Source organism: Triplophysa rosa, linkage group LG22 (assembly GCF_024868665.1).
Source record: "Triplophysa rosa linkage group LG22, Trosa_1v2, whole genome shotgun sequence".
Classification (NCBI taxonomy): Eukaryota; Metazoa; Chordata; class Actinopteri; order Cypriniformes; family Nemacheilidae; genus Triplophysa; species Triplophysa rosa.
In genome coordinates this window covers 9,201,743-9,345,921 of record NC_079911.1, presented here as the reverse complement: position 1 = coordinate 9,345,921, position 144,179 = coordinate 9,201,743, and the positions used below count along the sequence as shown (strand labels likewise).

Sequence of the window (144,179 nt, the reverse complement as noted above, 5' to 3'; positions counted from 1 at the left end):
AATAGAAACGGTCACTTCTGTTCTCCATGGGAAAGAATGTTGCTCCTAAACGTGACTAAAGCTTACAGGTAATTCTAACATTAGCATGTAGCACACATTTTCTTATATAGCCTAGGTGTAATATTAGGTGATGTCCGTTTTGTAGTGTAGGCTAAATTCTATATGGTTCACTGTTTTATACCCATAATGCATTTTGTCTTGTAGTACAGAACTGATTTACACTTGCCAGCATGCTATTCAGGTTAATCCAATGCAGATGAAAAAAGCAGATATTTAAATATTTAGTCTACATATTTAGTTTGCGTGCAGTTATTTCTATAGATGGTATAAGTCTTTGACTTTCTCTTTTTTTATATAAAAGGGATAGTTCATCCAAAAATAAAATCATCAATCATTTAGTTACCAGTTCAAAAGCTGTATATGACTTTTTCTTCTGTCTAACACAAAAGAAGATATTCTGTGAAATGTCCCACTGGCTTTGTGTCGCTACAATGGAAGTCAATGGGGCCAATGTTGTTTGGTAACCATTGTTCTAAAAATATCCTTTGTCTTCTGCAAAAAAAGAAAGTCACACAGGTTTAACATGCAGTGACATACAGTAAAAGGGTAAATGATTAAATTATTTTTATTTTTGGGTATTAAAATATAGCCAGTCAAAATTATATACAGATTTCAATCACAATTGTTTTTTTGCTACCATCTTAATAACTACTGCCGAGCACTTAGGACTACAGTACCTATTTACTTTGGTAAATTGATTATGTAAATGCATAAAAGTTATCTAGGTAGGCAGCACACACATTCAAAACCGTTTTGTACAAAACAGAAAACTCTGAGAATGCTGTAGGAGCTTTAATTTAATCATCATAGCAATGACGCAAGTATAGCACAGCGCTGTCTAAACAAATATGTAATACACGCTCTGCTTTAAAACTACCATGTCTTGAAGGTAAAAGAAAACATTTAGTTTTTAATGTTTTCAATTTGCTGCATGTAAAACGTTAGGCTCCATCAAAGCTGTTGCGTGTTGTTCACACAGAAAACAAGATGTACAAAATTGTTATTAATATTGTGTTTTCGAAAAAAAGTATTGCACTTCCAAAGTCGTTATGAAGAATCCACTGCTCCGAGACGGATTTTTTTTTCTAAATAATTGTTGACTTTAGACCCTAATTCCACTCCCAGTCCTACCACAAGCCATTTAATCTGCTGACACGATACGGACAGCACAAACTGCAGACACATTCTCTCAGTACTTGCTAGGCCAATGAAAACATCATCAGCTGCCTGGTGATTACTGCTGTGGGCACATCATTGATCTCCCGGAGAGCTGGTCCATCCCGTCACCACTTTCACATAATGGCCAAACTTTTTCCCTGGGCTCTAATCGATACGCCGTGAGAGCCTCCACTAATGTGGCCTGGCCACGATGCCGAACCCCCATTAACTTTGATCTGTGCGGAGTGGATCGGCCCCCTGCATTCATAGTGCCTTCATTTACCTCCTGCATTGCGTTGGTTTAAACCAATATTCCGAAGGCACCGCAACTCTGTATTATTATCACTATCCCGTTTACTTATGGACACCCCCTTTGGCTAAAATAAAAAAGACTGGCCTGGAAATAGGTGCATAATTAATTTTGTTTGGATTCAGCATCACAAAACTAGAATCTTTAATAATGCATGCCTTTGCGGTGTCTCCGTTAATAGGGTTTTTTCTCTTGGTGCGATATGCACTCCTTGTTCTCCTGAAGGAAGAACTGGTTATTGGGTGGTATCGATTCTCTTCAAACTCCCACTAGCAAGAAGACATTAGTCAGCTCTGGCCACCCGCCAACTAGTCTACATAACTGAGGGCCTGGCGTGTTGTGTACAGTTTGAAGGATATTTTTAATCTCGTATATGCAGCCACTGTAAATCCTGTTATTTTCATAATTAAGAGAAATTGCTCCACCGCACGATCGATAGGGTTAAAGATATACAACCATTGGAAATAATGAGGTATCCCAATTCGGTCTCGCAGTTGGAGTAAGGGTTTAAGGAGAGCACTGTATCTTGGTAAGGCTGAATTACAAAGAAACCTGATAGCGGTGGGTTGGCTAATTCGATATAGGAAAGTGTAGAGCAAAGAATTACCAGAGGAAGGTGCCGGGCAATGTCAGACAAATGAATCTGTTTCTTAGAATATGTCTTGGATTTTTCTCGAGTGGCTCAAGTAAAATATCCCACCTGTAGTTACGAACTGGACGTATCTGCTGCTGCTTTTATGTTATTCCAAATTCTTCGGTAGAAGCTTCTCTTGTTTAAATAATGATCTGATTCTTTCCTCTGGTTTGTAGATGCGAGTTTGCGCAGGAGGCCGGGAGAGCACAGGAATAACAGAGCGTCGGATTAATCCATCAGCCTCCGGGGAGCCGCGGTCCCTCCCATTCGACGTTTCCATAGAGCTCGAATGTGCAATTATAAACAAGCTGATCCGGAGATGGTTCGTTTTACTTTTTCAATATTTCAGGGCCGAGTTGAATCATTTCGAAAGAAATAATGAGCGAACCTAATCAAGGACTTCCGCTTTTTTGCTCAACAATAATTACACAGTCGGACCCGCTGCAGAGCTGTATGATTTATGACAGGACATGATGGATATTAATGGATTTCTTAATTGGTGCATATGTTTATGAAATTGGCTGGCTGGCAGTGACATTACAGGCTGTCAGGTAATGCGAGCCCTCTTCAGAAAACGCATGGGTGGCTGCGAGGATAGAAAGCTGTTTGGTGGTGCACTGTTTTGGCAAATAAAAAGGAACGAAAGAAGAAAAGGCGGCTGAATTGAGGAAACCCAGCGCGCTTTGTAAAAAAGAATGTATCAAAGTTGCGCGGATGCATTTTTAATGCACTCCTTAAAGAAGGACTGGAAACAAAGACTCCATAAGATTAAACTTTCATAAACAAACCCACTCACTTTTTTTATTGGAACTAACTGCAAAGAAAGTAGTGTAGTACGGTTCTCATACAGTACAGTTGCATCACCGAGGGAAGGAAGTGATTTTATTTCATTCCCCTCTTGCAATATTTGCTGAGCTCGGACAAAACTGTCAAAGCAAGACTCTCGGGCTATAGGTCAAATTAGTTGATTGTTCTTTCAATGTTCTTTCCCAGCCCAAAGGATCATTATAGCAACTCAATATCGAGGTTTAATAAGCCATGTGGTTTGAGGGCGGATGTGTTTATGGGGTACTGGTGTGGTTCACTTGTTTTTTGCTACCGTATGCCTGCCTTAATGTCTAGTTAAATAGGCAAATAAACTGTAAATTAGCGCTTCAATTATTTGCGCCTTGAACAAAATACACCGAATGTAGTCAGTCACGTCTAAAAATGTTCAGGTTCAGCCTACTCATCAGGACTCAGCCATCCGGGAAGGTAAATTGTCATTGAGGTATTGGTGATGGTGTGCTCACAGCATTAGCCGAGGAAGAGAATCTGATTTAATTTCATTGTAATTCTCCTTAATGTAATTTGTTTCATGCCCCAGTAAGGTAGAAGACAAGAGGAATGGTACTGCGGCATTTGATCAAATAATGACTTTCTAAAGTAGTGTAAAACAACTGAAACTGAGATATCATCAGATATCTTTAGGATTTTATCTGTAAAATCCGAGCTTTCAGAACTCAATTTTCAAAGTTCAAGCGTGTTATCTAGTTTGAAAGTCTGTAAAAGAATCAACGCCCTTGCAGAAGTCCAGGAAAATCATACTGGACCTTTCAATTATTTACAAGCTGTTATTTCACTCGTAATATCTATTACCGCTCACTCTGTGTCTGTGAATGACGCTGCTTGTGCGCCGCGCATACATTTCTTTCCAGGCTGTGTTGATGGAGATGCATTATCTAGCAGAAAGAGATGGCAGAAGTTCCTCAGTGTGTGGCTCGGGTCTCCCACAGACCGAAACAGAGAGATGGAGACAAAAAAGCATGCTCTGCTTGGATGGTTTCCCCTACGTCTGCCCTCTGGGCTTGCAGTTTCTCATTAAATGCAGACAAAGCATCCGTGTTTTTCCGGCTCCTGATGGGGCCAGGCGGCTAGCGCGGAGACCACAGACGCGCTCGCCCCATCTGCGGCCCCTGACTCGCGGGCCGGCCCTGAGAAAGAGAAGAGATGCGGAAGAAATTGAAACGAGAGCAATAACGCGATCTCATTTTTCAAGAACTGCGAGTGTCAGTGTCGAGGCATGATGGGTAGGATGTACGTAAACACACACGCACACAAGAAGTATAGTGCATATGCAGCGAATGTGGCAGTAGTTCTGGGTTGAAATCGAATCAGCTACACGGGTGCAGGTTGCACGTTTGTAAGTGGTGTGACGGGGGTGTCGATCACACTTCTTGTGAGAAGAACAGCAGGAAGACTGTGTTATTAAATATCCTCGCCATTACCTCAGCACTGTCTCATTTTATTCTCCACACCTCTGTTTTACTTACCCTTTCTTTGCAAGTTCACAGCCCAACTCTTTTAGAATGATTTTCAGAATGCTTGCAAAACTTTTGTGTGCAGTTTTTAAGTAGAAAAAACCCTGCTTATCCATGTACTATCCACAAGCTAAATGCTAAATTCACTGAAAGTGCTTCTTTTTTTACAAAATTTGTTTTTTTGCCTGCTACATTTAGCATTTAGCTACACTGCCCGTGAAAACACATTTTTACTGTAATATACAAATGCTTGTAAGCATTCGCAATAGTTATCTATCAAACAATGAAGCAGAGTGACGTTATATCTCATATATTCAGATGGGTTCTGTGCAGATGTTGTGGGCATGTTTGCGCCGTTACCCGATTTGCATAATTCTATAAGTAAAAAAAGGCGTTAAAACAACGCCTACAGCATGTGTGAAATAAAGTATCAGCGGGCCCCCTCAGAGTTTCAAGAGCTCAAACCTGTTACAAAGCAGTCGAATGGTTCCATTCAACATGCTCAAATGTAACAGAGATTTGGGAAGCTAAAGATTATTGAGCCACAGTGTCGTTTCATATCAAAATATCCCCCATAATGCTTCCCGTTATTGCCTCTTACGGACTAGGAGCAGAAACTGTAGTCTTGCTATTTTTATCACACAGGACTACAGAACTATTGTCAGCCTCTGACTTTGTTCTCTGCGTGGATGGGCACCGCCTCGGGCAGTAATCACTCTGACAGGCCTCTAGTCTCGGAGAACCTCTGGTTTTGCGATTTCCCGCTCCGTGGTCTTTGGATACGTGGATTTGTAATATTACGGTTTCAGTTCTTCAAGCCTCAGACGACAAAACATCATGACAGACAACTGTGGGCGTCCTCCTTCGGTTTTTCTGATCTGAAAACTACGAGAATGTGGTGAACTTTATTTAAAGTGGTATTGGTTTGAAAATCTGAAAGACACTGCTGGCTTGATGGATGTGTTTTCTTCAGCAAATTAGGTTTAATTAAAGCAAATTGCACTCTTGCTTCCAAGTGAGAAAATATAGGATGTAATGTCTGCTCTAATTGGTTAAATGCTTGAAAACACATCGTATATTTATCAGTCAAAATTAATACACAAATAATGCTCTTTACTAATACAGCCACATTCATTTCTACTTAAAATAATGTATCAAGGTAAAATTAAAGTTGACATCAGCGACATGGTGTCAAACAATTTGACTTATCTCACAATTTGTATAAGCAACAATAATCACAAGCAAACAAAATATTGACAGTAACTCATTTACAATGCAAGTCTATGGTGCAACCTACCTCATACTCCACCATAAACATCTCTTGTAAGTAGAATCCTATGCATTTCTTTTCTTTGTTTGTTAGTAATGTACGGAGCCCCTTTAGGGACATGGGGTGGAAAAAATATGAGAGGGAAGAGAAAATATTTGTTTAAAGGTTTTCTCGCAAACATATTTGCGTTATCTCGCGAAACATTTTGAACACTTCATGTTTAATGTCCCGCTGGCAGACTTTAAGACTAGCTCAGTACATAAACATTGGTCTATAGTCGCAGATTCCCGGAACAATAACTCGTGAGCTAAACGTTCTTATAACACAAATGTCACCTCATTCTATGTAACGTAAACAATGAATTTGAACATAATTTCCCACAAATCGAGCCTTGTATTGATCTCAGGCGGGAGCCGGCTGAGACAAGACCGAAGAGATCGTCTGTAAAGTGCAAAACCTGAAGATCATTAGGCTACTTCAGTGCTATATACTGTAGTATAACTAAAACCAGTTTAAATTCAGCAGGAGAGCATTAATGTGTAAATTGAATTTGGTGAGACTTTAGTGTGTAACATTTAAGTTATTAATGACTATTTTTGTAGTAACGCTTTTCGGATTTACAGTCACTTTGCAGACGGTTTCTTTGGACTTGTCCATGTCACCTGCTCATATAGAGATCAATTTATATTCTCGTTTTGAGGAAGACTAGGTTGTAGATCATTGTCTAAGGAATTATGTATTATTTGTGTTATAACAACGTTTAGCTCACGAGTTATTGGTCAAGGAATCAACTCTGAACCGCTCCATTGTTAATGTACGGAGCGGGACAACAGGACGTTTGAATGTTTTGCGAGATAACGCAAAACCTTTAAAAAAATATTTTCTCTTCCCTCTCATATTTTTTCCACCCCATGTCCCTAAAGGGGCTCCGTAGTAATGTGCAACAACTGGGACAAACAATTTTATGTGGTAATCACAGCAACATGTATTTAACCTGGAACAATGACAGATCATTATGCAACAATCACGCCTATACGCACACAAAGGCCTTGTTTGATGTGTTGGCCTGCTTTGGTGATCTAAATTCTCATCTGGGTTTGGGAGGAACTCATCATTTGGTCATTGGGGCCAAAAAATCCGGCACTGGCTCAACAAGAAACGGACGAGCAGGAGCCAAGTCTAATTAAAAATTGGAACGCAGATGTTTTGCCTCTTCATTTTCCTCTCGCAAACGCGTCTCTTCGCCGTCTGAGGCTTTCATGCCAATAAGAGGCAGTTTTAGAAGTTCATTAAACTGATATTACTGGATTTAAACTCTAGACGTGCACTGTAGGGTGAGATGCTTGAATATTACACATGGATTACGACAGTGTCAGCGTATGAACCGCGATCCGAGCGAGAGCTTTTGAAACGTGCAGATCATCACGTAATGCTGAAAACTGACAGCACAATTACATAACGGAACAAGATGACAGTGATGTGTATAGTCAGCAAAACTAAAATCATTTGTGAAAGTGGTAACAAAATGTAGGTACAACAGGGCTAAGTGCCCCTTGGGGTAAAAGGCTGTTTTACTTCAATTTTCTTTCAAATAAAAAAATGGCAACAAGCACAGGGTCGTATAGCTGATCGATTTTGATTTTGCCTTTATAGCTTTATATTATAGAATAGTGGAGAGGGAGACAGGAGATTTTGGGAGGAGAGAGAGGGGAACGGGAGTCAGGAGAGTACCACGAGCCGGGACTCAAACTCGAGTTTCACAGTCCATTGGAGTTTTTATTTCATTGCGTGTAATGAGGAAAGGTTGATTTTGAGACAAACTGATCTAAAATGTAATATGTTATTTATTCGATTTTTTCTAAACGTTGCAGATTGATTTGAGTTTAGGAGATGAGACCCTGAAATGGAGATTTGTTTATGATGATCCGTTTGATTCAAGGTGACCAAATCAATAGTTTCTAATAAGTGGAAATATTTCCTGAGAGTTTTGGGCACCAAATATTTCACAATATTTCAAAATTTGCCCGTTATACACATTTAGTTTAGCACATTTAGGTTATACATTGATCAGCATGCACTTTTTATCAGCTACACCTTGTTTCACAAACAAGAAAAACCTTTCAGTTTATTCAAAATTAGACAGATGAGATGACAGTCATTTTTAGTGTATGACAGCTTTGAGACGGCTTTGAAATGTAAAGGGCAGGTTTTCAAATGCGCATACTGTATGTCGCCTGCACGAGGAGGCTGTGGTTTTATTCATATAGGAAGTGTCTAATCAAAACCGCTGATTCATGTATGGGGCGACATCCCATCACCGTGCTGCCGTTTCAGATGCGAGCTCAGCAGTGTTGCTTTCACTCTGAGTAACCCGTGCCATCTGCCATACTCCCTGCTCCCTGCTGAGGGACCATTAATTACCACGTTCACTCGGCGGGACAGTGGGATCTAAAACATTCACTTTAAGTGCTTTAAACATGCCAGAAAATCTTTAATCTATCACCTAATTAATTCATTTATTAATTGCAGGCTTTGAAATGTTCCATTTATGTGCTTATGGTGAATACTGTGGGAATGTGAGAGTAAAAACAGGTTCATTATCTAGACACAATAACAGTATTTGGCTCAATTATGTATCTGTACACAAGTTTTAATGATGTCATGCCGCATGGCACTTATGACAAACATGCACCTGTAATGCAGCTGTGATGCAATGCTAACACAGCTATAACCAAATCTCTCTCTCTTATTAGAATCTCTGTTTGATTATCCCATAAAAAACCCACAGACTAATCCAGCTCAGACGGCCTTACTCTTGGTTTAATATCTTAATTAGAGAGAGAGAAAGAGAGAGCAAGTGAATTAAACTACCGCTACCACTTTCATTCTCTCTATTTTTCTTCCAGAGATGGGGCTAGAGTGCTGATGTCAGGACAGTGCTGTTTCCGTGGTAATGAGCTGTCAGCGATATGAAGCCGGGCACTCGATTTCTCACATCACCCAACCCCCTTTCCAAATCAGGGCCGGAGACCAGAGAGCCGGAGAGATGAATCCCTTCCCCGCGTTTCTGGGAAAAGCGCCCTGGGGACGGCGGAGTCAGAAACGAGACCGAAACGGTCAGTCTGAGCCAGTTCTGTAATTAGGCCCTTTAGACAGTAGGAAAAAAGCCGGCCACTCGGGGAAGCATTGTCTGCTGGTCTAAAGGATTGATTTAATTCACCAAGTGCTAATAAGACAAACAAACAGCCGACCTCAGGGCTGCAGGGTTGTAAGCCACGCTGATGTTCCGTCGCAAGGAGATCTGTCATAAAGAAGGTTTACGCGGAGCTCGTCGCATCCGCGCTGGCAGTTAAACACGCGCTATGCCTCTGAGAGCACGACTCTACTCCAGACTGTTTTACATTTGCTGAGAGGCGCTGTCCCTGAGCCGATAGTCTTGTAGACAGCGTATGCAGAGATCACTGCGGGCTGTCATAGCTGCTGATCTCCAAAGTAGATGATCTCAGGGGCAGACACTCAAAAGGAAAAAATGGGGGCTGCCGGAGCTGCTTTAGCTGAACATTACTTTACAATTTGAAAATGACAACACAATCATTTTGGCCTATTCACGGAGGATTATCTTATGCACAACGGAGGAAACGTAATTAGCTCATTATTCACATAGTAAGCCAAAACATGTCACAATGGCACATTAGCAGTTGCTATTGTCAGGATAGCTGAGCACACAGGCATGCTGCACTCTCTCTTTGGAATAGAAAAGATGAATACAGTAGAGAAAAATCTGGCAATTTTGCTTATTTGCCAGCTGCGATGTAGACCTGACATTTGTGCTGAAATGTCGGTTCTCCGCTGTTCTTCTGTACATTAGTTTTTATTCACAGCATAGATCCGGTATGTTTTTGCTGCACTGATCTGGGTCCTGATGTATAAATGTTACAAACGAACAAAATCAGCATTAAATGTGCATATGCAATTTACCATACACATATAACAATTTATAAAAAATTGACTGAACAGATAGACTGTGCATATACTAAAAGAATGAAATCTACACAGAATTTTATACATAAATCCCCTAAACTTTGCTAAGCGAGGTGCGGTGCTGTCCATGGTGCTGATCTGTATGTGTTCTACTGTATAAGACATTGATATTGTCAACCCAAACAAGACAATTCTGCCATCATCACCCTTATGTAGTTTCAAAGCCGTTTCAATGTTAATTCTGTGTGACATAAAATAAGGTGTTAAGAAGGATGCTTATCCAGCATATCTTAAGAAAACTTCCAGAGCAAAAGAGCTAACACTCATAGACAAAAAACATTCATACTGTCGCTCGCTGCTTGTCTTGGGTTGACTGTGTGGGAAACCAGAGTATCCTGAGGAAACCCACGCCAATCCAGGAAGGACGTGCAAACCCTACATCTACAAGCTATTGTATGGCTTCAGAACACTTGGAATATAGCACAGAGTTGCACAGTACATGTGTACATCTTTTCTGTTTTACATATTAAAATCATGTAAGTGAATAAGAACAGAATTTTGAGTTAGAAAAACTATCCCTTTAAAGTGATAGTTCACCCAAAAGTAAAACATCTGTCATCATTTACAAACCCTCTTGTCATTTCAAACCTGTATGACTTTCTTTCCTCCCATATCTTCTTTCCTCGAACACAAAAGAAGGTATTTTGAAGAATGTTGTTAACTGCCCCTCATTCACTTGCATTGGTTTTGTGTCGATACAGTAGATGTGAATGGGGGCCAGTGCTGTATGGTTAGCAACTTTCTTCAAACTCATACAGGTTTGAAATGACAAGAGGGTGAGTAAATTATTTTCATTTTTGGCTGAACTATCCCTTTAAGAGACATACACGTTGGTCACTGTCTGTGGTTTCAAAGAGTATAGAATACCAAGAGGCAAAACTCAATAGAAAGTTTCATTGCAACATCAGCGCACTGCGATTTCGGCCATTTTGGGGTGAAAGCGACTCTACTTTTTGCTGTTGCGATGGCAATATCAGCTGCTTTGTTAAAAAAATACATCAAAGCTGAAATCCAACCTGAATGATGATAATACATGATGACAAAAGCCTTGGCTCGCTAGAAACCATATCAGTTATAAAGGATTTTCATCCCAAAATGGTGGCTGTGCTGTTTCCAAAAAAGCACCAGAGTTTCGCCTCTTGGTCTCTATACACTTTGGTGGTTCTGAACCCTACAAAGCACTTTATGAAAGGGGCCTGTGTTCTTGCACTAAAGCAAACTCTCTCTGATGTTTTCAGTGTTGGAATACCAACAGACATAAGAAATAATTTAATGGATTAAGCTGTGTTTGTTAAATTAAGACATGGTTGTTTTGAAAATATGCATTACTACAACTTTTCATTTTCCCCAACCTCTTCTGACACAGCGTTAATCTCACACAGCTCCAATTACAGACAAAATATATTGATTCGTAATTTGTGTGGATCCACACTGTTCCTCTCGTAATATAAATGTTGTGTCATTTCTGTAATTAGCCTCTGGATAATATAAATGATGGAGTTTGGGCTTGTGTTTGGACTGCCAGCCAAAAGCTGTGGAAGGAACTAATTACCAGCCACGCTACTGCAGTCAAAACCTCCACCCACATTCAAGCACACACACACACACACACACACACACACACTACTTGATACTCATGCACACACATATGTACATACATGTGCACATATGGACATTGTAGATATTTTCCTTCTTTCATCATACACAGCCACTCTCCATCCCCTGCCTACTTAGAACATACGTACATGGGCATATACAAATACACGCCTATCCTTGGAAATACAAGCGCAATACAGACACCCACCCACACACACAGTAAATTAAAAGCTTTAATGTTTTATTTTGTTTTCCCGCTATGAGTGTTTACATACTAGAAAAAGGTCTGATGGAACCTTTGGCTCATAGGCTTGAGCAAGATATGCTTTGGCAGAATGAAAAAGAGACTTGTCAGTTTGAAACCATGTGTAAACATAACCATGTAATGCAAAGGACCTGCCTCCTTGAAATTCTCAATGGTCAAGTGATGCTTATGTCATAATGTGTTGTATATCAGAGTATAGCTTTATTGTCATTTCAATTACAGTATATACAGTATAGCTGGTGCATCGAGAAACACAAACCTAAATGTACATCAGTGTACAAAATGTACAAAGTTCAATCAGATCTAAGAAAGAACAACTGAAATACAAACTAAACGTCTACACAGAGTACACTCTAAAAATGCTGGGTTATTTTGAACCAAAGGTTGGGTCAAAATGGGACAAACTCAACCGTTGGATTAGTGATTTTTTTACTCACCCACGGGATGTTAAACATGTTTTGAGATCTCCCGGCGTCTTCGGAGCACAAATAAAGATATTTAGGTGACATCCGAGAGATTTCCAGGCCTCTTCATAGACATCATGGTTATAGTTGTTGTCAAGGTCCAGAAAAGTACTAAAGACATCGTTAAATTGGTCCATCCGCTCATAGCGATAATACTTTGTGCGAAAAACAAACCAAAATAACGACTTTAATCGATATATTCTCCTCTGGCTTGTCAGTCTATGGTGCGCATTCACGAGAGCACTTCGACACATGCATCAGACATTTTGCGAAGAGTTGCAATTTTTACACAGAGTTGCGCTTCTGGGTTGTCAGTCCGAATGCCGGCGTCTGCCCCCACCGAATGCGCATGCGTCGAAGTGCTCTTGTGAACGCGCACCATAGACTGACAAGACGGAGGAGAATATATCGATTAAAGTCGTTATTTTGGTTTGTTTTCCGCACATAAAGTATTGTCATCACTTCAAAAAAATTCAGTTGAGCCACTATGAGCGGATGGACCAATTCAACGATGTCTTTAGTACTTTTCTGGACCTTGACAACAACTATAACCATGATGTCTATGAAGAGGCCTGGAAATCTCTTGGAGGTCACCTAAGTATCTTTATTTGTGCTCCGAAGATGCCAGGAGGTCTCAAAACATGTTTAACGTTATGTGGGTGAGTAAAAAATCACACTCATTTGATTTTGGGATGAATTTACCCTTTAAATTAACACAGAAAATTTGTATATTTGACCTAACAATGAGTGAAGACAACCCAGCATTTTGGGTTGAAACAATCCAGCATAGGTTAATTTAATCCAATTGTTGGGTTTGACCCAGCGCTGGGATGATGACCCAGCAGTATATAATTTAGTTGACGCGATGTGAACAAAATAACATCATGGCAGGTCAATAGATGCCTATATCAGATTGCATAGCAGCAGACGTTGAAGTAGTCTTATCATTTGTTTCCTCTATATCCCTGTGATGTCACCGCATTAAAATCAGTTCTCTGACGCATCGTGAAATCCAGTGCATAGGCGCACAGAGGCAGATACACATGCACACGTTTTTTTATGGAATCCACACACACTTTCTGTCTTTTACAGACTCGACTAAATTATACACACACACACTTCCTCATTCTCACAGCACAAGTGACACAGGAAGCGCCTCAGGCGAGCCCGACACAGAGGAAATGATCTCGGTCTGTTGCAAGCTGTGGCTTCTTAAAGCTACAAGAGAGAGGTCTGGCTCGATAATTACCAAAGCACAAAGGCAAGCTTTCAGGTTTATAGCTAGCATTGCATGTGGCGTTTAAGCCATTTAATTAGACGGACAGATGTGTAGCTATGCACACCCCAACCGTGCGCCTATTCTGCTGCAGCTGGATGTGCTGGATGTGCACACACACATTTGTCACAAACCTGTCAGAATGCACAGGATACATACTATCGATATACTTGGATATACACACACAGTATGTTGCTTGAGTTAATACAGCGCAAGGCGCAAACATCTTTTAACAAGTGCTCGCATACAGACCCCAGATCCACCCACACTGACTTTGCTGTCAAACACCTGCATTAACACACACACAACCCTGACGCAACCTCATATCTACAAACTTCACTGAAAGTTCGGTGTACTAGATCTCTATTAGAGATGCTGGATGTCGAGAGTCAGGATAAAAATAGAAAGTTAATGTTAGAGCTGCCTTCCAGTGACCTTTAAAGAAATTCTTAAACACTCTTAAAACCCTTCTTTTTCATCTCCGAATGCAAATCTCTACTTTAAACCAACAGAGTGCAAGCGTCAAGCACCTCTGTAATGGAAAAATGTTTTTTATGCTTGATTAAGTCGTAAACACTCCCACACAATCACATTCACTCACCCCTGCCGAGACACACGTGTGGGATATACACAAACAGATAATCAGGTAACTCTTTAGATTAATTACACAGGCTTTGCTTGAGAAACATAAATATAACATTGTTTGCCAGTTCATATGTCAACATGTAATGTTCTCTTTCGGCACACATTTTAAAATGGATTCATTTTTCTTGCGGAATGAGCGCTGACATGTTTTACAGCGCTCTGCAGTGCCACAATGATTTTATCAAACAGGATAGTTTAAAATCCTTCCCCTCTTCTAAATAGACCCATTCATTCCAATAGACAGATTCCATCGCTTATTTGAAGTTCGATTGTCCTGGCACACCTGGATTTTACCACCCAGCATCGGGCTGGCATTGTTAACCGACACGCACACAATCATCCTCGCCAGCCAGTGGCTTGATTGCAGAGATCATGAATATTGACAGGAGATACAGGACCGGGGTCCTGCTGCTCATTTCACCACGTCAGGCCACATTGCAAATCTAATTCATTTTCCTCCCTGGACCACCATCTCACAAAACTGCCAAGTGTGATGGATTGAGTCAGAAATTCATTTTTCCTCATGTTCCAGATGTCTTACAACATTACAAATTGAGGAGTATCCTGGGGTGGTTTTGTAAAGCACTGATTTGTTTCTGTACAATGTTTGGGTCAAATCATTTGCGGTGTCACTGGTTCCGACTGACTTTTTCTTGACCTGGCAACCTTGTGAATGGACAATTCATGAAGGTAAAACTGTTTTACTCTAAACTTTAGTAAGTTAAAGGTCAGAGTTTGGTTTTTGGGCACCAGTAAACGGGTCCCTGGGGCACCAATGTTAAAACTCCAATCGAACGTTAAAGTGGTTAGTTCACCCAAAATTTGTTTCATCGTTTACTTACCCTCATGTCATTCCAAACCTGACTGACTTTCTTTCATCAGCTGAACACAAAAGAAGATTTTTTGAAGAATGTTGGTAACCAAACAATATTGGCCTCCATTAACTTCCATTGTATGAACACGAACCACATTTCTCAAAATATCTTCTTTTCTGTTCCACAGAAGATAAAGTCATATACAGGGTTTAAACGGGGGCGGACTGACCAGTAGGACATTCTGTCAAAGTCCAGAACAGCCGTCACCAGGGGCGGTCAGGTCACCAGGGGCGGTCCGGCCGTCACCAGGGGCGGTCCGGCCATCTGGAGTATCGGAACTTTTCCCAGTGGGCCGCTAATGTATGGGGCCGGAATGGACGCTTGGGTGGACAGAAGGACATTATTAACGCGAATGCATGCAACGCGAAGGCATTAGCGAGACGGACACATATACATGTAACGCAATGACACGTTACATACGACCCCCCCGTCGACAGAAATGGTGGAGGGCCTATGCAATCAACCCCCCCCCCCCGTCGAAAAAATTATGGGCCAAAAATGGTGGAGGGCCGATGTGGGCCAAACACTCCAGGGCCGTTTTTGCTTCCCAGTGCGCCCCTGGGTTTAATGACGTGAGTGTGAATAAATTATGCCAATTTATATTGTTTGGGTGAACTAGCCCTTTAAGGGTAATGTTAACACCAGTGAATAATAATAGGCCTGTGCTGGATGGCCCTCCATAGTATGTGTTGAAAGATGATGATGGGAAGATAAAGCTCTCTGTTTTGTTAATTCTAAAATCATGACTGTAAATTCATTATGTTTTTTAACAGTTTGAGGCCCCTGGGAGTTTAGATCCGGGAGTCTATAATGCTGTCCTGCCACTAGAGGGCAATAGGATTAATTCCGTTGGGGACTTAAGGGTTAGATGGGACAACAGGTAAGCATCCTTGCCGAGTATTGCACGGACTGGCGTGTTCCCCTCCAATCCCTCGTAGCAGGTTTACATTGCGCCACGTTAGCTAATATCCCATTCCTAGTCGCTGTTGTGTTTTTGCTGACCAAACGCATTTGTGCCCAGAGAGAGCGAGAGGCAATCAGCAGGCGGGTCAACAGCCTTGATCGATTATCGGGCTTGTGCGTCGGCCGGGTGATTATATATCATTTGTATGTATTGTGTTTACTTTCTTAAGTGTAGGCTGCGCTAATCAAAGGCGTTCTGCTGAGACAAAATGCAGATGCTGGTAAGGAGCCATCCCCTCGTTTCCCATGAGTCACTGCTTCTGTGACTCGAGCGGGCACCGTGCCTGAACATTAGACTGATAAAACCCTGACAGCGTAGGCTTTGGTTTGAGCGTCAGGGCTCCGGCGGATGCAATTTCATTAACTTTCCTTCTATCAGTTATTAGGAATATCAAAAGAGTGTGAAGTGTGTTTGTGTGCTGAGGAGATGGTTATCGATCGCCAGAATATATCGCCTGAACTCTGCGTGGCGGCTCGTGCTATATGATACAATCTCTCAATACCGATTGTATCAGATAGCATGAGCCAATATGAAGGTTTGGTTACATTCCAGATATCAGTATCCTGATACATAGTGAACTGTGTCATTGAAGATAAATGTATATTGTCATGATGTCTGCCCTGATACATTATACTTAAAGTGTTTTCCATTAAACAGACAATGCATTTGCCGTTTTTTAAGAAACACATTATATCAAGACAAAATGTGATGGTAACGTTACCTGACAACTGGCTCTCACTCCCATAATTCAATTTGTCGTAGATGAACATGTAAATTAATTCCAGTCAGCTCGGGTAATCTTTCAAATTGTTTTTTTTTTTAGTTAAATTTGATGATATCTGTGAAAGGTAATGACCGCTATCTGGAAAGGTCTCAATATTGCTAGCGCTAATGTACTGTGAACTCTCCGCTAGACACCATCTCTGAATTATTCTGGCCCGAGAGTGTGCGAGCGAGCCCTGTGTGCTTGAGTACACTTCATTAATACCAGATAATGTGGTGTTGGGAGGGTCCGGCTCTTCTTCGTTCGTCTGTGCATGTTATAAGTGGCCGAGCGTTTCCGCACGGCTAAAGTGCACCGCGTTGCTAATATATGCTAGTCCAATAGTCGTGGGGCTTACGTGTAATTTATCAACTTGTTCTGAAAAAGTCCTGCGCGTTTTCACACTGTTTTAGATCGCCGAGCAGTGTTAACAAAGATAAAAATGGATATGCTGCTAGCCTCTTTTAATATAACGCTGATTCATTTTTAAGCAAGCTGAAAGTATTCATTACTTGTTCGTTCCCAATGGACCGTGCGAGTCGAGCGGTATGTGATTAATGGTTGGCAGCGGTGCCCACGCAAGAGCAGAAACCTGAAAACCAGATCCCGAGTCGAAAAACACAAAAAGGCCTCGCGTGGCCGAGAGAGAAATTAGAGGAGAAGGTAGAGGGGCCAATGCGAGTGAGCACTTGAGTCTTTAGCACTTCAGTCGTGCTCCAGTGGAGTAGTGCACCTGCTCACTGGGGGCATGATAGGAGACAATGTTCTTGTTTGTGGTTATGGGAAGACGTGCTGTAGCATTAAAGTGCTGTCTAATACGGCGCTTTTGTTGATTTCCATTCGAGATGGACTGGAAAGCCCATCTCCCACTCCTGTGATTGAGTGGGCAGACTGTCGGCGCGTGACGCCGGGGCCGGTCCTTTATGAAGAGCACAGAGATTAGACTGTCTGTTTTTAAATGCGAAGGTTTGCTGAGCCGAAACCGTTTGGAATGATAAATATATATTTTATGGGGAGTTTTGCATTTGGGGTGCGTGAATTGATGCGTTATATTAGAGTTCATGTTTATTGGGCTAGCATGTTGCGTTTACAAGGAATTTGGCTTTGAGAACACAGTAAGCATTGTGTTATCAAGAACTCGTAATACTACATTACACTCAATATAGAGTAAATACACACGCAATATCTGATGTTTGATTTATACACAGAATGTTTTAATTACAATACAATGTGCAGTATACAAACCAATCTACAAAGCAATTCAAAACTCGATTCACATGTAGGCCTGGATTACAGTGACATTTAATGGTGTGTGCGGGTTGGTATAAATTAACGATGTAAGAGGAAATGAAAGCAATAAATATTCCGTTTCATGTCATAGAGTACGTTTGGGCTACGCTCACAAGAGTGTTGGTGACTTTTTATTTGAAAGGGACAGTTCACCCAAAAGTAAAAACCCTCGAGTTGTTCCAAATCTGTATACATTGTTGTACAAATCTGTATAAACCAAACAGTTCTTGGCCACCATTAACTACCATAGTGAAAAAAATGACAATGGTAATCAAAAGTGCCCCAGAACCCCAGAAAGTAATTTATAAAGCAATTTATCCTTACAATGGTAGTCAATGGCGGCCAAGAACTGTTTGGTTACAAGCATTCTTCCAAATATCTTTTTCTGTGTTCATCAGTCCTGAAACTGCGCTCGTTAAAATTACAAACGACCTGCTTATAGCATCAGATAAAGGTAACATCTCACTCCTAGTCCTGCTTGACCTTAGTGCTGCGTTCGATACTGTAGACCATAAAATACTTCTAGATCGCTTACACAATTATACCGGTATTCAGGGACAGGCACTACAATGGTTCAGATCTTACTTATCAGACAGACATCAATTTGTCCATTTAAATGGGGAATCATCAAATCTAACGCAAGTAAATTATGGATTACCTCAGGGATCGGTTTTAGGACCCTTGCTATTCTCCATATACATGCTGCCCCTTGGAAACATTATTAGAAAACATGGAATTAGCTTCCACTGTTATGCAGATGATACTCAGCTATATATCTCATCAAGACCAGATGATTCCTTCCAGCTATCCAAATTGGCAGAGTGCATCGAAGATATAAAACATTGGATGACTTGTAATTTCCTTCTTTTAAATTCTAATAAAACAGAAATATTACTTATCGGACCAAAGACACGTGAGCAGAATATTTCGGATTATGACCTGCAAATTGAAGGCTGCACTGTTACTCCAACAAATACAGTTAAAGACCTTGGCGTTATATTAGACAGCAACCTGTCATTTAAAAATCACATCTCAAATGTCACAAAAACAGCCTTCTTCCACCTTAGAAATGTTGCCAAATTGCGAAATATTTTATGTGTGGCTGATGCAGAGAAGCTTATTCATGCATTTGTGACCTCAAGACTTGACTACTGTAATGCACTGCTTAGTGGTTGTCCTGCAGCATCAATAAACAAACTACAGTTAGTTCAGAATGCAGCTGCCAGAGTTCTAACCAGGTCCAGAAAATACGATCACATAACCCCAATGTTATCAACCCTTCACTGGTTACCCATTAAGTATCGTATTGACTTTAAAGTTCTTTTAATTACTTATAAAGCCTTAAACGGTTTAGCCCCTACCTACATAACAGAGCTTCTACCACACTACAACCCATCACGCTCTCTAAGATCTCAAAACTCCAGACTTTTGATAACACCTAGAATAACTAAATCCACCAAAGGGGGTAGAGCTTTCTCATACGTAGCACCTAAACTCTGGAATAGCCTCCCCGATACTATTCGAGGGTCAGACACACTCTCCCAATTTAAATCTAGATTAAAGACACATCTTTTCAGCCAAGCATTCACTAATACATAGCTAATGAACAGCAGCTACGCTAATTATTCTCTTTCTGTTTCTGCCCTCGCCTCGGGATGCCCATCCCGAGGTAGGGAGAGATTCCGCCAGGCCCAGATGAACGTCATATGCCCATCCACAACTAGAGATTACGCCAGCTACATCGGAAAATCCCGTGCCATCCTCCTGCGAGAGCCTGCGGACTGACTGACCATCCAGCTCCATCCAAGGCAATTCCATCACCACCCAAGAAAAAGGCGACCATCTGGCCGGCCCAGCTCAGACAATTCCATCCCCAGCCGAGAGCAAAGACGGACTACCTGTCACATAAATGCTAAATTTACAATACTTGGTATTTAATGCTAAACTTACATCACACGACAGCAGTTTGAAGTTATGGCTGCACTCAGTGACTTTGATTGGAGGTAGCTGGGTGGGTGTTGTGGGGAGTGGGGGGGCTTGTTGGTTGTGGTTCGGGGCGTTTCATTTGTTGGGACTGTGTGGATCTGGTCTGGTTGGTCTTGTTTTGTGGTCGATGTCGGACAACAGAGGAATAAAGTTAATTATGCCATTACTACTTTTCCCTGGTTGTTCCTCTGTTGTCTGTTGTTGATCGCGGAATGAGACCGGGTTGGACCTGCACGGTTTCGGCGGGTGGGGCTTCCTGGGTCGCGGCTCGTGGGCTCTCCCTGTTCTTCGTGGACGTTGCTCGGTGGCTTTGGTCGGGGTCACTGAGTGCAGCCATGACACGTCAGAGGAGATCTGGCCCTCCCGGCTGAGCCTGGTTTCTCCCGAGGTTTTTTTTTCTCCATTATTCAGCATTGGAGTTTGGGTTCCTCGCCACAGCAGAGCAGTGCAGTGTTGGCTTGCTCACCGGGAGACTGCATTTATTTATTTATTTATTCATTTATTTATTAGATATTATTTATTATAATGATCTTGCTTGGTCTATAAACACCATGCACTGTGCTGTGTTTTACCTTTCTGTGTTTTTCTTATTTGCTCCTGTAAAGCTGCTTTGGAACAATGCACATTGTGAAAAGCGCTATATAAATAAAATTGAATTGAATTGAATCAGAACAAAGAAATGTATACAGATTTGGAACAACTTGAGGGTGAGTAAATGATGACAGATTTTTTTATTTTTGGGTAAACTGTCCCTTTAATTTTCATATTATAGTCCACATTTACATTCATTCATTTAGCAGACGCTTTTATCCAGAGTGCCTTAAAATGTATATATAAGGATTTAAAATTTCATATGTATTCATATGTATTAATATACCTATTAAAAACATACCTTTATATGGTTGCTGTTCTTCCAAAACCTCGGATGTCCAAATATGCTGCTTTTCATGCATGAATGGAACACTGTAGTTTTTCAAACTTGACAAGCACTTTTTAATACTTTTTGTTGGTTAGATAGTTGCAAAACCATGTCACAAACATAAAGGTTGACTAATAGTAATGACTCGTGGCGAAAAATAAAAATCACAAAATATGAAGATACAGGTTTCAGAAGGACAGCAGCGATATGTAATTGAGCTGCTTGTAATGACTATTATTGAATTGTGATTGTAATCAATTTGCACTGTAATGGAAAACTGAAACCCAAATCCGTCCCTAAAAAGCAATGTGCCGATTTCCACATTTACCTCATGTCATACAAGAACAAAAATGCCCCTCTGTGCTATTTGGCCAATGTAAGAAGACGCCATGAAAAGACTCGCTAATGTGAGCTGTACGGTGACCAATCTAAACGCAGCGGTGAGACGTTGATAGCAGCTCTGAGCCCTTCGACTCGTTTGTCTTTTATTATCAAAGGCATTGTTTCAAAGGTTATTTCCACTTTGTAACAACAATGAGATGCTCTGTATGTGTCCTGAACCAAACCGCTCTTGGCCCGCAACTCTGAAGTCGGTCCTCACTTTTATAAATAAATCTATGTTTAATGTGGAAAAACAATGTTGCTTTGAAGCCAATTCTCGCTTAATTAGCTCAAGCCTCTCTGCTGTTTCTTAGCTTGAGAGTGTCCTGTTGATATCAGAAGCGTGGAATTATATCTTCACACATAACTAACACCTTTGTTTATGTTGTTTGTTCATTATTTTAGCTTTCGCAGAGAGGGAGGCTAATTATCAAAGAATAAACTCCTTTTCCCAGAATGCCTCAAAATGAGGATAAACAGTGGACCAATTATTTCGTGATCTATAGACTCAATTATTTTGTGTGGAGTTTTATAAACAGAATTGATGAGATGGGATGTCAGGAATATGGTTTGAACGTTGTGTTTAAAGGATCAGTTAGAGACCACAGAGCGGTAGTTTAGTTTTAACTTTCTATTTATACTACATTTAGAGTCTGATAAACAAGAATCTGTCCGTCTGTCATCCGTCTAGCTGTCTATTCATTCGTCTTTACTGTACAGAGGTAATTAGTAGGCATTAGTCAGAAAAGTCCACTCCAGTGGGCGGCAAATTGCGCGCGGTGTGAGTTCAAAGTCAGTTCACTTCACAGGATGTCAAGGCCGCGCACTAAGAAAATCCAGTAACACTGACAACATCCAGCATGAAGTTAACCCATGTGAAGGTGATCGTTTTTGTGCTTGAGGAAAGAAAAAAAAAACACGTTTCTTACATTTGTGATGTCAATACAGCGTTAACCGCGTGGTTCAGAACGTGTTGGTGGATATACCGTATAATAGACAAGTGGAACTGTAATGTATGTGCCCCCGGCCGCCCCTGCGGGAGACCGCAAAGTCCATTTAGTCCGGCAGCATTGATCATTTGTCACAGCGCCACACGTGACACTTCAGTAGCACCGCTGTCAGCGGTGATAGCAGAGTCTGGGCTGGAGCTTTTTAATGCAATTCACTCGTCTGATTAAGACAGGGAATCCCAATTCAGCATCTAAACAGCTCAATCTCTAATTCTCACGCTTAGCCCTCAGGTTCTCCCCGAGGTCTCTCCAGTCTCTCTCAAAACCCAATCAAAAGTAAGCCATCAGTGAAGCTCATCAACGCAGACAAGCAGCCGTACAGAATAAAAGCGCCTCATCAATGATGTTGCTGTAATAGTCCTTCAGTTAGTAACAGCTAACCCACTCATCCTATGTGCCCCGCAATCCCCGAGGGTCTGACACACAGCCGTATCAACGTGCCTCAGAGATACAGTTACAATTTCAAATCCCTTTATTAATTCATGCCACCGTTTATTCATGTGGGACGAAATGTAGAACATTGATTTACCACGCGGGATTTATTCTAAGAGGACTGAAAGAAACAGATCTATCTATCTATCTATCTATCTATCTATCTATCTATCTATCTATCTATCTATCTATCTATCTATCTATCTATCTATCTATCTATCTATCTATCTACCGAGAGACAAAGAAAAATTATTGTACTTTCCGGCTTTAATTAGATCACCTTTTTATTGTAAGATTGGATTTAAAATAAGATTCATGGCACGGTTGGCTTGTCGCACGCCTGGCCAGGCTCCAAAAATACCCTGCATGAAAATGATAAAACGCTCGCCGCATTCAAAAGCAACTTATTTTAGAGCTATAACACACGCTTCGCTATCAGTGGCAGAACAAAACCAATCACTCCATCAGTTTGGCCGAGTATAAAAGCAGGTTGTGTTGCTTTATTGAGCGTCCAAATCTGTGTGCCACAGTGAGAGCAAAAAGGAGTCTATAGATGCCAAAGGGAAGCTTGTGGGAAAAGAGACAGAGAAGGCAAAACATCTGGCCCCTGGTTTTAATTAGAGCCTGTTCACCTCTGGGATTATTTTTAGTTCAGGTTTTAGTTTTGGTGTGGGATTTCATCTCCCCGTGGACCACCTGACAATAACGCAGCAGCACCTGTGCATGTGTTTTTGAGAGAGAGAAAGAGAGCAAATGGTCATTTTTTTGGTTTAAGCTCCAGCTTTGTAGATGCGGCAGTGTTGAGGATTTATAAATACCTCCAGGGTTGTGACCCAGAAATGGGTCTCTGATGTGTTTTGTCAAGGAGAGCAGGGAAAACAATGGTGGTAGTAAAACACATTGGCTCAACTATTTATAAACAACTTTTAATACTTTTAATTTTTTTATTTATTTCTTTTGACACAAATTCAACACAAATTCATATGCCAACATGGACAAGTTCCATGATATGGAAAATAGAATCCAGATATATTAAACACAAGGACGAACATGGCTTGGAATAACCCCACTGTGTTTGGTTTAGTGTTTTTGTGTTTTGGAATAGACATCTTTAACGTTGTTTGCTTTATTTTATTCTCCTTTTTTAAAATTCAAGTGTAAGGATTAGAGAGAGAGAGAGAGAGAGAGAGAGAGAGAGAGTTTGTAACCATTGTGGCTCTTAAGGCACAACTTTAAACGGGTGCTGAATTATTTACGATTTTATCATATGTGTACATTTAAAGGGGCCTTATTTTGCCTATTTTTCAAAGTCTTTATTATGTTTATGATGTGCTAAACAACAGGTCAGGTGTTCATGTTTCAGTTTTCAAGAAATGTTTTATATATGACATATTTCACCTGTATTTTACGCCGTCATCTCGCTTCTCAGAAAACAGGCTGTTGAGTTCCTGTTTCTATGAAGTCCCTCCTTCCGAAATGCTCTGATTGGTTAAACTTTGTGTGTTGAGATGTCCCGCCCATTACCCTATCTGTGTTCCAGGGGGCAGGGTCAATGTAAATCTGGGGATTCAGGATGTCACTAACTCAGGAACAGTTCATTGTAGTCTTTAAAATATCTTCCTTTTCTGTGAACTTTGAGCAGATGTTGACTTGGCAGATGTAGTTCAAACAGCTATACTACTCATTAACTAAATTTAAAGAAGTAACATCCATCAGACATCCCCTTTAACACAATATCGATAATCGTGATTTTTATCAAATATCATGATTATCATCAATGGCGGTATATTGTGACACCCCTACTTGCAACCAATGTCAATCTGGATCCTGAAGAAGCGTGTGAACCACTGCAGTATAATATATAAAAAAAGAAACAAGAAACATATCTTCATTTTGTTATCCGTGTACCAGTCAACACAAAAGCTTCTGTTGCTCACAACCCAAAGAGCCCACCAAAGACTATCCCAGCATTCATGACTTCGTAACCCTGTCCTGATCCAAGGGCAGCCGGAACAAACCGCAAAGTCTGGAATACTGGGATGGGGGCGTATGACCACCGGGAGGACACTTATCCCAGGGAGATGCAAAATCGATTTGGTTTCACTTATCAGACCTAGCGAGAGCAGGGTTTTGGGGGGTATCCATAACAGATTTAGAGCAACCCTCCCGCGGAGAAAGTCACCTCAATTTCCACAGAGCCACGCTCCTGCTCCGCTTAGCCAGAACCGAGTGCCAGATTTTGATTTTTAAAGAGGAGGAAAAGCAGAGAAGCCTCTTCTGGGGTTGGCGGGAGGTTTTATTGCTAGCGGCTACGGGTGATGACACCAGCCCGTGTGATTGAGAGTGAGTAATCATGGGTGTCAGGCCCGTTCTCAATAAAAGTCGCGAGCACAAAGCGAGCTCAGCTTTGATTGACACTTTCTTATAATCCGCCATATGAATTCCGGGAAGCCTGTTATGGCTTATTTTGGTGGCTGGATGCTGTAAGCATTTTGCGTGTCTTTTTCAACAGGTACTTCAACCGGCGTAAGTTTTCTATTTTTATACGAGAAAGAAATCAATCTTCAAACAGTCCAAATGCATTCGGAAGACAGGCCGTCGGGGTCTCCGACAAGATGATTTGTTCGCCCAGGGAGAAGACTGAGTCATTGCAAAGGGTAACAAATGTTAAAGGCAAACAACTTTTGACCGAATGTGGCGTAGCCTACTCGGACTAATGATTTCTTTTTCCATGCCGTAGAGTTCGGTCACTCGGCTCTACTCTTCGCAGACGTAATCATAGCGAGTGGGATGAGGAACTTTTCATGTTTAATTAATAATGCTAATGAAACTTAATTAGCACGGCTAATGAAAAATGCATTCAAATGAGAGATGAGCTTTATCCTTAAATAACAAGCCTCCTGCACTGGATTTGGCGTCCTATTACATACTAATTAGACTGCACTGGGGACTGTTCATTTAACAAGCGCACATCATATTAATCTTCTCAGGAGTGGTGGGACGCAAGACCTGAGTGTGGGTGCGAAACATCACGTGCGTGAACGAGTGAGAAAAACAAAGAGCAGTAAGAAGGAGTGTACCGTCGCCAGCCACACGCCCAACCATCTGTAGTAAAATGTTCCTGATTTCTACTCCTTCAGCTTCACCCGTATCCTGATTTTTCTGTGCAAACACAGCATTTCTACCGTCTTGCTTTCCAAGTTTGACTAATTCGCCTTTCCCCCTCAGTTTATAGTATGCGGTAAATTTACTAAACAATTGCTGCACTTTTGTGCTTTGTATTTCAGTGCAAAAAAAATCATATTTACGAACTAACTATAAAACTAACCATGAAAAATCATTTCTTTCTCTGCAGGAGAAAAACAAACCTCGTCCCTGTGTTTATTGTTAGTACTATAATAAATCGCATCTTCTTCACAAAAGTCAGCTCTATTTGCGTTCATTTCCACTGCAATCTGTAACTCTATGGATAAAAATAAACAAAAATCAGTTATTGGGCAAGTACATAAAAAGTGTTAAACCATCATCCTTACCTCACCACTATTCACATCTGCAAACTTGCTACACAAATTAAGCTGCTGAGTATGTTTCCACAAGAAATGTCTGTTTGACGTCACCTGACTTTAATCAGCATAAAGATGAGTGTGAAAAAGTAACCTGCAGTTTTATGTTTCAAACAGAGATGGCGACAGAGAGGCAAAAGTTACCGATGCTGACTGCAGGTTGAAGAAATTGTGTGGAAAGCAGTCCATTTGTTCAAAAGGAAAACGGTGTCCGTTGCAATAATTCATTAAACAAACAACAACTGATAAAGAGTAAAGCTTGTAATTGAGAATATTTAGATATTCATTGCAGTAAACAGTATTTTCGGAGTTGATAAAGGAATGCAGCATAGCTTCGGCTAAATATGGCACATAAAGTAAATCTAGAAAATGTCAACCAAGCACTCCGATTTGGCCTTCAAGATATTATGCAATACAGTACATGACCAGCACAAAACTTTTTGCCTTGTTTGCACTGTTGCCTGATGTGTATAATTCACTCAAAAATGAACTATTTGCTCTTGTACGTGTAAAGAAAATACTCATTTCACTTTAATTAAAAATAATTTTGAGTCAATTTTTAACTAAAAGAGCATAAATTATAGCATGTGTCATTCAACAAAAAAATATAATAATGAGAATAAATGATGTTCAGTCAACAAACTCGATCCATTGGAGTTATAGAAAAATGATTACATGAATATGTTGTGTTAAAGTAACATTGCTGAAGGTTTCTAGTTCCCATCATACTTTGCATGGGATTGAATAATGTGAGTAAATGTTGAAATAAAATGTTTTTAATCAAAATGAGAACTGGAGGAGACTTATGCCAAATGTTCAGTATTCTGTTATGCTGGCATCTAAAGAGTTTCTCTTATGTTGTTGGTTTTACAAGATTGTCATTCTGTAAAAGAGTAGAGCATTTGCTTGGGCAGATAACATGCTACTCTGAAACTTTGCTTTGATTAGAGAGAGGTATGTTGGTGATGCTACATACAAAACCTGACACACTCCACACGCTAACACTTCTTATAACCGAATATATATATATAACCGGTATAACCGAACGGCGGCGGCACCCATTCACTTCTATTCTATGGACACAAAACCAATGCAAGTCAATGGGTGCAGCCCCTGTTCGGTTACCAACATTCTTCAAAATATCTTCTTTAGTGTTCTGCAGAAGAAAGAAAGTCAAACCGCTTTGGGATTAGAAAAGGATGAGTAAACGATGACAGAATTTTCATTTTGGGGTGAACTATCACTTTAACTCTAAACCGACTAAATTGTGTGTAACATCTTTCTGTAAATAGGCCTACTATAAATTTAGTAATGGATTAATTTTTTTTAATGTTCCTGTATTGAATCCATTGCTTAAACAAAACAGACAGCGTGTGCAAATAAACAATGTTAGCAGCGGGTGCAAATGAATCTTAGCACCCCCCTAACTGTTTTTGCATGTCGTGTATAAATCTGATGGCGTCATAGCAGTTAACAGTGTGTTAGTGCACAGCGAAAGGTGGTAGACTGTCACACTGTGTCTGTCCTTCTCTCGGCTCTCCGAAAAGTGCAGCGACAACCCAGCTCATCCGTGGAAAATGCCGTTACGCCCGCAGGGAAAGGTTTGTGATCTGCTGCCCTTCTGCGTGATCCCCCTTGAGCTGTGATTCTATCTCCGCACAGAGCCATTAGCCAGATCTGCATGGCTAATACATATGACTCCAAGGTTGTTTCTTTGCTTTCCCTGGAATTATTGCAGCTTATCAGTTTGCCATAAGTGTGTTGGTGGTAATATATAAAGCTTCTTTCAACCTGAATGATAATGACTTTTTGCACAGTACCATTTACAGCAGCCATGGTGTGGCTGAATGTGTGATGTGTGTGCATGTAGTGTGAAGCGTGTTTGTTGTGTGTTGTCACCTATTGTAATGTGTGTGTGCGCTCATGCATGTTTGGGTGTGTGTGAAAGAGAGAGAGAAAGCGAGAGAGCACGTCTTGCTTGCGCTCCTTTACACGGACAGTAAGTCTGGCAGAGGCCAGCGGGGGTTTGTGTGTTGCCATGGCAATGAGAGGCAGGCTTGAAAGAGCAGTGCGGTTTGCCCAACAGGACTTGTCTTAAATGGACCGAAGCAACACATGTGAACCTCTCTCTCTCTCTCTCTTTTTCTTGCTCATTTGTTCTTTATTTGCGCTTCATGCAGAATCTCCAGTAGGTTATAATGTAATGTAGTAAAACCTCAAAGGCTAATGTGGTTGAAATAAAAATAATTGTTTTAATTTAATTTTTTTGTAGACCGTTGTCATATTTTAAGAGATAATCATGGTGATTGATTAAAAAAAACATGCATGTTCTATGCAAGTGGAAAAACGTTCGTAATTATGGCTTATTAGTTTTTCTATATAATAATAATATTTTTTAATAAAGTGTTTCTGCTGTCTTGATGGTTACACTTTTATAAAAGATAACCTAAGGTAACCTAACAAATGTACTTTATGCGGTAACATCTAAATTAACTGGTTTCATTCCAGCCTAAAATAAAATTAATAAGATTGAATAAACTCTGCTAAATTTATTACCAACAAAAGTCAATTTTAAATGTGAGATGAGGTGAAATAGTTTCTTAAGCTACCAACTGCATATTGTACAGTAGTTTCTAGTCTTTTTGGTCCTTTTTACCTATCTGGTCAAGGGGTAATTCATCTTAGGATATAACCAGAGGTGGGTAGTAACGCGCTACATTTACTTCGTTACATTTACTTGAGTAACATTTTGGAAAAGATGTACTTTTTAAGTAAAATTAAAAGTGTGTACTTTTACTCTTACTTGAGTAAATTTCTAATAGAAAATCTGTACTTTTACTTCGTTACATAACTTACATTGCGTGACGTTCCTTCGTTCCTTCATTTTAAAATATGCTTTTTAAAACGCGTTGTTTATTTCAAGGTTGTCTTCTCTTTTTACGGGCATTCCCGAGTGATCGATTCTTTTGAGTCGATTCTTTTGAAAGCATTAGTTGAACAATGGGCAAAACCATTTGAATAGGCTAATGAATCAGTTCAAATGATTTGTTCAGTTCGCAGCACGATCCGAATCATCTGAAGCAGGATTACTCACTCCTCGTAGCGCGAAACTTAAAAACACGCAGAACACAAAGAGCGTTGGATGAAGTGGATATTAATCTATATCTATACAATCAAAACTGCAAATGTGTCATATTGTTTGCCAGCGGTGATATATGCCCACCATATGCGCGCACCCGCGCGACCTGTTCGTCAGACACAGCAACATGCGCGTTACCTGTCAGACACAGAGACGTGGGCTTGCAGAAATATACTAAGAAATATTTAAAATAGTGACTTTTACTTTTACTTGAGTAACAATTTCTCTAGTTACTTGTACTTTTACTTGAGTAAAGATTTTGGCTACCCACCTCTGTATATAACCATCTCGTGTTTTTTTCATTGACGGATGAATTAAATGAGAAAAAATACTCTCATACATTTGAGAGAATATGCAGAGGAGAGATCTCTACCCTTTAAAAAAACTAAAAGAAAAAGAAAAGCGATTCTCACTCAAGCTTTTGTTTATCACAGGTCAATGTTTGACATTCTAAATTTGCTGAGACAAGGAGCCGCCGCCGAAGTGGGCCGATACATTTACAAATCCTCACTCGCTCAGAGATCTTTATTTAGAGAAATAAACAAGAAGCAGCAATGCTGAAATGCAGAAGAATGAATGTGACCTTTTCCAAACGGAATCAAGGCAGACATGCATTAAATTAATATCACAAATCAGTTTGAGTGATTCGCTTATTTTGCACACCATCATTTTTTGGCGTAACCAGGCAACAGAATGGGTGTTTTTGTGACCCCTTCAAGAATAACCACGAAAGGGAAGATGTACATTTAAATTAGGTTAAAACGACAGTTTGTTTGCCTCTACATTTCTTTTTATCACCTGCCCATTAACTCCTGTCATGTCTGTCATCCCCTCAAACTGCTTTCCTTTATATTCAACCTCTTTGCCTGTCACACTGTTCTTAGCACAAACAAAGAGCTGGAAAGTGGAATTCTGCACAAGTGGAGCATCGCTGTGATTAGGTCTGTTTGGTTTGTGGCTCTATAGGCATGACCGACTTTTTTATGCCACACGTCCTTGAGACATCTTCACACTCGGACCCTAAGTGTAGCTACGTTGATGTGAACAGGTGAATGCACTCATGCTGTCAAGCTTCCAGGTAAGTAACCTGCCTCCGCCGCTAAGAAAGGCCATGTTGTGACCCGGTATAGAGGAACACCTTGGGAACCAAGCAACTGAGTGTGACTGAGATATGTCAGTCAGGCTCGCAGTGTGATATGGGCACATTTTGACGTTAAGCCAATGTTTGGATGTCAAAATTTTGCTTTTCGAAATATAACAAAGCCCTGAAAACATGTTTAATTCCCACTTGTCTCCGATATTCTAGGTTACATTGCTGTGGTCTTTCAGAATTGAATGGAAGGGGTCCTGATAAAACCAGAGGGTCTGGTTTAGACTGACTCTTAGACTGGCTATTCCCACCAAGAGCTAATAAAACAAGACTTTTGATTTGAAATTCACATCGGCTGTATAACAGATAATTAGACTAATGAAATATACAATAGCTAATGTAATATTTATATAATAGTCATGTACTCAAAAAAGTCAATCTGATATTTCAAAGTGCACATGAATGCTGCATGAAGTTTGTAGGCGCTGTAGGGGGTTTCTGGTGAAAGATTTCTAAATGCACTTTTCATGCCGTATGTGGTATAGCAAAGGGGTTCGTAAGTCTGGGGAAAGCTGCATGATAATGCATCTAAACTGCTTCGTTGCGGTAAAGCTGCTTGTATTTTCTGGGCCAGGAGCTTCTCTCTCCCCCAAAGAGTGGCATTGGAAGAGCTGACTCTACATCGTATACATGCTTAGTCTTATTTTTATAACGCTTATAAATATAAAAAAATTTAGATTGTGTATTGTATTTGTGTATTGTATTTGTGTAATTTGTTAAGTTTGAGAGAGTTTGTCCAAGTTACACCATATTTACATTAATATACTTAAAGGGATAGTTCAAATTTTGTCATCATTTAATCACCTCCGAGTTGTTCCAAATCTGTATAAATTTCTTTGTTCTGATGAACACAGAGAAAGATATTTGGAAGAATGCTTATAACCAAACAAATCTCGCCCCCCATTGACTACCATAGTAGGAAAAAATACAATGGCAGTCAAAAGTGCCCCAGAACTGTTTGCTGTCCTACATTCTTCAACAGAACAAAAAAAAGAGAAAGTAATTTTTCCTACTATGGGAGTCAATGGGTGTTGAGAGCTGTTTGGTTACAAGCATTCTTCCAAATATCTTTCTCTGTGTTCATCAGAACAAAGAAATGTATACAGATTTGGAGCAACTCGAAGGTGATTAAATGATGACAGAATTTTCATTTTGGGTGAACTATCCCTTTAAGCCACAGTCTAAAAAAATGCTGGGTTGTTTTTCACCCATGCTGGGTAAATGTTGGACAGAACACACTGCTGGGTTAGAATTATCTAATGCTGGGTTATTTTTAACCCAATTGCTGTGATGCCTTTGCCCAACCATGAGTGGAAACAACTTGGCTTTTTAGGGTGAAATAGCCCAGCATGGGTCAAAAACAACCCAGCACTTTTTAGAGTGTAAATTACTGTAGTTGAGCTGGGCAGTGGTATACTGCTTTCAAACCGTGCAACTCACTTGGTTTCTGAAGGCGGGTTTAGGGGACTTTTTCAACAAATGCATTTAAACTGTATTTAAACTCCATTTTAACTGTAGTAAAACCATGGTAAATTTCCGTAAGGGTTATCAGTGATAAGCGTGACATCGGGGTTATTCTGAGTTGATTGAATATAAATGATCTGCATGGTATCTTGACCCCAACATATTTGGCACCTACTTTTGCAGAATTAGCCATTCTTTTTTTTTAATAATGCATGTGTTGTTTTGCCACAACAGATGCAAAACAATACCATGGACCAAGAAATGTTAGGCATTAAAACTACAGAACTGTGAATTACAATACAATGTGATAGTGGTATACATATTATAGAGCTGTGAATTATATTATGAGCTATTTTGTTAATACAGCATGAACTGCATTTATATGCATCTATGGCCAAACACAAAGCACAGAGCACTTGGACGCATATCTATATGTCAACAAATGCACACTTTCCAAGTCCTATTCAAAAATGTATAGGGTCATTTGTATTGGCAACTGACATTAACAGTGCAACTATATTCACAGTAGGATTGGCTTTTACAATGCACTGCTGTTCACATGAGAATCATACCTACAACAAATATAAGTCCATGGTTCATGGTAATGTAAGTCGCTTTGGATAAAAGCGTCTGCCAAAAGCATAAATGTAAATGGTTCAGGACCATCTCCGAACTTAGACATCAACCTTCACTTAAGTTTTAAATCAAAGACTCTGTAAGATGTCATGGGTCATGTCATGCCTTTTCTCATGATGCAAATAGAGTTTGACAGTGAAAGGTTATAACTTAAGAATATGTCCACATGCCCCGCCCACCTTGATAGCTTCCGCTTCCGGCTCGGTACAAACTGCAGAAAATAGAGACATAGGATTTTCACACGTGTATTTTAATTCCCGATTTCCACTTATAAACACATTTGGAAAAAAAACGGACAACAGGTCATTTGTTCATTTTTCGTTTTCATAATCAACGCAAAAACCGGAAAACAGCTGGATTCCCGATTTTGATGTTCTAATTTCAAAAGGAAAATCCGTTGGCCGCCAAGTACACGGACCCATATGCCTTATACACTGGCATTGTTGTTTTTTACAGTTTAAGTAATGAAAAGGTCACAATAAGAAGATACAATATCATTTGTCTTATACAATCAAAATTGTGCTTTGTAACTTTGTAACGTTATTTTCTTCTTCATTTTACCACACAACAGAATCAAGAGCCAACAGCTATCAGGCTTGTGCTCAGACGGCTTCTAATTGTCCTTGGTGACAACACCACAGACATCTTCAAAGTAAGTAAATCATTTCCTCAATGGGTACCTGTTTATATTCAGAACACAATTAAAGTTTTTTTTTTCCAATAAAACCTGAAACATTTCTGTCTCTTCATTAAAAGTCCAGGTAAGCTTAACTTAAAGGTTTAAAACAGTATTTTGAAGAGATACGATGGTTTGATAACTTTGAATGGAGGGACAGAACCCTCAGTCTTTATATCTTTATTTTTGTTTTGAAGATAAAGATACGTCTTATGGGTTTGGAATGACACGAAGGTAAGTAAATGACAAAATGAACATTTTTGGATGAACTTACCCTTACTCCAGCAGTCATTACCAAATTCACACATTCTGTCGGTGTCATTACGAGACATTTATTTGTTGAACATTGTTGACGGCTATTTAACAAAAATGTCTTAAATGCGCTCTGTTTTAGTACTCTGATGATGATTACTTTTGCCACTGACTTTGGAATCCTCTTTGCGGAGCAGGAGGGTGTTGTGTTCCCATCTTCCCTCCCTCTGAATCCAGCTTCAATTAAGTCCATCATTGATGGAATGCATTAAAGACTTTCCAAAATCTGTATGCATGCTCATTGGACTTTTTGGACATGCAGTATGGACTGCATCTCAACTACTCTCAAGCTTAAAGTTTTAAAGGCTTACCTCAAGTTTTAATGCTTATCCAGTTTTTTAATGTGTGTCTAGGTTTGAGTATACAACATTTTTTTACTTGTTTTTTTGGTTGACAAGTTGAGTAAAGAGCTACCTGTTTTTGTCAACAATAAAACATTGAATTGAAATACTGAATTGTTTTATTGTTTAATGTCTTATAATTGCTAAAGTAGCTTCATTGTTTAATTATGAGAAATAACTATGAAATGTACACTTAAGAACATCGGTAACATGAACTAATGATTTTCAGTAGACTACTAATGTAAACTTAATTTGTCCTTTGCACCCACTTAAGGTTAATGTTATGTTAATACAACTTAACCTGTTTAGTTTCATCCTGTGTAAAAATGAAAACAGTTATGGTGTTTGTCATATGTGGAGCTTGACATCCTGTGATCACCATTTTCTTTCCTTTCACATTGTATGGACATACTGGTTTGTTTTGTGTAAACTATGAGAATTTGTAATGCAATTGTTAGATTGTTAGGTTCTGTCTCTGTGTTCAATTTCAGTCAGAACCAGTTCATCATTTCAAATAATATCTTGGGCAATTGTCATTTCAGATCAGAACTTTCACCAAAATCCCCATTTACAATAATCTATCTATTGTGCAGGCTAGATTTGTTAAGTGTTTTAAGTGGTATCGTGAATTATCCAGATGGAACACATTAGTGTTGGTTAAAGCCAGTTCTCATTACATGTAAAAATGTTAAGGGTCTAGAAAAGTGCTCAGTAGCTGAGAGATTCTCTAAAAAATGATTTTGATGCATTCTGATTATGTTGTTGTGTACCAAGCTTTATCACTTTCATCTTTTAATGTTTGAAGCTAAACATTTAAGTATATATGACTCAAGAGAACCTGATACCAACAAACACTTGCAGAAGCTATAGTGTGGGCACAGACAACTTGAAGAAACCTTTCTCAGCTCTCTGTCATCATTAAAAATCCCAGGGCACTTCTTGCAGAAATGTGAGGGTGATAACCTGGCACCTCGGACAAATTTCCCACTGTGGCCTATTGCTTATAGCCTCCTCCATCAAAGAGAAAATTCTCTCCTGCTCTTTGATGATAAGTGGTGAGTGCCCATGGCAAGGCTTAAGACCCTCTGAAGACTTTACAGTATAATTACATATAGATGTACCCAGTAACAATAATGAACAACATGCAATTTTATGTAATTATGTTTCGAAACACCCTGTAATTACACATTGTTTTTGTTGTTATTGTTAATTATATTAATTGAAGTCATTTATTAGTATAAGCAATGTGGGGTCTGTAATGTAAAGTGAGTATCTAGTGATCCTCCTGTTGTGCTTAATGGATTTTTAGTGTCTGAGAATTGCCAGACTAACACCACAGTTCTTTGTACTGGAGGTTCTGGTTATACTAAACTGCATGAGTGCTAAATGCTGGTAAAAAGCTTTCAGAGCAGAGTTTCGTAATACCACTTTACACTTGAAGCACCTGCTAAAGCCATTTTCCAAACTACATTTCAGAATCTATTCAAACAAGAAATCAAATGTTCTCCCCAATGAGGGCATTATTAAAAAGTTATATTGTTTTTCAGGTTTCAGCAATTTAAAACTTCTGATATTAAAACCGTGACGTATAATGCCCCACTACAGATGTAAAACTTGACTCATTTGCAAGATTCTTAAACTTTTTGATAGTCATAAACGTGTTTATTGCCAGAATGTCATTTACCTTTAAAACACATAGCATTGATTCGGCTACTGTCATTTTTACAGCACCTTAATTGGTTCTCAGGAGGTTCAAAGTCCTTGTTTTAGGTGAATTGGCCATATCTAAGGTATTTTGTTAAAAAAAGTTATATTTTATTATAGTATAGTAAGATGTTTTCACAAACTACCACCTTAATTATGTTCAAGATATTTTGGTGCATTAGTACTTTTAGCGATGAGCAATTACCAGACTTGACGCTGGCTTTGTTTTTCCCTGCGCTCTGAATATTCCTTCTGAAAAACTCTTTCTTTTTAAATGTCAAAATGCTTCCATATTTGGTCTTTGCAGCTCCGAGCTTCTCTTGACCCCCCAACCCCTGCCAAGTCTTAATGGCCTTCTTTCCAACTGTAAACAGATGGAATATTTATACGTCCGCTTCCTCGGAAAACAAGTGTCTTCGGAAGGGCACTTCCACAGTTCACCGTAAGGTCTGTCCACTACTTTCCCTCTCCGTGAACACCCACTCCATATTGCATAGCCGTGGGGCTGCCGGGTGTTTGTAAAGAGGGGGTCGGCGCATCTGGCCGTGTTCTGCATGGCTTGAATCTGCTGCAGGAAGGTGAGAATAGGGCCATGGGTGTCTGTCCTCTGAGCATATAATAGCATTGCATAAGATTTTGGTATAAAAAGTTAACAAAAGGAAATATTTGATTATCGGTTCACAGTGACCCACTCTATTCAGACCTACACATGTTGAATAGATGGGGTCCAAAAATTGGAGACCACTTTTGAAAATACATCTATTGACAGAAGTGCAGTGTTATATATAGTATATAATTATGTCTTCAGAGTTGTATAAAGACCTTACATAATAAAGCGTTGTGTTTTATTACCGTACATTGAGCTATTTCTATCTACATACACCGTGGGTCACCTTGCATAGAATTCGGCATGTTGTTTCTACAGTAGCCTTAAACGGACAAACTGCTCTACAGAGCGCATTTTGTAAATGCGTTACACGTTTGAAAATGTGATGACATCTTAGTCCTGTGTCAGCCACCGTAGTGCTTCAAAAGGGAGGAGGGAGGGGTGGAGTGAGCCGTTGGTTGCAATTCGCAACCTCACCGCTAGATGCCACTAAATTTCATACACTGGACCCTTAAGTGATCTTAAAATGTAAGAACACATACAAATGAAGGGTAATAACAGGATCATAAAATGTTTTGGTCCAGTTTGAAACTCACGTTACCATGACCCATAGTGATTTAGCATGCGCACTCGCCGCTAAGCCACAGCTCAGACGAGACATCTGAATCCATTTCCAACCGGATTCAAGGCTTGCTTCAAATTTGGTCTCCACCTTAAAAAAAAGATTCCGTTTCTCTGCTTGTGGCGAGGTGAAGGTAATGCCTTTGGAGACAGATAATACCCTGACACTGTGCTCCCCACACTTTCTGATAGAACATCAAAGAGAAACAGATCATGTAAACACAGGGAACATCACATCAAAGCAGCAGACTTCATGTTTATACTCTCCGTCTCTTTCTCAAGCACTGTGGATTTCTACATTTACTCTACAAACAGGGTGAGTCTATACACCTTGGCTGGGGTAGACACCATATTCATTTTTTTTTTGCAGGAGAAAATGAGATCGTGGAAGATAGACGTGCAGTCTGTTAAATCAGTGCTGTATATTTGGGAGTGGGGGTAGGAATCTTTCTGGGGCCACAACAATTGGAGTACTGTTTATATAAGGGACTCAGAACAAAAGGAACAGCAGTATTTTCTCTATGAACAAATAACTGCAGTCAATCTTATTTTCTGTTCCGTTGACAGCCACAGATAACGCCTCTAACCGTAGTGACAGTGACTGGAGTAAGTATCAAAGATGGCGACGTCAATAACACCACAAAGTCAATTACCGTTGACACAACTGTTATTTAATAACTCCAATTGAAGCGCAGGTTCATCCATCAAATGTTAATTAACAGCAGCTTCAATGTTTTGTTGTGTATGGAGCGCAAATAAAAATTTCAAGGTAGACATTTGGGACACTTTTCTGTCTTATTCTTTTATTCATGGGTGAATGAATTCATGGGTTTATTCTGACAATTTATTCACTCTCATGTTGTTCAAAACCTGCGACTCTTTTTTTGTGTAGAACACAAAAGAAGATATTTCGAGAAATGCGGTTTTGTGTCCATACAATGGAAGTCAATGGGGGTCAGTGTTGTTTGGTTACCAACGTTCTTCAAAATATCTTCTTTTGTGTTTTGCGGAATAAAGAATGTCATACAGGTTTGTAATGACATGAGGATGAATCAATAATGACAGAATTTTCCTTTTTGGATGAACTATCCCTTTAAACTCTGCACACAAGCTTCTAGTAAAACGTTCCTTTGCATTTCACAGTAATGCAACCAGAAACTTTTGAAGTACCATATATGTACCTGCATGCAGATACTGTATACACAAACATCTAACGTCTCAGATAAACATAATGCTGCATATATACACGCACTGTGGGAAGCCGAGGCCGGGGAGGGGGAAGCATATATTATCAGAATGTTCCGGCAGTGGAATGTAAAGATATCTTCAAAGCTCGTCCAGACTGACATTCAGCTATTTCTGAGAGTGCGTGTGTGATAAGCTGGCAAATGAGACTGTTAAAGGCATATGAGCGGATGTTAGTCACAGACTTACACACTCTCTTCTCGCACGTACGCAAACTTGATGTACTGCAAACAAGGTGTGACATGTTTGCGAAAGACAACGGGATAACAATGGACAACATATCAGCAGCTTTGTGCAAACAGTCAATTGTTTATCAACTGATTAGAGACATTGAGCCACTATACAGCCGTCACATTTTAATAGCATTCAAAGGGGCAGAAATAATCCTAACTGAACAAAAGCAGCTTAAAGCCACTAATGATACCAAACCTAGACACTGTTTGTGCTAATCCACTCAAATCTGAGATATTGATTCAAAAGCGTTTCTCTTTTTATGACAAACCGTTTCATTAGACCACCGTATCATTAAGAGGCTTAATATGCTGTTTTCTTGTTGGCTGTCTGCTTAGCGTTTGGTGCGTGCACTGTAAAAACAAAATCCTGCTACGTCTGAGGCAGTGATGGCAGCTGTTGTTGTAAGAAATATGTATTAAATCATGCATTAAAATATGCCATTTTGGCACTTGTTATGATAAGTTTTACAGTTCATAATCATATTTCTTGATCGGATTTTGCCTTAAAACTGATAAAAACATAATAATGCAACAACTGTATGTTTTGTATTACACAAGCGAATGCCTTTATACTTCTTTCGCCAAAGTTAACTCATATATTTGAATTTGCAAAAGACTATATGGACTGTAAAACTATATACAAAGATTGCTATATTGTAATGTAAATGTTTTCTTAAATATTAGAGCTGTTAAATGATTAATCATGATCACATCCAGAATAAACGTTTGTGTCTACATAATATATTTCTGTGTACTGTTCTTGTTAATTTTGTATTCATAAACACATACACGTACACATACATACATATATATATATATATATATATATATATATAGGTTTAGGAAATATTTACATATATTTATATATAATTGAAAAAATATATAAACATTTATTGATTTTTACATTTGATGCATGTATGTGTATGTGTTTATAAATACAAAATAATACAAACATATATTATGTGATTAATCATTTAACAGCCCTATTAATTATAATAATAAATTGATGACAATAATGCTATTTACTTCCAATAAACAAATATTCACCCGTAATTTACCTTAAAATTACATGTAATGTTTGGTTTCATTTTACTTTTCACCATTTAAGGTAAAATACAGTTAACTGCATTATATTTGACCACTTTAGCTTTATTTCTCATATTTATAGTGCGGGGGAAAAAGCCTAGCGTGCGTGTTAGGTGTTAGATATTAGCAGATCTATCACTGCCGGCTCTTCCGGTGTGACGAGAACGGCAGATCCACGCAGTTGTAATCCCACTAAACAAGCCGATGGCAGATAGCCTAGAAGGTAGAAAACAAGCATCTGCTAGAGGAGTAAACAGCATGGCGGGGATAGAGGTGAAACGTGGCTGGAAGCCTGTACACACATTAAACACATCTCTGAGTGAGAGACACAGAGAGAGCGGGAGAAAGAGAGAGATTTTAAAATAATTGAGCTGACTAATTTAAACACCAACCACTTTAATACACAAGTTGAGGCGTGTTATGACATGCCGAATTTTTCCTGTTTACTTTGTGGTAATTGCTGTATACTTGACATGAGCCATATGTGATGTGTTGGATTGCAGTGATGAGGTAAATTATCAAGTATATTATGAAAACAGAATGCTTTTAGAAGGCATTAAAATGGTAACATATTCTTGTTTAGAATCTAAACACCAACAGCTTGTTAAAGGGACAGTTCACCCAAAAATAACAATTCTGTCATCATTTACTTGTTCCAAATCTGTATAAATTTCTTTGTTCTGATGAACACAGAGAAAGATATTTGGACGAATGCTTGTAACCAAACAGTTCTTGGCCACCATTGACTGCCATGGAAAAATGACAATGGTAGTCAAAAGTGCCCCAGAACTGTTGCTCTCCCACATTCCTCAAAATATAATTTTTTGTGTTCAACAGAACAAATACATTTATAAAGCAATGGTGGTCAAGAACTGTTTGGTTACAAGCATTTTTCACAAATATCTTTCTCTGTGTTCATCGGAACAAAGACATTTATACAGATTTGGAACAACTCGAGGGTGAGAAAATGAAGACAGAATTTCATTTTCGGGTGAACTATTCCTTTAATTTCATCCATTTCATGAGAAATGTTGACATAGAAAATGGACCGTGGTGTTAAGATTGGATTTAGTTAGATGTTGCCTTTACAATCTTTTAGCTAATGCAGCTGTGAATTATATAGCTTTTCTACGTTGCTATGTAATGTTTTTTAATATAATGAAAGCGTTTTATTGTCCTTTATAAATTAGTTTAACAGTTACTGGGGACTCTAGCTGTGTGTGAACTGTTTATGCTTGACTGCATTCCTCTGGAGTTTAGTTTACATGCAAAAAAACAGTAAAGTTTACAAAAAAAGATGAGAAGAATGTGAACAAAAACACCTGCAAGCCCAATGGAAGCACTACTGTTGTGCGAAAGAAAATGCAGAATTATGAAACAAAAAAAAAAATGGACAAGGAAAAGTACCAGTAAAGAAGCATATGTGTTTGTTACCCTAATGTGACATCATTAGTTTTGATATAAAAAATAATCTAAAACATTACCTCTAGAAGTTACTTTACCCCAATGCTGTGAGATACAGAGTCATCATGGATGTTCGTAGTCAAGCTCTTCACAAAGTTGCCCAATGCCTGAAGCACAAAGACAGGGCATACAGAATTCATAAGTCACCTCTTTCTAGTCTGGTGCTAACCTGTCTGTCCTACAAACTACAAACAATTTCTGCTCTGTTAGCCCCCCGGTGGAGCTCTGGGTTGGGTCAGGCACCTGGAACCTGGCCTGAGGAGGGTCCGATTTTTTTCTTTACATTCCAAGCATCAAAACTTTAAAGTCAAAGTCCAGGGAACAAGGGTTTTAATGCATATTTTACACTGCGAATCATAAATAATGAAAGCAGGCTGGAATTTGTATTGTATTCGTGAGCTTAAAGTTTAGGCTGAAATGTCAGAATGGATGTTGTGGAAAAGAGCGAACCTCCCTATACGTCTTTGTTTTTGCTTTGCGTTCTGTTTCTGTTGACGTGTTTTACCAACCATTACAGGATGTATATGCACTGCCTACCCGGCTGGCATCCAGACTTTTCTTTAATTAACTCGCAGGATGTTCTCTTTGACCTACTGTGCTCCGGAGGGGCTGACAGCTCATGTTGCACCGGAGCTGGTAATTGTCACCCAAAAAAGATTCATTCTTTGTTCTCTCTAAAGTAAGTCATTTCTCTTTCTCAACAAATTAATCCACTCCATCTAAAACCTGTTACCTGCCCCCCCCCATCTGAAACCCCTCCCTTCCTCCTCCACTCTTCGTGCTCATTAAACTATAATGCTGTTTAATCAGCTCATGGCCTCTGGAATAGATGTGTAGAGATGAGTAGAGAGGAAAACCAAATGGCTCACAGGTTGTTCTTCATTTCTCAGGATAAGGGAGTTCTCAGATATGTTTTATATAGGTGCCAACAGTGATGTTGTGCATACAGTGATTATATTATATTACTAACTATGCAGCATAAAAACAAAAACATTTTAATGCATCATTAATAAGGTATTAAAGATGTCAGTTTTCCAAAGTTGGACATCACTGTATCAAGGCAATTCCAGAGTTACTGTATGGATGTGACATTTTCAGTCAAAACTTGAAATATAAATTCTCAGAGAATGTATTTATTACCAATGTACTGAATCATCTGTGTATGTTTTACTAAACCCCTGATGACAGAGTCCAGACATCAGAAAAAAAGTCAGTCTGAGCATGAGTTTTACATTATAAAAGAGAGAAAAGTCATGCATTATGGATGTTACAAAAAATTACGCACATTTTTGAGGGACTTTGTAGGATTTATGTGAATTCAAATGCACAAACCATAAGCAATAATACCCAACAAACGGAGAGAGATGGCTCTTCATAGACCAAAAAATGTGTGTGACATTGTTAAAATCTCTTCTAAAAAAGTAGTATAGTGACAATATTTAGGTATTTTTCTCAGGAGGCAAAACTGAGAAGCTAAGTACTTGAAGCCTAAAATGGATGTTGTGTTTATTAAGCACAAAAATATGCACGTCACTTTTAAGCAAGTCTCCATTTCGTCTCCATTGCTGTGCACAATTAAGAGAAACAACGGAGATCTTAACACGTTCCCTATCGTGATTTGTCTTTTCCAATGGATGTTTTATCTTATCCGTAGGTTTAAACAACTCTTATACTCTGGCTGAGAAAACACAAGGCCAAACCTTTCTGCACTGTTTTTGACCAAACTTACATTCGGGCCATAAATGAAAGCACCCGCATGCAGGCAGGAGGCGTAAATAAAGTAAATTGCTATAAGATGCCATAACATGAGGCTGTTTGAAATAGAGGGTGAAGTGACAGTCATTTAAAAGCTCATCTGGCCAGGCTGGCATGGCGTTACTCAACAAGACAAATGGCTTGAGAAGTCAGCTCGCTGTAGAGGCTTCTCCAGCGGCTAGGAAAAACCTACTTAATAGATATTACAAAGCAGAAAGAGAAAGTTTTGCACAGGTCTGCTCACACAAGCTGTTTCTTAAAAGGCGCCCATGTTTCTTCCTCTACTGTATCTTTCCTCTTTTAGCCATCTCGGCACACTGCATTTTTCTCTAAACCTTTCATCACCTTCTCTTCCCCAGCTGCCTTCAACATCGCCTACACACACACAACTGCCTTGAACACGACTTCACAGGTAGATCTTCCTCTGGACACTAAAATAGAAGGAGCATGTAAGTTCACTGCATGTGACACTGACAAGGACAGTAGGGTAAAGAGAAGGAAAATATAGAGATTTCTATATTTGGCCTGTAACCGTGTAACTGATTTTCTGTTTGTTATTAGATTTGAGAAGGGAATCTGTGTGTGTGTGTGTGTGTGTGTGTGTGCGTGCGTGCGTGCGTGCGTGCGTGCGTGTGTGTGTGTAAAAGGGCAATGAAAGGGCAGTAAAGATGTGGAGGCTATTTGTGATAAGAAGGGTTGACATCAGCTGATAACACTGTGTGAGCCAAAACACCAGAATCTTTGAGCTGACAGTCATGTTTACATGCACACACACGGGCACAATCTCTCGCTCTCTTTCGCGAACCTTTCTGAGATGTCAGATTGGATAGCTAATGGCCCCATCGATGTGGAAATAGCATCTCAAAGCAAATAAGATGCTGATGTCTCTCAAACAGGAAGAAAATCAATTACACACCGTTTTTAGTTTTGCTGCTTTGAGACGTAAAGGCCAAACACAATTATCAACAACACAAAAACAAATACAATACGAACTATTTGATATACGTCAACGGACACTGTCTAAGAAAGTGCAATTGCATTACATAAATCGAACACCACAGCCGAAATGCATTTCACTTCAGATAGAAAGACAAGTTATTCTTTGATAACTTGTTTATTTTCTGAAGCTATAATTCACCTTTCAAACAAAAGATAAAAAGACACAACAAATAAAAAAAGAAGAATAGAATAGAAGTTAAAGAACCTTTTCAACAGAATGTTGACGAATGTCATGAATTGTTTAAGCGCTCGTCTCTTTTATAACTCTGGAGTTTTGTGGCTTTAATTTCATTGTATTGTATTTCATTGTAGTAAGCATGGTTGTGTATACCTAAAAGATCTGTAGCCAATGAAGTGTCATTGCTCCACCCCCTAACACCGTGTCTACACCGGACGTGGCACGATGCGATGCAACAAAAGACAATGGAACGCGTTAGAACCACTGATAATGACTGGATTGCGCCTAGAACGCCAAACCAACGGCAGGAGGTGAAGCCACAGAAAACAATCGTGCCGCCATCTTGGTATGCCCAACTGAAAGATCTAAAATAACTCGTTTTTCAGCTTTTTAGGCACAAGATAAGTTTTTAGTTCACATGTGTGTTTAAATTCATTGTTACTTCTCATGTTTTTTTCTAATGTTTATGTTTATTTTGGGCAGAATAGCGACGTATAGAAATCAATGTATAGAAGGTGAGTGTGTATTGCACACTGTTGTAATGGCACATATCTAGTAACCCCATATTACAGTTGTTACAATGCAAAATATTATACAGAGTACATATCACCAAAAGCTAATATTCTCTTATGGGCTTTGTCAATACTAATACATGTACAGTACATACTGTCAAGATGGCCTAGAACTGTATATACATAAGGGAATTCTGGTTAGAAGTTATATATAAACTTAATCTATCTTTATCCCCCTCAATCGCTCTTCTATCGATGGATCAAAAGAAACAACAACCAAGAAATATTTCATCCACTAGCAAAAAAAGTATTATTATTAAATTGGACAAAAATATCAATTACACAATGGTTTAATCTTCTAATAGATACTTTAACATATGAGAAAATGACCGCCCTATTTAGAAATAAAATGGCTGCTTTTGAAAAAATATGGAGCTCTCTTCTATTGTTCTAGGACAGTTGAACTTTAAACATAAATCAATGCATATAAACAAGTTGTGGATGTGTTGAACCTGTAGTGACTTTATTCTCCATAAATAGCTCTTGAGTGTATTTGTATGTGTGTCTTATATTTATGTGCTGTATGGTCATGTTACTGTGGTTTATGTTTTCAGTTGTTCTTTGCAGAGGTGGACAGTAACAAAGTAAATTTAATCCTGTCCTGTACTTAAGTACACTTTTTGAGTATCTGTACTTTACTTGAGTATTATTTTTTCTGAGTACTTGTACTTTAACTTCACTACATTTGAAAGACAAATATCATACTTTTTACTCCACTACATTTATAAAAGGGTCCAAAAGTAGAAAGTCATTTCTATGTAGCGGGTTTACCTGTGTGCGCAATTTTTCTGGCTTGCGAACTGCCAGGACCTTTTACTGTTGCCAAGTATTTTAGCTTTTCTAAGCTCGCGGTTTTCCGTTTAGCTTTGAATGGCCATTTGATTGTTTTTTTACGCAAATCTGGCAACCCTGAGATCTACTCCAATTAAGCTATTTGTAGTAAAACCACAGTAACTAAAAATTTACCATAGTTTCATTATAGTAGCTATAGTTTATGTTTGTAGTTAAACTATGGTGATACAAATGGTAATAAATCCAACAAACACATTTACTATATACAAGAACCTTACTATACTGGTAAATTGCTTCTAGAACTGGTAAAGGGAATTGAGGGCTAATGAGGATAATTAGGCTAAATGATCATACAGGATTATATCTAAACTAAACATGTATATGCTAAACATATAAAGCACTTAATACCACTGATACTGTGAGCTACTCAGTGTATTCAGTAGGTTGCTTCAGAGGCATAAGGTATACGAAAATAAAACAATGCACCACTGACATAAAGGAAATTTACTTTTAATACTTGAGTACTTTTAAAAGCACGCACTTGTGTACTTTTACTTAAGTAAGAATCTGTCTTTACAACTTTTACTTGTAGTGGAGTAATATTTGACCAGTAGTTTTCACTCAAGTAAGGAAGTTGTGTAATTCGTCCACCTCTGGTTCTTTGTATGAGCTCATTTGTCTTCACTTCATGCATTGTTTGTCCTGTAAGAGCCTGCTTATAATTTTTCTTTGTATGAGCTCACTTGTCTTAACTTCATGCATTAAAAAATAGAAATAAAGCTTCATGACTTAAGAACACAGCCTGTATTTAGATTTCAGAATAAGCACATTTGTCATATGTTGAGGCGTCTCGTTAGTCTGCTGATCTGATATGTACGCTACTGTAATTAAAATGAACGTAACTCACTCTATATCTATTAAGACGGGAAAATTCCCGACTTTAAATAATTAAACATTTCGATGCTTAAGACATTTGCGTTGTAAGAATGTACTGTGAGACCTTAGATATAAAAACGTTGACTGGTAAGCTACTGTTTTATCATTAATATGTTATTACTCCCTTTAATTTAATAGGACGTTTGGGCATACCAACATGGCGGTGCAGTAGCTTCAGAGTAATGACATCATGAGCAATCCAGTCTTTTATATAGATCAGTAGTTAGAACCCATTGTAATTTTAAATTTTGTCCACACTGGATGAGGCCCGACGCGACAATCCCATTAGAACAAGTCATGTGTCGTGTCGCTCTGCACCAGTTGTGTCCGGTGTAGACACGGTGTAAGAGTACTAATTGTGTTGATCACATTAGAGCTTTGTTTGCACTCACATCTCTAGCCTGTTGTGTTCGGTGCAGTGTATTAAATGTCTCTTTATAGCATTTTTGAAGATTTTTTCTTTCCTGTGATTCTCGGCTCAAGTGTTTACATCCTCTGACCCGTGTTCTTGTTTCTTTGATTGCTGTTTGTTTTTGGCCACAGCGTTTGATTATTATTGTTGGTTTGTTGGGCTTGTTTGAAGACCTCCTGTTTTGAACTACAGGTGATTGACTTGAGCTTGGTGATTTGAGTTGTGCAGTAAACCCTGTACTGTTTCACAGAGTTACATTTTTAAATATAGTATATGCTGTAAATGTATAGGCCAGCAGTCTATCATCACCCATCACTATTACCGCTGCTCATATTGGATTTCAGCACATCAAATATTAATTTCAAAATAAAAAAATGTATAGACAGATTGTGAGCTTTGTTTCGCATTTAGCAATGCATGAAAAACAACCCTGAAACCCTATGTCGTGATTCTGCCCCATCTTGTCATGTCTTTCTTGATCTTGTAGCAGGATCCCTTGTTTTATGTGAGAAAGCCATGAGTTGTTTACGTTTTTACATCTCATGTGCTTTCTCGTGTCTTGTCATTGGCCCCGCCCCTCTCGTTTCATGTATTGCCTCCCTGCCGTGTCTAATGTTTCCCACCTGCCCTCATTGATTACCCTTCGTTTGTCTTCCCTTTAAAATGCCTCTCATGTTTCATTGTCTAGTTGCTTGGTCATTGTATGTGGTGTCTTTGGTGGCGTTCCATGTTTGATGTATCCTGTGCTTACCTCTCTCCCCCATGCTGGTGTTCCTATTTGGATTGTCCCGTCAGTCTTAGTAAGTGTTTAGTTTGTCTAGTAATGTTAGTGTCAGTTAATCTACGTCCTGTTGTTTGTAATATTATCCTGTTGAGTTGTTTTCACCCCATCGCGGGTCTTTGTTTTGTGTTTTTGTTTATAATAAAATCTGTATTGTTAACCCCTTAATCCCCGCTGCCTGCAATTGGGTTCTCCTCACAATTCATGACACCCTAGCCACAACAATATAACATCAATGCCAACATACCCCAGCATTGCGGTAATGAGTTGTATTATTTAAAAAATGTATTAAATTTAAAACAAAAAAATTGTTCGTTTTGCATGTATGTAAGTGATTATGAAGCCATCACGAATCCATTTGCAAGCATGACAACACAATACAAAGACATTATCTGATTTGGCCTAACATGTTTTTGGTATTCATCCAACATTTAATTCCATTGTTTGGACGTATAAACTATAAGACACTTTAGTTCCAATCAGCAGCACTTCCAATGCAAATGAGCTGTTCTGTTTCCAAAGTCCCGTTGTGACTGAAACAAAGGCAATGATGACAATAACGCATGTTGTTTCATCAATTTCTCTTTTGGTATTTTGCTACAAGAATAGACACATAATCACTCATCTCCAGAACTCCATTGTCACTGTGAAATTTCTAATCGTTCTGTAACAGATCTGCGCCCACTGATTTACAATGGACGTAGAAGCCGGTTATAATTACTGTGTGATATATGGGGGTTATTATACCGTATTGAACTCTATCATACGAAAAAAGACCTCCATGCAATCCACCTCTGTAACAGTCTGTGGGGGCGTGATGCCTCCGAGCATTGAGGTGTGACAGACCCTTGATGAAGGACTTCATTTAGAGCTGTTTGTGCAGCGCTGGTCAGTCTGCTAAAAGCGACCTGCGGGGTTTCTCTGTAAAAGACCTCTCATTAGAGAGAGCGAGGCATTATGGAGTCTTCAAGCCCATTCGATGGCCACATACGGTTTTAGTGTTTGCTTTTGGAAGTTCTGTGTCTCGCAGGTGTATATCAGGTAAACTGTGGGCTAGCCACGGATAATATAAAGTCAAGGGGATTATTTAATGTGATATCATTTATCTCTTCCTCATTGAAATGTACAATATTAAGTATTGTCAAAATATTTAAGATGTTTATGGATGTGAAATTTTCAATCAAAACCTAATATATAAATTCTTAGAAAATGTTTAAAACATTCTCTAAGAATTTACATAAGTTTTGATTGAAAATTTCACTAGTGATTAGATTTTAATTTGCATGTGTCCGTTTATAAGAAAAATAACAAGTATGTGTTTGACAATTCTGAAAGCGGCACTTACCTTACTATGGGAAATCTTTGAATTTTTTTATTAAAAAAACTTTTAGAGACCTCACATAAACCTCCAAATACTGAGCTATGTATTTAAGCAGTGTGATGAAAACTTGGTAAAAACTTTTTTTCATGGTAAAGTTGGCCTTTACCCCATAACATTTTTATGTAATGATAATTTTAGAGACATAGAAAAGGTTTACAATTTTAATGCTCACATTTACCTGATTTGACATTACACTGTCATTAACTGTACAGTAGAACCATTGAGATGGACATCTGTAAATAACTGGAAAATATGTTACATTTTAAAAGTATTAAAATCCTTTAATTCTTTTAAAACCATTAATAATTTGTTGATTTCAACATATTGTGCAACCCCACTGTAAACTATTGCATTCAAACACCTACTGAATATGAAAACTAAAGAAATCACTCTGGTTTGCTTTAAAGAAAAGTTACGAGAATTAGTTTAAAGTTTACCTTTAATTTCAATTAGAGGCAAACAGTGGGTTTTGGTAAAACATGATAATTTAATTGTCAGGCTTACTAATGGAAAAAATGGAGAGATGTTCTGTCATGAAACAGACCTATAGGTCTACCTGCGGATTGTAAATTAGTTTATTAACTATTTAACTAGTGTGAAGACACACACACTTGCACAGAAGCAAGTAATTGAGTGAAACATGTTAATGTTACATCATAACATTGCCGCAGTTTGTTTCAGAATTCAGTAGTCAATGTTGAGCTTTTAAGATAATTACGTTAGCGATACAAAAAGTGCAAATGACTTCAATTTTAACAGATTCAGATTTCATTTTGATATATACAATTGCCATTAAAAATGTATTTTCTTCACCATTTACTGGTATCGGTTTGTGTCTAAACTCTGTTCCTGCAGCGAAGGTCTTGCAAAAATACAATGTAGTATATATTATATTGTATTTGTGAAAGCAGGGCATTACTGCAAGTTTCTTCCCAAACCCAAACTCTTTGGTACATGCTCTACGTAGCAGCTTCAGCCTTTGTGCAAGGAATTGTTTAGCAAGTCATCTAGTATGTGAAAGGGCCAGGGAGTGCTGCTAAAGTGACTCAGGCTGCCATGGGAAATTGGGGAACAAGACATTTACATTTATGCATTTGGCAGACGCTTTTATCCAAAGCGACTTACATTGCATTGTATTACATTTGTTTCTGACTATGTGCAATCCCCTGGGATCGAACCAATGACCTTGGCGTTGCTAGTGCCATGCTCTAACCACTGAGCCACAAGAAAGACAACGCTAATATTTTCTTGCTAACTACCCGTAAAAGCATAAAGCCAGCAGCACAGTTTTGTTTTTTTAAGCACTGTCTGTGGCGCTCTAATGAAAAATAATTTATTTCAGTTTATTCTCTCTAATTTTGTTAGCTGGTGTTCCTTTGGATGAACGCCATTCACATTAATCCTTGTCTACGCATTTAATACAATGCTAAAGGTTTATAATCACCATTATTATTTATTAATTTACTGTTTACAAGCATTTCTTCTGCACATTCCTTGAGCTGCTGTGAAAAGTTGCCAAAACCATAATTGTTCATTACTTCCTCATTTACCTATACATGTCCAGTCATTTTCTTGCATTTTCTTTGTTACCTACTGCTTTACTGTATGTGGCATTAAAGCAGCACTTAGACATTGTAAAGCCAGCCAACCCTCCCATAGAAACAGAGTGAGTTTTCTAACGCTATATGATTTCTATGCTTTCAAGGCTTCAGATGATAGGGTATTTGACTGTATTGTTTGAAATGGTTGCAGTAGCATGTGAAGTTTCTATACACAAAGTCAGCGGGCTTGAAAAGCAGACAGTTTTCAGTCATCATGCTTGCTGTGTTTTATTCAAGGCTTCAGATGAAGATCAGAGGTTTGCTGTCATGACAACTCAGTCTGTGTTCTGTAGAAATATTATAAAACATTACAGGATTTATGTATCCTGGAATTTGTGTTGTTCATTCTTTTAGCTCAGTAGTCGAAAACAATTAGATTACAGCAATGGGATGTGTCCCGCCAAACTACGCTAGAAATTTTGGAAGCAACTATGTCTATGCTGAAATTGTTCAACCCTGCAGATCCAAGGTTTAGCACTAGTTTAGTAGTTCTTGCACTAGGTCTCACTAGATCTCTCTTCTTAAGGAAAATGACTATTATACTATATTTTATACTATGTTGTGAGTTAAAGGTCCAGTGTGTAAAATGTAGTGGCATCTAGTGGTGCGCTTGGCCTCTGACACAGCTCTAATATGTTGTCACATTTTCGCTTCTTTGCCGAAGGAGATTGAAGCAATAAGCCCCGCGAAGCAGTGGGTTACAGTGCATTTTATAACAGCTAAGGGCGTTGTGGCACGACGTGAAGCGGAGTGCCTTAAACCCCCTTAGCTGTTATAAAATGCACTGTAACCCACTGCTTTGCGGGGCTTATTGCTTTTATAAAACGGTTATTCCATATACGTAGCAAGGTTTCATAAAATAAAGTAAATAAAGTGATATTTAGGCTATGTGGTGCGGTCAGCCGTTATAAATCGCAGAATTTTATAACGGCTTAGAACTCTGCTCAGCCAATCAGAATCAAGGACCAGAACTGACCGTTTTATAAAATGTATTTACAAAACGCATTCTGTGGAGAAGTTTGTCCGTTTAGGGCTACTGTAGAAACAACATGGAGAATTCCATGCAAGGGGACCCGCGGTGTATGTAGATAGAAATAGCTCATTCTAATGTAATAGAAACGGAACACTTCATTATGTAAGCTCTTTATACACCTCTGAAGACATAGTTATGTATATTATATTGTATTCCTGTCAATACAGCCTCCAAAAAATTACACATTGGACCTTAAACAATTCTATTCAACCACAAGGCAGTTACATAGATGGAAGAGACATGAGACGAAGTGATGATAGAATTAAACAGATTTTGCATACAAAAAGAAGTAATCTCTGAGCCTCCCTATACAGACCCAACATAAGATTAACAGTAATATGCATTAAAATGAATATTTGTAGATTAGTAAATGCATATAAAGGAAAGGAAAGAAAATACACTGTATTTTTTGTATGTTAAAAATGTATCCGTCAATTTTATGTACATTTGAACATGTGAAATACTAATACAGATTCCATCATATGAATTACTTTATATTAATATATAGATGGTTTCAGTGGATAGAACATTAACAATTGTTATGTAGCCCAAACTTAACTTCCAATAGACCTCAGCAAAGAATCAATAACTGCTGAGTAGTTTTAAATTAATGTAATACAATTAATATACAATAAATTATCAATATGAAGTAATATTGATATAAATTATATAAAATAAATGGTTGTATTAACCAAACACAAAACAGAAGTTAACTTCGGGCCAGGCGTGTGTGTCCTATGAAACCGTGTATACACGATGTATGTATGTACTTCTGAATTTCAGTCACCTCTAGCAATAGTTTTCTGGTTACCAATTCTATTGTAATGATGCACAATATCAGTCAGTCATATTTAGTTTTATTTAGTAAGTGAACGTGACTGAAAATAGAAAATAAACAGAATACAGTCATGTTCAGCTGATCATGTGATTTTAACTAGGCAGCACCCATGAGGTGACCAGTTCCGTGTAAAATAAATCCCGTTTTAATAGGCTACTAATAATAGGATACTAATATAACTAGATTCTTCAATTTTATGTTGTCAAATTACCTTCACGACTGTACACGAGTTTAAGCTTTTTTCCTCAAGTATTCAATTTCTCAAGGGTAAAACTTTGGTGATTGGGATAAATGACTGAGTGCACTTTGTACATAAGGTCAATAAACTCTCCTAATGTCAGTGCGCTCCTACATTTAGAGATTCAGTCAGCTGTACTAACTGGATGTGTTTGGCCCTCTCATAAATCCTCGGTACCACGTTCAAGGCTGGATCCACCGCTGTGTTTTAGAGGCACAATTTTAACAGGTTCCTTGGGCAGCGATGTCTTGTTCTCCGTGCGGTGGCTCAATCCTGTCATAAAGCTGTTGACCCTGAAATGTGTAGAAAAGGTTCCTGCCTGGTTTTGTTCCCAAGCCCAGCTAATTGTTCCCTGCGGACTTGTCACGTGAATCAGCCTCAGGCCTGTAGCATTAATCCGCGCGAGTCTCGCTGAAACCGAATTGCTCTCGTGTGTAAATGTAACTCTATGAAGTGCCCACACGCGCTGCGATATGTACTACTAGAATCATCAGCCTAAGATAGTCGGAAATTCATTTTGAGGGTTAAAGAAGAAAATAGACTGAATTTCAGCGCCAGTAGAACAATGGTTATGTCATCCGTGTGCGTATTCTGTGAAGTTGCTGTGAAGAAATGTCAAAACCATCGTATGCTCTATAAAAGGGAATAATCAAACTGCTTTGCTTGTGAAATAGAGCACTCACTCAAGCAACTCCACTGCACCCCCTTCTGAGATTTTTGGTCCATTATGCGGTTTTATCCTCTTTTTTATATTTCTGAATACACTGATTGACAGTGGGGGGCGTCATTATCGCAAACTGCCTGAAGAATGAATCAGTGCTATTACACAATCAAAGAACAAAAGACTGGTGATTTTAAAGTCTCTCACCTTTCATTAGAACAGGTTTCAGGCTATAGAAAATCCGAATGTGGACTTCTTTCTTTGGACAAGCCGCTATTGTCTGGAGTATTTAACGGAGTTCTGTAAAAAGGATGTTTTTACTGTTTAGGCTACCTGTTGCTCACGATGGCTGAAAAGGTACGTGAGGAATCAGACACTTGGTGCTTTTTTGGCTGAATTGCTCATGAGATGCAAAGAAATAATGAAAGATTGCTAACTCGTACTCACAGCTGACCTCTGACCCTCTCTCTGTTACATGTGGGCGGGCACAGTGTGGGCAAAAGCTGCACTTTGATTGGACGGTAGATGGCTCGTGAATGACTGGCAGAACTTAATGAGAGCCCAGGAGATGTAACCCGACAGCTGTTTGTTTGCTGCTAATGAGAGATTGGTGGAGGAGAGAGAAAGACTCACATACTGGAACTCTTTGAAAAAAGCTGCCTGGCAGAAATAAAGGAGTCCTGCCTCTCCCCGAGGGCTGGGTATGGGACCGTTCAGCGGTGCACCGCTCTGGAAGCTCCTGAGTTCTGCCACCACTGTTCCCCATCGGTCGGATTAGATGTTTGCTCAGAGACCAGGGAGATGTGGTTCGAGAAAGCTTTGCTTCATCTGTGATTATTTTGTTGAACACATTCCTATTGATTTATGTAAGATGACTATATAAAGATGACATTATGAACGGATGAAGAAATTAAAAAGATGAACCATTTTAACACTTTTGTGAAAAAAAAACACACTAAAAAGTGAAAACATGCAGTTGTTCATGTAAGTTTCTGTTTCTACAGTATCTGAGCCAGACCATTATGTAAATAGAGTAATGTATATGATGCACAAATATAACCTAATGTTGTCATAAAATAATGTATTTGTTAATAAATAATACATATAACATAAATAAAAAAGAATATATTTTGATTAGCATGTTTTTATATGCAGCATTTTGAAAATGTGATGTTTGTTGTGTATCTATAATAAAAACGTTATTGCCAAATGCGTAGGTACACAATCCTATTGACATGGTTCTTTTTGAGCATTTATAAAGACACCTCAGCATGGTGTAAATAATTAACCGCGTGGTTTATGACAAAAAAATCTTAAACGTCTGTCGCACTCTTTCCAAAGGACAAACTGCCTGCTGTCTTCCTTTTGTACAGACCTTATCTCTGCTGGTGGGAGCTGCATGCGTTTAACAGACAGCATCAAGTGGCATGCTGTTACACCCCTGATACATCTACTGTATAAAATTGAGGGGCTAAAAATATCAGGTTGAATTATCCATTTTCCAACGTATACTCCGAATTAGTTTGTGCTTTACTGATCACATACAACCACTTTACAGTTTTGGCAGACCACAAAGCACTAGAGTATACATTCACAAGACACACATCTTAAAAAACATGCAGGCGAATTTCTAAAGAGGGTTCATGAGTATAAATGTTAATATAAGTCTTGAATGAGATGAAAGCAAACTGGACCTGAGCATAGAACCTCACTCAAGCTTTAAATCACAATGCAAGCGTATATAACTACCTGTTTGCCTGTGAGGTAAGCAGCCATTTATATTCTCTTGTGTTCTGATCGACAGAACCAAATGGAAATGCTACTAAATTTACAGAAAAAAATCATACTACACTGTTAAAAGTGGTAACATGCACTCCGTTGCATGTGTCTTCATTAAAACCAGTTCATTTATAATTTTATTGTTCAGTTACCTGACAAAACAATCTTCACCTTTTATAATCCACCTTTCATGTGAAAAAATCACATCACAGCTTTTGAACGATATACAGTATGATTATGATAACATAGCACTTATCATGATAATTTGTTCGTCAGAGAGGATGACAAAAGGTGTTTGTATAGCGGATGCCAATTGGTTGTTGGAGCTGTGCTTATAACTGTGTTAGACTCCCATACACGTGTCGTTTCAAAATCAGACTCCCCGTGAGATTGCAATTATGTTCCAATTGACATACTGGGTAAGATGGGGTAAGAAGTCCCTAATGGTGGCAACCTTTTATACTTTTTCATTTGTGTACTGTTACATCTATATTGTTGTTTCCATACCATAATATGTTGGGGGTGCTCGATCATGCTCAATCAGAATCAGAATCAGAAGAACTTTATTGCCAAGTGTGCTTGCACACACAAGGAATTTTCTTTGGTGTTGGAAGCTTCTAGTGCAGACATTCAACACAATGACAATACAATATAATACGATTTACAGTCTAAAAGATTCTAAAATATGCATATATAAAATAAAAGTCTATTGTACAGAAAATGGGGGACAATAACATATAAGAGACATTGTACAGGGTAGTATATAGTAGAATATACAGAAAATCCGCGGTCACACTTGATTTTTCTTTCCATTGACTTCCATTCAGACGCATGCGAATGCGTCAGACCGGAAACGCAAGCCTGTCCAAAGATATTTCGCATTTCACTGCGTAGCAAAGTTCAAGTTTGGTCATGTGAGTGCGTGAGACCAACCGAAGATCTAAACGTCACAGCGTGACCTCTTGGTACAAAAATGTAAAAGATGGAGGAATCGCTCCCGCCCATTTTCGCAGCACTGTCCGAATGAATTTCACATGCTCAAAGTCTAGTCTGACCGTGGCATCATCCCATAAAATGTAGTACAATTTGTCAAATTGGAAATATTTATTCCCCATTTTACCCTATTCTACTATGCAGTGTACACATTTTAGGATAGTATTGTCTCACATGGAACATTACATTTTTTTTAGGAATGAGGGCAAACGACATAAAACACATAACACATGAAAATGGATTTGTTTGTAGAATAATCCATAGGTGTGTGATTTTGGGGACACACCTAATGACTACCTTCTGCCCCCCTACTTTGATAGAGCTGTAGAGATGGTGACCAATGAGCAGCCTCCCAAGTCAACAAACCAATCAGTAGTAGTAGTGACAAATTTAAGTACAACACCTGTTTAGTTGTTGTTTTGAATCTGTCTTGGAGCAACTCAATTTGCGTATGATCTTGATTTCTTATGTGATTATGGTGTTGACCAACACTCACCCACCCTGTTTAAACAACAACTAAATTCACGTGGTTTATTCAGCGGCTTTCATTTCTGTTGTGACTTCATTCATGCTACCAAACACATGCTTCACCATTCATTCATAATGCTCTCCTTTTCATACAGTGTGTTAAGGTCACCAAGAGTCTTGCTCTCAGCATGAATTGTTATCCAACACAGCACCAGCATTTTTCAGAATAAGAACAACAACATCATCAGCTGTGTGTGCGTGAGCGTGGGTGGGTGATGGGGGAGTGGATTTATGGGGTAGATTAGAGGCAACGTGAACACGCTTTGCCAGCCGTGTGTGCATCCAAACGCCCGTGGGTGGCGCCAAAAGAGCAAAGAGCGACTGCACAGATACCCTGCTCAGCTCTTAACTGTTGAATGCGTCAAATTGTATTTGCTCATTGGACGCGATTCCACCGCGATCAATACTCATCACATTTTACGACCCAATTGCTCAAGATTATGATCCACGCACGAGAAAGTAACGACGCAACGAGCAGAGCTCCGCGCGTGACCCTTGGAGGGATCTGAGGCGTTGAAGACTTTGTAGCCACCCTTAAAATTTCGATCTAATTAAACTGAAACAGATAAAAAGGCGTCTGATAAAAATAAGCCCTACTGAGAGCTGCTACTGTACAATGAAACAAAAACTGATAAGAGTCATTTGTGTTGGGCTATTAACAGATACACTATTTTCTTAACCTAATTGTGTCTTTTTGATCAAACAGCCTGTGGCGCGAGGGTTTGAGAGCCCCACCTCCTCGCGCTCTGAGCGTCCGCTTGCGCGAGCGGCTAGAGAGGAGCAGCGCGCGGTGTTGAGAAATCTCACTCATTCACTCTCTCTCTCTGACATGCATAGATATGCATGCAGGATTAACCCTGTGCGGAGAAGACCCCTGTGCCAAAACTGCGTTGATAGTCTACTTCTGAGGGAAACGAGAAGGAAACCCGAATCCATGCGTTCTGCCATGCACATTTAATATTCTTTTTGGTATATTCTGCTCACCATTCCACGAATAGTGTTGGGAGGATTTATGGACTGAAAACGGAAGGAGTTGTTCGTTTCAGAACTGTTTCTGTATCGAGAAGAAACGCCACAGACAATTTAACACCGACCACCAGACGTTATTTCTCATGTATTAATACTTAGTACCGACGTTAACAACCTGACGCGGAGTCGTAGGAATGGCGGGGAGAAATAACGCCGCTACTTATGGATTGTTTTTCAACGGGAGGATTTTTTCTTTTCTTGATGTCTGGATTCTTTAAAGAAGGGGTGTCTGTGGTACCTCGAAGGAAGCATTAACCGTAGTTGATTCTCAGACGAGAAGCCTTAGTCTCGGTGGAGACGCAGGGAGCTGGCAAGCAGAAAAAAAAGTGATCGACGAAGGTAGGCAACGAACTTTATTGACGCGAGTGGGAAAATGAAGAAAGCTGACGAGTTTTCTCGATATGTCGTTTTAAATATTCGATGCATGGCTCTGTGCCATTGCAGGAACTATTTGGATTTTGAGAGAATATGTATGGATGAATTATTACGCTGCCCGTTATGATTTAGACATTGAAACAGAATTTGGACGCTGTACTGTAATACGTTTTCCAGAATCATTTGGGCTGTTCTGCGGGGTTTACAAATAACCAAATGACACTTGTTCATCGCCGCAATAGAATTTAAAACGACTCGAATTTAGTATCGCTACTCAGTTGCATAGCGTAAATTAAGTGCGTTAAACCTTCTGCGTCATCTCAGACGTATTTTCATCGGGTACCGAACATTAACGCGTAAATATTAGGCTGCAATAAGGATAGTTGACGAACGACCAGTTGAATGTATGCTGTGCGCAACGGCAAGTCATGTATAACAATGTTATTAGCGTTAATAGCTACCCAGCTGCACTGGGTTGTATGTTGTTCAACAGGGCTGCAGATTTTAATGAAATCGCAGTGAAGCGCCCACCTGGGCTGGCTGGGTCAACAGCAGGATCAATGTTTGGTCAAATCCTTATAAGGCTGATTACAGGATTCCCCCATACACCATCTCCACCCTCAACCCTCTCTGAGCTGCAGGGGAGACACATATAAAATAGGGTGAAATAAAAATGTTATCTTTACAAGTATACAGTATATATACATACATGCATACATACACACGTACACAAACACACACACACACATACACATATATATATATATATATATATATATATATATAATGACATTTTTTCAATCTGATATCCCCTTTTCTTTTTTGTCCATAAAGGGAGATAAAAATGCATTAAAATAATAAGAACAGTAGTAAATATGTTTATAGACTACTTGATTCATGTAATCAAATATCATATTATTATCAATATAACCTATATTTATCACATAAGAAACTCATTAAAATGTTTAATTACTTTATCATAATTTTTTTTTATTTTAAATAAAACAAAAATAGGGCATAGTCTTTTAACAGCATTCCAATCACTGCATTTATTTGGCTGCAAAATTGCAAAGCATTTGTCCATAGGGTGAGGTGTGGGCAATAATATGGGTAACTGATTTAATTGGGCTGAGCTGAAATGCTAAACCTGTTGAACCTGAATGAATGTGATAACAGATGATTTACAGCACTGCAGAAAAATAAAAGGTCACAATACTTCAGGGAAAATAAAATGTCTGCATGAACTATCAGTCTCAAGAGCTGGGCGAAAATGACTTTAGAACTTGTTCAGGGTGGATTTCATGCATGTTCAAATTTGAAGTTGTTGCAGGCATCTTGTGCCTTGCGAGGAAAGCTTGAAATGTACGACTTGAGGGATCAGACAGTGTCGGTGCTGTAATTTCAACAGAGCTGAATGAGATTTATGCACTACCTTTTTCTGGCTGTTTAAATTAAATATTGTAGGTGTTTAGCACATCACACACTGTTAAGACGTTCACAGTGAACATAAAGCATACTCATTATCAAGTTACATATAATAAGCTTGTATACATGCATACAATATATGTATAATGTTTTCATCCACACATTTTCCTGTTCACAGCTACTATAATAACCTTTAGTTTGTCAGGTACTCAAAATAGTTGGAAACATCAACAGCTCTTAAATAGTTTGAGTGTTTGTAGACTCTTATCAAGATGAGTGCTTATGCTCTTGGGTTGCTTGAAGTGTCTCTTATATAAAGAAGGTTGCCATGCTTTATTATTATTAATCTTCTTAATAGTATTGCAATTATTTGTGGATTCATTCGCTAATCAGTGCCACTAAAATTCTAGAAATGTTGAAAAAAATGTTCTGAAAAGAAAAGTCATCCAATCACATTTACTCCATAGAACAAAACGCATGTCATTTTCTTGAGAATATTTTAAGCTTCTTCTAGAATGGATCCACTGTTGAAATCTAACTGCATTAGTGTTGGGTTCACCCTCCCACTGCCACAAGTGTGAAATGTTTCTTAGTCCTTCAAAGGTTGTGCTTTATGTCACACTCCTTGATCATGTTTTTACCCTACACACTATCAGCACAGCTAAATCGACAGTAGGCTGTCTTGCAAATGCAAAAAGAGAACACATCAATACCTAGACAATTAGTGCATCAATACACGGCACTCCCAATCTTAACAGATCTGAAGAAATTGGATTTCTGATTGGATTTCTATGCATTCTTGTGTTTAGCTATTTTGTATAACACTTATTTACTCTCCTTTGGATCACGGTCGCTTGCACAGCCTGTATTGATTCTGGTTTGTCTCATGCTTCATTCTAGATGTTACATGGATGTTTTGCATATTTTAATGTAGGGCTCTTCAAAGACCACAACATTTAGTGGTACAGCTCAATAAACTATCCGCAGTCTCACAAAGGCACAACAAGAGATCTTCCAACACAGGAAATAATTAAACTCCAGCATCCATTTGGTGCTTAAAACAGAGAAAAACCTGAAGCCAGGGGAATACGGATCAAAGCAGATGCTAAAATAAAGCCTAGTGATTAATGAGGAAGCCTAGCAGGTGGAAAATCAAACATGAACGTTGCCGTGTGTAAATTAGCCTGAAACTTCTGAGCCCCGATAGGTCAGATGTCTGAGTAAATCTGTGTTTTGAGATAAGGGCTGGCCTTCAGGTGCTCCGTGACCTGGGTGTGCAGAGTCTTATTTTACCAGCGTATTACAAATGGGAATATTTTACATTCTGTGATGCTGAATGGACCCTTTGCTGTGTAGGCAGTCTTCTTTATACCTTTTGTCTCATCAGCACTTTGCATTGAGAAACTGCCCATTTTATGTTATGGGCCAATGAAATGAGTGTAACCTTCATTAAAGGGAAGTCATCCAAAATAATAGCCCTATCACTGGCTGTGTATATGCACTGGATTAAGCATACGTTGAGGAAAGTATATTATAAACTGCTTATAAAATGGATTAATTTATGTTGTAAATAGTAAAGCTTGCTGAGCTGTTGTTTTTCAGCGTAACAGTAACCCATACCTTCCTATTAAAAAGCCCATTAAGAAGTGTCTTATTACTTGTTCTCAATCATTAATTTCCAAAAACAGCTTAGCTTGGACAGGCACTCAAAAGAGTGATAATTAACATTTTCCTGTGTGGTATTAATTGGCATGATTTAACGCCCAGATTTGGAAAAAGGGGCATTTTGTAGCCAGTGGCTGAGGCTAAAAATATTACAATATCGCATTATGTCAGAGAAAGATGAAACAGGTTTCACAGTATTAAGCACCTTTTTACGGGTACACTTGTACGGTAGATTCGCCTTTCCTTCCTTTACATCCAAGTAATCGTCTGCTCAAAAATGAGGATGATAAATAATGTAAGATAATGAGAGAGGAGGCTTTTAGTGGTGTCGGGGGAAGAAGCATTTTCCGGAGAGCTTTTACAAATCTTAGCTTGGATTTAGTGTGCACAATGTGTACACAAAACAGTGCTTGCTGTATGAATTCTGTTTCACCCTCGACTAGGTTCCTTACTAGTAAAAATAAATCGAAAGGCAAACACAACGGAAGTTTGTTTTCACATGTTTGTTGAAAAGAGTACTGAATGACACACTTGTTTATAATTGACATGTTTTTCACGCTGTTTTGCAGACTGAGGTGTTGCCTCTCCGAGGGCTCATGGATCTCCCTGTGGTGTTGTTTCTGCTGTGGGGACTATTACTGGACTTGTTGAGTGGTGCGGTGGGTGGCATTCTGTACCGCGTGCATGAAGAACAGCCTCCCAGCACATTGATTGGCAGTCTGGCGGCTGACCAGGGTCTACCAGACACTGGACACCTGTACAAACTGGAAGTTGGCGCTCCCTACCTGCGGGTGGATGGCAAAACTGGGGATATCTTTACTACAGAGATCCCTGTAGACAGAGAGACTCTGAAAGATTGTCGTAACAAAAACAAACCTTGCTTTCTGGAGTTTGAGGTGTCCGTCACAGACCTTATTCAGAATCAAAGTCCACGGCTGATAGAGGGAAGGATCGAGGTGCAGGACATCAATGACAACACACCGCAGTTCCCCTCACCTGTTCTCACCCTCTCAGTTCCAGAGAACACCCACGTGGGGGCACTCTTCTCAATTTCTCTAGCCACTGACAAAGACACAGAAAGGAATGGAGTAGCTGACTACACCTTAACGGCAGGACCAGAGGCTGTAGCACTCTTTGGTCTCCAGGTTGCAGAAGACCGAGGTGAAAAATTGCCTCAACTTATTGTGTTGGGAAACCTTGATCGAGAGCTGAAAGATTCCTATGACCTCACCATCAAAGCTGTGGATGGAGGAAATCCACCTCGCTACAGCAGTGCCTTGCTGAGGGTCGTCATCGCTGATGCCAATGACAATGCACCCAAATTCGAAAAATCATCCTACGAAGCCGAAGTTGCAGAAAACAGCCCAGTCGGACACTCCGTGTTGCAGGTAAAATGGCAAACATGCAAAGTCAACCTTTAGTTTCAAACAAAGCAAGATTGTCTGTTGCATCATCTAGAAGTGTGAAATTTTAATGAGCACTGCTGTCTCAACCTCCCAACTGTCTGTTCTTTACTTTGATGCTTTAGTGAAGCAGGGCTTAGCTCACTATATGCATTTCCTAATTACTAGAAGTAATGTAAAAATAAACAAATAAACTAAAGTGAACCAAAAAAATATTTTAAGGAAGAGTATTTATTTTAAGGAAATAAAGGGAAAATTTTAATTTGAGTTAAATAATTGAGATGATTAGAAGTATATAACATTTAAAAGGAATATGCTTGTTGCTAAGGAAAACCATTCTGTATAGACCCCATACATCTTGTTTTGTATCTTTCTGTTTTGTTACTTGTCTTGAACTTTAAATATCTTCTTTTCACATTCGAAAACCCAATTTTTAATGGCTCGTAAAATGATGTTTTCCAATTCAGTCCTGATCTGTTTTAACATATTTTTTAAAATTAATATTTTATGTTATCATTTATTTCAATCAAAGTAAGTTCAAGTAACCTTTAATTTTTTATGTTGCAGGTGAAGGCTAATGATTCAGACTTGGGTCCTAATGGTGAGATTGAATACACATTACATCAGGCTGTTGATCCTGTGCCAAAACTACTCCGGATAGACCGTTCCACAGGCATTATATATGTTAAAGGTCCATTGGATCGTGAGGAGATCAACAATCTAAAGTTTTACGTCGTCGCCCGAGACAAAGGCCCCTCGCCCAAAAGTTCAAAAACATATGTTTCTATTGATGTGACAGACCAGAATGATAATGCACCAGCAGTGGAGATTCGTGGCATTGGTCTTGTGACCCATAATGATGGTGTGGCAAACATTTCAGAGGACATGCCGGTTGGCACTGCGGTAGCCCTGGTGCAGGTTTCCGATAAAGATGAAGGGGAGAATGCTGTGGTGACCTGTGTGGTTGCAGGTGATGTTCCTTTCCAGCTTCGACCAGCCAGCGATTCCTCAGTTGACAACAAGAGGAAGTACTTCCTGCAGACCACAACCCCTCTAGACTACGAAAGGGTTAAGGACTACCGTGTGGAGATAGTGGCAGTAGATTCAGGCAACCCAGCACTGTCCAGCACTAACTCACTGAAAGTCCAAGTGACGGACACAAATGACAATCCCCCCATTTTCTCACCAACCCTGTTTGAAGTGGAGTTTGCTGAGGAGAACCAGCCAGGCGAAAAGGTGGTATATGTTGTTGCCTCAGATGCAGACAGTGGCACTAATGCAGAGCTGGTCTACAACATTATTGCAGACTCTTCAACAAGGGGGCTTTTTGAGATTGACCCCAACTCAGGAGAGGTACGTGCTCGGAGCCCTCTTGACCGCGAGCACAAGGAGCGCTATGAGTTCCGTGTTACTGCAGCAGATAAAGGGGTTCCTAGTCATAGGGGTACCGCCACAGTTGTAATTAAGGTTCTTGACAGAAACGACAATGATCCCAAGTTTATGCTGAGTCTCTACAGCTTCTCAGTCTTGGAGAACATGCCACCCCTTAGCCCTGTCGGCATGGTAACAGTACAAGACATGGATGAGGGTGGCAATGCTCAAGTACAACTTTCTGTGGAACCAGATGTGGGAAAATTTGTCATCCAAAATGGTACAGGCACTATTCTGTCTAGTATCTCATTTGACAGAGAAAAGGAGAGCAGTTATACATTCCGTTTAAAAGCTGTGGATGGAGGGGACCCACCCAGATCGTCATATGTTGGTGTGACAATCAATGTCTTGGACGAGAATGATAATGCACCTGTTGTTACCAAACCATCTAATTCATCTTTCAGACGTCTGTCTCCCATGGCTGCTCCAAACAGTGTTGTGGAAGTGGTGGAAGCAGAAGATATTGACTCTGGGTCCAATGCTGAGCTAGTATACAGCATTGCTGGGGGAAACCCGCATGATCTTTTTTATATCTCTCAAACGGATGGGGAGATCACACTAACCAAGGAGTTAACTCGAAAACATAGTGGTCTTCATCGACTGGTTGTAAAAGTGAGTGATAGAGGCAAACCAACCCGCCATGCCATTGCCTTGGTACACATTTACGTAAATGAGACCATTGCTAATGTAAGTCATGTGGAGGCACTTGTGGGACACAGTTTGTACACCCCACTGGACATGGACATTGCAGGAGATCCAGAATACGGTTTGGCTGCCCAAAGAAGCAACATTGTATATGGCAGTTTGGCTGGAGTGGCAGGGGTGGTCACTGTGATCATTGTGGTGGTCTTCATCAGGCATCGTCTTCAAAGAGAAGCTAAGAGTGGTTATCAGGCTGGCAAAAAGGAGACCAAAGATCTGTATGCCCCCAAGCAAGGACCAAAAAGTGGCAAGGGGAGAAAAGGGAAAAAAGGTAAGCCACCAAAGTCACCCAAACCTCTTGGAGAGGATGAGGAGGTCAGCCTTCAAAAAAGCCTGAAATTTAACCTTGATGGGGTAAATGACAGCCCCAGGATCCATTTGCCTCTGACATATCCGCCTGGAAGTCCTGATCTAGGCAGACACTACCGTTCCAATTCCCCATTGCCCTCCATCCAACTCCAGGCGCAGTCCCCATCTGCCTCTCAAAAGCATCAGGTCGTCCAGGAGCTCCCTGCTGCCAACACCTTTGTGGGAACAGGCGGTGATGACAACTCGACCGGCTCAGACCAATACTCGGATTACAGCTACAAGACCAATCAACCAAAATACAGCGCAAAAACGGTACAGATCTTTTTTTCATTTTTGTGTAGTGTGTTGACAAAAAAGTGTTTTGCTGCCATTTATTGATATGAGTCATGCTAATATTGTTCGGGATAGTAAGTGTACTAAAATAGTGGGTATTTTTTACATGACTATTTTTATTTGTTAGTTTATTACATTTCTTTAATCACATTTTGTTGATATATCCGCTGAAAAAAAAAAGAGACCCTTCCATTGAATTGTGGCCATTCCAGTCCAGTTGTCTGTTGAATTTCAACAAAGTGATAACATTTTTTATTTAGAGGTTATCACATAAACAAAAAATAATTTTCTGAAAATGCATTTTTATTTGAAATTTGGGAAAAATGTTAATAGTTTACAGAATGAAGCAAAAATGATAATTTTACCTAAACACACACCTATAAATAGTAAATTCAGAAAAACTGAAAATCATTTTGAAATGGTCTTTTAATTTTCTCTGTGGCTGTATATTTGAGGCACCAGTTTGCAGTCTGAAAATAGACTTGATTACAATTTGCTTACCGCATACATAATGACAAAGGTCCAGTCATAAAGTGTTTTCTGAAACAGTTTGCTCATGAATAACCCTCATCTCATTTTAGATTTTTCTGTAATTCTTCAGAGTGTAAGTAGAGTGTAAAATATGCAATTTGCTCGAGCTCACGCTGTCTCATGTAATCTGATCCGCTCAGTGAGAGGCGCCCATCTGACCTGCTGCCACTGAAGTCCAAAGTCATTTTCTTAGCCTCAGATTTGGCTCAGATACCAATTCAGCCTGACCCACTTAGATGCCAATTCAATGTGCTCAGTTCAGATGAGCCAATATGAAAACACTTGAGCACTAGATGCAGTGATACTGTACGTGTGTGTGTGTGTGCGTGTGTGTGCGTGTGTGTGCGTGTGTGAAGGGAAGTGAAATTGGTAAGAAATTTCAAATCGAGTGTAATCTGGAGTGTGAGTGGTAGTAAGGTTTACTGGGCAGAGGCTTGAGACAGAAAGCAAGGTCACACGGGTCCTGACTCCATCAGTACCAGTCTGTTGTTTGATGAAGCCAGCAGATGCTAGATGACAGACAGAGTGAGTGCAGGCCTTGTAGACTTACTGACTGGGGAGAACAGTTACCCCGGCAGCTCCCACACTGTGATGGACAGCATATGGCATGGAAGTGACAATAGACTCCAGCTACAGAGAGTGTGTTGCATTATTGCGTGCTGTTTGTGCTCCCAGCCCTCCGCGTACAGTCATGTGATCTATTTGTGTAAATGTGGGCTGGTGGCAAGCAGACCTATCCGATCAGATTTCCACTCGAGAACATACGTTACATAAATGGATATTTGTATCTGCGAGAGTAGACTGATATACGTATAAACAAGGGACAGATGTTAACTCGTCTGACATATCTGAGCAGATGTGAACTTGTAAGGAATCACCCCCCCCCACATCAGGCTTAACAGATTGACCAAAATAAAAAACTTAAATCTCAGCCAAGCTGAGTGACAGATGTAGAGTGCTTAGCGTGACAGAGTGAACGGTAATACGCTCACCGATGACTCCGCGCGAGCGGCAATGTGCTCAGGTGCGTGTGACAGGCTTGGCTCCAGCTCTACCAGTTTAAGCTCTGATGAGTGTAAACACAGTGGCCTTGTTTGTCGTTTATTGCCAGTGAGGATTGAGCGTGATGACTGGCTTCAATGCTCTCCTTCCTGGTCAGTAAAAAACTCGTTAAGTGGAGTTTGTTTGTTCAGGAAGACTTATCCTGAAGTGTTAAAAAAACCCAATACTCAATTCACAGTGGCACTGCCTGACTTCATGAAGAGAACTCTGTCTGAGTGTGTGGCTCTTTAGTTTGTGTGTGCATCGCCAATTGTGTCTTTCACAGATCATGGATCTTCCCGAAACTCTTTTTATAACCTCCAAATGTGGTAGACTGTGTGACAGCTACTGAGAAGGCTGCATGGGTTTATCAAGTATGGTGCGGATAATTAGCTTGGTCATTGCAACGATCTAACACCTCTTTTTTAGGCCTAGAGTGGGAGACATTAGCACACACTGAAGGATCAGGGGAGAGACCTTCCCAGTTATTTTGGAGTTGGTGTGATGAGAGCTTACGAAGCTGTAAATCTGAGCTTAAATTAAAACCATACAATTAAAATGACTTATTAAACGGAGATAGCACTCTGTTGCCCACCCCTCACCATGGGCTGCCCTTCATCTCCCATTGCTTCCAACTTAATAGTAAAGGATTGGGAGGGATGGATATTCGGGCAGGGCTTTAATTAGTGAAACACATCTCTTAACCCTTTAAGAGCCAATATTTCTCACTGTTTATACTGTTCTAGATATATTTTAGGAGCAATTAAAGTGCCTTAATATTGAACCATCTCTGTGTATAATTTAACTGACATAAATTTATATCTATTATATATAATTTATTTTTTAATATTTGTTTTACTATTTTTAGGCATATTTTTTTAATGTTTATGTGGTTTTTAAATTGTTGCATAATGGAAATCTATTTTTGCTGTGATTGTAGACTTGATTTATTTGTTATAAATTCTTTAATTTGATGATATCATGAATAAATATTAACAAACATAAATAAGTCATATAAATATAACAAAAAGTACAAATAATTATTACTTGACATTCAACACTTTTAGCTTGTGAAAGGGATAGTTCAGCCAAAAATGACATTTCTGTCTTTATTTATTCACCCTCAAGCTATTTAAAACCTGTATACACAAAAGATGATATTTTAAAGAATGTTGGAAACCATAGTAGTTTGTTTCTTTACTATTGTAGTCAATAGTGCCACAGAACTGTTTGGTTATAAGCATTCTTTTAAATTTGGTTTGAAACAACTTGAGGGTGAGTAAATGATGACAGGATTTTCACTTATTGTCTGAACTATAACTTTAAGAATTTAATACTGTAAATAATATTCGCCAAATTTTCAACCAAAATAACTATATATTGACTACAGTAATATAGTGGTCATCAATGTCATGATATAGGATTTTGGTCATACCGTCTAATAGGGCTGTGTATTGGCAAGTGCCTCCCGATACGATACATATCACGATAGATGGGTCACGATAATATATTGCTATGTATTTCGATACGATACACATTTGCGATATATTGCAATACTTTAAATAGAAAATGTAAAAAGTAGAGCTAGAAATACAACATGCTGTGCACCACCGGGGGTTTTCTGTAAGGATAAGTGTAAAAACATCCCTTACCTCTAGGGATGTAACGATTCACTCAGCTCACGATGCGATGCGAGTCACGATTCTGATCTCACGATGCGATTTATTCACGATTTACTCACGATTTACTCACGATTTACTCACGATTTATTTTTACAAAATGAGTTGAAACAAATTAGAAATGAACAACTTCCCTTGCATTATTTCTTAAATGCTTCACGTTTCTTTGTATGATAAAATAATGTTTTATTTCAAATAACAAAACTAAACTGCAATTTTATAACAAATTAATAATAGAAAAAGTCTCTTTAATATAAACAAACTAATACTGTCTGAGCTTTTCTTGGATTTTTTTGCATTTAAGAAATATCAGCATGTCCACGTTTAGATTTGCAGTGAAAATAGTGGCCCCTGCTGTTCAAAAAATGTATTGCGATTCAGTTCACACCTCAACCGATTTGAATCGTCACTCATTATAACCGATTTTCAACCGGCTCACGGTGAATCGTTACATCCCTACTTACCTCTATAGAGTGGCCATGATGTGCGATGCATAGACCTTTAGATCAGAGGTTTGGGTTCTCAAACTGTGGATTGCGCCCCTCAAGTGGGTAGCACAGGGGAATAAGGTGGCTCACGCAAGTCACTTGGCTGTTGTGGTGCATTACAGTTAAAACACTGAACATGGGCAGTATAAAACCCCTGGTTCATCCGTGCTGTAAATGTGCTGGTGTCACATCCGTGAAAGCACAATAAATGTTATTGTTACTTTTCTTAATAACTTTTTGTCTAATGCACTGCAGTAGCCAAGTGACTTGTGTCATGACTTGCGAAGCCTACAAACAGCATTATTTTATATAACTCATTACTCCATTACTTATTTTGAAAACCAAAGCACACCCACACATCAGCTCTGAGAGCTCCAAGCGTTCTTATATTTTTCCCCATGTTCGCTTCCACTTACTCTTGGCCATATGTATATGACATGATTTAAAAAATATATAGATAGTAGAGGTATCACTATCGATACACTATCGAAAAAAAATAATATTGCGATAGTTACATGTATCGATATTTTTGCACAGCCCTACCGTCTAAGCATTCAGTGGAGCCTTCCAGGAGAGCAAAAACAGAGTAAAAGCAGTGAAGTGTATGCTAGCAAGGCATTGTAGCTGAAAAAATAGCTCCAAGCCAGGTCATCCCTTATATCTCCCCCCATCTCTCTATCTCCATATCTACCACACATGCCTCATATTCTGTGGCAAGTGAAGCTTAAAGATAAGGAGATCTAACATCAAAAATGTTGCCTTACTACAAAGAATTCTTCCTTTCCCTTTCTCTGTGGACTCCTTCTCTTTTTCCCTTTCACTTCAGTAAATTATGCACCCTATATAACGAATTGAACATGGCCATAAATCAGCACAGGCTCTGAGAGAGGCTAAAAAAAGTAAATATTCAGTACCTTTAGAGCCCCTGCTCTTTGTACACTTTCTCATACACTTATATATTCTCTATGTAAGACAGCCATGCCTTTATGCAGGCTGCCTCAAGGCCCTTCCCAGAATCCCACATTTTAAGCATCTGCTCAGCACAGTTCTGGCTAATATCCATAGCAGAATGCACCCGTACACCTCAAACCCGGCGCCCACCCTCTCAGATCTCCCCTCGGTGAATACAGCCCATAATACTCTCAGACTACTCCTCATTAGAGCACAATACTGCCGGTGCTCCGCTCGCTCTCGGCAGACCAATCTACTGTCAGGTGCGAAAGCCTCGAAGGCTCATACGCAGCGTGAAGGCAACTGCTGCACTTACAGGAATATGAGAGATCGAGGCACCCCCCCCAGCCTGCGGGAAAGAACAATTGAGCAATTATCAACAAATACTTTGCAATAAAATACTACGAGAATCGCTCACACCAGGGGGAAATTAGTACAATACAACACAATTCCACTGTATCAGCTACAGCTACAAAACAACATCCCACTAGTAGGTCAATATGGTTGATGCAATGAAGACAACAGGGAGAATCAGATATGCATTCTTGTTTGTATAGAATCTCTCTCTGGAACTAACAGGTCTCTGCAGGCACTTACGGAATGACTGGTCTTGGCTGACACTTCACAATCGATTGACCTGGACAAGTGCTGAGGGATTTAGTGCACTGGACAGACATATTCCAAATGAGTAATCTTGTCCATGGCGGTCGAAGCGATAAGGCAGTAGAATCACTAAGGGATGTTTTTAGTTCTTGCTGCAGCCATTTTGTAGTCAAACCACATTTTGGCCTATAATCAACTTAGTATGTTCAAACCGGTTCACCTGCCAAAATGATTCACTAGATATCACCACTCTGTTGTATCTCTACTTCAAATAAATGAGACGGACGTGACATTTTGAGTCTAGGCTAATCGATTCTCATGATCTTGACAAGCTCGCTGGGATGGGCCTCTCAGAACTGACACAGTAGAATTGGATCATCTCTCTCCCACTCTCTGTTCATCTCAAAAGAACACAAACTCTTACAGAAACTTGAAGACGGCCTGTGTAAATGTCCATGCCCTGTTTTTTCTGTCCGGTTGGTGATTTCAATCTAACATCCCAATGATTACCTTGTAAGAAGAATTACAGCCCTTATCCAGGAGGTGCTTCGCGGGCAGGTTGCTCTGTCACCACTGGCTGATGTTGTAAAGCTATTCGACAGCGACGCGCAGTGCACCACAGCGGCACGCAGATGTGCGACTAATGATAGTGTCGTTGAAGACAAGGAAGACAATAATGATAATGATTATGGTAATATCCATGTGTTCACAGTCAGATTCGTTTCCTCCCAAATATACTTCTCCGCACAACCACAAGGAGCTTGATTTATGCGAACGTCGGCTCGGAAACATTTTTCTGCGCGCGTTTACGAAACGATGTCATTTCTTCGCCAGAGGCGTCGCATCTCTGATTTCATCAAATTATCCTCCTGCTTACGTTGTGAGCAGGGAATCTATGATAAGTATGAATATAGACAGTGACATTTTCTCTCGCTATCTCTGGTGGTTTGCGTATGCAGATGAAAGGGAGCGGCTCTTGCATTCTGTGGCGTTTCATTTCTTCGCTTCCGGGAATGCGCTTTGGAAGCCGGTGGTCAGATCCACACTCAACAATAAACGAGAAATTCCTTTAGGTAACGCTGTGTGAAGGCTCAGCTCTCTGATGGTATTGCCTTTAGCTCCAATATTTTATCACGACTCATTTCAGCCTCTTTTACCTTCCGCCAGGCAGATTAGTGCTTTTATCAATAAGCAGCTTAGCACGAATGCTTCCCTCAATAATGTGCTATGCCATTTCTCCCCTGCCGCCCAACTCCTAGACACTTCTCTTGCTTTTGGTCTTTCTGTCCTCCTCTCTGAGCTCTTCCATGTTTCTCTTTTATTTTGGTAGATGTACTCTCGTGTCAGTTTTTCCTCCGCGTTTTATATTGCATTCTTTTTCACCAAAGCGAATCCGAATTGCTATTTTTCCTCATTCAAAGGCCAACAAGGCAATCAGATTTCCGAGGTGTCAGTAATGAAGTGGCTCATTCGCTCAGTGTGTTGAAAAATCAACTTTGCATGATGTAATTGTCTCGTCATGGGCTTTGCATGATAACTGAGAGGCACGTTCCTCTGTTCAGCTTGTTGCCATGGTGAAACAGGCAACAGCTCCCCATAAGCTGTTGCTGAGGTTTATTTGAAAATATTGATGATATTAAAATTGAAGACACCACAAATAAAAAAGGCAAACAATCCCCTGAAGCCTGAAGCTGCCTGAGCCTAATCTATTCACATTTCTTAATATGATTTTCATATTTGGAAGATTTTGTTTTGCCATCTCACTAACAATACTTCAGTTTTGCAAGTTCTAGGACAGCACAGCTGGTCATGTGCTTACACAATGCACTCTGCCAAGCTTCAAAACTAGCTTCAACAACAAAACATACAGTGCTTAACAAATTGGTTTGTGCCATAACTGTCCTACACTAGCAGTATTGGTGATCATTTACCTCAAAATCATTTTTATTTTTATGTAATGGTTAATCCACCTGTTTGTGTAAGCTCTTAAGTCACAAGCAGTAATTCTTAAATATAATTATTGTTATCCATGAATTTTTGAATTTATTGTTTCACAAAAAAGGAAGAAGTGGTACAGTGGTTCTCAATTTTTCGTTGTTGTAAGGCCCTCTTTAGGGTGCATCACTTTGCGGTTGTCACGGGTATATTGGGTCAGAAAGATGCCACCACCACAGGTAAGGTTGCCAAATTTAATAAGTCCAAACAAATAAGATGCCATCAAAAAAAGGCCAAAAACATACGTTCACAGGATACCAGAATCCTCGGAAAAATAACAGGTAAGAATCAGGCAGGGTATAATCCGAACAGGAATTAAAATCAAAAATTAATCCAAGAGTATGCAAAAAGAACAACCGACACGAAAAGACAATTAGACTCGACAACACAAAAGGGAACAAGTGAGTATATATAGTGTCCAGAGTGATGGGTTACAGGTGTGGGTACAATCACAGCAGACGTGAGGTGCAAGGGATGATGGGAACTGAAGTCCACTATTAATATTCTGGTGAAAGGGAGCGTGGGAAGTGAGAAACAGACGTTGATGCAGAGGGCGTGGCCAGGACGGGCGCTGTGCCGGTTACAGTACCCCCCCAAATAAAGACTTATAATCTTAAATTTAGGATTTTAATTAAACCAAAAGCATATTCAGTTAAACAATGCTGGAACATCATTTCTTTTGGTTGGTGGTCTTATTTTTCTGATGTTTGATTACATAAAATTTATGATAAATTTGTATATTTCTTAAAATGCCACAAAATCTGTGCCCCCTCTGGATCCATCTCGGGGCCCCTAGTTTGAGAGCCAGTGGTCTAATACATTTGTTAAGCACTGTTTCTTGGTCAACTAGACTGATCTTCATTATGCTGGTCAACCAGCCATGTTAACACTAAAACAGCATCGACCAGCCTAAAATTCATGCTAGTTAACTGTACGGTTGCAAGCCAGAGAGCAACGTGCCTTTGACTCAAGCACAAATTATTTAGCGAACGCTGGCCTCAGTTTCGCCTGTGGGTCAGTGGGAAAGTTTCATCTGCAGAGAGTGAAACAAGGACAAATGCCTCTCAGACAGCTCACCCCATTAGAGCGATAGAGAGCTGCACACAACCCATTTAGCTCCATTAGCAAGGTATACATTCACACACACATACTCACACCTTCAAAGCCTTCCAGTGGTGTGTTGTTACACTTACAATCAAGCTTCATTATTCAGACGATTCGTTCATACATTATGCAAGTTACAAACTACTAAGAGAACACACGGTTTCATGTTCGACCATGATCTGTGTCGCTGCAGCAAAGAAGCCTGGGGCCAGACTTGGTTGCATTTATTTTACAAACCTTCTGTTAATATCAGTTAGAGTGAGCAGCGAGCTTGCTCCGACCATGAACAAGCTTTGCATTGGAAATGATTCAGGATGCTTTCTTTTTACACCACTAAGAAGTAAAGCAACAGTCTCGCAGAGATGTCAGACAGCCCTAATTCTCGGGCTTTGAGCTGTCTGCGACTCAATCATGCATCACACTCTGGCGCAAACAAACAAGAAAATACAACCAAATCAATCTTTCAAATCCGGCAGTCATCATGAGAGGCTTGTCAGTCAAGCCCCTTGACAGCCCCAAGACGGCCTCAACACTTACAAAGATGTCAACACGCAGGCTCAACTCCTGACCCTGTCAAAATACGAGCCGTAATAAGATCTTCCCTCTTTATCTCCAAAGTCGAGCGAAACTGCTTGATAGTGCATTTTCGGGGAAACCAGCACAGCAATTACGCTTAAATTGTTCAACCCACATCTTCAGCGGCAAACACGTTTAAGGCCTAGTTTAATATCTGAAGCTTCAGAACTACTCGTAGTCATGATGGAAAACATCAATTTTCTTGTGTCCTGGATTGGAGAATAATCCACTTAACGATAAATCCTGCAAAAAAACTGTGAAACCACACGTTGTGCCAGGGAGATATGATGTTGCATAATTCTCTCTCCTGCTCTTGCTGGCTGACAAGAGCAGTGATCATTATTTCCCTCTCTGTCTTCATCCCACTGGGAAAGTAGGATATTAGAATTTTTCATGAATATTGAGCTCTCCTCGGCTTTTTGGCAGTGGCAGAATGATGTTCTCTGCTGTTTCATGTTGGCACTAAAAAGGAACAAGGCCTAATTGCGTAAGTCTATAAAATGAGGTGAGTGCAGAGAGGGATATAACAATGTGAATTGTTCTGATGTGCCTTGTTGTATTAGTCTCGAAAGGAAGAGCATCAAGCCGAATGTATTCCAAGATGGGGGAAAAGAAAGGAGCGCTGAATGCGTCGCGACACGAGCCAAGCTTTCACGTGCCCCCCGCGCCAGGCTTCCCTTTTAGTCGTCTGCGAGATAAAGTTTTTAAGATGAACTCACTGCCATGGCCTAGCATGCTCGAAGCCGCCTGAGACCAAGGAATGGTACATTTGCAATTTTATATCGGTCTGTGTATGTGGTGTTAAATTCTATTTAAATGGATGATATTTCTTACAACATTTATTCCGGAAGCTTTTTCTCCCCCCTGCAGAAATGGTCACTGGTGTTGAATAACATGGCTGAACTTAATCCAGATCCAATATTTTCCACCATGTTGGAATCCCTTGTCTGACAAATAAAAATACCCTAGTGTGAAAGAGATCAAGAGCGAAAACTGGAGACAAACAGGGAGAGTCGACCACGGTCTAATCCTTTATTTCCCATGGTAAGAGATTCTTCGGGTGAGTGCTCTAAAGCCCGTTCAGAGGTGATTATTTGCATGGCAGTCTCGCACTCTTATCTGGATACAAGGCATGTTTAAACACAAAGGCCACTGAGCAGAGAGGGAGAGATAGCACTGGACAATGCACTAGTGATAATTATCTGTCCAAAAGCACTTGTCTGGATGATGAAATCCAATTAAAGTGCTTTAAAAAAGCCAGAAAATAGGATGAAAACCGAGGGAGTCGATGAGAGGATGGTAGTCTGTAAGCGAAAGGCGGTGCGCGGTCATTAACCTGATGACGGGCGTGCTTGTACCATGAGCCTATGCAATACATCATCGTACAAAACTATATCTGACATTCTAATCCCATCCAAAAACAGTCTGCGATGCAAAACAGGAAAGCATCCTTCATCAGCACACTTGCAACACCTCTCGTCCAATCAGATTCAAGGAGCGTAACTAACTGTTGCATAATTGATGATAATACCACATCATTATCAGTGTTATTTTTATGACTGTAATCAAGATGCACAGCAGATGCCCTTATCCGCAGCCGCTGACATGACTCTCAGTTGTCCATTACGCGCTTGGATACACAAAAGAATTCAGGTTAATTATCTAGCCGTTGGAAAACACTCAGTTGGTTTCTGAGTGTGGTTTGAACCGGTAGCCTGTGTGTCACCTGCTCGACCACGCATCGTAAAGCTGAGGGAGAAAGATTGTGCTATATTCAAAAATTGTTCTGCATTGCTTTGCCGATATTGCATTTTGGACAGTCACGTCATTAGAGCTCCATTGGATTTAAATGTAAAAGACAGGGGACAGAGAAAGCGAGAGAGAGAGCGAGAGAGCGAGAGAGAGAAAGAGAAGGAGAGAGTTTACTGCAGTAGCTGCGCTCTGCCATTCATTACACACAGAAGCTCTCTGGGTGGACGCACAATACCAATAAATGAGTTTATCCAATTCTGCCGGCAATGCATTCTGGACTGCTACCTCAGCTGTGGCCTTCCTCACATCCCACAACCATATCAGTCCCTGAAGGGTGGAGAGATATAATGAGAGAACATAAGAGAGAGAGAGAAAGCTTGTTTTTCCAAGCTGTTATAGTGCAACAGTCGGGTTGGGGAAGTGTAAATCCCATTCATTTTCTCCATAGAGAAATTGATTTTTAACTATAATGTATATACCTTTCAAGTCAGGCCTACAGTGAGTTCTGAGATCGTTAAGCTACAGTGTGCGAGTCTGTAGAAGCCAGAAGTCAGTGGGATTTCAGCTTCAGAATAAAGGAAAAAATGTCTCATAGAAGGTGTAAAGCGAACAGTCTTCCAGGTTGCACTTTCAACCAAAGTTTGTAATGTTATGATTAGGGCTGTTAACGCGTGCGATTCATTTTTTTTTATTAACGCGTTAAAAATATATAACGCCATTAACGCAACATCCATTTTTTCTGTCATCATTGTCTAGAGTTACATTATATAATCACGCTATTATTCATTTTAAGGCCTTTAAACTATTTAGGCGCGATTTGCAATGCTCGTATTGACACGTCTAGTATAGATTGACAACTTCTGGCTGTGGAACACGGCTCAACGCAACGCGACAGCGGTCCCGTCTGGTGTAAAGGCTGTCAGAATCTGTCAGACAGCGCACCAGTATTAACTTCTCTATCATGCTTGAATTAACAAAAACACACAAGATTATACCAGAATCACATTTTGTCTAGTATTTTCTAGTCTAGTCTGTCTAGTCTTCAACGAGTTAAGTAAAGTCTTAAATGAATGCAAAGAGTAGTGAACATAGGAAGCGCATTTAAAGTGAACATAGTTCAGCTCTTAAATGTGCTGCTGTGACTATTGTCACTATAATGTTAATCAAAGAACAAAAGAAAAGAAGAAATCAGTGTGATTTTGTAGCTTTAGTAAGGATTCTTCTGTATTTCATGTACTGTATCTAGCAGAATTGTTGGGTGTAACTAGTTACTAAGTAATTAGTTACTGTAATTTAATTACTTTTCCCTTGAAAAAGGGAAGGCCGGCGGGTAACAACTGAGGTGCCCTTGAGCAAGGCACCTTACCCCTACTTGCTCCCCGGGCGCTGCAGTGATAGCTGCCCACTGCTCCGGGGGTACGTGTGTTCACTACTCTCTGGATGGGTTAAATGCAGAGGTCACATTTCGTTGCCTTGTACTTGTGCAATGACAATAAATTGAATCTAAATCTAAATCTAAAAATCTAAAATCTAAAAAGTAAAGTAAGGGATTACTCTTATTTGTCTGTAATTTAATTACAGTTACTTCTGATGTAATTTAACTAAATACTTTGAATTTTGATGTCAATTCCACTATTGCACACACATATTACACAAAGTCTAACTTTAAAATCGGTGCTTTAATGTATAATTCTTACATTTGTAATACTTTGGTCAGTTAATAAGAGTACTTTATGTAGTTTAATATAATTTATTTAAATGAATTAAAAGAGCCCTTTCATGTCTATCCTTCAATCACTTATCAAGGTTGATGTAGGATATAGAAAGTAATTATTAATAAGTAACTAAATACTTTTTGGAGAGAGTCATTTTGAATATGTAATTAGTAACTAGTAATTAATTACTAGTAACTTACCCAACACTGTCTAGCAATAAAGACTGTGAAGTGTTTGTGAACTTACCTATATTATATCCTACCATATTAGAATGTTGGGTTTCATTCATAAAATGATGCCGTTAAAGAAATGTGTTGTTTCTACATTAATTTGGAGATAAAATGTGAAATTATTAGAATGTAAAAGTATACTTAAAATCATAGCTGTGTGTGATTATTTAGTAAAAAATTTTGATCGATTGACAGCACTAAAATAAAGATGTTAAACAAAATAAATAGTGTATGTTTAATTTCACTATACATGTGCGATTAATCGCAGTAAATTCCACGAAAAGGGTGCGATTAATCTCGACTAAAAATTTTAATCTATTGACAGCCCTAGTTATGATTCATCCCAAATTGGTCAGCTTGTTTCATGACGTATTACCTTTTATTTATTTTTTAATCCCTATTGGAACAGTACTTCCACTTCCAAAGAAAAAAAGCAAGTGGTCGCCAGGGCTTGAGACTTTTAGTGAGCCCTGTCTTTAACCCTTGTCTAAAGCAAAGATCCTATCCGTTTTGTCCTATATAAATAAACCATTTGGCCTAGATCAAGACAATCAAAAGGATCCCTGAGAAGCTTTATAAAACAGGATTGAAGATATCCTACAAAGCTCCACCTCAGGCTAAGAGAGCGCGTGTGGGGGTGGAAGGGTTTAAAGCAGGATTCATCCTTCCTGTTATGGGGAGAAACAAACCAATCAGACAGTGATAAATGAACCAAACCATTTTCTGCTGTTTCCCCCTTACACCCTCTTTTTCCTCGCTCACTTCTTTCACACTGTGCTCTGCTTATATTATCTTTGTCTACCTCTTTTGAAATGTCTTTGTGCACAGTGTTTCTCTGAAGGAGCGGCCCGAGGCAAGGTCTCTATGTGTGGCATGTGCACCAGACACTTAATGCAGAACATGGTCTGAATTGGTCCTGTGTCAGAATTGAATTATGAGCATCTCAAAAAGTTGATTCGAGGCGTAACACAGGGTTCAGATTAGTAATATAAATAGGCACTTAGGGAAGCGCAATTAAAGAGGAGTGAGATTGAAAGAAGTTCATAAATTTTGTCATTGTAGTTTTTAATAATGCATTTATTTTTTACTATGAATTAAAAATTAACGTGGTCCCATAAACGCAACAATCGCTTCTGGTATTTCTAGATATGTTACAAAACATTGATAATAACCCATGGTTGGGTCAAATATGGACATTTTAGAGGATAATGCAATCCAGCAGTAGGGTTTGTTCATACATTTCCTAAAAAATTTAGGGATATATTATCAGCCATATCAGTATCGGCCGATAAATGGTCATCTTTACTATTATCGGCATCGGCCAGATAATAAAATAAGGACAATATATTATAAATCAATTCTTCTGTTCGATCCACTTCAGGTGCACGCTGCTGTTAAAATTCAGTACAGTGCTGTCTTTCTGTTGTGATAATTCACTTACTGCTTTTAAAAAAACATTGTTGATGTAGGTAAAGTGTAGATATTTATGAATGTGTAAATTATTCCAGAAAAAAGTTAAAGAATCTTTAACTAGTGTAAATAGGCTTGGTGCATGAAAAATATTACCTTGTTTTCTAGTCAATGTTTAAAAAAAGCAGTTTTAGTCTCAGAAAAAGACTGTTAGAAAAGAATGTTATTATTTATATAGTGTATATCGGCCAATATATTGGTTATCAGCTTCCAACGTTAAAGAATGATCAGTTAAAGCTATCGGACAAAATTTCCATATCGGTGCATCCCTAAAAAATTGAACAGAAAAAAACTGCATTTTTAGAATGTAATGTTAGAAATGGCACAAAATTGTATTTAATTTATTAAAGGTGTGATGAATTAAAATCACAATTTTAACGCAAGCTTTTGTTATATAAGAGGGAATCGTATTCACGCGAACATCATGTAAGTGTCAGAACTGAAAACGCCATTGTTACTGAGATTACAACTGTTATTGACACCAGGCCCAGCGAACGACAGGATCTGGAATGCACCTATCTATTGATAGGTTGAACCCCACCTCCACAGAAAAATATCAACGACTACTTCTCTAGCCCCGCCCACTGGTTCGTGCATGACAGAACCAGTGGAGCGGAACCAGATAGAGCGAGCAAGCAATAAACAAACATGCCGTTAAAGATAGCTAAATATTGTGCCATCCCTGGTTGTGGAAGAATATAGTCACTGCATAACCTTCATATATTAGGAATGCGTGGTTAACGTTTATTTTTAAAGACGTTCCAGCTCATGTGGGAAAAACATGGAGCGTTTGTTCGTTTCATTTCTCCGAGGATTCCTTCATGAACAAGGCACAAGTCGACACTGGATTTGTGTAGAGTTTAAAATTAAAAAGCAGTGCCTTCAATATTGGATCCGATAGGAATGGCGCAGCAATCTTATGTGAGTAAAACATTTTTGTACTATGCTTTGTTAGAGATCGCTTGATGTGCCCTGAGCTCTAGTCATTTGTATTAATTGCAGAGGTTGTCTGTGATCTTAAGCCCGTGCGAATCGGGATCTCTGTGATTTGGTGGGCTCATTTATCATTTTTCAAGGTTTTATACACCGTTTGCAAATAATGGAGGCTGTTTGAAGTGTTTTGGTATTATTTCGGGTGCTGGGTAATATCCATAAGTTACCGGGAGTCTCCCGTTTGCTTATTTATCATGGAAACTCTCGTAACATTTGAGACCCGCGATCGCAGTGATCTTTTGTCCGGTTCACGATCACGGGTCTCAAATGCTGACAGGTACGGTCATATATCATTAAACGCGATACAACTATAGGCTATACAAACTAAAGCCTTGCCATCACATCCGGGAAATAAGTCAGTAAATTTGAGTTAAATCATCCTGTGCGAATGCGTCACATGAAATACAGATATGTGGAGGTCATTTATAAATCACAGGAGGTCTCCAGATAATACTAATTACCATGCGAATGGTGCTAATGTGTAACCTAACGTTACGCCTCTAACCAAATTCACAGAAGGCTCCAGCTACGCAAACTGCTATCCAATCAAAGCGGTGGGCATTTACGCCCATTAAAACCGAGCGTTTGCAGAGCTGTCTTCAAAACCTGGGTAGAAAATAGCCTATTACTTATTAATTTAGATGTTTTTGAATGTAAAAATCAAGCGAATGTCATAAGTGGACCTCATACAACAGTATAAAACTATAAAAAGGCCACTTCATCACACCTTTAAATTAACTTTTATATTGTGGGCCTTGTTGGAGAATCAAATTATTTCTACGAATTCTCTAGTTCACCACCAACATCTCTGAACAGGCAACAAAACGACATTACACAGGATTGCAAAATAAAAAGCTTAAATACATCACATAAAAGGCCCGTTTTGTTGCATGACTGTGTTGAATATCTTTAAATCGCAATTCAGTAAATTCCTCTCCCTGTCATTTCCATTTGGATTCCAATTCCAACATCCTGTGGTGATTTTACAAATGTGCACATTTGTCTTTGCATATTCTATTAGCGGCAGTGACATTTTCATGTGCATTTCAAATACTCCGGTGGTTCATATGGCAACTTTAGGTTCATGGTAAGCTCTTTCCGTTCTCTGATTGCTGTAATATAAATAGACCTTATTTGCTTGACTTTTGAAATTGGATGCCAGGCAAGAAGACTATTAATTGCTCAGCTACCTCTGCACATGCATTTTCTCCGTCTTGCATTTTCTCTCTGTTTTACCCTCCTGTATCTTTTTTTTTGCGGATGCCCGGTACTGTGGCTGATAAGAGCAGAAGAACAGGCCCACCCTGATGCTCTCTAAGCCTGTCTATCTCTCCCTCTCCATGCTCGCTGTGTCTATGCTAATGCGATCGGCCAGTCCGCTAAAGCCTCTTCACTTCATAACCAGGGACAAATGACACTACGCCACACAGCTCAATCGCTTCACTTAGCATCTCCAAATAGCCAGAGGTGGACAGTAACGAAGTAAATTTACCTGAGTACTGTACTTAAGTACACTTTTTGAGTATCTGTACTTTACTTGAGTATTATTTTTTCCGAGTACTTGTACTTTAACTTCACTACATTTGAAAGACAAATATCATACTTTTTACTCCACTACATTTATAAAAAGGTCCAAAAGTAGAAAATGGTTTCTATGCAGCGGGGTTTCCTGTGTGCGCAATTTATCTGGCTTGAGATCTACCAGGACCTTTTACTGTTGACAAGTATTTCAGTTTTTCTAAGCACAATAAAAGACGAAAAGGCACATGTTAAAGTGTGGTGTAATCATCTGTGGGTTACGATCAGTCAAAGATCGTAGAAACATTGTCACGAAAATGATCGGCATAACGGCTAAACGGTAAATAAGCATCACATACACCTTGAGCTACACGTGCGTGTTAACTTCTGATCTGCTGCTATATCATTTAAAGCGATTTGGAAAATGAATGATGTTTTTAATGAAGTAACTATAGTTGAAGTATTCCTATTGAAATAAAAACAATAGAACCCTGCCCAAAATACAACAAAAAATGTAATGGATTTAATGGTTATAATGGGAATTATACTATGGATACTTGTTGTCTACTTGTATGTGATGGATTCTATTGGTGGGATGGTAAATCCTATTGGAATAAAACCCAAAACACACTACAAAGAGGAATTTAATTTAACAATCTCATTCTAGTTAAAAAAATTCATTGTTTTTTCAGCAGGGATGGTATTTGCAGTAAAACCACAGTATCAACATATTTACCATTTTCTATATATAGGAACCATACTCCAATTAATAATCTTTAGTAAAACCACAGCAACTAAACATACCATAGTTTCATTATACTAGCTATAATTTATGTTTGTAGTTAAATTATGGTAATAAATCCAACAAACACATGGCTTCTACACTTTACTATTTACAAGAACCTTACTACTTACTGGTAAATTGCTGCTAAAACTGGTAAAGGGAATATACAAAATAAAAGAACACTGCTCATAAATACATATAGGCCTAGGGGGCTAATGAGGATAATTAGGCAAAATGATAATACGGGATTATATCTAAACTAAACATATAAAGCTCTTAAAGGAGTTGCTCACTGCAAAATTTGCCCCCATTGACATTCCATAGTAGGAATAAAAATGACTATGGAAAGTCAATGGGGGCAAATTTTGAAGTGAACTACTCCTTTAATACAACTGATACTGTGAGCTACTCAGTGTATTCAGTAGGTTGCTTCAGAGGCATAAGGTATACGACAATAAAACAATGCACAACTGACATAAAGGAAATTTACTTTTAATACTTGAGTACTTTTAAAAGCACGTACTTCTGTACTTTTACTTAAGTAAGAATCTGTCTTTACAACTTTTACTTGTAGTGGAGTAATATTTGACCAGTAGTATCTGTACTTTCACTCAAGTAAGGAAGTTGTGTACTTCGTCCAGCTCTGCAAATAGCACAGGCTACTACACGAAGCTGTTACAGTTCAGCCCTGGAGAGCTACAGCTAAAGATAGTCTTTTATATTGACAAGAATGGTCAAAAATATTGGCTGTTTTCAACAAGATGATAGAAGGTAATTAACAATACCATGATGCAATATAGCATGAAATGAGAGACTTTTGGAGATTGGATTCGGTCCCTTTGAGGGGGGTTTCAGCAAGCTCTTAAAATTATCTAGTGTTCACTGTGGCGTGCAATTATGTGTTAGATTGTTTGTAAGACTATCATGGTCCTTCAGCATTTTTTACAGCATTTAAAGACCTTGGAGAGGCAGATGTTTTCATTACTTTGCTAATACATGAACACTTGGAACAAAATTGGTCTGAATTGCTATACTTAAGCAATCAGGTTCTACAAGGAGATGACTATCTTTTGGTTACTTTTGATGCCAATCAGAAGAGCTGAACGCAAGTCTATCATCAAACAACACTTACCCACCTCTATTTTTCAGCTGCTACCCCATTTATCTTCACGAAAGCTACTGTACTTACATTTTTGTAGAGAACACATGAAACATCCCAAATGGAATCTTGCATTCGCTGATGTTCAGCACATTCCAACTGTTTTTTCCCCAAGTCTTGACTTTTTAAAGGCTTGCCTTGAGCCGGGGAAATTAACACACCTTAACTGGGTGGCAAACTTCCCAAGGCGTAATTGTTAGGCATAGGAAACAATGTCATACTCACACTGCAATTTCCATCTTAAAATATCAGAATAGAGAGTGCGCGGAGGCATGAGTCTCCCGAGCATCAGCCCTGAAAATAGGCAGTCTATTTCCATTTTGTTTTATTTAGAGTTTTTTATACTTTGGTTATCCTTGTTTGCAATCACGGTCTCTTTCAGCCCTCGTTTAGCATTTTTTGCATTGAATAGAAATTAGAAATTCATAGCTTTTTTCATCTTTGCACTTCTGGAATAGTGTCAGCGTAAACAAAGGACCGGCGATGTGAGGTCCGAACTGCAGCCCTGTGGATTTTTTGTGCTGCTTACGATAAAAAAAGATTTGTGGAAACTGCAGGGTCTCACCCAGGGATGGATTGTCTCTGATTAGCAGTCCATATGAAGTGTCAAGAGGGATTTGACAAGTATTATGAGAAACAGCCAATCCCTGCTGGAGATTTCTCATGAGCTGAAACATATTGCCTGCTTTTGTTCACCAGAGAGAGACGTGCCCTCCTGGGCGACCCATGTCATTGTGTGATAAAGCTAATTATTATCCTGGGCTCATCGGTCGCTTTGGACATAAGCTTTAGATTGCAGAGATCCTGTTTAGACCTGATTTCAAGATCCTTCTTGGGTGATCCAATTACAAATGTTGGGGTGATAGAGATCAGCATTTACACACATTTGTAACAGGTGTCTCTATTTTTTTTACCTGTTGCAAAGATTTTTTAGTATGCAACTGTGCCAACGTGTTGCATAGAGCACAAATGTATATACTGTACGTTGTGACGGTTAGAGTGATGATACTGACACAAAAAGTATGCACGAAGGCCCTGGAGGGTGATTTATTCACAAGATTTTTGTGCACAGTCCAAACAAAGAGAAAACAATGGGGAATGCATGAGTTTCTTGTGCTGTGGGACAGTTCAAAGGAGTACTCCGGGACGTGCTGGTGAAGTGAAGACTTTTGGTGAGTGAAAGCCGATTGTCAGCCGGTTTCTGTGTAAACAGAGAAGTCAATACGTTAGTATGTTGGGAGAACAAAGCTCAATGTTGCTTTCTTCTCCTGTGCTTATAAGAGGTGGGTTTAATTGTGATCAGGTGCCGACAATCGGCCCTACTGTAGAGTAGATTCCTGTGGGTGTGTCGTTTCCATGGTGACGCTGATTCCGCATTGGGAGACTCGCCACAACGTACACAAACATGAAAATAAATTTTTGCACAAACTGGTTTGAAGTGTTGATACACGTGTATTTGCCATCCTTCATATGTGTATGGATCACCTGTAATGGATTTTAATACTATGCAAAAGGTACCTAAAACACGTTCATGCTGATTGTTGGGGCTTGTGGGAAGTACAGAAAGGATGATGTCTGTGATACGTTGACAGCATACAGCTGTGCCCTACATTTTTTTGTGTGAGTGCTGTTGTTCTGGCATCATTACAGAGGCGTGGATGAGCTCCATTGTAGGAACCCTGTGCCCTGCATTCCCACTTTGGTGGCCAGGGCTGAATTGGATGTGGTGGGGGGGTCACATCTGTATCACCCCTTGGCTTTATTCCGCCGTTACTATTACAACACAGCTGGGGTTCCACAGGGGCGTGTGCTGGGCCCATACTGTTTTCCGGCATCGCCCCGTCCATCCAGCTGGGGTCCAAATTAAGTATGAACCGCATTTCTCCTGTGTTGTGTTGTTGCATCACAGCTGGCATTCAAACCAGCCTGCTCCGGCTGTGTTCTACATTCACCGACTCCATGAAAGCTTAGACAGGGAGGCATGCAGTCACCAATACCACTTCAGCCAGAGCGTCACAGCTTGAGCTCCAGCGAGTCTTGAGGCAATCCGCCTGAATTCACTGTGACTAAGAAACTCAAACACAGCATATGAAATGAGCTTCCCATCTTTGTTAATCTTTGCTGTCTTCAAAGCTCCACTTGCGGAGGCAAAATCTTTATTTGCAACTGTTTTTCCTCTACAGTCATCTAAAAAAAAGAAGCACTTTCCAGTGTTGTATTTTGGGAAATTGATTGGTGTGATGTTGACGTGACCTTCAGCAACCATTTGTTCTTCATCCCTCAAGAGCAGTTGGTGGAGCAACCACCCTCCCCCACCTCCCCTTACCCCCCAAATTCAATCTCCCAGCATAGTTTCAGTGGATGGTTAGTTGATGAACCCAGAAATGTTCAGTAATGGACTGCGTGTCTACGAAGATCATACCACAGTCTATGTTTTCAAAATTATCTCTGGGATTGAAGTGTTTTCATTTTCTTTTCTCAAAGAAGAATTAAATAGCTCTCTCTTGGTTCTTTGATTTCATATTGTATGCACAAACAAAATCAGATAAAATTGGTGACAACATAACATTGCTATTAAAAGTTATTCTGCATTTGATAATCGCCTACAGTGTTTTAATGAATTCACACAGAATTTGATTACGTTTCCTACAGTTTTCAAGTTTTTGTAATTTATACTCATCTAGCTTTTGTGGTGTCAGGAGGACTTTTTGATCACAGATCCTGGCGCCTCTCATTAAATCATAGTCTTTAGTCTAGGCACTGGCCACGTTTGTATAAGATTTGAGGTGGCTGCGTGTCGATAGAACAGATTTATTTAATCAGAGTGCTGATTCGAAAATGATTCAGAGTTCACTTGATATGGCCTGTGTTAGTGGCGTATAGGCATGCTGTGTGATGAAGTCTGTCTGAATTTAATGTAATTTAATGTGAGCTCTTTGTGCATTTGTCCATAATATGGCATTATGCACTTACAGAAGCTGCCGCAAGCCTATTTGGTTGCAGGCAGACCATCCCTTGCCCTCCTACTGCCCGTGGTCACTGACTCAGAAACAATTACTTATGGGTGACTTTTATTTGAAAGTAATTTGGTTTATTCTCCCTGATTTCACTGGTAATAATGCTTGCCTCACAATTGTGCCATTTGCGCGAGCATAGAAATGCATTCAGGATGAGTGGAAGAGGAACGGCTTATTAGGCATGTACAGTGGTTCTTTAAAGACAACTATTTATAAATGATATAAAATATACTTTAAAATATATATAAAATATACCAGAAATGTTTCTGGTTTTATACTTAACAGGGGTGCTAGAATATGTAGATATGGGCAATTTATTGATCAAATAAATAATATGATGTATTGATGCAACGGGTAGAAAATCAATATAGCGTATTGATATATGTCACCCAGTCTGTGAAAACCCAGCTAAAGTCATTTTTTGTGATTTACTGTTTGAAACATAACATCCTACAAAATGTAAAGAACATTCTGTGAAATAAAACCTTGATTTTTTATATTGACTGGTTAAAGGTCTCCTCAGACGAGCACTTTCAACAAGTTGGTATGATTTATTAGAGTCTTCATGAAATGTCTGGAACATATTTTGCTTAAAAACACTCAATGGCTGTGTAAACAAAACCCTTCTTGCCTCGTCAAAAACAGCTATGCTCACAATAACCCGTTTTGGTGCATGTCTCTTTAACTGATAATGAGTTACAGCGAACCCCACCCCTGTTCTGTCCGGCGTGTCAACGCAACACATGTGTAGTACTGCCATGGCAATGGTTTAGCTAAATGATATTTCTTGAATTCCTCTGCGGTTAGTTTCGTCTTAAACGCCTCAAATCATTCATCCGGAGACAAAAAAATCAACGTTTGATTTTTAAAATGTATTCGTAAATTCTGTAATTTACTCGCCCAGAATTTTCATTTTTGGGTAAACTATCACTTTACCATGAACTAAAATGAATAAAGTATTAATTGTTAGTTTATGTTAACTAAAGCATTTACTAATTGTTAACAAATACCACCTTACAGAAAAAAGAAAACAAATATAACAACAAACAGAAAACATTGTATCTCTCCTGTCAGACTAAATTTTTTAAAGTGACTGTTACTCAGACAGTTTCTGCATATCTCATGTTAATCTTGAGTACTTACAGAATAGTATCGCACCCTTCAAATATCCGTAGAGTCTTTAGTTTGATCACATTTATAAAAGAAAGATACAGCTGTATGATTATTTCCAGACATATGACTCCCCGTGCGGTTCATGTACGGCATCTTTTAGCGCTCCATCTATCAGTTTTAAACGATCTGCAAATCCAGCGGTAAATCCACCGTTTATATAACATTCCTCACCGAAATGCAGGGAACAAACAAACACAGCTGAACTTTGCGAACGCAGTGCTCTCTCTCTCATGCTCCAGCTGGTTGACGTGTGCGCATGCTCCAGTCGCTCTCTCTGGTTGACGCGTGGGCATGCTCTTTCTTCTGGCTCTGGCGGGTTGACACATACCTCATTGGAAATGTCCAATAAGGAACTAAGAAAAGTTGTTACGAAATGGATTTTCATGTTCAAAAAAAACTTTCCGAAACCAATACGAAAGCTGGGGAAGTGTATCGAGCACAGAAATACTACGTCATACGTCCATCTCGTTTTTTGACAAGTTGACCCTGTCAAACATCAAACAGCACGTTTAACACTGTAAAGAAGTCAGAATGCATGAAACACCGTGGCACATCCCCTTTAAAGGTATCAATAAATATTACAGTATATTGCTGGTTAAGAAAATCAATATCAGATCGTATTGTGATGAGACGTTCAATTTACACCTCTTGTAAACAAACATTTGCTTTTATCAATATGTAATAACTTTCTCTGCTGGGAATAAACATTGACCAATAATATCCTGTATTGACCAATATTGATCCAATTAAATCCTAATGGCTATAGTTAGGTCCCGTTCTACCTTATGTCTTCTAGATTAAACATTATTGTCTTTCACATATAAATCCATCATGATACAGACATTTTGTGCTGTGAATAGCGTTTATAGAGTCTGTATGTGTGTGGTTCTAGAGATCAGAGATTAACTATAGGGTGCCTTAGAAGAAGTAATAGACGGTGAGAGAGCGTGAGAGCAAGCTAGGCTTACAGAAAAGAGAGGTTAGAGCAGCCTTTGATTGAGATTGCAGAGAGAAAGTACTCATGCAGGAGATGGGGTCACATCCCAAACGCAGAATAGGGGTCAACTAGAAGAAGGAGGGTAGAATAAAGGGGGATAAGTCATGCCGACTGAAGATGGGGGGAGTCTCATGGGCCAGAGACAGCCAAGGTTGCTAGGAGACAGAGGGATGAGAAGAGATGTGCTCAGAGCATACAGAGAGATAGTGTGCCAGTTTAAGGTTGGCAAGCTCTGTGCCAGTGATTTCAAAAAGCTGCCGTTGTGAAAGCACAGCACCGAATGAGAGCAAGATATAGCAAAGCGAGATCCGTCGCCACTCCCACTGGCTCGGGCATCTGCGTAAAGCCTCCCTTCGACTCCAAACGCGCTGGTCTCGGCACAAACTCGCACAGCACGGTGTCAAGAGGGGAAATCATTACACGCGACGGCCCAGCCCTGTGTATGCATAATTTAGATGGAAGATGTATCAGTAATTGGCAGGGTTTAAACATCGTGAGCTGAGGTAATTGAACAGTCTCCCTACTAATGGAAGCATGTCAGACATGAGCTTCCACCCAGCAGACAGTGAGTGACAGGCACGCTGCAGAGCTCAGAGAGAGAAAGAAGGAGAGAGAGATAGACTCAGAGGGAGGAACTGAGTGAGAGCTAGTGAGAGACAAGTCACTCTTCTCTTTGAGAGGCTGTTGAGATGAAGATATCATGACGAGGGAAGCAAAGTGTTTGGCTAGCTCACAGCCACAAGGCTGCCCAGGCAGATTCTCCCTCCTTAGCACGAGCTCTTGTCTGGGTTGTCATTTCGTAAAACAGGCCAAGATAGAAATGAGAAAACCTCAGAGTCCCTTTGGCCTTCCCACTGGCGCCCACATTGGAAATGGCCCCGTTTCCTGTGAAGTCCATCTGTGTCGTCAGTACCAGAGACACTTGGATTACAAAAACAATTTGACTCCTGTTCACACAAGGGTTGTCACAAACAGGATCCAGCAGAGACCGAGAGAGAAAAGGAGAGGGTGAAGATGTAGACCATTGTTTACACATGTGACTTCATAAACTACCTATCAAAAGTTTAGGACCACTTACTGTTTTTTCTCAATTTTATGAAGTATTTTAGGATATAGTTAGTTAACATTTACATTTCATCATTTAGCAGAATCTTTATCCAAAGCGTCTTACAATAGCAAACAATAGAAACAATTACATCAACAAAAGGTCAATTAAGTGCAAGTACATTAAAGACTGGTCTCAGTTTGCTTAACACAGTACACAGTTAAACTTTTTAAAAAGTTTTTTTTTTAAGTTAGTTGATAGTTGTTTTTGAATGCACTTTTAAATTTGTAATGAAATAACTAGAAGTATATTTTGTTTACAAAGCTAATTTCAAACATTTACAGTAGGCATACAGCTTAGATCGAAAGATTTTTTTAAAGCATGAGATACATTTAAGTTAAGAGACCCTAAACTTATGTAAATTTGCTACATCATTGTTTATTTAAAAATTGTTGCGTCATCCAAATACGCTTGAAATTGTCATGGAATGTCCAGGAAACACTGACAAAAGTATGTAACAGAAAACACTTTAATAAAGGAAACAAGACCGGGAGACTATAACTATACACGTATGTTAACATTAAACATAACAATTACATGTACATTTAAGACTAAACAACGGATACAAGAACACAGTGAGAATATATAGAAGGTCCGGTGATGAGGGAATCGCTGACAGCTGTGGTGATTACTGGCGAGACACAGGTGCGGGAGCGTGGAGGAGCATGGGTGATGAAATCCAAGTGGGAAACACGGGGAGAGACAGAGGGAAACCGTGACAGAAATATAATTTAAGCGTACTGTTTATGTGATGTTTAAATGAGAGAATTCACAGTTATTTTGTTCATTTTATTCTCGATTACTGCGGAATAATCTATATTAATATTCTCATAATCTGTGTCACAGCATGTTTCATGCTTTTTTAAGATCAGATTTTTTTACTTTTTAAACACAACACAACACATTAGCAATTAGCTCTTTCCCTGTCACTGTTTTTTTAAAGGGATACTCCACAACCCCCCCAAATTGTTCCAAACCTGTATAAATTTCTTTGTTCTGTTGAACACAGAGAAAGATATTTGGAAAAATGTTAGCAACTGACATTTCTGGGACATCATTGACTACCACAGTAGGAAACATTAAAATGGTAGTCAAAGGTGCCCTAGAACTGTTTGCTTTCCTAAACTGTTCAAAATATCTCATTTTGTGTTAAACAGAAAAAAAAGAAAAATATTTTTCCTACTATGGTAGTCAACATTTTTTCCAAATATCTTTCTTTGGGTTCATCAGAACAAAGAAATGTATACAGGTTTGGAACAACTTGAGGGTGAGTAAATCATGACAGAATTTTCATTAAAGTATCCCTTTAACGCAGCAAGCATGAATATGCAAACATTTGATATATCAAAAGAAAAAACACAGCATCTGTTAAAACATTTTATTCTAGCTTCATTCATTTTTTATTAACACTTGATAAAAAAAAAATTTGAACAAAAAGCTGAAAATTGCATTTTTGTCAAAGACTTGATCAAAAGAGAACCGTGATCAAAACAATATTTTTACAGTATTTGCTTGTTTTTGGATCTGTAGAAGCTGTACTCTTTTAGAAGATGCGTAATAGCGCCCCCTACTCTATAACAATAAATACATGGAAATCTGGACAAAACTTGTCGATAGCAGGAAGGAGTTCGCTAATGCTGTGTGGGCACATGTGAATTGTGAATCTTTGAGTGATCCGGTTACAAAATGATTTGGATCCTTGTTTACGTGTGATATCAACTCTTTTTCCTGCCCCCCACAGTTTTCTTTTCACACTATCTGTGCAAGCATGTTATTCAGAGACAAAGAGCAATAAGAAATGCATTATAGGCTTACTGTAGTAAATGAAATCTGGAGCATGCAGAGATGGAAATGATGTCATCAATAGCTGTTCACTTCTGCCAGTTAGGCTGGATTGCTTTCCTCTCATCTCCTTCTCACCCCTCATCTCATCTCCTTCTTACCTCCTGTCATAATTTTTCATTCTCTCTTCTTCTCTACTCTCTCTCTTTCATTCATTCATGAATCAGCAGCCCTCATAAATAAAGCAAAAAGAGAGGAAGGAAACCTCTTTCTGACTCTCTTCCTCTCTTTTTCTTTCCTCTGACTAAGTCACACGGCACCGCTCGATCCCCATTACATAACCATTGAATACAAGCCCAGCTAAATCTTTCGCAGAGGCCCGAGGAGAGTCCAGAGAAAACCTACCGAATGATGAACCCCTGCTTTATTTTCACACGATCAAAAAAGTACTTACAAAATGTGCAAATGGTACCTTATGCATCACAATCGATCAGATCTTCTTAGAAGTCTTTTTTTCCCTCCCTCATCGGCCACCTGAAGACCAAGCATTGATATCGATCTTTGATGTTTGCCATAACTATAAACGCACACAGAAAAGAGGGAGTTTTATCTCTATTGGATTTCTCCTCCCCTCTCTCCTGGGACCCTTCACACACTCGCATCAAAATGCCACTAAAATGCCAGCAGGGAAATGGAAGCATTATTCACCGGACCGCCATTCATGGCAGCTCTGCGGAAAGACGATGGCAGTTGTAGCTCTTCTGCACATCCTCTTCATTATCTGCCTCACCTGAAAATGCCACCGGCTTTTATGTGACTTATCTGCGCATCAGACGTCCATGCAAATTAAAAACAGAGGAGTGGGGGTTCGTTTCATTCTTTATCCGTTTTGAAACCTTTCCTTTTTCAGGATTGTCATTTAAACAATGCAGAAAGCTCAGCCTTGATATAGACGGACAAAAAGCGCGGCGGAGTGGAAAAAAGGGAACGGCGTGCTCTATTTTTGATGAAGTGGATCAAAGCGCTGCCACCTTGCCTGCCACCAATGGCGTCTCCCTTTTCATTTCAATTCGATACATTATTTAATTTAAGCTTGACAAGTTAATGTGGGTTTCTTTGATAGGAACTCTAGTAAAGGCTAGAGACACAAGACACAAGGCTATGTCTTCCTATGTTTTGCTTATGTGTTTATGGAGAGCATCAAGAAGAAAAAACTGTCAGATGATGTTGAAAGCAGCGCTGGAAATGTCACAGAGCCGCCGGAGGTGAGACGGGCCTGAGGACATGTGACGTCTTTAACTGAAATGACAGAGATCAACAAAAACAGAGTGGAAATTAAATCAAGCCTCTTATTTGCTCGTGGGAGGCGAACGAGGAGAGATAAACATGAGAAGACGCTACCTAAGTCAGACGTATAGAAACACCCACCCACCAGCTTTTAAACTTGGTTTGAATATCCCCATCATGGCAAATCTGAGCACAGTGTGACAAATAATTGAGATCTTCTCTGAATTTAGAAGACACATCAAATTACAAAGATTCTTGGTAGTCTTAATTTAACCTCACTAATACCTTAGTTGTTTCTCCTATACAACAAGTGAAGTCTAGCTACTCCCCAAAATGAAATGCTAACATCATTTATTCACCATCTTGTCATTTCAAACCTGTATCATTGGTAACCAAACGACAGTTTTGTTCTGATGAACACAAAGAAAGATATTTGGAAGAATGCTTGTAACCAAACAGTTCTTGGCCACCATTGACTGCCAAAGTAGGAAAACTGACAATGGTAGTCAAAAGTGCCCCAGAACTGTTTGCTTTCCTACATTCTTCAAAATATCTTCTTTTGTGTTCAACAGAACAAAGAAATTTATAAACCAATTATTCCTACTATGGTAGTCAGTGGTGGTCAAGAACTGGTTACAAGCATTCTTCCAAATACTCAAAGGTGAGTGAACGATGACAGAATTTTCATTTTGGGCGAACTGTTCATTTAAGATAGCATTTGTGATTTTTATTTTCTTTGCGTGCCACTGTGTGTGGCAGCTGTTTACCACTGTAACTATGATACAGAATGAGAAGATGCCAGCTTCACTGTTTTATTCATGTTTTTGTCACGTTGGATTTACTACCAAAACTTTACTCGGCAGTTTCCTTAGCCTGCCAAGCTGCCACACATTGCAAGACAGATTGCTTTGGAAGAACGCAAACTACTTTCCAAAGGTAATTTATTTTGAGACAAGCAGGTATAAGAAATGCATTACACTAAAATGAGTGTGAACGCAAGCGTGCAAAGATGTAAATTATACGCCATCAATAGCTGTTCGCTGGTGTGATTTTGTTCAGGCTGTTCAAATGAGCTGATGTGCACTTGATTTCTAAATGCAGATTTTTACACCAATCACATGAGCCGATTTCCGACGACAAACGTACGAAACGCTCTAATGCGTCCATACCAAACTGTCTCAGCTCAGTAGATTTCAAATAGCTCGAGAGAGATTCACCGGGCTCTCCTGCCATCCCCATAAAGATACCACAGCAGCAATGGCAGGCCAAATGACGGAAGAGATTTATGAAGAATTCGGGCAACTGCAGTTCTTCTAAATTGGTTTGCGTTGTTCTGCACAGCTCAAAAAAAAGAAGCGCTGTTATTAAGAGGGAGTTTGGTGCACATGCCAGGCAGCCTCATTAATCTGATGTTAGCAGAGCTGTGTTATTGAATGCGGTCTTGGGGGAAGGACTAGTACAGTTTATATCCGAGAAGATGTTTGTGTCTGCACCGCTGGATGGTTAAAGATAATGGCCCATACTCATTTCTTTTTTAGATGCACCAGAGACTGCAGAGTGCTGTCACGTGACGCGATGACGTTCCGAACGCTTTCCAGGGAAGCGCACATCGGCATCTTTAAAATGACCGCTCCCGAACGTCCCTCCTCGCCCTCCCACTTATAAATTTATACACCCCACTTATAAAGCCACAACCAGTGCTGGAGGAAGTCTCTCAGGATGGCTTTCGAACATAAGAAATCCATCTACTAAGTGTCATCGCAATGAGTTTCCTACCGCAGCTGGTTTAAGCTAATGAAACGTGTCCGCCAAGAAAGGGGGAGAAAACAGAGCGGGGAAAAAATAGAGACGTCGTCGAGACATTCTCTATCCTTAAAGCCAATCCTTTCATGGATTGCCTGCTCACTCAGAGAATGATCAGGTAATTGAAGATAACACCACTTCAGCTTCCAAATAGTACCCTGTCAGTACTAATATCAAGTTGGCATAACAAGTGGGTCTCAGATTGTCAGGGCGCATTTAGGACTTCATAGAATGCTGGTATTCCTTTTTAATACCTACAGAGAGCGGAGGCTTAGGCAGAGCGCAGCAAACGTCTCCTTTATTCCTGCATTTGAAGTGGAATATTGCAAACAAACGCATAAAAATAAGAAAACAAGGCCAGATTGGGGCGGAGTGTGGAAGCGGGTCCACAATAGGGCTTATATATGTTCAGCTACCTAGATTTAACAACCGCACGGCGTTCACAAAGGCTTGTTTGAAAACTAATAATGAATATCAATAGCATAATTACAGCACCGATGAAATAAAAGGGGATGGACACCATGCGCTGTTTTCCATGAAAAGGGGAAATGGACGAGAGCTCCGTCCATCAGTGCTAATTACATGGAGTTTTATTCAGCTCGTGAGCTAATTAATGTCTTTTTTGAGGGGAAATCTAATGGACCACCTGGTCATTTCATTAGACGCCAAAGGCCTTTATGGGTTTAAGAGCCAATAAAGCTTGTTCGCGAGCATTCTAATCCAAACCTTCATTACAAACGGATAAAAGATACACTCATGAATATGGATGCTTTAGCCATATATGTAAAGCATGATAATGAGCCGTGTTGCCAACGCTGAGGCATCGCTCAGTAGCCTTGATGGGCACTGATAATAAATGGACATAATGAAGCTTCATAGACGCATATGAGCTTCAAAAGTTGGAACTTTGGGTTCAAGCCGAAGGATCCGTTTGTCAGTTCTTTCATAGACTTTTCTACAGCATCTTTCACTGGCAGGTTAGACAGCACATCACTTTCAACATGATATTACACAAGCCTAGTAACACAGATACAATCTGAACACTGGCAGCACGTTGTGTTTGTGTCTGTGTGGGAGAGAATGAGTCCGTCAGAAGCATGTCTTTCTGAGGCTTTCTGATACTGGGAGCTAATGCTGTTTGATGTATTAACTATGAGGATGGGGTGTGCTTATGTTAGTGTATGAGAGTGAGGGAAACAGTGAAATGTGCTTTGCCTTTGTGTGCAGTTGAATAGAAGAGGAGGAGTGGTGCAGCTTTTTGATGTTTTAATAATGTTTCGCGCTGATTGAAAGTATCTCAGTTAGTTTGTTTCAAGTTTCGATCAATCTCTCATTTCGGTCAATGAGGAACATAGCATGTTTACAGAAATTTGAAGTGATGTCGCTCAAATGCGGTGGCTTTTAGTATGAAGTCACTGTGCGTATGACCATTATACCATTTGTGTAAACTCAAAATGCTTATTGATGAATATGATCATAATGAATTGTAACGCTGGGCCATATGTAGAATAATCATTAGGTGTTTTGTAAAAATTATTTTGCAGGTTATTAAACAAAATTGTCAATATTGTAATGGTTTTAATTCGCTTTTTGTTATGTTTCCTAAATAATGTGTTATTAGTCAAGTATCAGAACCCTTTATAATTTGGAAAATCATCTAATTCGATTTTCTACTTGGCAGCAATAACTGTTTGACTAAAAAGGAGGATCTTCATATTAAAAAAACAAATCACCCTTTTAACCCATTTCAAAACGAATACATAAATATTGAGACACATTAAATTGTCAAATGGCTAAATTTGAAATATTACTTATTGTGAGATCAAATATTAAGCTTATTTTAGTTATATGTTACAGCCACACTGAATTGTTGCCATCATGAGGATTTGTATCTCCAAGTTGGCGTAAAACATTCATTTGTCCTCTGCGGTGGGAACTGTATGTCCCCTACACTTGTCACCATGGCCAATTTTATCCCCACCACATGAAATGTGTTATTTTTAATGTTCTGCTGAGTGGTCGTGCGGGTTTTATCAACAGTACTGTTCTCTTTCAGGCTGCATTCTGTTACACAAAATACAGATGACACAAAATACTCCTTAAATATACATCCACAAAGGTACAGCTGCAATTTGGGTCATCAAAATATCTACAGTATATTATGTAAAGAGTATGTACATTAGAGAATAGAAAAACCAAGAGCCCTTTAAAATCAAAGTGAAAACATTTTTACTAGGCCAGCGGGTTCTAATTGATGCTTAATTGCTGATCCGTGCATTTATTTACTGACCTACAAAATCCTACATAACCTACAATACATTTCACAATATTATTGTTTACACAAGCAAAATCTCAACTACAGACCTCTTCACATTATTATATTCACATAGACTTATCAAAACAAGTTCCTATTACATTTTTTATGTAATATATGTAAATATAGAATGTGTTATATTAATAATTATACCGGTATTAATCATGATGTTGCAACCAATATGTCGCCAACTGTCTCCACTGCTTTCAACAAGAAAGTTATGTCCAGGCATAGACGTGTCTTTAATCAAAAGCCTGGTTTTAGTTAAGCACTTTAAAAGTATATGTGCGCCTTTATCACAAGTCAGACAGTAATTCAATAATTTAAAAAGCTTTGAGTAATAACAGCCATTCGTAATATTCCCAGTGATCTGAATTAGTTGATGTTCTGGGTTCAAAGGAGCAGTGGCCACCACAAACAGTTAATGCATTAACAGACACTGTGAATGTGTGACCTGCAAGAACCTCTTTTGAAAGCCAGCATGCATTTACAGTACAGTGAATGTGCTTTTACAGGAAAAATTGTGATAAATAAGGACAAAATAACTTGTTTTCAACAGAACTCAAAATGTGATTTTCAGAGATGATATTAGCATCTGTAATTTTTATGTATTGCATAATCTCAAAGCCGAGGGGCATATACGATTTATAATCTAATATCTAATATAAATAACGTCTTAAATATTGCTTTGTTTGGGCTTGTTTAGTTAAGTTTGTAAACATAGTTAAAGAAATATTTCTCGCCAAAATGGAAATTGTTATTATTTACGTTCTATTTACGTTCTTCCAAATCCATGTGACTTTCTTCTGTGGAACAAAAAAGTTTAATAGAATGATCTTTTCCATTCTCAAATCTCTCTCCCTTCGATGTAATTGCAATATGCCGCATCAAGACGCACCCTGCCAACTTTAATATCAATGACAAGACACTCAAGAAGTGATCTGATGTAGTTGATGGCAAACATGACATGCGTTTTTGATGTGCCATATTTGAATTACGCAAATGAGATGGGAGAGCTACTGTTAAAAAAAATCTGTAAAAAAACGGTAAAAAGTCTGGCAGCAGAGTTTCCAGACATTTTCCGTAAAATTACGGAAAAGAACTGTTTCACAAAATTACATGAAATGAACTGTAAAAATACAGAGCCAATTTTACGGTAAAAATTGGTTAAATTACAATATAGCACTGTTGATAATTGCTCATTAAACTGTGTAAAAACAGATAAATTATATCCAAATACATTAAAAAGCAAATTCTTTTCAGGGTAATCTCTGTAAATTTAGGAATTTTTAAGTAATTTTAATAAGCTTCTCTGTCAATCTACAAAGGAATTTACTTTTAAAAAACATTTTAAATGTATAATAACTAAGAAACTACTAATAAAAACCAAATGTCTGTACATTTACCAGTTATAATAAAGATATATATTATTAAAATACACCAAAAGTAGCTACATTTAAAACCTACAATACTGTTAATTAAAAGTAATTAGCAGTTATTTGAATCTATCAGGTCACAGGCCTACAATAATTTCCTGTTAAATTCTTTACATGTAAATAAATACGCAATATTAAAAACAGTACTTTATTTTGTACCTTCAATGAAACAGAAAAAGACATTCTGGGGAAATGCAAAAATATTTATTTTTTAAAATGTTCATCTGACAGTGGGAATACAAGCGGAGTATATCAGATTCAGAACATAGCTCTGTACATGCAAGGTATTCGTTACATATCTAGACATTATTTGAGCAACTTGAGTCATATAGATTACTTATGCTACCTATAGGTGACTTAGATTGTCAGAGTTTTGGTCCCGCTCACTGTCATTATATGCCTTCTATAAATCCTGAAGTTATCTGCTGAAGAAAGAAAAACATACATTTTAGACGGCATCAGGTAAACTTATTTTCAGATATCAACGTCGCAGCAAAATACTTAGACTGACTGCAAATCTCTATGTACATTATACACTATATTCAGTTTACATTCTTATAGCAAAACCTCCCAAGAGTTACTTTTGCAGTAACACATCTTGCACAGTCACAGTGGACCCACAAGGACAACACAAATTATTAATAATGAATATTATAGGAAAATGATACCGTGTAGATCAAATTTAATTTATTGCCACTGTCAAAGCAATCCTATGGAATCAAATTACTTGTCTGTCTTTGGCAATGTAGATTTTAGATTATAAACAGTCCAGTTTTTTCCATAACTGGATTGTCATGGTCATCTGCAGTAGATTAGCACAAGCATTAGATCCCCAGAACCTGAAAATAAAATATTTAAAATAAATTTGTATTACATTCACACGTACAAGGTAGATTTTAGATTATAAACAGTCCAGTTTTTTCCATACCTGGATTGTCATGGTCATCTGCTGTAGATTATCACAAGCATTAGATCCCTAGAACCTGAAAATAAAATATTAAAAATAAATTGTTTGTATTAACATTTACACATACAAAGCACAAGTTCCACAGATAGACATACAAAACATCAACAAGAAAATTAAGATATAATGTTAGAGTATTGCTATGAAATTAAAACAAAATGTATAGGGAAAACATTAGATCATTTTTACCTACACTGCAAAAAGTGCCATTCTTACTAAGCAGCAGTTTTGTCTTGTTTTTATTAAAAATATCTAAAACTTCTTAAATCGATATACTTGACAAGAAAAGTGACCTAAGGTATTTAGGCTCGGTTTCACAGACAATATACTGTAATATATTACAGAAATTATTACAAATTGTTAAAATACTGTATGTTGTATTAGCTATAGTGAATCGATAACCGTTGCACACGTAAATACTTTATTTTAATATTTAATATGTTAGGCAAAGTTTCAAAAACGTAATAGGATCTAGCAGTTTTACTACAGTTTACTATATTTAAGTTGTCAAAATGCAAAGATGTATGTTGTTTAGGTGAGAACAAAAATAAATGTCAAAATAAATTACATTTGTGTCTGTAGAATTACCAGTTGACCTCTAAAATACCCTAAATATATAATGACCTTCAACTGCATTTAATTACAAAGCAGTTGCAATTTTACATATTTTTTTACAGAGAAAATCCGTAAATTTTTACTTCATTGCATTTTGGGAATTGTAAAAATACTATAAATTGCTTTTAAAAAAACATAATATTTCTGTAATTTAAAATTACAGGAAATTAACCATAATTTAATAAGTAGTATTTTTTAGTACAGCAAAAATCTGTAAAATAACAGGCATTAACTTTTTAATGGAAAAAAGGAAAAATTCTGTAAAATAATACAGACCATTACCTGTAAAATTACATTTTTTAACAGTGAAGGTATCATTTGAAGAGACAAACATTTTCTGTCTGTTCCTCAGTAAAAGCTATGGCAGTCTGAAATAGTGCAACTGTGTAGACCAGTGGTTCCCAAACTTTTTTGTTGTAAGACCCCCTTTGTGTAGGGTGCATTGCTTTGTGGCCCCCCAAATAAATACTTTTCTTTATTTCTTTATAATCGTAAACGTACAATTTTAATTAAACCAAAAACATATTCATTAATACAATGCTGGAACGTCAATTCTTTTCGTTGGTGGTCTTATTTTTCTGATGTTTTATTAAATAAAATTCATGATAAATTTCTATATTTTATGAATGCCACAAAAACTGTGCCCCCCGGATCCACCTCGGGGCCCCCAGTTTAGAACCACTGATATAGACTATCCGTAACTTTTGGAGCTTGACTGTCCCATTTTCCCATTCATTTTATTGCATGAGAGCAAAACAGCAGCTTGGGCACTCTACACAAAATTCAGGGTTGACACAACATGGGAGCGTAAAAACTGTTATTTTTGGGTGAACTGTTCCTTTAATTTCTGATCTGTACTGGCTGGAAGTGGTTATAACACACATAGCGTTGCCCAGGTTTTCAGACTGGAAAATATGGCAAGGCCTCCATGTATCCGCAGGGATCGAGACCATGTGTCAGGTCCTTTTTTCTGTTTTTGTTCTTTTTTTCCTAAGCCAATTGTGAGCATCTATCCTGGGTACAGCTGGGCTGTGAGGATCAGTGCACGTTTTAGAAAAGTTGAAAGCTGTCTGTGTAGTTGAGGTGATTGTTGCACCAAAAATAGGATCCCTGAAGTGTTAGCCATGGATGTGCTATGTTACATTTAGGCTAAGGGCGACCCACCGCTCGCAGCCTGGAGTCTGTGGTCAGGATGCACTGGACTGAGTTGCTTTAACATGGTACTAACGGGCATTTCTGTGTCTTTCTCACTGTCTTTCTCTCTTTAAATGTCCCGCAGTAGTGTAATGGAGGTCAGGGCTGACTGCAGACTCCGATCACCTCTGGCTCACGATTAGCCCACTGACCTAAAAATACCCCTTTAAAGGCCAGGAAAGATAAGACCTCAAATCCACGCTCCCTGATTGGCTGCAATAATACTCAAGTAAAACTAAATGCAGATTTGAATCTACAGTTCCAGCTCAGAGAGATCTCGTCTCCCTCACCGTCTGCCAGCCTAATCCCCAGCTAGCTGACTCACTCTTTGATTTCTATGAGAAACGATGGGCCATCCTTGAACAAAAATCGAAAAGAAAGAAAAATCGGTTTTGGGGTTGAATGGCTCTGCAAAACAAAAAACACACTGGTCTCCAGAAGGTCAAACTGTGAAGGGCGGTACAATTCAATCTCTGATTTACACAGGGTTTAGGCAGTAAGTAACCGATGAAAAAATCATGTTTGGGTCCATACAAAATCGCACATTTTCTCACATTTTCAGCACTTTGTAGGGAAATACACTATATGGACAAAAGTATTAGGATGCCCCCTTCTAATGAACAGGTTTGACTACTTTAGTCATTTTCTGTGCATTATATGCATTAAGCACTAATCTTAATGCTACAACATAACAATATTCTAGAGCATTATGCTTGTAATTTTAAAGCAACAGTTTGGTCGTGGCTCTTTTCTATTCCAACATGACAATATCCCTGTGCACAAAGCAAGATTAAAAAAGAAATAATTGATTCAGTCTAGTGTGGAAGAACCCTTTAATTCCTAACCGTGTTCCCTAAGAACAGTACACATCTTCCCTTATCTGACTCACCCGTTTCAGTCTTGTAGCGCTCTGCTCATAAGTTGATGAGTTAAATTAGGTGTGTTTGATTAGGGAAAAATGTATACTGTTGGGGGTTCTTCAGTAACCACTGAATTAGCTATGATATTAAAGCAGTAATCCATAAGCTTTCCATAAGTTATTTTTCCAGGTAAGGAGTGTTTAGACAGCACAGAGTATAAAATGATGATAACAGCAGTTTGATAAAAGATGCCAATTTAGTAAAAAAACACGCTAAACAATTCTTCTGCCAAGCAATGTAGTTCATTATCCTAAATGTAGGCCCGTATGGTTGCCAAGCAGCTTGGCGCAATACTATAGAATTTAACTAATGTGTAGCAAATGTGACCTATCCAGTCCGCTATCGTAGCCAAACTGCCCCGTTTTTTAAGTAGATTTTTATGAATGATCAGCATTTGACTTTTCTGCTCAATATTGTGGGCGCAGATTCAGTCAAGAGTACATTAACCCCTGCCACGTACTAACAGAGCACAATGCAGAACTTTGGTTTAAAATAATGCACGAAAACAAAGAGCGTGAGAGAGGAGGTGAAGAGCGAGAGCGAGCCTTGACTTTTAAGCCATTATCACACCACACTAAGCACCGACAAACACTTTGCCTCGCACGCACATGCATGAATGCATAATCACAGACTCTTCAACTCTACATGCATCCTCACTTAATTGGAAATGTCGGATCAATGCTTTCTGATTACCAGGCTTCAAGATAGTTTGTTTCTGGCTTACGGCAGTCGGTTTTATTCAGCTATGTTTTCTACTTTAGAGACTAAACTCTCTCTCTCCCTCCCTCGGTTCACTTGTAGGCCCAGCTGTAGCCATGGTTGTAGTCACCCACAGTGTTGGGAGTAATGCATTACAAAAGTAATGTATTACAGTAACATATTACATTTTGCTGCAACGAAGTAGTGTAAGGCATTACTAATCAAATTTCAGTAATATTTTACTCGGTACATGTTCAGTAACGCTTGCGTTACAACAAACCTTTCGCCCGCGAGACATTAAAAATAAAATATGCCGCAAGTAAGTTCTACTTCCTGTTCATGAATAGACGCGCGTGTGAGGTGTCATTCATCTCCCTCTGGCTGGTGGAACTTTAGATTTTGTATTGTAACGCGGCATGATTTCAGCCTCTGAGGTCCGAGGCTATTGGCCCCGCCCGGTTCGCTGTAAGCCCTAGTGCCAGTGTTGCCAGGGTCGCGGTTTTCCAGCACAATTGGGCTATTTTGAAAATGCAGTTGCAGGAATAATTATGGAGTTGCGGGTTTTGGGGCTACTTTCATAATGTACTGCGGCCGCCAAATGTTTATTTATATTCTAAGGATAAATGTTAATTGATGAGATTCTTAATGTGTATTCATACTCAAGATGAATACCTGGCAACTCCGGGACCCGTTCTCGAAAGTGTGGGGAACGAGCGTCTGACAGGCAGGCAACAGTACAGGGAGGGACGCGGGAGCTCAGCTCAACCAAAGAGGAAAATATAGCGGTGGTATTAGAAAATGCATCCGAATGATGTTTTTACCAATGTTTCGTACTAAGGTGCATGTCACCTTGCACAATGAAGTGTGAGTGTACAACAGTTGATTCTTCCGGCTGCCAAATATCACGTTTGAAGAGCGCTTTCACGCAGTCTAGAACGACTAAAACATTGAGGAGCTTGTACACATTATACATATGCAATAAATTTAACCATGCTTATTTCTTAAGCAAGTTTTCGCATGTCTTACGAAGAGAAAAAACGTTTCTCATCCATTTCCGTGCGTGGCCTCGAGCACACATGGGATCTTTTTTAAAGGGACACTCCACCCAAAAATGAAAATTCTGTTATGGATTACTCACCCTCTAGTTGTTCCAAACCTGTATACATTTCTTTGTTCGGTTGAACACAAAGATATTTGGTAGAATGTTAGCAACTGAAAATTCTTTGGCATCATTGACTACCATAGCAGAAAATAATATAATGGTAGTCAAAGGTGACCCAGAATTGTTTGCTTTCCTAAATCCCCCAAAACATCTTTTGAGTTCAACAGAACAAAAAATATATACTGTACAATACAATACTGTGCAATAGAAACGTCTTTTGGCAGTTGTTAACTTTAATTTGACACCGGAAAATAATTGGGCTAGTTTTCATTCCTTTTGGGCGGGTTTTGAGGGTCATTGGGCTGCTTTCAGGAAGCTAGTTAGCAAGATCGCTGTGACCAGCAGCAATGACAAGGTATGCTAACGTTTACATGATGACTACCTAGAATTCTATATAATCTAGTTTAGTGATGGGATGGGACTATTTTGTATTTAAATACCTTTGAATTTTTTTTAAATATATATACAGATAAATATATTTCTAAGCGTCATTTTTATGCCTGGTTGAACATAGTTAGGCTGCTGCCAAACCATGGGTCCACTCGGATGGATCAATAGAGGAGATTCATCCTAGTTCCGCGGCCATGGCAGAACACTCTGTGCTGGAGATGAAAGAGCTCTCTAGTTTCTAATTAAACATTATTTTTTAATACACTCTCTCCCTCGATTTATACATTGAGGAAATTCAAAGTGTGGGTAGTCATCTCAGTCTTTTAAATAAGAAAGCAGGGATAAAACAGATTGTCTGTCTTGTGGAGTAACTGTTGTTAGTAATATCATTTTTTTAAGGGGGAACTGTCAATGGAGAACTATCTAGCATCACATCATAGCCTTTTAATAGTGATACAAAAAACAATTCTGGAGGGAGTTACTAAAGTCTCGTGCACGCTTGAGAGCTTTGTCATCTTGCCCCACAATCCCATTATACTGTATGTATCAGGTCCTTAAAGCAATTTGAGGCTGAGCTCCATGCATGCTTTCCAGCCAGACGCTTTAGGGATATTAACTCTGAAAATGGAGGTTTTAGGATGAAAAATGTGTCCACTTGGGAGTGCATACTACTGAGGATTAATTTCTCAAGTGCTTTTCTCTCTCTCCTTTCCACTCCACCTTCCGGCTGCCCTCCCGTCGCTCAATATTTTCAAAACAAGGCCTTTCGGAGCACCACACAAATGAAATGAAATTTAGGACACTGCGCCTTAGAGTTTGCCTACCGCCAAGTGCAAACACTTGCAGTGGGGATTGAAAAGTACATCCCTCAGGGAAAAGGCCTTATTGCAGAGATGAGAGTCTGATCCATTCAGATTGAACTGTAATATTAAAAAATCTCAACACTTACGCAGCACTGATATGGCTTCACCGTCTAATGTTATAAAATAGAACCTGTGTTATTATTTTATGGTATGCCGTGAAGGATTCAGACACTCATTGCAGGAAGTCAGGTTTTCACATTGAGAATCACAGTTATATAGCCTACCTCTCATATGTTATGAAATAGGTTTTTCTCCCCAGTCTTAAAAGAATCGGCAGATGTCTCGGGTGCCCTCTGATATGAAAAATTCAATTTAAAAGGATGAGAGAGAGAGAATGGCGCCCCGGCCTATTTTCATTCTCTCTCACGAAGAGATATGAGAATGACGTTCTATTGTGAGGGGGGAAATGATGCCAATCGAACTGCAGAGAAATTCCTTCATAATTCAATTCAATTTCCTCCAAATCCCAATGGCGGACTAGTTTCAGAGAGGTGGGGTGGGGGAGAGATGCGGAGGGAGCCAGAGAGGGAGTGACAGATGCCAGGTGAGAATAGGGAGGAGAGAAAGGTAAAATTTAGAGGGTGTGAACGGACTAGGAGGAGAGATGGGTTTGAATTTAGTTTGTGAGAAGAGAGAAGAGGTGAGATGGAGAGGTGTTATAGGGAGTGTCGATTAGGGTGTTTGTTTTGCTTCTTGTCCCGCTGATGGACAAAAAGCTGAAGAGTTTGAAAGGTTGTAGGTTCACAGCAAGGTCAACCACGACAGCCATCGCGGTCTAACAAGTAGGCTACACGCCAACGCATAATTGCAGGTTCAGCTAGTATGTGTTTTCCTAGTCTAAACACAAATTCTGAGGGAACAGAATAGACAGCTGTGCTATCTGATAGCTGTACACCATGTTATCTGTCTTGTATTTATCATAAACATGAATTCCATTATCAGTTTATATTAGACCAGGGGTCTAATTTTTAACCTTTACAGACCGAGAGATTGCTGTACTGTATAAGAGCTACATTTGTAATACTTTAGAATCAGTTTTATTCATAAACATCACATAATGCTTAACAGATCATTAGCTTGGGTCCATTAAAATAATGTCATGAAAATTATTTGATTTATAAGTGACCTCGTCTGTGAAATCTAGGCTAAATTCCCATCTATCTAAGTCCAACATTAGGAGCATCAAATTAGTCATAGCCATAAAAATGACAAAAGTGGTCATGTGTGTTGTGTAAATGGTGGGCTGTAAATATGAAATGATAGATTTCGAGATGCAGTACTCAAATTTTGATTAACAATATGATAAATAAAATAAATGTTTATTGATACTACGTCATATTATTTTCCACAAAAACAACTGGAAGTTGGCTTTCTCAACATTGATTCCAATTTCTGACATAGCATTAGTCAATATTAACGGTTATATATCAAGGTTATATTTTCACAGAATGTTCTTCACATTATGTAGAATGAATTTATGTAGAAAACAGCAAATCACAAGAAATGACTTCACATTCTCCACGGACCCCCTCAAGTACACTCAGAGAACCCCAGGGACCTGGTTAAAGTAAAGGATTTCGGTTTTTATTTGCCTTCTAGCATTTTTTAAAAGTTTTTCGGCTTTTAAACCAACTATTTGTACAGTATCTGCAAGGGTCTGTTGTGATGTATTATGTGGTAGATGTTGAAGGTTGCTTTTTCAGCTTCTGTCCTACGGTTAATTTAGAGATCCTTCCTGCCCTCGTGCACCCACACTGAGTAGGAGATGTAGTGTGAACCTCGGCGCTCTCGCTTGGTTAAAGTCAGTGGGTGAACTCTTGCACACCATGCTTTAGTTAAAGGGGATCTGAGCGAGCGTTCAGGCTGCAGGGCTGCGGGCGTGTGCGAGGATCAATGAGCCGCTGCTTTAGAAGGCATGTAGAGCAGAGGAAAAATGAGCTGCGCAAACAAACATGACAATGAAGAAGTGCACCTCGGAAGAGAGGCAGCCAGCATAAAATGTGAGAGCTGAGGAGAGTAGGGGGCAGAGGCACATACGGATTCGTTCTTATTTTCCCATCTGACTCTCACCTCCTTGTCTCATTCCTCTTCCTTCTCCCAGAGTTTCTCGGGTTTTGTAGGTGCAATAGCTTGGAGGGAAGCATTGTGACACTAGGGTCTTCAAAGAGTCTAGACTTATCAAGGAGACACAGAAAGGGATAAACGGAGAAGATGGGGAAGAATGGACTGGGGGGGGTCATGAAAGCGAGGAAAAAGTGAAGACATGAAACGAGAAGAAGCTCATGATTGAAATGAGAGACGGCAGCAGAAAGCTATTGTCAGACCTGTTTAGCATTCGCTACAGGCTAATTGCACCCGCAGAGCTGGGTAGATACAAACTCCCTCCGTGTCTAAGAGACGTGAGAGTTTCTCAGTCAATACATATCTTTCTCCTTGCCTAGAAAGCTGCACTCCTAAAGCAGTCTGTTTCAAACTGGTACAAGGTTTGGGGCTGCAGCAGCATTGACACAGTAAAAGCCCGCATTGGCCGTACACGGAGTGCAGGGGATCGAGCTGCCACTTCTAATGACAAATCTCATAGTTCACGCCATTTGGTATGACAGTATGCAGGAGTAATGGGCTGAATGAATCACTGTTAGGAAAAGCTCGGGCCTCGCCACTCCGCCTGCAGCTTAAACCAGCCCTTGTATCGCCTATCCATTTGTGGAGTATTTCACCTCAAACCACACCTCGTGCATGGTGAATAGACAGATATCAGGCAGCACTCCATTACTCGCTCGGAGGCACAGCAGCCCGGTGTCGCGCACGCCATTTTCTCGTACTGTCTCAGTTCATAAGATTTCATTCTAAAACTGTCTGCTGCAATATCTGTGGACCTTTATTTCTGTCAAGTGTGAAATACCCTTGCATTTAATATAGCGTGTTTTTATTATTGCTCCTTTTCACCTCAGCCCAGAAATTGTTATAATCTTTTCTAATCTAAGCACAGCACCCAGTTTCCATTTATTTCCTCGTCGCTTTCTTCTAGTTTCACCATTTATTGTTCCTGCTCAAATTCCTTCAGGGCCCCATTGTCTATTTTCTGATATCTCGTTCCACTCTACTTTGTCCAGTCCTTTTTTGTGGCACATAATTGAACCTTCCTTTGGCTCCAAGTCCAATTTTATTGCCAGCCCCAGTAACCCTTCTACAGTCCTCCATTTCTTTCCCAGAGACAGCAGATTAGCACCGACTCTTTCTAGTTCAGCTCTCTCAACAGTGTCTTTCTCCTCGATCTAAGTCCCAGTATCCAGTCCAAGACTCTCTTCAATCCAAGATTCTCTGTACATGTCCAAGACTATCTGTCCGGTCCAAGTCTGTCTCTTCAATCCAAGACTCGTTTTCCAGTCCAAAACTGTCCCCAATCCAAGACTATTTTTACCGGTTGAAAGTTGCTTCATTACAAGACCGTCTTTCTCCAATCCAATCCTCATTTTGAGAAGCGGCTCCACTTACCCAATCCGCAGTCATCAAAATCCATGCAGGTCGATTCTAATCAGGGAATGCTTTAACCCAAGCATCAGTGCAGAACCCACAGTGGCTAGAGGCTGCCCCTCTTACATCCAGAGCCAGGGTCTTTTATCTTGGTGCTGCCTCCTTGCCACCCCCACCACTACCCCCCCCTACACAGATATGTCAGCTCTCCAGTACTCCCCCTGGAGGAAGACAGAGGCTGGATTCAGTGCTGAGACTATCTGCAGAGCTGCAGCTTCCAGCGCTCCGGGCAAAAAAAAGTGCTGACTCTTAAGCAATGCCTGTAGGAGCAGTTTAAGCAAGAATCCATATTTAAACAACTAAACGCCTCTCTTAGGTTTAAATAGTAACGTGTCTGCTTTGAACCACAATTCCCATCGCTGACAATCCCATTACCCCAGGATGGTACCTGGGATAGCAATAATATTAGCGATTAAAATCTCATAACCATAGTAATGTGCTTTCACTAATAAAACTGTATTTGAGGATTTTTCTTCTCCAAGTCCCTTTCCGTAGATCAAACACTACAATTTGCATACTACACGTAGTCTTGTAATCACCACATCACTTTACAGCGATCAAGCGGCACCATTTGCATTTTCTACAAAGTACGATAAGCACGTTTCACGAAAGATCAAACAATGACTAAAATGTCTGCCACCCGAAGATGTTATGCACGTGGGTCATTGCACATCAAAGGCTACAAATTAATAAGAAAATGTAAAATAAAGAAATACATCAAAAGTTTTTTGCCCCAAGAAAAAACTCATGATCTCCCATCTGTATCTTTGTCTCGCTTTTACACTCACATTTTGTGTGAAAGCTTTGATAGACAACAGAGGGACTCATGCTGTGAGTCCATGTTTGAGTTTGCTAAGGAAGTCGATGTAATTACTGTGCAGTGAGATTGTTCCTCTACTAACTTCAGTTCCTCACTAACCGTAAATACCAAGGCACAGGGGAGCACATGGCAAGCAGGCCTACAGCTCATATGAGCGTGAGAGAATAAAGAGCAGTGTTGGGGAAGAACTACTAAAAGTACTGCTGCTACTAACTTCCCTGGTGAGAAAAGAGCATGGCTGATCAAAACACAAATGTTGTGTTTTGGATGTTGGTCCCTGTATGAGATGTTGGCATAGTGATTCTTGACTACTGTAGCTTTACCAAAAAATCTTCTTAGGTCAGTCAGCATCACCATGGTTATCTAAGGCTACCAGCTAGACCAATCAATGAGAATAATTGAACACGCTCTTTTAAAATGTCTCTCAAGTAGTGTTGAGAAGCTGATTTATTTGAGCAAATCAATTTATGTTTGGATTTTTATTAAATTAGTACAAAAATTACTGATTATTTTATTTTTCAGCTAAATAAATATTGTGATATTAAATATAAAAATAGCTAATTATTGCTGTTTTTCAGTTTGTGATTCAGTCAGGCAATCTTCTTAAATGCGGCTTGTACATTCTGTGATTACCACATTATATAATTAACGTAAACAGCATTAAAATACTGTTTATTGTTAATTGTATAATGTGATACAGATTATAGTTGATCATAGACAGTAAGGCAGCACAATTATCGATATATCGCTGGGCTCTACACTGCGACCATTTCAGTCGCATGTGCGACTGTAAATTAGTCTGTGCGACCGTGAAAAAATAACTAGGCGCACTGGTGCGACTGACCCCATCTAAACTCATAACCCGTTTAAATACAAAAAAGAAACTACGACTCCCAAATGTGCTTTCGTGCCATTTGGTGCTTTGCTTTTTATTTTTGGTTCTGAGGTGATGTCCTTAGTCTGAGGCTGTGCGAGTGTGCGTGAGTATTTCATCAGGTGTCGTTTGCAGGGGTGTGTGTCTGGCATAACTGACACTTGTTGGACACAGGATAAATGTTTCTGTGTGGCGTGGCTTTGAGCGATCGCCTGGCGTTTTGACAGCTGAGCCCAACTTGCTTTCTTTATTTATATGATGTTGCTTTTGGTGCTAATAAATAAATGGTTGGTTGCATAGGCGTAATTTGCGGGTGGGACATGTCCCCACCACTTTGTGTATTTTATAAGGGGTATTAACATCTAAAACTCGTGGAAAACACAGGATGCGCCGCTTTCTCACCATCTCCCATTGCTAACACTCGTTAGTTATATTTGCGGAAGACAGAGAGCCGTATGAAGCACTAGCAGTGCTTGCTTGTGCATCCAGTGTCCAAGCACAAAAATGCGTAAACCAATAAACAAGTGAAATGTTTGTCATAGGAATAAACTGTTTTAAGTGTAATGCACCGTAACAGCCAAGTGACCTTCCCCAAATGATAATTTGGGAACCACATACTGTGAGAGCTGGAGTCGAAAAGCGGAGTAGTCAATGGACGGACCGCCCACTATATATGATAAATATTCCCAACGAGTTATTACAGAAACAATTTATTAAAATGCTGCGTCTGATCTCCCTCTTTTGTTGCAGTTTGAGAGCTGAATGTAACAAAGGCAAGACACAAAGTTCACACGAGACTAATGTGCAATGTGATTTCATCGTTTGTAAATCTCAAATCAAATGTTATTATTAGGCATATGTATATTTAATATATTTTAATGATTCCCTGCATGTTTATGTTTGTCTGTATTCTGTTATGGACAAGTAGCTGCAGTATAATAACGTTATTGAGTTAAACTCGGTGCAGTGATATGAAACTGTAATGTGGTTGACAGATCTGGAACTACTTTATAGGTGTGCACTTCCTCAAAAACAAAGTACCCCTTAGAATGTTCACTAGCCAATCACAGTGAAGCATTCAACAACCCCCTTGGTCCAATCAATAATAACCAATAACAGGGCTCTAGACTGCGACTAAATGGTCGCATTTTGCGACTATTTTTCCTGACAGTGCGACAAGTTTTTCTTAATGGTCGCACCGGTGCGACTGCCAAACTGATCAATATATAATTTTTGCGTATTATAGATTTAATAATCAATCAAATGAAGGGCTGGTGCCACCAACTGAATAACTTGGTAGCACCAGTGCCACCTCTCTCAAGTGTTAGTCTAGAGCCCTGCAATAAGCTAATGTTTATCATGCTTTCCCGTACTTTGTGCATGCTATACGGTGCCAAATTAATGTTTCTATTTTTTTGTTTGTGCTCCTGAATTGTGAATGTACTCCTAATTTTTGTAATTAAGGAGCACAAGTGCTCCTAAAAAAAATGAGTTACCGTAGAGTCCTGTATCGCAAATGTGCATATCGCAATAGTTTCCAACAACATTGTCTGTTTTATTGTTGGAACTTGTAACAATGCTTTCTTTTCCCAGAAAAAATGTAATATGTTTGCTTGTTATATAATTCTTTTAAGTTTTGAATATATTTTTATGTAATTTAAATTGATTTTACAAACATAAAGCAGTATTGTGTTTTATATTGTATATTGCATTTTTTTATCAAGGTTGTTCAATGTCATGCAGCCCAACTGTAGAACTATTTCTTCTGACCTGGGAAGCTGGTTTTAAAAGTTACACATTGAAATATTTTGTGTGACAACATATGGATTAACATTGTTAGGCTTTTTTAAAAGGTCTGGACGTATATTTTAGCAAAAGTCGAGGAAATTAAGTGCAAACAAATTGATAAATTAGCTCATAAATAAACATGCTGAGAATTAGAAGGAAAAAGCAAGCCTTATGAGTTTGGGATGGCGAAGTACGTAGCGTTAATGGCCTCTCTATATGTTTTAAATGGCCTTGTTAATGGGCTTTTTATATGAACTGAAATTGCTCTCTTAATGGCTTTAATTCCTGCTCTAAAATGGTCCTGTTTGCCTGTCTGTGTGTGTGTGTGTGTGTGCGTGTGTGTGTGTGTGTGTGTGTGTGTATATGTGTGTGCGTGCGCGTGCGTGCGTGTGTGTGTGTGCGTGTGTGTGTGTGCGTGTCTGTATGTGTGTGTGCAGCCTGGCGCTATCGATCCCTCCCTGCAGTCTGTGAGCTGTGAGCTCACACAGAATTGGGAATGAAGGCTTTTCTGCAGGATCTGTGATTTCCACTGTTTTATGAGCTCTGCGTCTCTGTATTTCAGCAAGAGTGTTTGCCCTCATTGGCCTTGTGAAAAACAACGTGGTCACCTGAGCAGTAATATCAGAGGATATGTCTTCCCTTCTACCAAAAGATGCCCCTAATATGTGATTCCCACTTAAAAGTTTCCCCTCAACTTGAACAAAACGTTTCCTCATTAGTCTCCCCTCTGGAAATTACATATTGAAAATGCCCGTCTGCTGAAGTGTGATATTACAAATTTAGTGGTCAATTAGCCTAGATTTGGGGCCTAAGTTATAATTAGATTGTTGTGTGACTGAAGGCCCTTCTTTTTCTTCTCTCGATTCCAGCTCCCGCATCGCAGGGTGACATTTTCCACCGCCAATCCGGTGCAGGATCAACAGGACTCCTCCCAGCAGAGTTACTACGACAGCGGCCTGGAGGAGTCCGAGACCCCCAGCAGTAAGAGCTCCTCGGGGCCCCGCATCGGCCCGCTCGCCCTGCCTGAGGACCACTATGAACGGACCACCCCAGACGGCAGTATTGGAGAGATGGAACACCCAGAAAACGGTAGGAGCTTTAAACCTTGTTGCAGAGAAGACCAGCTTAGACCACCATGCTGGTCTACGCTGGTTTGTCAGTTTGAATCTGTTTAATCTGGGTGTTTTGTTCTTATTTTGCCAATATGGCTTTGTTTTGGCCAAAAGGTAGATCTATGCGTTTGGGGTCAGAAGCAAGCTCAGCAGGGTCTGCGTCTCGCCCATCAGCACGCCCTCAATCACAACAGCAAATCATTCTTAATGACCCTCTCACACAAGTGTGCTAATTAAAAACTCCAACTAATGGAGCTTTTGGTCTCCACATAATTCTGTGCTTTGACATCTGCTCAGACAACAGCGTGCTGATCGTAAACAGCTTCTTTGCTGAAGCCAAACTGCTCTCACAGCAGCTGCCAGGGTCATAAAACAATAAGACAGAAAACAAAGTAAAAAAAAGAGAATTCACAGACTAAGCAGGATAGTCAAGCATCAATTTCATTCGGCCATTACTAAATTCCGCCGGAGACGTACGAGACGTTCTTCCTGTAATTCATTTATACCGTCACTCTCATAAGCGCAAACCCCCTCGCAGCAGCTGCGGTTTTAAGCGTTCACCTCCCAAATTCGCCTCTGCCCAATTTAATCTCCATTACCACGGCAACGCTTCCATAATACCACTTTTCGCACCTATCCTCTTCAGATTTTTTCTCCATTAGTGCTGTTGTGCTTAATTACTATGCAGTTATCCCTCTGGACATCTCGGTTAGAGCTCATGTTAACATTTTAGCTGTGAATCATACCATAGTCTTCTCACGTCAGCGTTTTAACATGCTTCGTAAAACTCGACCTCCTGTTGATTCCATGCGGGGTACATGGGGTGTGTCTAACAAACGTGTTGGATATTAGGGGAACCGTTTATGAAGCAAAATGAAAAATGTCAGCGCTGCGTGTGACCGGCTCTGTGTTTTGCAGAGGAAATCGTACGGCAAATGAATGCATGACCTTCTGTTTGTACATAAGCGTTTGGGTCTCACGTATGTGACGTGTCATTATCCACTTCTGAAATAGATCAATAGAGGGTTTTTTAACACTAGCAAGAAACAAACTAGCTTATTTCTTTGGTGTGATCGCAGGGCCGCATTTGGGGAGCGAAAAAAAACAAAGACTGGTGGCATCCTTGATTTGATACAGTTTGATTTGAAATTGAGTCAGGCTGACAGCCTTCCTAGCACCAGTGGGTGGGCACGTTCTCTGATCAGGCAGGGTGGGAAACTGTTAAGCAGAGGTAGACCTAATTAAAATATGAGTCTCACCTCAGGGAGATTACACAGAAATCCCTTATTGAGAAACGGAGGAGAAAATGAATTTAAAAAGGCACTTGTCCCCACACCCTCCCCCTCCAGCTGTCTACCGTACAGCACCGGTTCCTGCCCCCTATTTATTTTTGCGGTGGGATTTGAGTGACAGGGTGACAAGCAGGGCCGGTGGAGGGTTTTGCACGCTGCCGGTGGAATGATTGACAGGTAGGGAAGGGGGGTCGGGCGGAGTGCTCGGCGCGTCATTCCGTTTAAGCTAGATGAAAAGCAATATGTGAAGTTCACACGCGTTCTGTGCGTCTGTGGCTCCTAGCAGAAATGACACCATGGGTCCCCTAAAGCAGTTTGGCCTTTGGTTATGAAAATTCTCCTTTTCTACTGCTGACTTGGGATCCTTTGTGCAGGAAGTGATGGTGTTTTATGATTTGCTTTGGCCTTTGTTACCAAACCTCCAGATTCGAGGGAAAGACAGTGAATGCCGCATTGTACCCTCTCCCTTTTTAGATATACAGATATACCTGCAGCCCGTGACTGATTCGGTAGCCGATTGCAACCGTAAACCAATCAGTTCCTCATCCCCAGACAACGTGTCGAACGTCGACCATCTCTCAGGCTGAGCAAATGACAGATGCAATATTTCACATGCATTTCACGGGATATTTGACACAGCAGCCATTGTTAGCCTCCATCAATACAGCGTGCAATATATATGATACCTCTAATCCATCCATAAAACCACAAACTGACGTACCAAGAGCTGCGCTAATGTTTCAGCCTGTCACTACACCTCTCGTTTGTCAATCGTCTGATGATTGAGTAGTGTCATCTTGACAGGGTATTACACAGCACATCGGAGAGACTTATGGCTATATGAATTCTAATGATTCATACTGAGCACATACAGTGCATTGTATTCACTACAAAAGCCACAATCTGTAATTTACTCAGCTCGACTGATGCATTGTTTTCATGAGGGTGGGTATTATAATATTAATGTGATATAATTTATCATTTATTGATACCAAACAACACATTTGTACAGTTTAATATACATTTATATTTTTGTTTATTTTTTACTTAAATTTGAATTTAAATTGTCCAAAAAATGAAAAAGCATGGGTATGATTTAGGGTCGTTGTGGTTGATTTTCACAATTATTGCGTCCAAATAAATTCACGATAACAATGTTATCGTAATATCTATTGACATTTTTTTCGAATAAATAAAATATTGTAATCAATAAATAGTAAATGTTTAATTTTGTATGTTTCTTTTTGGCCATTGAATTATACTCAAAATATGAGTGTAGGGAGGCGTAGAGAAGACTTTGTAACCATTGTGGCTCTGTAAGTTATAGTTCACCCAAAAATGAAAATTATGTCATCATTTACTCACCCCATTGTCATTTCAAACCTGTATGACTTTCTTTCTTCTGCGGAACACAAAAGAAGATATTTTGAAGAATGCTAGTAACCAAACAATAACGGTGCCTAATATTGACTTGCATTGGTTTTGTGTCTATACAATAATGGGTACTGCCCTTATTCGGTTGCTAACATTCTTCAAAATAATTATTTTGTCACTTTAAGGTAAAAATTTTTATAATTTACGATATGTGTTTATCAACACAATTGCATCATTAATCAGTTTTTAATATTACAGTTATTGCCATTATCGGTATATCTTGACACCCCTAGTGGGGTTATAGGCTGGTACGGATATGTTTAACAGTAGATCTTGAAAGTGACACAAGAGGGTGCTAACAGTTGTTGAGGGGTGATCATCAGCTTTGGCCAATCAGCCCGACTGATATATCTGTCTAGCACTAGTTTACAACATCATGGCAAAATATTTGTAGTCTATAGTATATGACATGTTTAGTACAATGGATTGAGGGAATACTAGTTGAACGGCCCCTAGACTTCAACTGTATGCATGTAACTGTTAATTTAATTTTGTGGGTCTAGATAAAATCATGTTCTGGGGTTTATTATCATAGTTTTTGTTGATTACTTCTATTTAACGTGAAACGTTCATTTAATGCGCTATGCTAACACAAATTCTGTGCATACAAAACATCATAGTACATAACAAAAGTACAGGTTGACATTTTTCATTTTGCAGTTTGCTGGCGTATTACGTCTTTCCATCAGTAAATATCAGATTTGAGCTCAGGCAGTTGTCAGCCGTTTTCTCATTGTTATCAAGTCAACAGAACCCAGAAGCGTCTTTAAGGTGCAAGAGCAGCAGTCAGTAACAGAGGTTTACACCGGCTGCTGGAGCAGGAAGCCTTTGAAGTGTGTTTCCATGGCACCCGTGCGATTCTCGTTTGATCCTGGATCAGATTGAAGTGTATGATGTAATTCAGTGGTATATGGTGGGTAAAAGAAGGATGGTGGTCTTAAAATCTGTGATTCCATGATTTAGTGGAAGGAAAGTCTCACCCCAGCCCCACCCCCATTACTTTGGTTCTCTGTATTTCTACATGTCCTTGTATCTCTTATAGCCTTTCTCTCTCTATTGTTGTCCACGCCTTGTTGTCTACTTATTTTGTCTGTCTCTTTCTCTCTCTCTCTCTCTCTCTCTCTCTTTCTCTCTAACGCAAGGCTTTTTCCTTAGAGAACAGGCTCAGACGGGCTTCCTGAGATCTGCGAAACACGATTTGATTTTCATGTAACATGATCTGTTACTATTGATTTCAGACCTCGTTTTGACGTGAGCATTAGCTCTGGTTTTTGGTTCGCTCTTGCTTTTTGTTCTGTGTTGTGTTTTCCAGATCTCCTTGTGCATTACAATTGAGTCCTACTGTATATATCCAGTGTATAGTGAGTTGCACTGCATTTGCATGCTGTAATTCAGTGCAAAACCCTGCATCTTATACGCTAACCACCTGCATTCCAGTCTAACCAGGTGCTAAATGCGATAAAACAGTTCTGCGCCGTGAGTATTTAAATGAATCCATTGTCATTCTTTCTAGCACCAGCACACCACTTTTTATGTAAATTAGCCTGAGATAGATTGTGACTTAATGTTATTTACCTAATCGAAACTAATAGAGACATTTGTGTACATTTACTATCGATCATTGCATCACTAATTCATTAAATAATAACGAAGAACATTGAAACCGAGCATATATTCAGGCATTTAGTGCAGTTCATCACATTTTCTGCATTTTAAAGAGCCAGCTTAGAGAACAGACAGACAATATAAGGAACTCTGCCGTAAAAATTGCATTTGTTCTTCGTGATTAGCCCTGTGTGTGTTTTGTGCACCGGTTCAGAGAACCAACTTTCTAGAAAAGCATTGAGTTAAAATAACATTTGCCCAAGCACCCATACATATTTATGCAATGATGAGTAATCTGTATTGCTGGATCACCATATGTATGTGGATAATAAATGATACAGTGCTGTATAATAATTAGATTAATGTTAATTAGCAATCGTTTTGGCTTCCATAGTTAACAAACAAGAAAAAGTCATCGCTCCTCTCGGACTGAATGATCGCGTGTCACCCTTTATGTTTGTATCGAACACAATCTTTCAATAAGCCTGTCGTCATCATGGGAAATGATTAGAATTGATGAGCGTCATTAGTTTAAGGGCTGGCTAATGGGTATTAGTATCGTATTAGCATTATGATGAAAAATGAACTTTATATTGAACGTTTACAGTATATGATGAGCAGTTATTCTTGTAGTGCTCACCTGTGCTTGTTTATCAGTGGTTAGCATTTACGTGTAACCCCAATCTGCTTGAGTTACAGTAAATGATCTCGCTTGCATATTAAAGCCGCAATTTACAGAAGCAGCCCAGAAAAGAATCTGTATTAGTACGTACGGGTGCGCCCAGATCTGAGAAGTTTGATTGTGATTTTGTGAGACAGGCAGCGCTAGCGTTGAGAACACGTCTGCCATAACAGGTTTGGAGTTTTAATCTTCTCTCCTAATTGGTCTCGTTTGATTGGACGAGCCAGGTGTACAGAACTCATTTATGTAGGCAATCTGAGTGACAGTCACCAAACAATGACATGCTCGCAAATGCTGATTTCGTCTTTATTGCGGCTTCCATTTCACTTCCTCTACTCGAGAGAGTATGAAAAAGAGGAGGGATTGACACTGATGAATCATTCCCTTCTGATAAGTGGTTGTTTGACTCTGATTAGAGCTGCTAATTTTGATTTATGAAGGAACTATCAAGCATGTTTTTTGTATCGAATGTTGCGGTTTTCTAACGACAATCCAGTCTTGCGTACGTCTGGAATGATTTGACTCTCAGAAACACTTTTAAAGGCTCATTAGACATGATTGTCGGAACGGTTGGTCTCTGAGGCAAATGATATTGGGTCCTACTCGACGTTAGATTGCTTTTGTACTCTTTAAGAGAAGCACTCGCTGGCTTAGTATAAGGTCCCACAGGGAGAGGTAAGCGTGCAGGTTTCCACCCTCGGGAGTCGAATTATTCGTGAACCGCGGTCACTAGCGAGGGTTGCCATCTGAGGCTCACTGGGACTTTTACACGGGTCAGCGCTGACGTTTAACCACATCTCAACTCCATGCGAGCCCCCCACCTGCATGAGGGGATCAGCAGAGGAGGGGGTCCGGGGGAAGCTGCCTGATCCCCAGATGGGGGTATTTGCATGTGGTCTGGTTGTTATGAGCAGAGGCTCCTTTTGAAGACCCAACATGAGCCATAGCACATATGGCCAGAGAGGAAAAAGAGACAGAGATAAAATGGAATAAAACTGCATTTGCATAATGATGAGGAACTTTAGCAATGCCGTGTGATTTTTTTATAATTTTTTATTTCTTTTTTCTCGCTCCTGTGATGTTTCCAGGCCTTATGAAGTCCTAATAATGTAGCATGTCTTTTGAACTCCACTGACAGCGTCTCTCGCTCGCTTTCAAGCTCTCGGGTTTAATGGAATAATTTTTCATTGTGTCTTGAACTAAACAATTTTTGTTTAATCGCACTCTCTGCATTGTTTTTGTTTTGTCTCGCGCAAGTGATATGCGTTCGCGTGTGATCGTTTGCGAGTTTGTTGAGAGGACGAAAGCAGACACCGTCTTTGTTTGTTCTCTATGTGACAATGCATACGCGTTCGCCCGTGTTCAAAGGGAGGAAGCGAGAGGGACAGACTGACGAACAGAGTGTTAGTCTGAGGGGGCTTGTTTGTCTTGTGGGTGCCAGCTTGGGCGATTGCCCGGGTGCCAGCGTGGCGTGACGACGCGGGGCACGGCTCCGCTCAGACAGATGGCGTTGGGCCTTGTCAGAGTCCCTGCCTGTTAGTAAAATTGATTGCAGAGACTTGAGCCAGGCTTCCTGCTCTTTGCTCAACCTTACCTACAAAAGAAAGCCGCATGTGATGCTCTGGATTTTTCGGACAGTATTTTTTCTTTCCCCTGGTTGTTTTAGATAGAGGCGGGTTGGAGTGAAACAATGTGTCCTGGTTCTGTTTATCCCCCAGAGGTGAGCTGTCAGTGACGCTGTGGCCTTAATGCCAGCAGGTTCCAACACGGCTATTGTGCTTATTGTACTGTTGTTTATTTTCTGCTGCCTTTATTGTTCTACAGCGCACCACTTGCCGTTTCAGTGCCGTGGCAGGAAAAAACAACCGCTCGGGATCAGATGTAGCGCTGTTGCAAGGTTTTGGGTGAATGCAAACAGACTGCAGAGAGATCGAGGGACTGGGTCATGGTGCGGTGTAAAGAAATGTTCCGGTTTAGCTCTATCGACAGCCTTTGTGGCATAATGCCGATTACCACAGAAAAGAATTTTAACTCTTTCTTTTAGTTTTTTTTTTTTTTAAGGCAGTAAGGCATTTGTAATGAATGAAGCAGGGTCATGCATGTTAAGTGTCTCAAAGCAGAAAGATGTATTTTTGTGTGTTTGAACCACATTAGGGATGTAACACTATTAAAGGGGTCATATGGTGCGAACACGTGTGTTTTTTCTGTGTCTTTGGTGTGTTATAAGTTGCCCATGCATGTATTAGACACGTAAAATTGCAAAAAATAAAGTGTCAGAACAAAAGATGCATTCTATCTAAAAGCGAATGCTCACCCAGACCTGCCTGAAACACCTCGTGTAACCACACCCCCACAAATCTACGTCAGTTGGTGGTATGATTTGTCTAAGACCGCCCAAATGTATACGCAAGTAAGGTGGGCGTACCTGTCAGTACAATTGCTTTGGAACCTGATGTTCCAAATATGGTAAGAGGCGTCACATTTCCATCACACGCTTTCAGTATTCGACCAATCACTGCGCCAATCATAGTACACCTCGCTTTTCAGAGCGATGAGCTGCGCGTTTCAGAGAGGCGGGGCAAAGAGGAGATACAAACATGCACGGTATGTGGAAAATACAGCGTTTTTAACCTTATACACATTGCATTACACCTAAAACAAACAATAATATTCGTTTTAGCCGTGTCATATGACCCCTTTAAAATCTCACTTTACGGTAATACTTCGGTATAAAGTCCACAATACGGTATTTATTGCAATATTTAAAATGCCTAATGATGACTTGTAAACGTGCTGTAAGCATCCTCTTTTCTTGATACTCTAATCATAACTGTTGATTAAAAACTAAATAATTGCCAAAGGTAACATCTATTATTTTTTCTAACATTCTCTATGTACAGTAAGGCCTGGAAGACCTATCATTTCATACAATCATGTGACCACGATAATATTGAGACAATTTTGCTATTGCGATAACACGATGTCGATAATATTGTTACATCCCTAAAGCACACAAATTTCATCTATAAAAATTGTTTGTTATTTGAGCTGTAAGATTGTCTAAATTGTTGTTTTTATGTTAGGACTACTGGGGGTTGCTGGGACAAATTTAGCTTTTATTGTGTTGCTCCATTTATGTCCAGGTACCTAACTGTAACTGAAATGTTTGCTTGGGGGATAAAAATAAGAGGAAAGTTACAACTTTTGTAATCAACAATATTCTACAAATGCCTGATAATACCTGGAACAAATAAATTAATGTGTGAATCTCTGCAAAATAAACAGAACATTAGGATCAGAATACATTTTACAAGCAAGCCAAGCTCACCTAAAACCAAAAGAAAATAGATGAAATGATTAGAATGTTGTTTAGGCAGGTCTAAACCAAACACAATCAAATGTGAATATTGTTCCACAACCAACAAGTTAATCTATGATCTTGGCTTACTTTGATAATTCATGTTAAACAAGCAGATCTAGTTCCTGGTCAGGTGCTTTGACTCTCTTGTGTTCAAGCTTCTCCAAGCCCCCGTGTTTAACCTCACATATCACTCCCAACATTTACCCAGGATTGTCGGTAATGACTGTGATACGATCTGGCCCAAGTGGTGCAGATAACATCTGTTATTAGGACAAAGTGGATCACTCAAAATACAGCAGCGGTTTCAGTCCTCGATGGTGTGTTGGCAATGCGAGCTTATCGTAGATAAAACATTAGATGATTATCGCCTTCACAAACTGTCAACAACTCAACATCAACCTTCGGTTTTCGCCTCAATGGGGCTGATTATACCCTCATCATGTCACATTACAAAATGCACAAAAAAATCTTGCTCGCTAATTTTCCACCAAATAATGCCTGATTTTCCTTAAGTAACTTCATGCAGACTGACAGGCCTGACTGGGTGTTTATAGGCAATTTATTATTACAGGGTCAGTTCTTGGTCCTTGATGCTGATTGGTCAGTAGCGGTTTCAGCGATTACTACACTGTGTAGCACTATGATTGTTGCATAGGAACAAACATGTTAGACATTATATCTTCGAATGTAGGATGGGATTTTAAAATGTACTTAAAAAACAAGATTTTAGAGATTGTAAATAATATATATTTTTGTGGTTATATGGTATCACTTCATCAACATAAAGTCTTGCTAAAATCATAAAACAAAATAAGAAAAATAGATAACCTTGGTTGGTGCTTGACTAGTTGACTATCCTGACACATTCCTTAGAAGTACAGCTCTCCCTCTCTCTGCGATACTTCTTATCTCTGTGCTAAATCTGATAAATCTCTAAAACAGATTTAACCTGCTGATGTGACTCAGCCTGAAGTCGTTCATTTAATCCATCATGAAAGTTTAAAATACATTATTCCATTATTATTTATTTAATGGCACAAGATATTAGTTAATTCATAAACAACAGTGCAGCTGGAGTGTTTGTGCTTCAATAGAATTTTTCAGCGGGTTTCAATAGATAATTTTTTTGTGAGCGGCTGATTTGAGCGAGCTTTCTGGGAACATTAACATGTATTTGTGTGTGTGTGCGTGGGTGGGTGGGTGTGCGTGTGTCTGTGCCTGCATGCAAATCAGAAGCAAAATCCTTTATACTGCCATGTGGATTGCTTACACAATAAACACCTTTGATGCTCTGACAGATGGAGACTATTACAATACACATAACACAACATAACCCAATAAATAACGCGTAAAGTTTGGGAAGTCGACATTATAGACTGAGTTAGAAGAGAGACGAAACCGTTCCACTTTATAGAGATGCAGGGATAATTTGAAAACGCATAAAAATACTCTGCGGTGTCTGGATGTCTGGATGTGGCTGACTGACGTTGCACAACAGAGACTGATGCGACGTGATGAGGCGAGGCCGGACTGAAGATTAGCTCAAAACAAGGAGAGAAAAACATCTCTGTTATCTCATCTCCAAGCTAGGGCTGTGTAATTAATATAAAAATAATTGAGATTACGATTATAGCTCCCGCGATTAACTAATCATCATTTGGGTGATTACAGCGTTTCGTTTTAAACTATCCTCATCATCTCAAAATGTTATTTCAGTGTTTTTTTTGCATACAGTCACATATATGTGTCTGTAGTACTTATGAGTACAATGACAAATCAGAGGCATTTGAGTTAGTCTATAGGCCTGTTGAAAACAATAACCGGCGCGAGTGCAGAATTTTGCACAGTGACAGTCAACAAGTTCATACAGTAGCATGGAACTGTAAACTTGTAGTGACAGCTTCTTTATAATAATTGGATGGAAGGGTTGTAGTGGTGTTACTTGATGCGCACTTTTGTGTTTCACTTATTTCATAGTTGTTTTTTCTGTTTGACGCATATTTGAGCCCCCAAGGAACATAGCATGAAGTTGAATCACACAAAACAAGTATTTTAATACACATTTTATTAGTTGAGATTAGTAATAATAATAATTACAATATTCAAGAGTTTTATTTTTGTCATATCCGGATGCCTTACTGAGAGAATTCTACACGCGGCAAGCCAATAAAATGATGAAGGAAGGGCCTAAACTGGCCACCTTCCTTCCAAGTCACCTCTGCACCCCAGAAAAGATTTCTCGGACCAGGTAGGACAAAGGGCATTTTTGAGAGACTGCTGGCTCGCGGTCAAATCCACTTCCACCCCAGTTGGGCTGCTCATAAAGGCAAAGAAAGACCCTGAGGCTCAAACCTCCATTCCAGGTACACATACACATGCGTACACACACATACACGACGGTTGTCGGCGTGAGTTAGTGAAGCGCTCTCTAACTACTGAACTGGCCTGCCATGATGGATAGCACTAGAGGGAGCAGAGCTGTGTGGCTCTGACATGTACTTCCTTATTTTCAGCAGTGCTGAGAGGAGCAAGTCCACTGCAGCCGCTTTCCATCTTCACCAACAAGCCAGAGGCAACAGCATCCACGCAGCCACATAACCCGCAGTTCCCTCGCACGCCATATATGTAGATATGCACCATTCGTTCCATGCTCTAATGCTTTGTGATTATACAGTCACACATCAGCAGGTCAGACTTTAATTGTTACCCCATAATCCAACAGCAGACTGATAGAGCCAAAGTGCGTTGCACTAACGCCAGATACGACCATACGACCGCCAGCAATCACCATAATAAAACCCAGGATGTGCCGCGGCCAAGCAACGCCGCTCCGGCGCCAAGAGGAAAATGATCCCTAGTCCAAAAATTGCAGCCCATCAGGAGGACCTGGCACAAGCTAGCGGCTAATCAGGTCATCAGAGTAGCCACGCCACCTCCCAAGCACGCATTCTGCTCTTGGGCTAGTTGAGGCTTTTCTTTCTTCTCACCTCGTGAAGCATCTTTAGGCCTTTATAAGAAGTTCCATCGATTCTACGTCCTCAAATAGAAAGGCCTGTCAGAACAAGCAGGACACTGGAGGAGGATGAGAGACGTTCTTTAGTCCGAAGCAACCCTAAACTCTCCGCGCAGCAATACACACACTCACAAGTCCAAAAATAATAGAGTTGTACTGTGTTCAATTATGAATCAAATCTTCCTTTAAATGTTTTTAACATTTTAGTGCGGAATTTAGAGGCTGAGATTAGCTAAACAAAAACCTGACCGTGAGGTGGTGAAGACTGACGGATAATCAGTTGATTGAAATGTTGCGTGTCGAATTACCCCCAGAAGCCCCTCTTGCTTTTAATTTGAAGGGTTTTGTTATTCCCCCAACCTTGCTTTTTAAACAATATAACGTGTAACAAGCTTGGATAATACAGGTCCGCAATGCTTCAGCACCTAAAAAATTCGGCATCATTACCTCTTAAATATGTTCGTTCTCGGCATGTCTTTGCCATTACGTGAATGATTCTGAGATGACTTGTGTCTTATTTTGTGCTATTTTCTCGGCTGATTTCTCTCATTTCCTTTGTCTTCGCTAGTGAGAGGAACATGAGGTACTCAGCAGAGCCAGCCTGTTAGAGGAGTTTCCGTGTCTGATAATAACCCCCAGCATGCCAGGCAAAAACAAGCTGTGTCATTTTCCATCCGTAAGACGGCTGCCACGAATTATTACAGAAATACAGACATCATTGTTTTTTCACGGTTAACCACAGGCCACCTGATTTTTGATAATAGATTCTTGTAATTATATGAGCGTTTTGCACATTTGATTAAAACCGTGGACGATTGTGAAGTCAGACAGATTCTTTTGGTTTTGTGTGAACTGGACTGTAATTTCCAGCTGATTAGAGCACAGCGGCGCACTCAAAAGCAGCAGGTAGCGAGAAAGAGGGAGAGCGAATGAAAGGGAGAAAGAAAAGAGGTGATTTAAAGAGAAAGTAAAGTAGGAGGTAGCGAAAAAATAAAGGAATACGCAGCAAGCTTTGTATGCAAAAAGCACTTGAAAAAATGGATCAGGGAGACGGACGGAGGGCAAAAGGCTTAGGGTGTGTTTGAAAGTGTGCACGCCGGATCAAACGAAAGGTGTTCTGTGAAATCTCAGGAAAAGAAGCATGCCCATTTCCCCTCCCCACTGCCCATGGGCCGGAGATCAGACAGAGGAAAGCTGCCGCAGATCCACGAGACCAGTCATCCCACTGGTTCTCTGATGCAAGAACACTGCAAACCCGTACCTCACGTGTCTTAAAAAATGAAAGACGGCCAGGTTCTGTATGCTAAAGTGGTCATGGGAAAGCGCCGTTAGCGAGCGGTTTACCTTTTTTCACGCTCTTTCATCTTTCCCTTTTTCTTGTTTTCCTTTGGTCTCCTTTTTAGGTTGTGTGCTGTGATTAAGGCTGGAAACTTGGATGGTTTCGAGCTTTTGTTGTGTGGAGGGAAAACCAATCACTGTACAAACCAGTGCCGACACAAACAGACAAGCACACACATACACAACCAACCACAGTACAAGTGTATGTGTGTTGTGACTTTGAGGGGGAATAGCACCTGCAACATATTTGATTACAGTAATGTGACCTATCTATGAGCGAATATAATGTCTAATATGTAGTAGCAGAATATAATAATGAAAAAAATAATGTAGAGCATGACTCTGTCCATTGGGATTGGATTGCTTTGTGAAAAGTGGGGGTTGGTTGGATTGGTGAGATCAGATTAGCTTCAACACAAAGCCTTCAATGTTATGATGTCATTTCTTCACAGCTTAATATGACAACTGGTACCACGGACAGCAGCCCACCTACCCAATGTTGCTATAGTTTAGGGCTGTCACGATAAAACGACAATAAATATCACGTGATTTATGCACAGCTTTTGAGTGAAGTACAGGAAAATGCTGCTGCATCCAAAAGCCAGAGGGCGCTCTCGTGCGGAAACTCCAAATACGCACTGCAGAAGAAGACCATAACACGTTCAAGAATGTAGGAAATGCCTAAGGACATCTTTTTATCACTGTTACTCAAGCCTCATCAGGTATTTTTATGATAATAAAGTATATTTATAATGATCATGTTTGACGGGTGTTGCTTTTTCAAATGCACATTATAAGCGGCTCAAACTCCCACTGCTTTTAGATCGAGCAGCATTTCCTACTGATCCCAGAGCCGTGCTTCACGGACAAGCTACGCATTAAAAAAAATATTGACACATTGCATATCGCAGCCAGCTCGATTACAATAGGATTTAGTGGTATCGCGATAAATTATTGTGCAGCCCTACTAGTTTCAAATGCAACTTTCACACGTGTCTTAAGGCTAGTTCACACGTGTCTTAAGGCTAGTTCACACCGCCTTACCACACACCAGTTTGTTCAGTTGTAGGGTCAGTGTGAACGTCCATTGTTTTCCAACAAACCAAACAGCCAACTTTACAATGAAATGTTGCCATTTGTTGTTGATTTAACACTCTCTATGCCTGATCCTAAATTCAGGCTTTCTCTATCAGGTTTTCACTCTGTCTACGGGTTACACGAACGCCATTTCAATTTCTAATCTGATGATTACCAATTATTCTGTAATTGTAAGAAAATGAGAAGGAATGAGATTTCAGTAATGGGTAATAAATGTAAAAACTGTTTTCACACCTGCCTACTTGCACTTACTCTGTAGAGCAACAGTACCACACACACACACCACTCAAACTGTGTCATTTCTTACACGCACACACTTGCTGCCGGTTCTACGCATGCCGTATTCCTCAAGCACAAACATACTGTACACCCATTATACCTTTAACGCACACATCCTCAATTACACCCTCAGTTCCCCATGCGCTTTTTCTCCCACACACTCCATCCCTCACACACACACACAGGATCGCAGGACTCTAGTGTGTTTGTTTCAGAGGGGAGAGTTGATCTATTCCTCTCTGTAAGATATAAAGCATTCCTCCCAGTCCAGTAAACGCCCTCTTTTAAACTACTGTACACCTCTTTGATGTATGGGCCACGTCGGATCATGTTTATTGGGAGTTTTTTGAGGCATGTGTTAGCGCGCTTTGCTCTCTGCGGCGAGAGAACGCAGAACCGTCGTTATGTTGTGCCTGTGGAGCCTTACAGAGCTTGTTTAATGAGTGCATTAAAACTGCATGGATGTTGAAGGCCAGTGAAGGTGCGTCCCCTGGGCCCCGGCATCTGCCTCAGGGCTGCCATCTGTAGATCTCTCGCACATTTAAGGGTCTCCACTACTTTTCTCTTCATTTTCTCTGTCTCTGGAAGATTCATCGGTTTGATGCTGTGGAGAGAATTGAAAGTGGAGAGAGAAGGAGTATGGAGGTGGTGTATAGATGCATGAGGGCAAAAAAATGGTGGGGTTATTTTAGCTAAAGCTTAGATTATGAATGTCAATTAGTTTATGTACGACTAATGCCTTTTTACTGTTTATAGTCTTCGTGATGTTTTAATCTAATGTAGTACAGTAGTATGTACAGTGGTGGCATGAAGTGATCTGCAACTTGGGACAACTGACGTCTTTACCCTTTATTTAATCATTTTAATTAATATTAATGCTTTACAATTACATCACCAATTTTGTTTTGTTCCTTTTTCATTATTTGTTTGTTTATTACTATATAAGATTCATTTATTTTAGTTTTAGTTTATTTATTATTTTTTTCTGTTAATAATTTTAGTGCCTCAACTTAAACCTATTTCAGTTTATTCTTGAGGCAACATTTCTAATCTTTATTTTAAGCCCAATCATTTATTTTATTTCAATAAACAGACATGTTTTAATAGTTTTAGTTTTAGTAAGCTATAATAACCTTGCCTGATACAGGTCGCTTTTGTACCATACCCCTCATATTTGGATAGTATAATCTAATCTGAGGGAGCGTTAAAAGCAAATTTTGTACAAATATGCCCCTCCCCCCCACACACGTCTAAGATGTTAGCAACAACCACAAAACAAATGCTCAGTAAAACATTTAAAATATCAAAGTCATGCAACATTTCGCCATTCCATTTACACACGAAACAAAATGCAAATCCCTGCTCAGCCACTGGATAGGCTTCCCCTGTAATGGATACATCACTGCCGCAAGCTACTTTATAAAGTGGTTGGGACAAAATCGGCCATGGGACATTTGCCTACCCCACAATAGATAATGCCAGAGCACAAGGGTTGTGTTTACTAATGGGAGAGTGCACGTGGTAGGTGGATTACAGAAGTGTGTGTTAATGTAGCCTCTCGATGTTGCTTTGTTGGAATGAGGTCACTGGGTCTCGGCCCTATTTAATTAATTAGGGAACAGTGGAATGGAAAATGGATAGCAATCAGACGCTCACTAATTTCAGACCTGCCAATCAATAAGCCTTAGTGCTGGATTTTCCTTCGGGGACCATTGGTAGGTCTCATTTAGTGCTGAATGTAGGATACTGGAAGCAGACGTGCCTGTATGTGTAGGATGTCTGTATAAATATTCAATACATGTATATCGAGAGCCCAAGGGGCATAAATGCAATAACAAGTGAAATACACGCTCAGCCTTTTGGCACCAGTCCTCCGGTGTGCATGTGGGAATGCAAACGATTGTTGCACCGCACCTTTCAACCTCGCTGCTACTCAGCACATAGCAACCACATATCAACATCTGTAGATCGAAACGTGTACAAACCATTTCAATTCACATCGACTGATAGATCAAACCAGAAGATTCTGACCTACGGTGGCCACCAAAGAAATCCCAGTATGCACTGCATAACAACAGCGCTTTGCGTAGCAACAGCTGTCTCTCACATAGCAACCACACCCCGGTGCATGGCAACCACCGGCAGCTCTTTGTGTATTCCCTGTTAGTTGCTTGTGTTTGATGCTAGATGAACTTCAGTGTCTCTCTGACTCTTTCAGTAGAGGTGCACTCAAGTGTAACAAAACAAGTTTTGATTTGCTGTTCTTTAATTTCAATTACTGCCGTCATTAAAGACCTGTTTTGTGTTTGTTTGCCCCCTGACAGATATCCGCTCACTACCTGACGTTGCCATGACAGGAAACTGCAGTGAGGAGTGCAGCGAGCTGGGTCACTCAGATGCCTGTTGGATGCCCGGTCAGCCTTCACCCATCCGCAAGACCCGCAACCCCCCCAAACTGTCTACGTTTGTGCCTTATCAGGAGAGGGGGAGCCTGGGGCGCCTGGCCAATGGGGGTGTGAGGCTTGGGGGAGAGGAGAACAGGCCACGCCTCCCACCTTCCCGCAGTGCCTACTCCAGTAGTGACCACATGCCCAGTGACCACGCCCCACTGGAAGAGGTGCCTCTGAGCGTGACGTCAGAGTTCCCGCCCACCAGTCAAACCTCGAATCACACCTCGAAAAGGGAGATATACCTGTGAGATAACCACACCCACCATCTTCGATGCACATCAGAAGTTACAGAGACACGGTTAAGAAAGAGATTTGTGAAACCTGAACCTGCGACAGGATGAAATATCAACTCGATAGTGGAAAATACACTATTGGTCATTGAAAACGTGTTGAAGAGTGATTTATTTATCTTATTTATTTATTCATCCATTCACTCATACCTCTATTTATTATACTTATCTTTTTGTTTTGCTGTTGTTTTTTCTAAACCATGTTTTTACATACCATCACAAACGATCAACGAATACTTTGATGTGACTAACTGATTTTAAGCTTTGCAAGCCTGCAAAATGTCGATGGGTTCAATAGATTACATTTGGGAAGTGCCGTGGGCAGAATAAATTGCTGTACAGGGTCATGAGCCACATACAAAGTGTCTGACACCCTTAACCTGATCCTGTCCTCAGAGGGGAGCAGTCTTAATACCTGTAAAACGCTGTAAATACATTTGTATGGTGTATATATGAATATACTATCAGGCTTGAGTTGAAAAGAAACAAAAAAGGCACATCTAAACCAGCCTGAAAACAGAGTTTATGTTAGAACTGCTGCTTTTGACGGTCAGAAGGTGTGTGATGGTTAGATGGGAAGGTGAATTTAACTGAACTGGACTGGAAGACTTTCATATGGACCAGTGCTCACCGTTCTCATCTTGACCCTGGACCCTCACCTGCTATGTCCATATGTGTACTGCACTATAGTGTATAGTTTGTGTGTGTGTGTGGGGGCGTGTATTAGGTGCGGGTGGGCGGGTGGTGGATTTAACAGTGATTAACACACTATGACAGAGCTTAACATATGCCAGTGTGTGTGCGCTTGTGCGTCAGGGGACCTTCTGTCACAAAAAGTAACGTGAGCGGCTTCTGGAGCATTAACACGCTTTCAACAGATGCGAAGGCGCGCGTGTGCGTTCGTGTCATGCAGCAGAACTTGTGTTTTTTGGCACTGTGAATCTTCCCTTCCTCCTGAACTCCCACAGTGTAGTGCACTCGCTGTCTGGCACTCGCAGAGATGCCTACAGCTAACACGGTAAGAGGAAGATCATCTGGCTCCCCTCAGATCATCAGCACCGTTTCGTTAAGCGTACGCTGTGACAGCACTTAACTACACAATTGCGACTGAGAGTACACAGACATGCCTTGCCTCCATCAAATGGATTCATTTTCTCACCATCACAATCATGGTTTTGTTCGTTTATGTTGTTTTTTACTCTTCTTTTTTAAGGGAAATATGTGTGTGCTATTTTGACTTTGTTTGAAGAACAAATGTATTAATGCCTTAAAAACAGTTGTATATAACAATCACAATGGACAAATTAGACTGATAATCCTGTCTTGTCTCTCGCATGTCAATTGTGCATGTTTTTTTGCCACAATCAAAAAAGTACAAATGTTACAAAAGATTACATCTGCACACCACGTTTGGCCTATTTTCTGCATTTTTTACATAAATGTTCTGTCCTCCATCAATTAAGTATAACTTTGATCGGTTTTAACGAAACGTTTTTCTTTGACACTGTGCTGACTATCTAGTAGACACTATTTAGCTGTGTCTCCCTCCATATTTTAGAGTCCCTTTTACGGGACAGTTTTGACAATGACTGTCTGATGGACATTTTCATTACCTCTGCATCACAACGCATCGGCTCGATATCTCTACTTTTCCCGCACCTGAAACCACTCGTATTCTAGTGCTTGGATACTAAGTGAGTGTTTGTGTCTGCGGGGGGATGGAACGGGGGTTGCGATGGGCATTTCCTTAATTAAGGTGAGTAATGAGTGTGGTGCAGTTGGCATATGTGAACACTCCGGCCCCTAAAGGAAGCACAGATCATGGAAAAGATCCCGGAAGACGGCGGAAAAAAGCTGCGATTTTTTAGCGAGTGGCATTTTTCACTGCGCTTACCATTGTGACTGCCTTGGGCACCTCTCGCGAAACAATTAAGGCCGAAACATATGGAAATTACTGGACATAGCCATGGTTAAATAAGGCGAATGATTATCCCGCCCCAAGGAAAGAAGGCACATTATGCTGTTTTCAAAGCCATTTAGTGACTCTGATACAAAAAATCCAGCGAGAGTCATGATCCAGCGTAATTAGCCCGGCTCAACTCCCCTCACCCCCCGCAACTGCGCACAGCATAACTCTGCCTAGGCAAAAGCGTGAGATTGCTGACCTGGACTTAACACAGCTAAAAGACAGAGATGACCACAAACCTCTAGCACTTAAATGCTTTCATCTATTCAAACAGGCTTTGACCATGCCTCGCTCTGATGCCAGCCTGAGTCAGGTAGTCTAAATTGCTGGTTTTGACTCCTCTGACTTTGTTTTGGATTTCTGAGTCTGGCTATTTTATTCATAGGGATTTCAAATGCTAGACTCCTCTGAGTTCTCTGCCCAAAATACTAGTTTTGTTTGCTGGGCCCGTCAGAGGACAGAATGAGAAATGTCCACTTCTCGTGGTTGTGTTTTTACACTGGTGTTTAGATGTGTGCTCTTTTTGCTGTTAGATGTCTCTAGCTGGATGTGACGAGACCGTAATGAACGAGGGAGTCTTTTCTTTGTCCTTAGAACGAGGCGTTTCTGCATAGAATATCAAAAACTGGTGTTTGTGGTAAACATCTCTTTAAAAGAGTTTTGTACATAGCTCTCCACATCCCCTCCGTGCGTGGTGTCAAGCAGGCGACGAGTTGAGCATGATTCCAAAGATAATTGGTAGAAGCCGTTTACTGTTCTTGCTGAGATGTTAGTGCGGGTTCAGAAACCTTTCCTTAGAACAAAACAGACGTTCACTGCACAAACCCATCTTCACCATTCAACCCAAACTAAAGACAGCTGCCTTGAAAGTATGTCTTTTGCAGGAGAGTTCAAAACTTGTTATCCTTAATTGTTGGTTATATTTATATAGGACTAAAATGCTTGTGATGATCTGTTTTTGTACAGTTTTATGTACATGCAAGTGAAGCTTTTTAAATCTTACAACAAAAGCCGATGGCATATAAAAATCGTAAAGTGTTTATTGAGATGTGCACATCTTGCCTTGGATGGATCGATCTTTTGCTGAGTCAGTGTGAATGTGGCCGTCGTATGCCTGCACCGTAGTCATTCACTGGCTCCTGTCACAGAGGGCTTTATCAGATTTTATGTTTATCGTGAACAGTGGATTGTCCGATCCGACTTGTTTGTTTGATTCCCATGTGTTTTGTTTCGTTCTGTTTCCGCATGTTGAAAACAAACTCCTTGTAATAAGTCCTTGCAAAGTTTGTAATAAAACGAGTGAAGGAAAAAACAAAAGAAATACATTTGCTTGGTGAGTTATTGTTTAAGAATGAATTTAGGGACTGTGATATCTCCATGGCGCTTTTTCATTAATAAAGCAAAATGTTCTAACAAAGATATAAGGCACTTGGTCTTTTTCTCTCACATACACTCAGAATCTATTTGCATGGGTAAACAGAAAAAGAGGAAAAGGTTATGGTTTCTGACGTGAACTTAATAGAACAGAATACCAAATGTGAACCACGGATATGTAATGTGCAGCTCTCATTTTACAAAGTAAACTGTTTAGAAAAGCTGTCCATCAAAGTGAATGGGAGAAAGGTCCACGAATCTCCAGTCTTGGAAACCTAATCCTTTACAAGCGTTCAAGAAGCTAAAAGGCCACGCCAAAGACCTCCCAATACTCGACAGCGCAATAAGACAAAGCCGTAAAGATGATTGCGCTGAGATGAAAGCCAATAAATCAATCCGGCTTTCATTCGGTCTGCTCTCTTTATAGATATGCTATGGCGTAATTCTTGCACTTCGGAAATGATAGCTTTCAAAAGATAAAAATAAATGGATATGTGAGGCAGCGAACAAACGCTGAAAAGCGAGTGATATAAACAGGTTATAAGGAATATCAAACATACAGGATGAAAAGTGAGGTAAATACTCAGAGCAAGTGTGTGGGTAAACAGAATAATATGAGATATACATATTACTCTCTCTGATCAGGAAAGTGAGCCAGACGCAGTTGAGGAGGCGAGTATTGGCTGGTAAAGCAGGCTGACTTTAGAGGGCAAACTGCCCCCTAATGGTCACCAGGAGAACTACATAATACACCCAACGTCTGGGAGAAGGATTAGCGTTTAATACCGGATACTCAACAGTCAGGTTTAATGAATCAGATAGCCTTCATATTTGCTGCTGTTCTTCAGTTTCTTGTTGACATCACCTACAGAGCCAGCTTTCCCGACAACAGCAGATGAAACGAGTAAAGCTGTGTGAATAATAATTGAGATCAGGAAGATAGTGGTTCTAGACCACGCAGAAGCACATTTTACAGACAGGGAGGCTCGTGGCATCTTATTTAAGCGAGGCTGCGATGGGAGGACCCACTGAGTTTTTTCCATTAATCTCTTTCTAATGGATAGGTTTTCGCTTCGCCTCGCGCTCTGCGGGCTGAGCTTTAAAGCAGCTGTTTTTGTGGTGTTTTGTTTGCCGTGTGGCATTTGTTTCTTGTTGCGGAGGGAGCCTCAGCAGAGAGGCTCTTTCTTCAAGATGAAACTACCCCCTCGGCTACTGCCTACTGTTGATCTGCCGTTGCCATGGAAACCTGGCCCCTCTCTCTTTCTGTCCCTCACCCACGCTCTTTCCTGCTCGCTTCGTTAAGCGCGGTGCTGCCAGCAATTAGAAGTAAAGCCAGCGGCGGGGACGGATGCCTCTCAAACATACTCTCCAATTAAACACTGTCAAATAACGCCGTTTCTCGAACCGCCAGCCGTCCCCTCCTATCGTATAATGACGATGCGCTCCTGAAAACATTCGCTCCTCTGAAAGGAGGATGGTGCACTTTTGTCTGTATAAATAAACAGACGTGAAGATCGATGGGTACACGGATTCTTGTCGTAGGGCCTTTTCCGGCAGCGACGGTAATGATCCTAAAGGCATCGTGTTTTTCCTGTAGTTGCGAGGCGCTAGAAAGTGGATTATTTTTTCATTCTGCCGAAAATGCATGGAGCTGCGAGCCTTAAAAAGGTTTTTAGCACAGTATTGATTGCACATTTTTCAGGAAAGTGAGGTGTTTTACAGATTGTAGGCACTTAAGACACATAGAAAATTGCTGGACTAAAGCCTTCTCATATTCAGCTATTTGTACTGCTGTCCTACATATCGACTCTCATACACTATAGACGTAATTGGTGCATTAAAATCAATGGTGCAATTTAAACAGCATCATCATTAAAAAGGTTTATGTGCAAAGTCAATAAGCACAGTGCGGCCCGGGCGGCTAATGCAACGTCACGCTTAAAAATGTTTGTCTTATGAACACACGCACCCACACTTGCACAATTACACACATTAAACTCTTTATATCTTCATTTTTGTTTGTGCTGGGGAGGGATACAGTCCTTTGCCGCCCAATAGTATCTGTGAAACGTCTCTTTGTCTCATTTAACACCCGATTATCTCCCTCCTGAACTCAATCTTCCAATCATCTATGATCCCAAAACCGCCGCCATCCATCAACCCTGACAAACACGCGCACATACTGAACACGACTACCGTACGCAATGCCTCGTGGCGGTCTTTTCTCGAACGCTTCCTCTTCACCTGTTCAGTGGGCCTAAACGCTCTTCCCTGCAGTCACTTGGCCCTCAGGAGCCTTCTCCTGTATGTTCAAGTGGAAAATCACTTTTTGAATAACTATTTGCTCCTCACGCTCATTCACTGCCTCATCTGAGGCATTCAGCTTGATAGAAACACCCAATAGCTCATGACTGGTAGAGAGCGCGAGTCATACAGTAGTGTATCATAACCATAAGATTCAAATTTGTCAAGTAGTCCAACAGGAACAAATGTCTGAAATATTTTATTTATTTTACCTGTATTTGTGTGTTTGGCGGGTTATAAAGGATTACTGAAATCACAAAGACGTGCCGGAGAGTGTTGAATCAGCTGCACCGTGACAAAGCTTAACACTTCCCAGCCCACCCCAAGCGCCGCACTCATCCAGGGACTCGATCTTCTAATCCAAAAAACATGACACTTTAACGTTAATCTAATTTGCAGCAAGTCTCTGTCTAAATGGAATTAAAGTTCGTTTCAAGCCACCGTGCACAATGTCATGTCTGAATCACCTGTTGTATTGTTATCAATATTTATATTCTTGATTTCCAGGTTTCCTGTGCAGTAATAGATCAGTGCGTTCTGAATCAACTGAAATTACAATTCAAACTTTATTTTGGAATACAGTATATAAACAATAGAAATAATTCACACGGGAAATGAGCATTATGTTATATAAAAAGTGATGGCCTACATATGGTGTGTAGTGAAAAAATACATACTGAGCAAATCAGTTAAAAATATTTGGTATTTGAATTTGACAAATGTGTACCAGGTTGTTGAATAATACCATCAAACATACAATACCAAACCTCTAAAGCCTAATAAATGCTTACATAAAACAAATAGAATATGCATTTGTACTGCTTTCACCACTTAAGTAATAATCTGACTAAACATTATGGTTAATTGTCCAATTATAGTTACTCACTATATTCAAAAGGAACACAAAGCGATAAAATGGCTTTTATCAGTATTTCATGATTTTTATCTCATATCCTTTCACAAAGTGCAATTACAAACCCTGGTTATGGTGAGAGTGGGACTGTTAGATAATAGAACCAGTCATCTATTAGTCATTGCAGTTGTGCTTTGTCAAACTATTCATGGTTCACGGTTTGTAAGAGGCCTCAGAAAATTTTAAATTTACCGACACCAGCTGTGGGGCAATTTTGTGTCATTAGGACTGGCGAAATGTATCACCTGTCATCATTTTGAGCAAATCCTGGAATGGTTTTGATGCACCAGTAATGATGGAAATCTACAGAACATCAAATGTCCACAAATCTTTTTAAAACATGGTCGTGCAAACACAATTTTCAGCACAATTTGAAAAAAGTGCTAATCCATAAAGTTTACAGTTTTACTCACCCCATGATGTGGCCTGGATGGATGTGATGGAAGGAGACAACTGGGACCTGTGAAGAGAGTGATCCCCTAAAACGCATGTTTACACTGCTGGATGTACAGGAGCTTATCGTTTTGTCCCAAGCTACATGAATTCCACTGGCGGCCCTGTATGCAGTCCTGTTATTTTGTATTTCACCCCAGTTTATGAACATGATGATGTGACACCTATGGTTTCTTTCTGGAAAAAAATGTAAAGCAAATTAGAGTTCAACACACTAAACTGAGATTAAATGACTATAAACACTTAATTTGTGGTAAAAATATATTTTAATTACTCTGCCATTTAGACAGATTAGAGAATGTAAAAGCTCTATTTTATTCAAATGTTAAATACTTGCACACATGTTGTGACATATTTCATATTTAGATGGTAAAATGTAAGGATGTGTTTGTGTACAGGTGTTAATTAATGTGAACGAAACAAATTTTGTTTTATCTTTATGGCAGATCATTACCCTGCTCAAAGGGATAGTTCACCTAAAAATGAAAATTCCGTCATCATTTACTCACCCTCTTGTCATTTCAAACCTGCATGAATTTTTTTCTTCCGCATAACACAAAAGAAGATATTTTGAAGAAAGTTGGCAACCGAACAGCACCGTCACCCATTCACTTCTATTGTATGGACACAAACCCATTGCAAGTGAAAGGGTGCCAGTTAACAACAATCTCCAAAACTACATTCTTTTGCGTTCTGCGAAAGAAAGTCATACAGGTTTGAAATGACAAGAGGATGAGTAAATAGTGACACAATTTTCATTTTTTGTCAATTTTTGGTCAAATATAAAAGAGATGACTTTTCTATTGACCTTTTTTTAGAGAGACGTGTTTTGTAACTTTTCTTTATACGGTATGTATTAGGTCCAGCCAGGTAGTACACTTTCTTTTTTCAACTTAAACTTAGAAGGAAAGTTGGAATCAAAGGAAAATAAAGCTTCTTAAATCAAGAGAAGGTTCAACATTCTCCCGTGAGAAACCCACTAAGGAACCTTAGATAAAGTATAAAGAAACAGATGCTCAAGCAGTAGATGGTAAAGGAAAGAAAACAGAGAGCAGAGAAAATATGGATGTTTTGTTGTAAACACAAGGGGTGCAATTAAACATCATGCGTACAGATGCTCTGAACGATTTCGTCGAAGGCCATGCAGAGTCGGTACGAAACATATTGCTAATGGTAGAAAAAGGCAGTTTATTTTAAAGGGAGATCAGTTGAGAGGTGAATCCACAGCGTTTCAACATTTCTACATATTTGTCTTTAGCTTTGCAAGTGTGCTCCTATTATTTTGACAGCGTTTTGTGAACTGTTATATCTACATGGGAACACTGCTTGCATTTATTGTTGAGCTTTGTCAGATATTGTTACACACCCGAATGAGTCCTACAGGCACGGTGAGCTATAGTGTTTCTTTTGCCTCCAAGGCTGCGGAGGCAGCTCTCCTGCACTTTCTTGATGGCTTTGTAAAGACAGTTGGGGTACAGTTGGAAAACACTGCGTTTTGTTGAGAAATGTTGTAGCTGCTGGGGAAAGCAGAACCGGTAGTTCCCAGAGAACAGGAGACAGGCTACATGATGGAGTGGAGAAGGGGGCTCTCATTTAGAAGATGAATACTGACAGGCGGTCTCCCGGTGGACTTGCTCCTTCTGTCCGATTTGAAACCGAAAGGAGAAGCGCTCCTGATTAAACACACACCTGGGCAGCAGAGTGGCATCAGCTGATCTCAGCCATGGGAGCCTCTGATCAACCCCACGCGCTCATTTTCTGCTCTTTCAATCCTTCCGTATGAAAGTATAATTGCTCTGCTGTCGAACTAAGTCTGCTTCTATATTTTATCCGAGCAGGGAACGGTCTCACCTGTTTGCCGACTGCAGAGGTTGGATGCATGGGATTAGAGAGAAACTCGAGTGCGTCTCTGTGGATAATGCAAAACATTTTACTGCGCCAGTACAACCCTGAAATGTCTGGTTTCTGAAGTGTTTTTCTTTCATCCAACGCAACTCGAACCAGCAAGTGTCTTGGCCTTACTATAGTGAAAGAAAAACAGCAAAATACATTAAAGCTTTAATGACAAGCACAGCCACTAATGACAGGCACCTCTCAGTGTCGCTCACCACCTCGGAAAAAAGCGCACACCTCCTTCTCGCTCGAGCTCTGATCTTGTAGTCTCATTAAAGCTCCGACTTTTTTCTCGCTCCCCTATGAATACAACTTTCTTTCGCAATCGATTCCCTTCTAATTAAAGCCACCCTTTCTTTGTGTCCGTCATCTAATTAAAAGACTCCCATTCACTTTTCTATATGTCGATCCACTTAGCTGCCCGTACAAAAAATCTCAACTTTTCTCGCTCCTCAAACTTTCAGCCTCTACTGCTCTCCTCTGAAGACAATTCGTTCGTCCTTCCTGCTCTCATGTCCGCTGTAAATTGGACTGAGAGTTGTTGGTAATTGAAGATCATTGTCTCCCTCCTCAGGCAGTGAGGCTTCTCCATAGCCCTAACAATAAACCTCTCTCTCTCTGCATCCAGCCAATTTCAGCCTATCCACTTTTGTAGCATCCCAGACTGGATCTTCTAAAGCCATGTGGAATTGGTGGCTCCATCTCAAACTCCAAGTGCTGAGTCACTTCTTTCGTTTTTTTTTCCCCTCTGTCCACAGTGCTGGGCCGACATCCCAGAGGAGAAGTACTCTCCCAGTTCACGAACACACAGACCTGACTGTTTTTCTGAGAAAACATACACACACAGCTAGACCTAGCTGTCCAATTACGATAGTGCAGATTGCGCCTCAAAACAATAACACATTGAATTCAAAATAATAGAGAGTCTCAACGCCATTATTCGGTGCATGATGTGTTTTTGAAGAAACGGTTGAGGAAAACTTTGAATAGGCTCAGTGAAAAGAAAATAAAGCATATGTTTTGGGTGCCACATGCTGTCACATTTCTCTCTTCCACTCTCCATAAATTTGTTCTTTTGTTGCCAGGAGACAGAAAGTCTTTTGTTCTGGGGAGGAAAAGTGGGGGAAAAGTGAAGCTTGATAACCTCTCAACTGATCTCTCAGAGATTTCCTGATGGAATGGAGAATATTCTCCAGAGGATATGTTGACTTTATAAAGAGTCTTAAAAGTGTGGAAATGAGCTCCTCTTTCTGAGTAACACTAATCATTTAATGTAGCCTAAAAGTACTTCATTGTCGGAGAAAAGCTCAAATGTCAAACATAGTTTAAATTTATTTCTTTTTTCCTTACAGCAGAACTGACATGTTTCAGTTTTATAATGAGTGCTTCCTTCACACTTGACTAAACTTGTATTTCCTTTTTTTGTTTTAGTAGAGCTCTCTCTCTCTCCCTCCCTCCGTCATCACCATAACGTTACATGTTTCTGAAGTAAACCAAGAGGTCAGGTTTATAAGATTTAGTCTGCTAATTATAATGAATAAAAAAGATAGGCTGCACCAAATTATTCAGGATCTACTGTTTGCTTTGGTATCATTTTGTCCAAAAGTATTAGCACATACGTTGTGAGAGAGAACAAGATAATACAAGAGCTAGTTAAAATGTTTCCGTGTGTAAGCAGCTTTCACATTTTTCTCTCTCCCTACCTTTTTTCCTCAGGATGGGGGTTTAATCTCTTCATGGTAAGGTGACTTTAATGGCCTGTTGTGGTTTAGGCTGTTTTGTGGCGGTTACGGGGTGTTTCTTCGCGATCTCTTTGCAGAAGCCCGGGAAGCGCGTGACAAATCTCTGCGCTCACGCGCGCGCGCCACTGCGACACACTCGCGCGATAGGACCCCTCATGCAAAGCAATGTTTCGGGCTGTTTCAAATGAGATTCATATCGTGTGCGAACACTTTCTTACAGCGCCTGGAGAAAATGGTCCAGTTCTTCCCAGCGGCTTTATAAAGAGGTGATCTTGAGGGAAAAAATGCACTTAAGCCAGGGATTTGGGGATGAGATGAATTCATCATTTTATAGGGCTGCATAAATGAAAGGCTTTCTGAGAGATAACCTGCTCGTATATTTTCGGCTATAAAATCCGCATCTAAAAGTGAATTATGAGAGTCAATTACGCTCCGTACTGCAAATACAGAGACACAATCTCAATCATCCCACGACCAGATCAAATGTTTAAGGATGTCATCGTTATAATATGTGCCCGTAATAGTTTTACAAGGAGTAATTTGGAAATTACTATAGTACTATAATTACTATGCTATATATTGATATAACGAGGGATTCATATCAAATCTTTAACCTGTTGCTGAGGTTCAGAGGAGTTACCGGTTCTGAGTCAATTGAAATCATTTATAGGGGCATTCATTTTTGGTTTGGTTTAATTTGTTGAAAAATGAATTTGTTGGTTTGTTGACTGATATCGTCGTCATCTTAGACGCTAAGGGGCGTGGCTATAGTATCAAACAAGCAAAGTTTCAATTAAAGGCGCAGTTTTTGATTTACAGCAGACACTAGCGTTGTATTATAGATTTGCAAGGAATCGCTCAGTCCAAACACGACGGTGGCCGCCCACCATAGTACAAAAAGATGTCGTTCTCATGTTGACGCAGGGAAGTGATCATGCGGGCATTAGAAAGACTGTAGAAAGAGCGATGTCTTATTTATTACATAAAATAAAAGGTTGTGGATTTTAAGTATAAAAAGAAGGCTAAACGTCAGGCAGGAGCTAGGACCTGCGCTAATATTATAAAGTCTTTTCAGCAGAGATGCGTTAGGACCAGCCGTACTAAGGCTTTTATCGAGATATATATCTATGGAGATACTTTCCAGCAGAGAGTCGTTGGAGAGAAAGATCGTCTTAAAATCACCCCCGAGGAGGTTGCTTTGATTCGGATAAGTATGTGAGTACCGTTTGTTTTTCTGTTTGTTAGAACCAAGATATGTTGTTGTTTTTGTTCTAATATTAGCTGTGTGACGGAGCAGTTTTGAGCGTCATAGTTTATCTGGAATCGCTTTAATATTGTACTCGTCCAGATACTGGAGAGAGAGCGCCTTGGTGCTAAAACTGTAGAGAGCGCGTTTCACTATCTTTCTCAATGATGAATAAACTTACGTTTAATCCGCGGGTCACATGCATTTCTGTCAATAGATCCTCCTAAAATCTCAATATTGTTCCTTTAAAATACCATTATAAACCATTAGCTTTTCCATTAAAACCATTCCTTTATGTTTTGGTCATTTTCCCATAGGATTTGATGGCGTTTTATTGGCTCCCATCTGCCAGATAACATCTCACCAACAGAATCCGTCACATACCAGTAGACACAATTATCATTTCCACTAAAACCAACACAGTTCCCATTATTGACCACTTCAGAAAACGTAAGCAACGCTGATCCAGCGCTGTTCCAGAAGAACTTCCTGTTTCAGTTTTTTAACACTGCACAAAAAATTGAACAAAATACATCCAACAAAACATTTATAACCGAATTGAAATGTTAAACCAATATCTCTTAGATTTAATAATGCATGTAAGATTTAAAAATAAAATAAATAAAAATGAAACCAGAAGTGCTTCTTGACCAGTGTTTACATCTTACGAAATTGTATATAACCATTAAATCCATAAACTTTTCTAGTGTTTTGGGCAGGGTTCTATTGTTTCTTCAGCAGGGTACTCAATAATTCATGTAGGCCTATTTCACATGTGAATATTTTCCAATAATGGAAGTTACTGAGAGAAGATGAGTGGTATTCAAGCTAGTCTTATGATTTCAACAGTTCAGCCCCCATAATGCAACCTGCTCCGCAACTGATGGTACTGTAATCTTTTGTGGTAAACATTTTATAACGAGGGGAAAATACAGAGTGCAACTTTAAGTATCACCTTAGACTCAGATGGTTCTTTTAGTTTTTACACAACTGAAAATATAAATGAAACAATTGTTGACAACAAAACAGCGTTATGAAACACATTTAGAAATTCTTGGTTCTTTGCCACAGTTGCTTTTGATTTGCTTTCTGGGTTTACAGACATGAAATCTCTGACTTTAGACTTTGCAGGATCAGATTTTGATATCTTGGCAAATCTGAGCACAGTCAGTGACACTGATGTTGAGATCTTTGATAAAACTCAAGACGAGACATATACAATATGTAAAATTACTGTTTTTTTTCTCCGAAGACAAATCGGAGACACAATGTCTAATAGCTCTCCATTTAAACCTCTGGCTGTCTAGAAGGAACAATTGGGATATTAAAAAGATTTTTCTTACAGACAGTCCTTACAGGCTTTATACAATTAGAGCCGCAGTGGACTTTCCTTGGTGCCCCCACACAACCCTTCTGCCCCCCCTCCACTCATTTGTACATCATTATTTGCTAAGGGCTAGGTTCATTCCACCCCCTCCCTGTGGTTTACACCAAAAATAATTGGAAGAAAACTCGCACAGATCAGCTTGTGTGGATGTAATTGTCCACTCACCCTGGTCTGTGCTCCCAGCCTGTGAGAAACCTGAACACATTGCCTTGCCTGCACTAATTCAAAATAATATATGATCATCTTATAGGCCGGTTTAAATGAATACTTTTCATGTTTAAATTAAACATTACGTTTGACCTATTCCCCTCTTTCTCATCGGTCATCCTTATCTCTCTCTAGTACAGCAGATATAAACACGTCTCCCCCTTGAAACCGAGAGCCCATTTGTCTATGCTGTGTGTGCACACTGCCCCGTCTATTCTCATAGGCAAAGCCACAAAGACAAGGAAATACAAAGCGAATCTGCAGGTTTGAAAACGAGAAATGAGGTCATAAAGCAAGTCACCGTCATCCTTGCCGCATTATCTGACAGCGGCGGCAAAAAAAGCTTAATTTCACGTGGAGCATGTTTGTGCTTTTGCAGGGCGCT

At 39.7% G+C, this 144,179-nt stretch overlaps 1 protein-coding gene across 1 annotated transcript; it reads left to right on the top strand.

Moving 5' to 3' along the window:
• The first annotated feature begins 57,126 nt into the window (after positions 1-57,126).
• Positions 57,127-133,687, top strand: pcdh1a (protocadherin 1a). Its single transcript, XM_057321093.1, has 5 exons — positions 57,127-57,725; positions 61,421-62,239; positions 62,822-65,008; positions 113,225-113,444; positions 129,894-133,687. Exons 2-5 carry the CDS (start codon positions 61,448-61,450, stop codon positions 130,265-130,267), a joined length of 3,573 nt encoding a protein of 1,190 aa, XP_057177076.1. The 5' UTR covers positions 57,127-57,725; positions 61,421-61,447; the 3' UTR covers positions 130,268-133,687.
• Positions 133,688-144,179: the final 10,492 nt, after the last annotated feature.

Bases quoted from the DNA above. Each gene is read 5' to 3' on its own strand.
- pcdh1a (XM_057321093.1), top strand. From the start codon at position 61,448: ATGGATCTCCCTGTGGTGTTGTTTCTGCTGTGGGGACTATTACTGGAC. The intron at 62,240-62,821 runs GTAAAATGGCAA...TTTATGTTGCAG, and splicing joins TCGGACACTCCGTGTTGCAG to GTGAAGGCTAATGATTCAGA. The intron at 113,445-129,893 runs GTAGGAGCTTTA...GCCCCCTGACAG, and splicing joins GATGGAACACCCAGAAAACG to ATATCCGCTCACTACCTGAC.